This window comes from Thermobia domestica, chromosome 17, assembly GCF_964235325.1.
Source record: "Thermobia domestica chromosome 17, izTheDome1.hap1.1, whole genome shotgun sequence".
Classification (NCBI taxonomy): domain Eukaryota; kingdom Metazoa; phylum Arthropoda; class Insecta; order Zygentoma; family Lepismatidae; genus Thermobia; species Thermobia domestica.
Window position 1 is genome coordinate 183,533,056 of NC_137470.1, and position 144,179 is coordinate 183,677,234.

Genomic DNA, 144,179 nt, shown 5'->3' on the forward strand with positions numbered 1-144,179 from the left:
CGGCATGTCAGCTACAAACAGAAGATATAGTAGGGGTGAGAGAGCAGAGCCTTGGGGTACACCAGAGTGAATAAAAATCGGATGAGAGAAGGAGCTATTGATGGTTACATAAGAGAGGCGGTTCGAAAGGAAGTGAAATATGAATCGGAGATAAGAAAGCGGAAGTCGGAAGCGGTGTAGTTTGAACAGAAGAGCTAAATGCCAAACTTTATCAAAAGCTTTTTCGAGATCGAAAAGGATGAGACAAGACGGTCGAGTAGTATTATAATGATTGGTAATGAGATTTAAGAGTCTGAGCAGTTGATCGTTGATGCTAAAATTAGGTCTAAATCCAGCCTGATGCACAGGAAGCAAATTATGGGTAGAGAGATGGAGATGAAGTCTGGCGACGATGATGCGCTCGAGAATCTTGCTAAATACGGAGGTTAGCTGTATTGGACGGTAAGATGCAACAGAATCTGGAGGTTTGTTAGGTTTCAGAAACATTAAAGTAGAGGATGTTTTCCAGTCTGAGGGGAAGTAGCCGGTACGAAGTATAAATGTATAGACATACGAAAGAAGAAGAAGAAGACAGTATGGTGCTTCTTTGATGTGGCGATAAGTTATCCGATCCAAACCAGGAGCTGTATTACGCTTGCGATTCACGACAGACGAAATATCGTCAGTAGAGATAGGAGCGGTGAGAGGATTATTGTCGGGAAGACTATGAGTTTCACTCGGTTGTAAGTAAGGTGCTGATAGGTTCAAGATGTCCGTGGGATGCCTCCGGGGAAAGTCTGGTGAAAAAGGAGTGAATGTAGTTTGCAGGTGGTCGGCAAAAGCGTTGGCTTTATCTTCATCTGTTTGTAGCGGACAGTCATTAATAAGCAATGGATAAGGCGTCCTGGTAAGCTTGCCCGTCAGCAGATTAAAGCGTTTCCAGTACTTAGTTGGGTGCGAAGTTTCTGCCAATGTGTTGCAAGTCTTGACCCAGGTCCGGAGTTTATATGCCTTAACATATTTTCGGACTGTGCGCTGGAGTTTGCGATGATGCTGCAGTGCTTCCAAGTTCCCAGTGCGCTGAAACTCTCGGAAAAATGCGCGGGAGCGGTGTATAAGAGGTAGATAACTTGGTGGTAGGCGTGGTTGGAACCGGGAGATTTCAGTGGTTGGTATATGAAGTTCGGACGCATGACGGATAGAGTAGGTGATATCAGAAATGCAATTATACAGAGCATCTTCTGTGGTAGGCGGCTCAAGATTGGCTAAATCGGCAGTGATTGTTGAGCGATAATGTTCCCATTTTGCTTGGTCAAAACGTGGGACACGCCGAGATTCTGGTAAGGTTCGAGGACTATGAGGCTGTGGTTGATCAATGTGAAGTTTGATGGGTAGATGATCGCTACCAATGGAATCTAGTACCTCGAGAGTACATCGTTGGGAAAGATTGACAGATGAAATCACTACGTCTGGTGTGGTTTCAGTGATGGGTCGGGTAGGTTTTGGTATGTCAAAGATATGGCCTGTGGTATGACTGGTGATGAAGTTAAGGAAACGTTGTTTCTGGTTATCTGAACGGCTATGAATATTAATATCTGCCATAATGATATAATATTTAAAGTTATTAGAGATATACTGAAAAAAGGAGAGGGGGATTGGGTGTCCAGGGCGCACATATATGGTGGCTATAGTGACATAAAGGGAGTGAAAATAGAGGGTGATAATGAGGTGCTCCGGTATGTTATATAAGGCAGGGTGGTATTGGCGATGACTAATGGAAGAATGAAAGCCAACAGCCACTCCCCCATTTGCTCGGCGTGCAGCTACTGTAGAATCACAACGTAGTAATGTATATCTAGGTATTTTAAAAGACATAGCTGGTGTGAGGTGAGTTTCGTTAATGAGGAAGGCTTGGATAGATTCTTCTAAGAGAAGCTGTTCGAAAAGGGTATAGTGAGTAGCGAGGGATCGGATATTAACAAATAAGAGCGAAATACCCATGATTACGGTGCAGTAGAAGGGTTGGAAGTTTCTGCGGAGGCATGTTCTTCGAATGGAGTGACATGAAAATACACGTGTGGACCAGAGTAGGTAGCTTGAAAGGAACATTTAAAGATCAGGCGAGCAGAGTGATTGACCACCCCGAGAATGTGTTGTCGAAGAAAAGGATGAATGTTTTGCATTGCAATAGTGAAAAAAGATAGTAATTGTTGGAGAGTAATAGGTTCGTCGATAGCAGGTGGTGGTAGTGCTTGCTGAGTTGGCGGTAAAACAGGTCGCAAAGGAACCCTGAGTTCCGGGCTGAGAGGCTCAGCTGTAGGTTTCGCTTTGCATCGATAACTATACGTCGGATGCTGCTCTGGACATGTGGAGCATTTAGGTGGTTTAGCTAAGTTGGTGCATGCCTTAGTATCGTGGGCCCCGCTACAGTATCCACATTTGCTAGGTTGCGTACATTTTGAAGTCGGGTGGGAATTGTACGCTTGACAGCGCTCGCATCGCAATGGTAAAGGTGGAGGTGATTTTGATGGCTCGACGCGATGCTTTCTTTTATAAATGAAAGCGCCATAAGCTAGCAAGTCATCGATGGTGGTTTCGGAATTAGTAAGGACTCGTACCATGTATGTGGCTCCATGGTCGTTTTTAATACGTATGCACTTAAGTATAGAGTGCCCCTCTTGAGTGAGTTCTTCCTGAATCTCATCGTCTGTCAGGGAAGGATCCACCCCCCTAATGACAACTGAAAGAGCCGGGGTTTTTCGTGGAGGTGGTGCCTGTTTAAACGCCTTTGATTCAAGTCGCTTCATTTCAGCATGTTTGCCAAAAATTTCGAAACTGCATTTGTTTCGGACAGTGGATAAGAATGATGAATCGTATGACTTCAAGATTATCCCATTGCGTGTATGAACAATTTGAGCGACGGAGGCGCGTGGTAGATATTTTATGAGTTGTTGAAAAGCCAGCTTGGTATTCTCAAATTTGGGATCAAAGTTGGTAAGCAGGAATGAATGAAGACGGGGTTTGGAAGAATCCAGTATAGTCGGAAATTCATTAGCGTCGTCGAGATTCATGGATGAAACAGACTGCTCGGATTCACTAACAGTATGATGACGCTTAGACGGTGGCTGGGTTGAAGAAGTGTGATGTTTGTCCGGTGTGCGTGATCGGGATCTACCAGAATTTTTGCCTTGGGAAGCAGTTGGATGCCTTCGGTCAGTCCCCTGGCCCACTGACGTGGGGTTCAGAGACGGCCCAGGAGGTTGCGGTGGTAGTCCCGGATGGCCACCTGACGCCATCCAAATGGGCGCAAAAGACTTCGGCGAAGAGGATGATCGAGGAAGCCCACTGTGGCTCTCACTTGAGGCAGCAATACGTCCTCGCGGAGATGTCGGTCAGTGCGAGCACTGGCCCTCCACAAAAGAGATGAGGAGACGAAAATGATGATGATGGCCACGGGCTCCCACTTGAGTCAGCAATACGGACTGCAAGGGGATGTCGATTGTCTGTATCAGAACAATCCTCCCTAAATGATCAAAAATAGTAGTAAATGCTCGTAGAGCGTTAGAAATCAAACTCAGACCTGTAAATCGATGAACGATTCGGAATTCTGAGTGAGTATGTATTGTTTACGAGCGACCGAGCTCTAACCTATAATCTTAGCATTCAAACCTTTGATTTATGGTTATTTGTGATTTCACATTTATAACAAAGACAAATATTTTTAAAAGAGTGTAGTTTAAATAAATTACTGAAATAAATATTTGTCACAAAGTTTATCCTTTTAAATTATTGTTCAAAGGCCTTTGCCTTTAGTAAGCCTTCTCCGAAATACATGCAAATGAATTGTGCTGCCATCTTTGGAGCTCTTTTAAAATACACATATATGTTTCTCGACAATGAGATCTCAGAAACTACAGGCTCTAGAAAGATGACGTTTTCACTGATCGATTGCAAATTTCATGTAGATTGTCCAGTTCTAATTGAATATTTAAAAAACATGGGCACTATTTCTTTAGTACATTTTTACGGGTACATTGGAAGTGTTGAAGTTTCAAAAAAATAAAATAAAACATCACATCCTAATCATTACACATTCCAACACCACACTGTTGTATATAGCGGTTGTATATGTCTCCGGCATTTGTTTCATAGCCAAATAATAATGGAAAAGGAAGGATAACCATTTCCTGAAGGATGTCTATATTATCAGGCTGAATTTCTTTAAGGAGTTAGTTTATACTCACACTTACGTCTTCCCGAAAATTTTATTTAACGTCTAGTTTTAACGTACAGGAAGGTACATAACCTCCCGCATCCAAACAGGCCATCCGCTATTCTTGGATATACTTCACACCGACTCACTTACCGACGCAGCATATCGATACAAACACTCACCTTTAAATATATTCATGTCTATGTATGTGAAACACGAACACCTTCCTGCGGCTGAAAGGGAAATATATGAAGTATATGTCATTGATCATCATCTTCCTCATCTCTTTCCATCTTAGCACAGAGATCCTCATCACTAACAAGGGCTTCCAAATGTGTTCATTAGTCCCGAGCCGCCCCGGGACAGAAGATTTAACCCTGCATCTGTCTTACTAATATTAATCTGTTTGTGATGTGTAAGCACTTCACCTCATTTTTCATAATCATCATTATTCTTTATTCTATTATATTTATTATGTATTGTGATTTCTATTAGTATCTTAGCACCTCAATAATATATCTGCACTTTTCTGTTATATATTTTTTCAGAAACAATTTATTAATTTATTATGCATTTAATAATATTTGTGTTCATGATTACTGCACTTTGCCCATATATCATTACCTTGAACTCAATAGTGATGCTCTAAACTCCATGCCAGAGAGAGGGCGTAACCCTCTAATGGCTGGGAGTAGGAACTTATTTTCTGCATGATGAAACTTAATTGATGAATAAAGATTTCACTATGTTACCCTATTCCCGTAACCCTTAAAAAAAAAAAAAAAAAAAAAAAAAAAAACGTACAGGTTTTGAACTAATTCTCTGCTGTGTAACGTCACAATATAACCATCAATGCTAATTTTATGAGGACAATTCTGCCAGTGGGGTTTAGAATGTTACAACCTAGAGAACGCATCAAACGTCAGAAAATTGCAAAATGACACACACAATATATTACAATGTGGCTAAACTCAGAAAGTGGCTATAGAAGTGAAAAGCATATGGCTAAAAAGCCACTATTGGTTCTTTGGAAACTATGTGACTAACGACGTTCTCAAAATGGCCAGATCTCGTCACAAAGTGGCTAAATTGGCAACCCTAGTCGCAATACGAAACTTACGCACAACCATGCCATGGTACATGGGGTATGTGCCATTCACATTCCTCACATTCCAGTGAAGCATGTAAAAGTACCTTTCAAGTGTCAGAAATTCCTCGAAAGGCACGTACCTAGCGACACGTGCTATGCATATGAAATGTACATTTTTCAAGTACCAGGTACGTAAACGGTACATATGGAACTTAAATGGCACGTTCCTAGAATGTACCTGGTTGGGTGGGGACTGCTCGCACCAAAGGCTAGAGCGTTACCGATACGAGAAGTCATACTCCATGTCTGCTATACCTGCAAAATTGATGTTCTTTTTTTAGATCACCACTGCCTGTATCAACACTAGGTTTTCCTCTTAACTACTTATTCTCTTCCGGTGGTTTATTGACAGGGGAAGTAGCAGATTGTTACATCATAGAACACCCAGTTGGAAATAACGGGAGTAAAGTGTTTAAAATATAAAGGAAATCATTGTAAACTATCATATACATATTTTTCTTAAAATGTGAGCAATCTTCAATTTCATAGGCAATGGTATTGTGTCTAGGCATACTTGGTTACCTTAGAAACGATGGTACGTGCCCTTTTCTCTCTTTATAAAAAAATGTTAAGGTTTTCCCCTATTATGAGATTCCTACAATGTATTTGATATGTTATAAAAAATGTTGTGTTTAAGAAAAAGGACAATAAATATATTTGAAAAAAAGATAAAATAAATGATTTTCCTTTTAAACTTGGCCTATGCTATGTATAAATAGGAGAAAATCATACATATCGAGAAAGTGAGAGGAGACGGGAGAACCCCCAAAAAACATGCATGCTGTGTTTGTCCACCACAAAGTTTACGGAGATCGAAGAATTGTTGGAATGACAATGAGAGAGGACACGGGAGTATCCCGAGAAAACCACGCACACGATGTTATTCACCACAAACTTACTTGGTCTGGGATCGAACCAGGGATTCCTAGCAAAGAAGATAAGCGTTCTACCACCGAGCCACACTCTTAGGTTTGAATATTCGCCTCGCGATTTTATACTCAAATATTTGCAGCCTGCGTTGTTCCCTCAAAGTAAGCAACCATGTTTCACAACCATACAGTACTACAGCACAACCATACAGTACTACAAATTTTTCGATAGAATTTGAGAAGACGAAAACATTTAGATTGAATAACAACATAAATTCTACACTTTCAGTCTGCTTTTAATTTCTTCGTGGATATCGTTTTAGTATGCTAATGTTGATCGCATACAATTTGCAGTATTACGGTCATTTCAAAATTTCATATATTTAATTTTCTCTTCATTTACTTCTAAACACTTGTCCCAGTAGGTGTTTAACAAAACATATGTATTTATTTCTATCGTTTTAATCTCACAGAATATCTCACAGAAACAAAACTGGGTTAGAAGGTACAGTTGCAACTCTTATAGTGAGATAAGGAACAAACAGTAAATTCAAAAATTGTACCGAGAAATACATGTGATAGTAGGAGAAAATCATAAACGTTGGATTTAATTAATCCAAAATATGTTCCATGTTTTGAAAATTGAAAACAATGTTCATTTCCAGCTCCCGGCGTAAGGTAAGGAAACGAGAGGTTATAGTTTCACTCGATGTGCATCGTATGTATGTGGTAGTTCATTTCTCGATAAACACTGGATGAATTTAAACCAAATTTGATTAACAAATACGACATGACCAATCGGATAAAAAGTGCTATATTTATTTATTTATTTATTTCTTATTTAAAATGGCGGAGTTAAGGCATAACCTTTTCTTCCACTCAACCATTTACACCAGCGTTTCCCAACCGGTGTGCCGCGGCACACTGGTGTGCCGCGAATGGTCCGCTGGTGTGCAGCGAGGAAATCGAAACAAATTATTAATTCTATAGGTACCAAATTGCAAGACAGGGAAAATGTATATTTTATTTCACATTACTATGAACCCCTACTATAAATCTACAATTTTAAGTTTCATACTGTGTTACTTTTCTGTACATTTCTAATGTTGAAAAACGTATTTATCATTGTCATAATCATTATTGCTTCTTTATTGTTGCAGACTATATCGTAACTTGAAATTTTAACATATCATTCAATAAATTCAACAAAGCAAACATGCATACAAATTACCTACCTTTGTGTTTTAAAAGTATAGGAGATTTGTTTATTTGTTTGGGGCTGCGGTGGCTCTGTGGTAGAGCGTTCACCTCTGGTGCTTGGGGTCCCGGGTTCGATCCCAGCCCCCGCCAAGTGAACTTTGTGGTGGACAAACACCGTGTGCGTGGGTTTTCTCGGGGTTCTCCCGTTTCCTCCCACTTTCTTCATTCCACCATTTCATTCATTACTCATCATCACCGTCTCCTTTAGCCTAACCGGCATAACCGTGGGACGTAAAACTCAAAGATTTCATTTCATTTTTTGTTTATTTGTTCGTTATTTAGTGATCTTCCTTCTTAGTGAAAGGTTAGATACAGTTTTCGAAAGAGAAAGTGGATTTTTAAAAACCCGAGTCCTATATTTCATTGCAATTGTTCTCTATTTTAAAATTAGAATGAAAAATAAGCATAATGATTTACCGCGGGGGAAAATCCGTGATCGAGCTTTCTACTCTGTAAGAAGATCAGTAATCACAGAAAAATACCACGGTATTTTATATTTACAAATAATATATATATATATATATATATATATATATATATATATATATATATATATATATATACATAATATGAGTGTGCCGCGAGAATTCAAGTTACACCTGTAGTGTGCCGCAAGTTGAAAAAGGTTGGGAAACGCTGATTTACACTTTTCTTTTACAGTCGGAACTCATTTTTTTATGAGGAGAATAAAAATGATATACAGTTAGGTATGTTAAAGAGTTACCGACATACAGAACAATACAGAAAATAAAACATGAAAAATGAAAATGAAACTTATTACATATAAAATAAACACTAAAACAAACAAAAGACAATGCGAAAAACATGTTAAACTGTACAAGAAGAAACAAAGATATCAATCTTGATTATATATAACATAAAATACATTCCTATGATTCACTATCTATAGGTAAAATGATGCACCTACTTAAGTGATTGTGTATAATGTATATATTCATACACATGTATCAGAAGGGAATAGAAAAGAAAACAAGAAGAAATGGAAAGAGAGAAAAAACAAACGAACGACTGCATGGTAACGCCAGGAATAGTTTCGTGTGTAACAACTTTTTTTTTTTTTTTTTTTTTTTTTTTTAACTTACTGAAGATCTTCATTAGAAAGATATTCTTTAAGCCGACGTTTAAAAGTCAATACTGAACCAGAGTTTCTGATGCTTTCAGGGGTGTCATTCCAAGCTTTGGTGGCAAATAGTGTGAAAGATTTGGAAAAGAAAATAGATTTTTTGCGTTTGAACGGCGAGTGTTGTATTTCCTTTAGAACGGGTATTTAGTGGGGGAGGATAGATAAGTAGGTTTCTTACTATTAATTATTTTATATAAAAGTGTTAGAGAATGAATGCGGCGGCGGGTATTTAGATTGCATCATCCTAGTTTCTGATAACAATGGGAGATGTGGTTGAAGCGCTTTTTATTAAATATGAATCGAACGCAGGCATTCTGAATGCGCTGTAAATGTTTTGCCAGATCTTCGGTTAAATCAACATATGCTGCATCACAATAATCTAAATGAGAGATTACCAATGACTGAACCAGGGACTCTTTAATGGATTCCGGAAGAAGGTTTTTTAAACGCTGAAGAGAATGAAGGGAGCCGTAAGCTTTCATGCATACTCTATTAATATGGTCTGTCCAATTTAGGAATTTATCGATCTGGAGTTCTAGGCTATTGACGCTATCGCTTACAGGAATGGCTACGTTGTTTACAAGAACATTCGGTAGGCTTGTAAAATTGATTGTGGAGAGTAGTTTACGAGAACCAAGCATTATATATTTTGATTTGGTTGGGTTTACTTGCAGTCCATTGTTACGTGCCCATGTGCAGATACTTTCAATGTCACTGTTTAAGTGATCAATCGCGGTGGTTAAATTTAGAGGATTAGTGGTTAAATAGCATTGCATATCATCTGCATATAAGTGATATTTACAATGGGTGATGTGCTCAGGTAAATCGTTGATGTATAAGGAAAAGAGAAGGTTGCCGGGCTCGGCTTAAATTTCAAGGTAATGAACAACCATGTTCTCTGGAATAACGATATAAATAAATAAATAAATAAATAAATATATATATATATATATATATATATATATATATATATATATATATATATATATATATATATATATATATATATATATATATATATATATATATATAAAGTATGGGAAAGTGAAAAGTGTCATAAATATAAAATCTTATTTAGAAACAACTGCCAGTTTATGGGCTTTTTAATTGCAGTAGTAACTATTCTTTAATTTCGCGAGTACATGTGTAAAAAGTGATATTAAAAGTGAATGTAACATGCATTTAAGTTTATAATGCAAGTCAGTTAAATGCAAGTTGAGATTTATAACGCAATGTCTCGCTATTTCTTGCAATTTTTACTTTTATGTCTGTCAACAGACATGTGTTAACGTGGTGAAACTGTCAACTGCAATAGAAATGACATGAGATCTTCCAGTTTAAGATCCCATGAATTTGCCTGCTAGGCTAATTGAAACGGATGATTATGGAAAAATTGGTGGAATGAGAATGTGGGGTACCTCGAGTTTGGGATTTTCTTATGTTCTATAGGGAATTTCTTGCCTACCCGTTGGATGTTGCTTAAATATGAATTTTTGGATTGTGTATGCATGACTTCTTTTATGCTGAAATGGACTGCCATTCCACGGTTTCTAGTGTCCAAAATAACGCATCTTGCAATGTATTTTATAAGCTTTTCGATTAGTTCGGAAACTATGCACTTTCTTCCACGGTCCATATGAACTTTTTTTTTTTTACTTTGATATAGGGCCGTGGTAGCTCAGTTGTAGAGCGTTCACCTCTGGTGCATGAGGTTCTTAGTTTGATCCCAGCTCACGCCTAGTGAACTTTGTGCTAGACGAAAATTTTGTGAAGGACGTGTGCGTGGGTTTGCTCGGAGTTCTCCCGTTTCCTCCTACTTTCTTCATTCCACAATTTTCATTCATTTTTCATCGTCACCGTCTCCTTTAGCCGAGCACGCATAATCGTGGGACGTAAAACTTACATATTTCGTTTCCTTTTTATTTTATTTTTTATGTGAGGTATCATCACTTACAATTTGATTGTATAGTTCATTCAAACCCTTATAATAATACTTATCAATCATTTTTAAGCAGCATTAAATTTATATGTTTAGAATATAATGTAAATCAATTTCACGGGAGAGAAGATTTTTAAATAGAATTCCAGAAATAAGTAAACTCAAATCAGTAAAAATAAATAAATAAGGTGTCTCAGTGGTAGAGATCTTATCTCTTGTGCGTGGAGTCTCTGTTTCGATCCTCGGTGAAGTGAGTTTGTAGTGGACAACATTGTGCCAATGGATTTTCTCGGGTACTGTCGTTTCCTCCCACTTTCTCATTCCACCAATTCTTGAATCATTATTCACTTGTCTTAATCATCGTCTCCCTGACCTAAAGGGCATAATCGTGGAGCGTTAAACTGAAAAATGTCATTTCAACTTCAAAACAGTAGAACTTCAGTTCATTTCGAACAAAAAGGAATGCTAATCCATATGAAGCAATTGGAAATTGCTGAAGATACTTCAAGTCCTCGTTACCGACATTCTTAGTCTCGGAACATAAACATGGGACATTAAACTAAAAAAAAAGATATATTAAAACAAAAACCAGTTGAGAATGTTCGAAGAGTATTGCCAGAACGAACTTTAAAAAGTATGGAGAGATAAAACGGGGATTATAACTGTGATTGTTCCTACAGGTAAAAGTAAATCTTTTTATCCGACCGTCTTCTGTTTCTCGAAAAATATCATCTCCCCATGACTTAGAGTTCCGGAGATTTGACTCCTTAAAATCTCCGGAAATCGGCCATTTTTTGCCTAATATCACGTGAACGGTAAGAGTGACGCGAAAATTTAGATCACTCTTTCAGATAGTTTTTGATGCTCTATCGAATGGAGGGCTCAAAATTAAAAAAAAAAATCGCAAATAACAGAAATATAGATAGGCAGACAGACAAACACACACACACACACGCACCAGAAAATTCAGTAACGAACTTTTAAAGCTCATTGACCAACTCGTTGAAAAGCAAAGACAGAAAAACAAACTGTCTAAAATGAAATCGAGGTGTATCAACTGCAATTATTCGTAAAGATTTATTATTATTATTATTATTATTATTATTATTATTATTATTATTATTATTATTATTATTATTATTATTATTATTATTATTATTATTATTATTATAAGTTTCCATAATTTATCAATTATAAAGGATCTATATAGACACAGATTGGCGTATGGTTGTCAGAAGTGAAACTACGTGAAGTAACAATTATTTTCCCCCTATTTCCTTTCTACTAGTCACAAACATTTGATATAATTCGATTTTCAGTTTAGCGTCTCTTTCAGCAGTGCAAGTATATGAAAGGTGGATCTACCGTTTACCGTTCGATCCGAGCTACATGAGCTCCCGAAAGGAATCGAACCAGGGTTTTCTACGCCAAAATCCTGTACGCCTAACCAATTAGCGGCGAGGGATATCAAATTGTGAATGGTAATCCTATGTGGTTTATAGCCCCTGAAAGGTCTTGAAATGAAATGAAATCTTTGAGTTTAGCACCCAACGATTATACTCTTTAGGCGCGTGCGTAGTCCTGCCCCCCCAAAAAAAACATCACGCAATCCTTCCAAAACAATTTTAATCGTTTGTACTTCGTTTGCTCCCATTTGCTACGAAGTTTGTACGTTTGCTCCCTTACCGTTCTCGAGAAAATAGAAATTTAAACTGAGGGGCCAGAAAAAGGTGGTCCCAGACCCTCGAATTAAAAACAGTCACAGAGAGGAACAGATGGTCGCATTCGTTTGTACTTTGTTTGCTCCCATTTGATCCGCAGTAGCTCCGTTTTCTCCCTTACTACTCCCGAGAAAATGGAACATTAAAGTGGGGGGCCAGAACAACGTCATCCCAGCCCCCACCCACCCAACAAAAATAATCGCTGAGGGGAACGGATGGTGGCATTCGTTTGTACTTCGTTTGCTCCCATTTGCTCCACAGTTTCTCCGTTTGCTCCCCTACCGTTCCCGAAAAAATAGAAATTAAAATGGGGGGCCAGAACAACATGGTCCCAGCCCCCCCACCCAATAGCAGAGAGGAATGGATGGTGACATTCGTTTGTACTTTGTTTGCTCCCATTTGCTCCGAAGTTTGTACTTTTGCTCCCCTACCGTTCTCGAGAAAATATAATTTTAAAGTGGAGCATAACCGGCATAACCGTGAGACGTAAAACTTTTAATTTGATTTTAGTAGTTTGTGTGTTATGACCGTTGATGGTAGCAATTGTTATGGGATATGAAATATTAATGACATACCTGTACATGTATTATTTCAACTTGAGTTTTGACTCCAAAATATTGAAAAATACACTGCTAAAGAGGGCATTTCCCTGTAGGTTAGGAATGTATTGTCCGCCATTTTGTGTTCGTTCCCTCCAAAAAATTCAGCCTGGAATCCTAAAAGACTTGCCACAGGAACCTATGTACCATAGCTCTATGGTGGATGCCTCCTCCTATTTCAATTCTTTAGAATCTTAGGACAAAATAAAATTTATGAGAAATATACAATCTGGAAAATCAGTAGTTTTGAAAACACGTCAGTCTATAAAACGGGAGATGGCGCTTTATGCATATGAACTAAGATTCTACCATCTTGTTTTGCGCCATTTTGAAGATATTCAGAATTAAATAGTTTATAGAAACAAGTTTTTTGCCTAAAGAAGTCGAGATTTCATATGACAATATTAAAAAATCATTAAAGGGAAATAATAGTTTTTACATATATGCAAATTTCGTGTCCACCATCTTGCTTTCCGCCATTATGAAAGTCTTCAGAGTAGAGCAAGTGATATGAGCGAATAGCTCGCATCCGAAATCCCTAGGTTTGGTGTCAAAATATTGGAAATCCACCGCAAAAAATGTAAGTTCTTGTATAGGATAAGAATTTGGAGTCCGCCATTTTGTTTTCGCCATTTTAGGCTCTTTCCCCCCAAAATTCAGCCTGGCATCCGGCAAGGCGTGTTACAGGGATCTATGTACCATGACTAGTGCTCTCAAACGGGTCGGGTTGACCCGACCCGACCCGTGACCCATCCTCGGGTCGGGTCAGCTGAAGTCGGGTTACGGGTCGGGTCGGGTTGTCGGATCGAGTCAGTCGGGTCAGTTCGGTCGGGTTGTTGGGTCAGGCTACTCGGGTCGGATTGTCGGGTCGGGTCAGTCGGGTCAGTTCACTTTGGTAAACTGAGTTTAGGTTGAGCTTAAACTCGGCTGGAGTCGAAAGCTGCTGTTTTTCACTAGCTTCCTAATTAAAAATAGCAATTTACAATTGATTTTATAGAAGCCATAAATCTATTTTGAAAACTCAGTGGTGGAGCGTTCACCTCTGGTGCTTGGGGTCCGGGATTCAAACCCTGCTCCAGCCAAGTGAACTTTGTGGTGGACAAACACCGTATGCATGGGTTCTCCCGTTTCCTCCCACTTTCTTCATTCCACCATTTCATTCATTTCTCATAATCACCGTCTCCTTTAGCCTAACCGGCATAACCGTGGGACGTAAAACTCAAAGATTTCATTTTCATTTCTATTTTGAACACTTGCAGCTAGTGTTTTTTTAATGGTAAATGCTTATTTTTGTACTTGTGTGTACTTTAATTTTTAAATGTGGAAGATTGATTTTACCCTACGCCAATATGGAGTCTGGATTTAGAACAAAACTAGAAGTTGTTTAAGCAAGGCCAAAAGAAAGATTGGATATGGACGACCAAGCCCAAGCAGGGCCGCGGTAACTCAGTGGTAGATAATTCATCTCTGGTGCATGGTGTCCATGGTTCGATCCCAGCTTGTGCTAAGTGGGCTTTGTGGTGGAGAAACGCCGTGTGGTGGGTTTTCTCGAGGTTCTCCTCTTTCCTCCCACTTTCTTCATTCCACCATTGCATTCATTTCTCATGGTCACCATATCCCTTGGCCTCGGTGCAGAATCGAGGGACCTTAAACTGGATATTTCATTTTATTTCACCAAGCCCAAGAACATCGATACAAGAATAAGATAAAGATTGGATATGCAAGACGAAGTTCATAGTAATCTTGCTCTTGGCCTTGTTTTGGTGATCACGAAGTAGCGATGAGCATATTTTCTTGCTTTCCGTATAGTATGAAAGATCATAATCAAAATCACACTAGGTCTTCATTTGTACCGATGAGGCGAGCATTCTTTGCTCTTTTATAGCGTGAAAGACCACCAAGACTACGAAATGCAGGACCAAGACTTGACTGTGTAAGACAAATAATAAGACGCAATATTGATGACTAAGACCCAGGGTGGAATTGTTTGAATTTCATTTGTTGGGCTGAAAGTGATGAAATAAAATTAGTACTTTATAATTAATTATCATACTGTATTTTTAAATTATAAATTACAAAGTTCATATTATGTATTTTCTTACTTGCAACTATATATACTCTAAAATACGTTTTAATTACCGAGAAAGAAAAATCAAAACTGGCGCGGGTTCCGGAATCATAAGAACCTATTTTGGAATGAAAGTTGAAGGGTTAGAAAAAATCACAGGTGTTCTCCCGTTTCCTCAACCCTTATCATTGTATTTGGTCTAGGAATTAATTCGTGCGGGTGGACAAGAGATGGCGCAACGAACGGAGCGTCCCACAGTTCTGTGTATCCACACGTGTGTTGCAAACCCCTGTCATCGCGTATCGTTCGTAGTATAGGGCAGTGGATTAAAGCGTCAACAACACCAGTTTGTAGTTAAGTGAACATGGCGCAATTTGTGCCTGATAAAGTGTTTTTGCGGAGTGTCCTGCTGCATTACTTTAACATGCAGAAAAGTGCGACTGAAAGTCATCGTATTTTGGTGGAAGTGTATGGTGACCATGCTCTAGCTGAGCGAACGTGTCAGAAGTGGTTTGCACGGTTTAGAAGTGGTGATTTCGGCTTGGCAGACCAAGAGCGAGCTGGACAGCCAAAAAAATTTCAAGACGAAGAATTGACAGCATTGCTCGAGCAGGATTCGTGTCAAACGCAGGAACAACTTGCAGCAGCATTAGGCGTTGATCAAACAACAGTCTCCAAACGCTTGAAAGCCATGGGAATGATTCAAAAGATGTCACATTGGGTTCCACATGAATTGAAAGACAGAGACGTTGAAAGACGAAAAACCATTTGCGAATTGCTGTTTCAACGACAGAGCAGAAAGGGGTTTCTGCATCGAATTATTACGGGTGATGAGAAGTGGATCCATTACGAGAACCTTAAACGAAAAAAGGCCTGGGTGAAACCAGGTGAACCAGGTCCATCACAACCAAAACGAGATATTCACTGTGCAAAGGTTATGCTGTGCATATGGTGGGATATGAAAGGTGTGGTGTACTATGAGCTGCTGCAACCGGGTGAAACTATGAATGGAGAACGTTATCGACGACAATTAATGCGTTTGAAGCAAGCTCTGGCCAGAACACGACCAGAATGGGAGAACAGACATGATAAGCTTATTGTTCAACATGATAACGCTCGCCCACATGTCGCAAAACCGGTCAAAACCTATTTAGAAAATGTCGGATGGGAAGTTTCACCCCACCCGCCGTATTCACCAGACGTTGCTCCTTCGGACTACTACTTGTTCGATTGCATGAACAACGATTTGATTGGACAGCGGTTTACTTCTTCAGAAGATATGGGTCTCTGACATGAAGTCCGCTTCCAAGGATGAGGACTTCTTTCGCCACGGAATCCGTACATTGCCTGACAGATGGGCGAAAGTGATGGCTAGCGATGGACAATATTTTTCTTAAGGTATTTATGTATTTTGTGTTTGTACTACAGCTTCAATGTGTGCGTACCAACCGCACGAATTAATTCCTAGACCAAATAGTTAAACGATTTCCTTTTGTCTCCGCCAAGAGACTCTTGCTACTGCCTTCCTAGAAGACCCTCCTGCCGTCCGAGCAGGTGAGAACACTGACCTTGAATAAAAATTTCGTCACATAGAACTAAAGCAAGAAAAAAAAATAAATTTCTCCCATGTCGGACACTGGTATCAGTCATAAAAGGAAATAACCAAACCTCAAAAGTGCCAAATATTCATTAAGATGCATATACAAATCCCCTGCTTGATCTAGCTAGTAGCTAACGTGTAAGACTTCGGTACACGTGGTCCGGGTTTAATTTCCAATGGGAGTGCATTTTGGCGTTCACCCCGTGTCGTGACCTATAGTGCTCTCAAACGGGTCGGGTCCGACCCGTGATCCGACCCGACCCGTTGAGAGCACTAACCATGACCCTACGGTGGATGCCTTCTCCTAACACAAATGCCATCCGTTCATTTTTTATTGTATTTCCGAAAAATAATAATAAAAATATCCTTTGTACTAAAACTAAGTCACTGGTTCTAAATGAGTATTAAACAAAAATTCCTATCTTCTCTATATGCATGTCATTAATATTTCATATATCATGACAATCATTGCCACCAATTGTCATAACACCCAAACTACAAAAAAACAAAATATTAATGGAGCCCAGGCAACTGAGAAGCAAATCGAAGTTAACGAAGTACAAAATAATGCCACCATCCGCTCCTCTATGACATTATGATTATTTGAGTGGGATGCTGAGACAATTTTATTCTAGTCTCCACTTTAAAGTTCCATTTCCTCGGGAATGGTAAGGGAGTAAACATAGCTACCGCGAAGCAAACCAAGTACAAATGAATGTCGCCATCCGTTCCTCTTTGAAATTATTTTCAATTCGAGGTGCTGGGACTACGTTTTCCTGAACCACCAGTTTAATGTTCCATTTTCTCGGGAACAGCAGGGGAGCAAATTGAGAAACTGTGGAGAAAATGGGAGCGAACGAAGTACAAACGAATGCGACCATCTGTTCCTCTGTACCATTGGATGGGAGGCTAAAACCACGTTGCTCTTGCTCCTCCACTTTAAAATTCTATTTTCTCGCGGAAGTTAGGGGAGCAAACGGAGAAACTGCGGAGCAAATGGGAGCAAACGAAGTACAAACGAATGCCACCATCCGTTCCCCTCAGCGATTATTTTTAGTTGGGTGGGTGGGGGCTGGGATGACGTTGTTCTGAGCCCCCACTTTAATGTTCCATTTTCTCGGCAACGGGAAGGGAGCAAACGGAGCTACTGTGGAGCAAATGGGAGCAAACGAAGTACAAACGAATGCGACCATCTGTTCCTGTCTGTGACTGTTTTTAATTCGAGGGTCTGGGACCACCTTTTTCTGGCCCCTCAGTTTAAATTTCTATTTTCTCAGGAACGGTAGGGGAGCAAACGTAGACACTTCGGAGCAAATGGGAGCAAACGAAGTACAAACGAATGCCACTATCCGTTCCTCTCTGCTATTGGGTGGAGGGGCTGGGACCAAGTTGTTCTGCCCCCCACTTTAAATTTATATTTTTTCGGGAACGGTAGAGGAGCAAACGGAGAAACTGTGGAACAAATGAGAGCAAACGAAGTACAAACGAATGCCACCATCCGTTCCCCTCAGCGATTATTTTTAGTTGGGTGGGTGGGGGCTGGGACGACGTTATTCTGGCCCCCCACTTTAAGGTTCCATTTTCTGGGGAACGGTAAGGGAGCAAACGGAGCTAATGCGGATCAAATGGGAGCAAACGAAGTACAAACGATTAAAATTGTTTTCGAAGAATTGCGTGATGATGGGGGGGGGGGCAGGACTACGCACGCTCTTTAGGCTAATGAAGATGAATGATTATGGCACGTGAATGATGATGGAAGAATTGGTGGAATGAGAAATTGAAGGAAACGGGAGCATCCTGAAAAAAAACTTGGAAACGATTGGAAAATTCTATACCCTTCTGGGATGCTAGTTATTTCAAAGTCAAACTGTGATGTCACATTTTAACGTGATATTAGGCCTATTGCATGTTATCTCGATTCCATGTAGAAAGGTCCGGACGAAAGAGCGAAAACAGAAAGGCCGTGGTCAAAACTGCCCGTATCATAAGTGCCCGGATCAAAGCGGTTTTGTTAGAAGTGCCTCGCGTCAATAGGGTCCCAGAGAGCTTCCTCGTGCCTAAGCAGTTAGCGTACGCGCCTTTGGAGTGGAAGACCCGGGTTCGACTTCCGACGATAGCTCATGTGGTTCAGAACCCACGTTAAGCTGTAGATTCACTTCTCATTTAGCCTCGTTCCTGAAAGCGGCGCTAAACTGTAAATTACGGTAACCAATCAATGAAAAGGGGGCGCACACCAAAATGGCCTTGCGTAAAAAGGACCAGAATCAAAAAGGCCCCTCGTAAAAATTATCTGAGACCAAAATATGAAAAGTGCACATCAATTAAAAAAATATAAATAAAAATAAAATAAAATAGAAAAGAAAGAAAGATCATCTGTGGATAATACCTGCTTTATTTGTGCTGAAAGCACACGTGTGTATGTTCCACTTTTGTTGTTTTATGGATGTTTGCTTCCAGGTTAGTGCTTCCCATGCAACTGTCTAATGCTCGAAGGAATTGAACATGCATGCAATACATAATTTTACTTCATTCTACGGAGTGATTTCCAATCTTCATTAGCCGGCACTTTACTCTTCACAAAGCCTGCATACTTTCCGCGCTTCTTCTTCCAGTTTGTTGGTCATACGTACCTTTTGTCTTACCCTTTCTGCGTTTTCAGATGCAGCATTAAATTTTCAATTGTTCTCCAACTTACACAAGTTCGGAGGCTTCCCTCGCAAACATATTTGAGATCAGTAACCAAGTTCTTTCATCACAAATATAATAGGTAGTGTCCACATAATAAAACTTCTGTTTTTTTCTTTCTTTATATTTACTTTGATGCTTTGATTTTAGGTCATCAATTTCAGGCTGTTTTGATGTGAAGCTTCGGAAGGCACGATGGCTCAGTGGTAGGCTTCTGGTGTGGGGTCACTGGTTCGATCTCTGGCCAAGTAAGTTTTGTGGTGGACAACATCGTCTCCGTGGGTTCTCTCAGGGTACTCCCGTCTCTTCCCACATTCTTATTCCACCAATTCTTGTATTATCATTCACTTGCTTAAATCATCCATTTCCCTCTGCCTAACCGACATACTCGTGGAACGTTAAACGGAAATTTTTCATTTCATTTTCCAGGGGTTGCTGACAGTTCGCCGGTGGGTTACCGTTAAGGTATTTTTTAACGCATTTTACATATTGGACCTACGTTTGACTATGTTTTGTACCCGAACTAACTAGAGGCTACACAAATATTAACGCTCAAATCTAAGTATAGCTCTAACTCTTGTCTTAAGAGTCTTCATCCCGGCGAAATTAAAATACAGCTAATTTTACAGTAATTATGTGATATCTTCAAATACATAAAAGATAATCGAAATGTGGAACAAGAGCGCCCTAGACAATATCATTTTACATGAGAAACCGTTATCACGACTCACTTATCTGCTTTCGATTTCGAGCCATTTTGAAAATCGACATTTATTTTCGTGTTTCTAAACAGCTGAAAACATGAAGGCACTAGGTGGCTTGTGATAACGGTACCTCACGCAAAATGATATTGTCTAAGGCGCTCTTCTTCCATATTTCAATTATCTTTTATCCGTTTGAAGATATCACATAATTACTGTACAATTAGCGGTATTTTAATTTCGCCGGGATGAAGACTCTTAAATAGTTCTTCGTTGATGTCAATCAAAATATCTGCTCATTTTCAAGTAATTAAATTAAAACAATATACTTTAATGTGCAATTTAATCGTCACAATAGTTTTAAATATGAAGATTGCTAGCACGACAACACTATCTATTGGCCAAGGCTGACAGTGCACATACAGAGCGGTGAGTGCTAACTATTAGGATCATTATTACTTCAGACTGTGACTTCTTCTTTGACAATGAGGTTATAAAGTATGGACGAGTTGTTTTTTTTTATTATTATTATTATTTAAAATAGAATATCAAGCTTACAAGGTTAGGACCTTGGAACAAGAGCATGGGAAAAAGAGAGACGCATAATATATATCTACTTAAATACTATTTAATAGACATGCTCATGACATGTTTGTATTCATATGATAAGCAGGTAAATTACTTGAGTATAACCACTATTTTGTTTTCAACACGTGGTAAGCAACATCATATAAGGACTAGGAATTAAGTATTGTCCCACTTGATCCTTGCACTGCTGTGACTTTGGGAGATATTAGAACAATTTTCATATTGAACTTGCGAAGTTTGTTGTCAAGAGATTTAACGTGAACGAACATATAGTGCTTTCTTGACTTGACCCTGCACTGCAGCTATTGTGGGAAGTCTTCCTGCAACCAAGATGCTACTATCTGCAGGAGCTGATACGGAAATTGGAGAAGCCAGAATCAACCGAACACCGCTTTATTACATAACGTGGAGTGCTCATCCGGAGATTTTACTTGAACTCAAAACCAAAGCTAACATCCACGCAGAGGACACAGAACTGAAGAGTCCCGTTTATGTACACAGACAAAGAATATACCATGACAACCCATGACGTCACGTTCGCAGACCGACGGTAGCGCCATCACACTCAGGGGATACATCATCCCGCCCACCGAGTGTTAATTGGATCTTTCGCTGTGCAGACGATCCAAACTGATTTCAATAACACACATTCAAAGTTGCTCTTCTGTATGTGTCGTTGGTCTGTGTTCGTGTAGCCGCTAAGGAGAGTAATCATGACTGTGTTCTTATTTTACTCTAAGAGAGGGCGAGCGTGTATCGGCACTGCCCGTTCGCATTTCTGTTTTGAACAACGATGTAAATACTCTAACCATAATAATGAAACTAGGATTGAGGATACCCACTGATATATTTGCAGAACACTAGATCAAAAACTTTGTTCAACTTAGGGTGCACTGTTGTAGTGGCTAGTACGTTCGTCTTTGGTGTACAGGGTTCCGGGTTCGATTCCTGGTGGGAGAGCCTTTGTCATTTTAACTGTCCTCGACGTTTCTGTGTTCGTGTTCCTGTCGTTCTGGGTTACTGGAAAAACGAGTTAAACAAGTAAAAAGCGAGTAAAATTAAGTATAAGCATAGTAATAAGTAGTTAAGAAAGTGCTAGACGGCTCGCCTCTGGTGCGTGATGTCCCTGTTTCAATCTCCGCCCTAGTAAGTTTGTGGTGGACCACAGTGTGACCGTAGGTTTTCTCGGGGTGCTCCGGTTTCCTTCCATATTATCATTGCACGGATTTTTCCATCATCACTCACTTCTCTGAATTATCTGTCCTCCTTTTTTTTTTTTTTTTTTTTTTTTTTTTTGCCTACAACGTTTATCACCGCCTCAAAACATTAAAACAAATAAAATAACTTCGTTATATGATTGCTATATCCTACATCAAAACGTTTCGGTCGTACATCAAAATATCTCATTATTTAAATATCTGAAATTATAATTAATCTCCTGACAGCTTTAGTGTGTTAATTTTATTTATATTGCTAATGAAAATCAAGTCTAAAGATTGTAAAACATTTCCTTGAGAAGAGTTCAAGTAGTATTTTCTTGAATAAATTATCTTTTAAAATGTATTCAATGAAGTCTAGTTTCACACGATAATTAAGGCAAATTAATTGATAATACGTGTACAAATTGATTTATATTTCTTGGTCGTTATTCATCCGTTAATAAGGTGTGATATACTTCAAAGGGTAATCAGGCTGTTATACATAAAGTAATTTTATCTCAACACTTCTCTCTTTTCCCACATTTTAATTGGCATGGCAACTTAATATTCAGTGTTGCTCAGTTTAATGAGACGAAAGTGTCCAACAAAAGTTTTCATAACAAAACCAGTTGAGAATGCTCCAAGATCATTGCCAACCAACTTAAAAATAATGGAGAGATGGAGCGGGAAGGATAACTGTGACTTTCACTACATGTAAAAGTAAATCTTTTTATCCGCACTTCCTTCTGTTTCTCGCAAAATATTATCTCTCTATAACTACTTGGTGCCAAAATGTTCACCATGCTCTTACATACTTATCAACACTAATATCATCTCTCTATGACTTACGGTTCCAGATATAAAGCTCCTTAAATCTCCCAAAAACGAAGCTACTTTTTTTTTCCCAATGTCTCGGGAACGGTAAGTCATAGAGAGATGATATTAATGTTAATCAATACCTTAAAGCAGTGTTTCCCAACCTTTTTCAACTTGCGGCACACTACGGGTGTAACTTGAATTCTCGCGGCACACTCATAGATATTATTATTATTTTATTTGCAAATATAAAATACCATGGTATTTTTTTTTTTTTTTTTTTTTTTGTGATTACCGATATCCTTCTCACAGAGATGAATGCTCGATTACTGGTTTTCCCCTATGCTAATTCATTAACTTTATTTTTTTGTTCTAATTTTAAAATAAAAAAGCAATTGCAATGAAATATAGGACTCAGATTTTTAAAAATACGCTTTCTTTTTCGAAAACTGTATCCAACCTTTCACTAAGAACGAAGATCACTAAATAACGAACGTACAAACAAATGTCTTGCACTTTTAACTTTGCTGTTTTAACCAAAAGCGGTGTATATTGTTGCAATCACACAGTTTGCGATGCGTCGAAGTCAAAACACACCTGTTGAACAAAATGTTGTTCTATCATTCACGTGCGAATGAGTGTTCTACGAACGTTCACTTGACGCCTATCGTACAAGTGCTTCCAATTCTCGGTAGTATGACTCTCAATTGAAGCGTAACATAGCAGCTAACTGTGGAAATGTGTACGAACCGAAATACTGTCTGGTACACAGTAATAGATGTAGAATAATATATTACAATTACAGGAATTTTTCTATAGTAGAAATTCATAGTATTGTCAAATACAAAAATATACATTTTTCCTATGTCTTGCAATTTGGTTGCTACAGAACTAATAATTTTGTTTCGATTTCCTCGCGGCACACCAGCGGTCCATTCGCGGCACACCAGTGTGCCGCGGCACACCGGTTGGGAAACGCTGCCTTAAAGAATAATAAACTCTTTGGTACCAATATTAACTGGTGGCCATTCGCCAAACCAGTGGTCAGTTGGACAGTAGCCACGGGCTACTATTTGGTACCGAAATGTTTAAGATTCTCTTAGGTATTGATCAACACCAATATCATTTCCCTATTACTTACGGTTCACGAGACATGGCTCCTGAAATCTCCGGAGATCAGTCATTTTTGGGCCAATATCTCGGGAACGGTAAGTGACGAGAAAAAATCCATCACTTTCACAGATAGTTTTTGAAGCTTTATCGAATGGAGGACTCAAAATTAAAAAAAAAAAAAATGCAAATAACAGACATACAGACACCCACACGGACATTCATATAAATTCAGTAACGAACTTTTAAAGTTCGTTCAAGATCTTGAAAACAAAATTTTATTTATACTAGTTCGACACAAAATTTGTTCCAATCCTATAATTCAATGTGTTTTATTCACGTCGAAATTTGAAACATGTTACATCTATGAGGAACATAAACGTTTCCTTTCGAACATTTGTAACTTTTCATTACGATACAGTTTGGTCTTTTAATATAGAGTATTTCTGATAGAAATTTAGCTGTAAAATAGCATCCTTCAATTTTCTCTTTCTTTATTTATTTCTGTTTCTTTTCTTTCTTTCTTTTTTTGGTCAGTTTGCATTAGTAGTCTGAAATGGAGGATATGACCAACGCTACCTACTGGGTATATTAGAATGCATTTTGGATCAGTACGTTCAATGAACACTACCGAATTTGCATTCGAACCACGCGGAAACAAAGTATGTGTGTTAAACTTTTGACATTATCCTAGATGTGTCTCGGAGATCTACAGTTCTACTTGAAATTGAGTATGCTATCCATTATGAAAGTGACATAATAAATGTTTAAAGCATCCTCTATATATTCGAATAGTTCTGAAAAAAATATGTAAAAACAAACGTTATTTCTATATTACTGTTGGATTTGTGAAAACGGAACTTCATAATGCTAGGTTATTTTCTTACTATATTTGAATTCCACGGTTTTATCAGTTCTCCCTTTTTGTTTTCTTCTTCTCTCTCTCTCTCTCTCTCTCTTTCTTTGTGCCTCATTTTTGAATCTCTGTGTAATATACATCTATTGGTTTCAATTTTTCATTGTGTGTGTTGGAGTTTCTCCCTTCATTAACCAATGAATCTTGTTTCGTCTCAGTTTTATTATTTCATTTTATCGAAACTAATGCATGTTTAGTTTGAAATTAGAAATGCGCTCATGTTGTTAGCTAATTTTAGTATGGGAGAGAAGAAAGGAGGAGAGAGACAGAGAGTCTCTTTACCTGACACGATTATCGGATAAGAAGGCGTATATTGGGTGGCCTAACTGCACGAAGCAATTTTATTGATGCGGAGTGTACAACTATATTTTCCATCTTCCCAGCATTTCATTCTTGACGGAATTAGATATTCCTCCATCAAACGTTTGGAATCTTCGAGTGTAATGTCCGATGACTATGCCCTTTAGGCTAAGGGAGACGGATGATGAAGGCAAGTGAATGATGATGGAAGATTTGGTGGAATGAAATGTGGATGAAAACGGGAGCACCACGAGAAGACAAACGAACGCTATGCTGTTCTCCACAAACTTGCTTGACTAGGCATCGAATCAAGGACCCTACGCATCACAGGTAAACACCATATCATTGAGCTACCATGTTCCCCGACATTACCAGTGGGATATCCCATAAAGAACACAGCTTTCGAAATGCCCGCCATTTCTGTTCTATTAAGTTGGCACTGAACGTTACACGATATTCATCTGCTACCTTTGTGATTAGGAGTCACGTAGCGCTGAATAGCACATGATAGTCATCTGTTTTCTGTGCAGGTATGAATGGGGCGCTTCACGACCGACATAGTTTATCTCTGAATTCTTTCAATTAACTTCTATTTTATTTTATTTTCATCAGTATTATAACAACTAACTAACTAGCTCTATGGCATATGGAACCAGATGGTTCAATGCCGAGTTCACAAAAGCTCTCCATTGACTTCTGTGCTTATCTAACTGGATCCAGTTTACATTTTGTAATAATATTTCTGTGAGATCCGTCTTAATGTTGTCCTCACATCTGCACCTAGTTCTTGCTAATGGGTATTTTCCGATTGGATTTCCAGTTAAAATTTCGATTTTTCTCCCTGCTTTCTTCTATTGTTGTTACATGCCCTGCCCTCCTGAGCCTTTAGATTTGATGACTCTAACAATTTTTGGTAAACCGTATAAATTGTCTTGTTCTTCGTTATGAAGTTCCAGCCGTTTTCCGTTCCAGTTCCTCTTGGTTCGAATATTCGTCTCAGGATCATATTCTCAAATACTTTCAGTCTACATTCTTTCCTCAGAGTGAGCGACCATGTTTCGCAAGCATACACCACAGCAGGAGTGATTATCGCTTTGAATTGTAGGTCCACATTGTTATAGCCTTGGTCCTCAAAGAAACGCCAAATTGTAATCCAACCAAAGTGCCATAGTTTGTGACTCTAGCGTAGATCCAGAACTACCTCGTGGCTAAATGGTCAGCATACAAGTGGTTCGGATCCCACTTTAAGCTCTAGGTCCACATCATATATACTATAGCATTGGTTCACAATGAAACGCTAAGCACCCTAGATGCTAAGCGGTTAGAGTACACGCCTTTGGCGTGGGAGACCAGTGTTCGATTCCCGGTGGGATCTCATGGGGTTCAAATCTCACATTAAGCTGTAGACCCACGTCTCATACAGCCTCTCTGCTGAAAGAGACCGTGAACTTAAAATCAAATCAAATAAGACGCTAAACTTCAAATTAATAAGAATCAATCGTAGCTCTAGAATATGAAACTAACTCCAATGCTTGTTCATGTACTTTAAAACATTATGTCCCCGCGTAGCGTCGTCGCTAACGTTCTCGTCTTTGGTGCGAGCGGTCCCAGGTTCAATTCCCGGTGGGGACACCCGGGTAAAAATGTGTAAAAATCTTTTTCAGGCCTGACATCCTGAGTGAGGTTTTCCTGGATTTTCCTCATTCACACCAGGAAAATGCCGGGATTATACTTAATATATAGGTCCCAGTCCGCTTCCTTCCTTCCCCAATACTTATTTCCTACCCATCCCTCGGATATTGTAATCACCGATTGACGTCATCTTTCATACCGGACACACTAACATGGCCAAACCCAGAAATTCAATTCCTAAATCCTAACATTAGAAAATTAAGTTTCAAGTGTTTCACTTTTATTTATGGAATCTACTATCTTGTTCCTAAGCAGGTGAAAATATCACCGAACTGGCAACACTTGTATTATGAGTACAATGAAGCACACACATAACATAAATTCATTTCTTTTCTTTGGGAAGAATACGTAGATTTCGTTCACAGACAGCACTCTGAGGGAAGTTCCATTCATTCTGTTTTGTTGGTTTCGGAAAAATGCACATGAAAATTCCACAGAACAAAACAATCAACAGTGGAATCTTCTCTCCCCAGCTTTTCATTCATAACAACAGAAGAAAACATTTTATGGGAGATTTTGGAACTTCTGCTGTTGTTTTCAAACACTTCAAATTCACATGTATATAAACTTTGTATTGCTAAATATTTATGCAGTAGCCTTTTGTGTGTCGCTTTCAAGTACACACGTCGTACATCTTTTAACAATGGTGACAACAACCAAGGTAAGCGGTTAATTGTATCATTTTCTTGTAAGTTAGTTACTTTGAACTTTAAACTCTGTTTTCGAAAGGAACAGTGACTTAATGGTACAGCGCTTACCGCAAGTGCGTGGGGTCCCCGATTCGATCCCCATCCAAGTAAGTTTGTGGTGGACAATATCGTGTTCTTGGGTTTTCTCGGGGTACTTCCATTTCCTTCCACTTTCTTATTCCATCAATTCTACCATCATCATTCACTTGCCTTAATCACCGTCTCCCTTAGCCTAAAGGGCATTATCGTGGGAAGTTAAACTGAAAGATTTTATTTCATTTTTAAACGCTGTTTCCAGCACAGAATCACGCGATTAAGTGAGGTCCAGGCTTTGCTTCAGATTTTCTTTTTTGGGGGGAGAAGGCAAAATCAAAACAGGAAGAAAGCATAGGAACAGTATTTCCTAAATGGCATGCCCTGTGCAACAGTAACATATAATTGCAATTTGATTTACCTTAGTTACAGGGGGCGGTTGACCAACTCTGAGCAAGGGGTTGTTGATGCTCTGGAGGAAACACTGGGAAGAGTCCAGGTTCTGCAAGTTTGTGATAGACAAGGCCGTATTCGTGGGTTCTTTCTAGGTTCTTTCGTTTCCTCCCACATTTTCATTCGATCAATGCTTCCATAATAATCCACTTTTATTAATATTCGTCTCCACAACCCTAAAGCACATAAGTGTGTAGCACAAAATATTATTTTTTTCTCTCTCTCTTCATTACCAACTAGGATATAGACCTACAGATAACGTGGAACTACAGCTTTTTTTTTTTCTTAGATAAGAAGGAACATAAGAAGTAGCCAATTACAAGCGATATTCCGTGCGGTGTTGCCGGATTGCGGGCTCCCCTTTCTGTTCTCGCTGTTTCTCCATCTAGAAGTATGGCAAATTAATTAGCAGGATTATTTTCATGTGTTATTCCAGTAAAATGTAGAATTTTCAGTGTGCTTACCAGACATAGAGTGAGTCAGTGGGTCGTGGTTCAGCAGGATGTGACCCGCTGCGTCCCATCACCCACCGTGACCCACTCTAACCTACCGACTCACTCTGTTCAGTGAATTGTAGATAGCATCTTGTGAACAGTGGCGAATTTGTCTACATTTTACTTTCAAGGCCTACATGTTTCTTCCTTTTTCATTTGATGTATTTCTTACCTGCGATGAGTATATCTAACTGATAAAGGAACTTCAGGCACTTTTGGATGTCGATATTTGCAAATTGTAATAATAGTGATATAACTTACTACTTGGCTTTCAAGACAGAGTTGAGTTTTACACTTTCTCCTTTTACGTTGGTCTTTACCTTGATTTGTGACTTAAATTTTATTTTTTTCCACTGAAAAATATCGATAATTCAACAAGGAAATAATTATACTATGATAATTTAATTGAAATTAATCGAAATTTGGCTCATGACAAACACTTTTCCATTTTATATCCTAAAGGTCAGATCCACCGTTATTATAACAGAACAGTGCTTGAGCTATTGACCGTAGGAATTGAAAATCTGATTAGAGATAATTTCACAGCCTTGCTTTATTACAAGTATATTCTCTTTATTCAGTGGAGAGGAGGGCGTGGATCATGGGTCAGAGTTGATGATCATGCGTTTTGGTGAGTCAGAGTGTCATGGTGGATGTTGAGTCAAAGTGTGTCATTGGTCAGTGGGTCATTTATCATGGATGGTGGTGGGTCAACGGATCAATGTTTCATTGACCCACGTCATCTCTGCTGCCTACTAGAAATATAAAGAGCAACTTATCTATTGATTTATCCAAGTGCAAGGGATAAAAGCTTATCGTCTTCACCACCGTTACCACTATTGTTCATGTCAGTCTGAGTTTTGACGTTGTGTGAGTCTTATAAATTTATTATTACCAGTTGCAAAATCTTGCTACATCCTGTTTTTCATCAAGACATTTTCTTGTCATTTGTCCGTATGTTGCACACAAGATTTTCAGTCTTTTCGTGTTACATGAATAATTTATTCATTAATCAGTTTTCCTACTTCTGTCAGTTTGAATGCCTTATTTTTCCTTGCAACTTTCCGCTTTACTGCAGACCGTATAAGCTCAATCGTTTTGTAATGACAGTGAAAGGGCGGTAAGCGAACTATCTCGTGTCCTCTTTTGTTTGCAAGTTGGTCTAGTGCATGCATTTTAGATTGGTTTTTGAACAGTATTACGTGCTGCAATAGCTTAACCATAGTCTCCGTTGCCAAAAATTCAGCACCTTTTTGTTGTATCCATTCAATGTCGACAGGATAGATGTAGAATATATCCTACCTAACTATATATAAAACTACACAAACTGATAAAATAAATGGGTACTTTCGGTTGACGTGGAAAGTTCAAATTTATCATGATTAAAGCTTTCCGAAACTAACACACAGGAAAATGACCAAAAGTGAATATTTTTAATTTTTAGGGGGTCTAAATGCGCGATGAAGAATCTCCCCATGTTATTTAAATGGATGTTTTTCTGGACTTATAATCTCATGTTTTAGGTACTTGGAATTGGAATAAAAACTTGAAATTCGGTATGCTTGTACGTTTCCGTTAGCGTTAACTAAGTAAATAAGTAAAACTAAAAATTTCCAAATGTAGAGTGGTTTTATGGGGAACTAAAAGCTCTTTCCCATGCTACTTATATGATATACTTTTTACACCCCCAAATTATTGGGCACTTGCTGTAGGGCCAGAGAGATTAAATTTGACGTTATTATAGCTTTTTGGGACTAACCAACATAAAAATTGCCAAAAGTGAATATTTTTAATTTTTAGTGGGTCAAAAGAGGAGATGAAGAAATTTTCCATTTTATGTAAATCTTTCATTTTTTGGACTTATAATTTCATATTTTAGGTACTTGGAATTGGAATAAAAACTTGTATGCGTATACATTTTTGTTATCCTTAAATAAGTAAGTGGCGAAAAATAAAAATATCGAACTGTAGAGTGGTTTTATGGGGAACTGAAAAATCTTTCCCATGTTATTTATATGGGGCATCTTCTACACTCCAAAATGTTTAGGCACTTCCGGCAGGATTAGGATGATGCAATTTCGCATGATTGTAGCCTTCGTTGACTAACGTACAGGAAAATTTCCAAAAGTGATTATTTATAAATTTTAAGGGGTCTAAAGGGGATGGAGAAATCTCCATGTCATTTAAATAGGATTTTTCTTGGGATACAAAATCATATATTTTAGATGGTTGAAATAGGAAAGAAAACTTGAAATTTGACATAATTGTGGATTTAAGAGATGCGAGACCATAGGCCGAGTAAACGTGAGGGTCACGGGGCGAAGCCCCCAGCTGTGCTAAATTCAGGAAATGTAACTAAAGAGCAAATGCACAATTCACTCTTGATGGAAAGGCACAGCTATAATTGGGAAGCTATAATAACAGTTCGTGTGAACTCGAGTTCTATAAGTAGACTAGACTTTGGCTAGCTGAAGCGCATACCCCGGATTCTACTCGGCCTACGGACTCGCATTTTTTATCTTTCTCCTTTGAATCAACAGTGGATTTCCTGAACTTGCTCTTCATATTTCCTAAATTTGCCCATCCGGGGCATCGCCCTCACACACTGTCTTTGCTCGCATCTCTTGAACCCACGATTTTATCGTTTCTTTTCCTATTTCAGCTGTCTAAAAGATAAGATTTTGTATACCAAAAAACTCCCATTTAAATAGCATAGGAATGTCTTCTTCCCCCTTAGACCCTTAAAAAATTAAAAATATTCACCTTTAGCAATTTTCCTGTCGGTCATTCCTGGAAGGCTAGAATCATGCCAAATTTCATGATTCTAAACCTGCCGGAAGTGTCTAAACATTTTGGGGTGTAGACGATGTGCCATATAAATAACATGGGAAAAGAATCAGTTTCCTATAAAACCACTTTAAGGTTGGAAATTTTTATTTCTGATAATTCAGTTAGATAACGCTAACGAAAACGTACAAGCATACTGAATTTCAAATTTTTACTCCAATTCCAAGTACCTAAAACATGAGATTATAGGTCCAAAATAAGGCCCATTTAAATAACATAGACAAATTCTTCATCTCGTCTCTAGGTTGGTGCATTCCGTGGTCGCTATATTAGTCTGGCATTGAATATAAGTAGTTTGGTATATTACGTATATATTTTCGTGAGCAATGGGGGAACCAGGCCCCACAAATTAAAAGTATTCACTTTTGGCAATTTTGCCGTGGGTTAGTTCCAAAGAGCTAAATTATGCCAAATTTAACCCATTAACGCCGGAATTATTTTTTGTTTTCAATTCTGGTGAAGTTGGTAATTTTGGCTTATTTTGGTGTGAAGACCACGTATGAGAAATTTTAAGTTCGTGACGTAAGCCGTTTCGTTGGGGGACCCCGTGATCATATGAACACGCTAGGCGTTCAAGTAAGCACCTTAGGATAGCATGAGTATATGAATGACCTGTTAAATTATTCACACATACGTAAACGAATAAAACGTTTATTGTCTTAGAAAAAAAAACTGTTACGATCTAGAAGTCAAAATAAGCACAGTATTGGGATTATGGAGTTGTAGGTTATGAATTCCATTATCAATGGGACTTTCTCAGGGGGGCCCGAAAAAAATCTAGGTTGGTGCATTCCGTGGTCGCTATATTAGTCTGGCATTGAATATAAGTAGTTTGGTATATTACGTATATATTTTCGTGAGCAATGGGGGAACCAGGCCCCACCTTCGGGCGTAAATGGACTTTATGGATTTCGTTTAAAGAAACTGTCTGTACGTACAAGCCCTCATTATATTTGAACCATTTCGCAAGAACTGTGCTTGAACACAGAGTATATGCACAATGTTTACGATTAGAGCGAACCTCTACGTGGTCTACCTCATCAAAGTAAGCATAACCACTTACACAGTATTACTCACTGTTCAACTTAGAAGTAGCTGGACCTCCTGCACCTAAGGAACGGCTTTATATTTCTGCAAATAAGTTCAAAATTATAAATGTGAGATGTTTATTCTATTTTTGCTCAACTGAAGCGATGTCTTTCGCACCGGTACATCAATCATCCAAGAGAAAAGTGCCCAAAACCACCATTTGGACCTGATTTCAATGCGATGAGATATTCTGGTCTATTTGATCAGTATCTTCCATGTGCTTGTTGTATTCTTCTAATAAATATAGACGATTTACGCGTATTTTCTTTTTTCACTCTGGAAATATCGCTCAACATTATAAACAGACTAAGCCCCGTAACATACAGACGCAGTTTTGTGACCACTTTGTTGTCACATCATCTTCACCAAGTCCAGTGTTATCTGCGAAAACAACTTCAGCGTGATTGGCAAATTAACGTCCTGTAAGGTTGTCGATTGTCCTGAACCTCCCTCTTGAATCATTGCATTTCTCTTCTCCTGAATCTTCATCCGCAAAGATGTTATGTTTCGGGGGTTCAAGATATATGACTTGTATGTCTTGTACGTCACTCGATTCCACAATATCAAGGATTTGTTGAAGTAAAAGACCTCTTTAATGAAAGTAAAAAATACCAGTAAAAGTAGTAGCAAAGGTAATATAATAATAATAATAATAATAATAATAATAATAATAATAATAATAATAATAATAATAATAATAATAATAATAATAATAATAATAAAGTGAAAAGAATAAAACAAAGGAAATGAAAGCATGTACAAACTGTTCTAAATTAATTTATCTCCAAAAGTTTACTGTACTATCGACATTTTTACATACTAAGAGAGAAAAATATATTTAAACGCCGTGCGTGTTCATACGATCACACTGTTGAAAAACTTGATTAAGCATGCCCCAAATGTTTTCAGATGAGTGAAATGTACACTGTTGCAACATTTGGTATCTCTAAAATATAACCAAGCACAAAATAATTTGAAAGGATAAAATATAAGAATATCTTGTAATATCTACTGTGAGGACAATGCAGTTTTTACGCTATTTTTAGTGAAATGCCAACAACCATGCCTCCAGATTGTATTGAAGCTGCAATATGGAACTTGTTTTGTTCGAATTGTGTTACCAGAACCTTCTCCTAGTAGACAATGCATATCATGTAAAGAAATCACTGACATCAAGTTACACAAGACTTGTTTTGATAAGTACTAACTGCTGTGATCATATGATCACGCACGCGTAGCCCTACAGGAAGTGCTCAATATTTTATGTCAGCTCATGTAGTTTTATATATAGTTAGGATTAGGATTAGGGTTTTGGTTAACTAGAAAGGGGAAAATTGTAACACAATTCATAGCTATTTTTAGTATTGTCTACAGGACTAATGATATATTTCGTTGTCGCATCGTAATTGTTTTTAAGTCATCATTTATCCAACAATTTTGACCTCGTATTCCCGATTGCAATTTCACTTATCTTATAAGGGTTATGTTGGATAAAAATCTCTCAAAAATTGCGTTCACACAGGAATCTTATCAGACTTTTCATTGTTGTAAGAATCTGTAAGAATCATAGACGATGAAAGCTTCATACCTGATGCATTGAGTTGATAAGAAGGCCACACGATTGCTAAATCTTGTAAAAAAAAAATATAAGGTTTCGGTGTTAACTAAAAATTGCCAATTTTCAGATACACTTATTGGCTAGTCCAACGTCGAGATTATTGACAAAGCGGCCAGTTATAGCGTGCGGCCAACGTAGCCAGTTGACTAAGCCTATCGCTTCCCACTGTCATATTTATTGTCTGCGCTGCTAGGACGCTTATTTAGGTACTATCTCTTGTAAAATGAAGAGCTTTCCACTTTTTTTTCCCAGCTAACGCTATAAATCACTGAATAAACCTTTTAAAAAATGGTCAGAGATATTTACGTAAATCTATATTTGTTAATATGGTATTTTGTTTGTAATACAGGGTTCGGCAAAACGAGCTCCTGTATTTCAAAAGGCAGTTAAAACAGCCAAAGAAAGGCAACCAAACTGTGACACGAGGGCTGTGAAGTGGCCATTGGTGAAGTTCCTGAGAATTTTCTCCTACCCAGTAGCGGAAATTTTGTTTATTGGCAGTACTTGACAAGTACAAGTGGGCATCATCAAACGAAATCGAAACAGTGCCAATAGAAATGTTCTGAAAAGTGTCTTCACACAGAGCTCTACAAGTTTCAAAATCTCTCTCACTTCATTCTTCATTTTGTATGAGTACATGCGAAGATCTCTGTGCACGAATCTTCTTACACTCCTATCAGAGAGTCCCAGGACAGCTGCCTGTTTAAGTGCAGAACGCTTTGGAGATAACTGGATGAACGCTTTCACATGCTCCACATTTTTCGGAGTTTATTCGGTCCTAGGTTTACCAGGCGATTTTTTTCTCAGTGCAGAACGTGTTGCTCTAAAGTTTGGTACCCAAACTTGAATAGTTCTTTTTCTATCTGGAACAGAATCATATCGGCCAAGTCCGAACCGAATGCGAGATTCCCACAGAGTAGTAATCAGGGAATCACCATTGCGAATATACTCCTCCACAAGAAACGCACAATTTTCATCCCGCCACGCCATTGCGACTAATAAAAATGACACGTACAGGGTATGTCCAGAAAGTAAGGAGACTGACCGTCACGCGGCTCTCCAGTCTCCAGCAGCGCGCTCTGTGGCAATGGAATCTTCAGTGGAGAGTCTAAGCTAAGCAACGCACTGGATGCCAGTCGCGCCCGAGTTCTGATGCAGTAAGAATCACGCGTCGCGCAAAAGCTGTTTTCTTAAGTTTTGGTCACGACAGAAAATGTAACAAATGAAGCATTCGCATTAAAGTTTGCTTTGGACTGGGCAAAATGCTTCCGAGACCTTGGTTTGAAAGAAATGCCCTGCCAAGGGCCCAAGCTTTTCGGTGCTTCAGGAAGTTCAAGAACGGACGGAAGACTATTAAAGACGGCCTCCAACGAGTGGTCTGGACAAAAGCGTGGCAAAACTGAAAAATCTCCTGAACTCCGACGGTTGTTTGAGTGTAAGGTTAATTGCGGAAGATCTAAACATGTGCAAAATAATGGTTAACAAAATATTTCTAAAAATGTGCCATGACAAATCTCAAAAAGAGCTTTTTGCGCCACGAGTGATCCTTACCGCATCAGAACTCGGACGCGACTGATATCCAGTGCATTGCTTAGCTTACACCCCCACTAAAAATTCCCTTGCGGGGAACTCGCTACTGGCAACTGAAGCGCCACGCGGCTGCTAGTCTCATTACCTTCTGTACAGAATCTGTATTCCGGCATCAATGGATACCCGCTCAGCCACCGTATACCCACCACAACTTACACAGCGCCCTCTCCAAATACGGGAGATCATTTGAGGGATCCTGTATCATCCTCGACGTCGGATAATAGAAACTCTATTCGTTTTAAGAACAGGTTTCCTCTTGCAGATTGCGTTGCCTGTATCTTATGATTATTAGTTTAAATTGAGCATATTACAAAAGAAAGCAGAGACGGATAATTAACAAACGTATTGGTGGAATGAATATAGTGAGAGTAAACGTGTTAACCCGAAGAAAATCCAAGTATGTTAGGGCAGTGATTTTTCTGACTGACGACAAACTTTACTGTACGCACACGGCATTGGACACACCTGTTTGAATATTTTATCCTTAATGTTATTATAAAGGGTGTGTGGGGGAGGAAAAGGAAAGGAAACTCCACCTACACACAAGCCGTCAGAAGAACTAAAGTGGGGAATTTAGCTCAGTTCACAGGCACTGGATTCGGACGGCTGTCCTTTGAAGAAAAAGTTCATTGGGGATATTAAAGTAATTTACTGAGAATTTCTATGAAAAGAAGAGAGACAGGGTTTGGGATAGGATTGTCAGTTAGGAAAGGTGTACCTTCATTATGACGTCCGGACGTGCGTTGGTTCCTCTCTGGTCTCCTGGTGTCTCGCTCACCCTCTATGGATCAGGTCCTGGACTACTGGCAAGATACTGCGGACATTTGCCAGTTCGTAGAAGAAATTCGAAATTAGCTTCCACTCCGAACCGTTACTCCCGGCTTCAAATCTATATCGCTACTCCTCAAGACGGAAGTAACCGGGGCTATTTAAAGAGGGCCCCCAGGCTCGGTGACTATTCTGGTTGATATCGAAAGCGAGTCCCAGACGTCATAGGAGGTGTGGTTGTAGGTGTTGGGAGGAGTCAGGAAGGTGTCTCTCGTAACTTTATTACAATAAATACATAACATTCATAAATTGCTGAAGTAGCAAAACAACAACCAGTTGACTGTTGACAGTTCAGGACGCAAGCACTCTACACAGAAACTCCACAAAACACAAATAAAATTAATAGAAACCTGTCACCAACATCATTGTCTGCATAACTCAATGCATTATTAATAACAGTCTTTGTGAATCCAAGCAAAGACACATTGATTCCTTTACACTCCCCCGTCTGGAACTGAAGATATATAAAAAAAAACAAGTTTATTTTATATCATCGTTCATTGAATAATATGCACCACTAAACTGATAATCATGTGTATATATACTTATCACCGAAGAAAAAAAACACCAAAATAAAATGGAAACAACACAGAAAACAAAAAAAAAATGTTAATAATTCGATATTTAGGTTAGAAGTTCCAGTCTTCTTCATATTACTGCACTTTTCTTTCTTTGTCTTTTGTGTTAAAAAAAAAAGGACAAAAGCACACATATCCATATATATATTTGTAAACACAATAAACGTTCACTTGACGTATAAAGAAGCGTTCATTGAAGCACATGTCCATGTAAACACAAAAGCACGTGGAATTGTTTATAACTACGTAAGACCTTTAGAAAATTTTTGCTGACTCGAGTGCCCTTGAAGTATATCGGTCAGTAGTCTTTGACGATAGCACTTCTAAGAATGCAGATGGCCTTGTAGGCGGAGGTTCCAAAAGCTTCCACTAGACGGTGCTGTAGTCTGAACAAGTGCCATCACCAGCCGGCATGAAGAGCAAAGCAGAAATGTGTCCAGAGAAAAAATAGTTTATTAGTGTTGATGGACGAAGGTGGCAGCGAACCGGCATGAAGAGGACAATAAAGGTATATAAAAAAATAGGGGGAGGGGGAAGTATGAAGTGTTAATTGCAGCTTAAAAGTGGTATATATCAGGCACGAAAATCAGTCTCTGATGAAAAGTTCAAAATGGCGTCGAGGGACGCTATCCTCGTAACGGTCCATCCGAAGTTACTATTAATGCAAAAAATACTGTATCTTGGTGGAAAAGTAAAACAGTGATCCACAATCAATCCATATGTACTCGATGTAGCATTCCTGGGGGGGGGGGGGCGGTGGCCTCTTGAAGGTCTACGATGGACGGCAACCTCTTCTTCATTCGCTGCATAATGAAGGCATGGGAGGGAGAAAGAAGCGGGTTTTAGGTATGAAATTAAAATAGCATAAAATTGACTAGAAAGAACTGAGACTGAGTAGAATGAGAATGTGGGAGGAAAAGTAAGAAAAGGGTTACAAAAATGTAGTTGCGGTAAGAAAATAGAAAATTTAAGTAGCTGGAACGTAAGTGCAAGGCTAATCTTAGTACAGTAGAAAAACAAAAAGTAAACGTACGGGGGAAGAGGAATAGAGGAAGAACAAGACAAAATTAAAAAAGAAACAAAAATTAAGCATTAATATGACTTGTAATTGGTGCCCAACGATCAAATAATACCATACAACACAGAATCAACACAAGGCAATCTTGGAGGGAGGGAGGGTGTATGAGGGTGGGACCAGAATAATCATAAGGCTGAAACCATTTCCTGTTTCAGCTAATCTTCTCAAAAACAGGAACGGGGCCAGGTTATGCCGCCTAGCACTCGGCTAAAAAAATAATATTATGATTATTCCAGTAACATGGGGGGGGGTCGGGGGCACAAAAAAGGGGGACCGAAGAAAGAAGAATTAATGTAATAAACCAATTGTATGTTTGAAATGTACGTACACTAGGTTTCATTGTTGAGGGGGTAGGTATACTCAGAATCAAAATAATTGTGATCCCAGTAGAAGTTTACTTAAATTGATGAAACGTAACCATTCTAACCAAAATACTTGGTAGGCAACTAGCGGCAAAACTACAAATAAGTGAGATAATTACGTAAGAAATGAGTTTTTGTAGAATCTCGTGTGTCGTTGATCACAGGGTGAAATTCCGAAACAGATGTCACTGTAGATAAGGGTACACATTGCTTATCACTAGCATTACGACGGAATCGGGCATTAGAATGCCGTTTGTATAATTTATAGAGTAGAAGAATTCCAATAGATAATAAAGATATCTCGAGCACGTGGACAACAACCCAGGCGGTGTCACGGAATGAGAAGGTTTCTTCCGCTCTCACTGCTAAAAAACAGGAGCAAAAAGCCAGAAGTATCTAAAAAAAAACAAATGTCTAAACAAGCATGAAAACTGATATTTTGTATCGCTTAATGGCTAAAGCTAAATCAAAAGCAGAAATTTTAGGGTAAAATATGCATCTTTCAAGGCTGCTATTATCCCAAAAATAGCTGGGCAAAACGCGCCCACTCAAGTAAGGTATTGCGACACTTCAACACAAAGGAAAATTACTCAACAAAACTCAAATATTTCTCTTGTCCGAAAAATGGACGCATCATGGAAAATAAACTTCACAAACTCCCTTCTTCCTTTTTGTGTTGGAAAGAAAACAATAACTTGACTCATTTAACATAAGGTGGAATTTGACTTCAGACACTAAGGACAGATAAACTAAAACGTCAATAACCTGACAAATCAATCTGTCACGACACAAACGACACTGTATGGTCCTGTAAAACAAAATCATCCCGGGAACACTATGATAAAACAGGAACCAAACAACAGAAGCAAATTCCGATTCAAACAACTGTGAGTCATAGATCCAAACAAACATAGACACAAAATAATGCATGTAACGATTCTGCTTATACATAAAGAAAGAGAGAAAAAAAACTTAAGATTCCTTGGGTTGTACAGAACGGACTTGACGTCTCAAATTACATATCAAGAAACACTGAATGAGCGTTGCCAAACTCAAAATTACGACTAATATTGGGATCACAATAAAATAAGTAGTATGTAGGTTATTAAATCGTTTAACAACAAACTCTGTATGGTTAATTTTCAATTTCTGTAATTCCAGGTACGTCATCTCAAATTATTGTCATTGAGTAAATAACAAAAGACAAGGGAGAGAAAAAAAAGAAAATTCTAGCGGAATTTCTTCGGTTGCACGAATGGTGGTGGTAACTTGCATGTTATTTTCTTTTCTTTGCTTCTGACACATACAGCAGGACGACTATACATAGTCCGTCCATAACATACACGTACTAATCTAGATTATAATTCCCTGGTAGGCCAGTAACAGACTAATCAAAACAATAAATGCTAATATGTGTCTTCTTTTTCAGGTCTAGAGATCTTAAGTCACCAACGAACATTCGCTGTCCATTGCGTCTTTTCACCAAAATAATCCATCTCTTCCATGGGATCATTCTTTCGGGATAGGTCGTTTTGTTGACAGGCGTGGTGTTGAAAAGGCGTCTTTCGTGCTCAAAGCCGCGGGTGAGTCCCACATCATCTTCTGACGAACTCCGGATATCAGCAAACTGATAAATGAGTTGGTAAAATCGCTTCCGGTCTTTTGGGCAGAAAACTGGGTTGACATCCAGCCGGGTGGGATCGCACATCTTCTGTGATGCTGCTAACTGCTCTGGTGGTGGGGTGTATTCCTCCGTGGTGTTTGCCACAACTTCATCCGAATCAACAGGCACCTCCTCAAAGTCCTCTGCCAGACCAAGAACTGTTCCCATGCGTAACTTCACTGGGGTGGTGGTGGGGTTGGTCACATAAACGACTGGTGTCTCACCATTTACCTAAACTCGTGGGATAAAAATTCCCAATAACTCTTCAATTCGCTGAGACGGGGACAACAACAACTTTTTTCCGGTAATATCAAGCGAATTTCGGAGACGGACCAAAGTATGTGACCGCGGTGGCAACACAGTATTTTCACAAACTCGAAAAACAGGAGTGGAACAGCTAGCAACTTTACTTGTAAGGACTTTGGACAAATGCACCTCCAAATTTCGCCTCGGCAATGAACGAGACGGTAAACGACCAAAGTAAGAAAGAGTAAAGGTATTTCTATCGTAATCAATTAAGGCTTTATGAATATTCAAAAAGTCAGCTCCAAGCAAGGAACCATAGTCAAAGTGTGGAATAACTCGAAACACATGAGAGAAACGTCTCCCATTAATATCAAACTGGAGAATCGCCAATTCAGAAACCTGTATAAACTTGCCAGTAACACCTCGTAAACGAGTATTGATGCGATATCTCCTAGCACTTTCTGGTACTAGATTGGAACCGACGCAACTGACCTGGCTGCCAGTGTCGAGCATAAATTCAGTCTGGACTCCTCCCATAATAACACTGATATGAGGCAACTCATTCTGGGTGAAAAGAGGGACCGTAATTCGGAGAGAACGAGTAGCAATGGTCCAATTTGCTACCCTAGCCGTTAGTTTAAAGTCGCCCTGCAATATCTAGCGATATGATTAGGGCCTTTGCATCGAAAACAGATAATAGGTCCCTTTTTTGAGGAGTCGTTGTTTTGGGACGACCCTGTATTTGATTCGGACCGGTTAGGATCGGTTTGGGGCACATGAAAACTATTGGCACCATTATCATTGTTTTGTTGCCTATTATTACGTGGAAAGTTGCGTCTACTGTTATTTCTTCTATTGCGTGAGCCATTGTCATTGTTTTTGTTTTTACTGCCATCAGAAAAAGCTGATATTTGCAACGTTAACTTAGATAATTGTTGCTGTAATTCAAGCAAACGGCCATTGACGTCATTACTCTGCTGCGTTTGCTCTCGTGGCGAGTCAGCAGCTCTAACAGCTGTTTCCTGTCTATATGCTGCGTCAGCAGCTGTTACATAAGGAAGGCTGTCTGTTGGCTTATTGCTGACCAAGGCAGACTGCAAAAGCACTGAGTTCTTTTTAATGAACTGATCTAATTCCTTCCTCTTTGTCAGCAATCGTGCTTTTTCCTCTAATATTAACTCATCGACGAGTGCAGCGAGATTTTCATATTCTTTTTTAATAACAGCACGAAAATATTCAGGTTGAAGACCTTCGATAATGTACTGTATTTGTGCTTTTTCTGAGGCTGTAGGATCTGATCTAAGAATGAGATCCTGTTTTGAGTAAACGTAGTCCATCACGCTCTCATCCGTACCTTGCTCTCGAGCCCTCATCTGCGCAACAGTAAAGTGGGGAAGCGCATGATCTTTAAAGGTTTGACGAATTCGTTCTTTAAACTGGTCATAATTCCACTGCGCAAATTCGGGTTTTGACTCAATTGCTGAGTACCAATTTTCAGCACCTCCTTTCAGTAATGATCCTAGAATTAGCTTCTTACGGGCTCCTGTCCAGCCGTTGACTTCGGCCACAGTTTCGTATTTCCTCAAAAATCTGTCCACATCCTCCCCGAAACGAGCATAAAACGGCTCAGGTCTAATAATGGAATTCATATATTGAACGGGACCTTCACCTCCTGCATTATTCGCTGCAGATGCCATATCTGATACTTTAGGACTTAAAGAAATGGAAGAGGACCCAGAAATCTCGGAGAAGGTATCGGATAAACGTAACTGCCGACATAAATTATACAAATATTGGCGCGTAACCTTAGCGGACTTTGGGGAAGAACACGCGGCAGGCTCAAAATATACAGTATTGCTATGGTCTAAAATTTCCTCTGTAGGGACATCTAATTCCTCATGTAAGTAACGCAACATAGACAAAAATCTCTAAAAATTTGGGCACACAACTACACATCACATTAATACTATAACTCAATAATTAACTTAAAAATAAAAAAAATAATACCAAGAATACGCTAATACACACAAAAAAATAAGAAACGCACTATACTTCGGAAAGAGTTAGGAAAGAAAAAAAAACATCTCGCCAGGACCCAAGTGTCATGCAAAAAATAAGAGGAAACATAGGTGAGCTATTTTCCAATTGAGGAGAACCTCTCGGACTCTAGCGCCACTACGCCCCTAAACGAGGAAGTCAGATCGGTCAGAAGTTCCATCTGAACGCAATGACCTCCGTGTGCGGACTCGACCAAAAGGCCTCGACGCTAAAGTAGTACTTTTTGCTCGAAAGTAAGACGCACACCAAAAGAGCATTCACAATAGGGTGAAACCCTCCTCGTACAGTGCTACGCCCTTAGCAAGGTTCTGCTCGGGGTACGTCCATACCTCCGCAATAAACCTCGCACAGACTCGGCAAAAGTGCCTCACTGCAAAAGTAGTGAAATGCGAAAGACCCAATAGACAAGAGAGCTTATTGGCCTCCACTCTGGTGAAACCATCCGTCTGTTGCGGAGATACGCCCAATAACTGGTCTCGATCGGGGTGCGTGTGCTACACTCCCGCAAGAAAACCAGTCTAGACTCGGCACTGAAATGCCTGCTCCAACAACAGCTATTGGCCAGAAAAAACAAGGAAAACATGCACTACTAGAAGATTGAACTAAAAGCATGCAGAGATAGAACTAACAGGGCAAAAACAATTCTCCACCAAGTAGGACACTAGCAGGAGTAAAAAGAAAGAGTAGAAAGCCACATCTCCACCATATAAAGGGTGTGTGGGGGAGGAAAAGGAAAGGAAACTCCACCTACACACAAGCCGTCAGAAGAACTAAAGTGGGGAATTTAGCTCAGTTCACAGGCACTGGATTCGGACGGCTGTCCTTTGAAGAAAAAGTTCATTGGGGATATTAAAGTAATTTACTGAGAATTTCTATGAAAAGAAGAGAGACAGGGTTTGGGATAGGATTGTCAGTTAGGAAAGGTGTACCTTCATTATGACGTCCGGACGTGCGTTGGTTCCTCTCTGGTCTCCTGGTGTCTCGCTCACCCTCTATGGATCAGGTCCTGGACTACTGGCAAGATACTGCGGACATTTGCCAGTTCGTAGAAGAAATTCGAAATTAGCTTCCACTCCGAACCGTTACTCCCGGCTTCAAATCTATATCGCTACTCCTCAAGACGGAAGTAACCGGGGCTATTTAAAGAGGGCCCCCAGGCTCGGTGACTATTCTGGTTGATATCGAAAGTGAGTCCCAGACGTCATAGGAGGTGTGGTTGTAGGTGTTGGGAGGAGTCAGGAAGGTGTCTCTCGTAACTTTATTACAATAAATACATAACATTCATAAATTGCTGAAGTAGCAAAACAACAACCAGTTGACTGTTGACAGTTCAGGACGCAAGCACTCTACACAGAAACTCCACAAAACACAAATAAAATTAATAGAAACCTGTCACCAACATCATTGTCTGCATAACTCAATGCATTATTAATAACAGTCTTTGTGAATCCAAGCAAAGACACATTGATTCCTTTACATTATAAATGATAATCATGTAAGCCTATAAAGTATTGACTCTTTATAATACTAATCACCATTGCTACCACTGGAGGTGTTGTCTGTTTTAAAATCGATATTAACTAATTATTAAGTGATTCCTGATTTCTTAAATTCTCACATTTTGCGACATATTCTGAGGGGCTGCGCGACACACCGGTTGGGAGCCACTGTATTAAAATATCCACGAGACACTTACAGGCCTGAAACTAAAATAATCCTTTTATCTAAAAGATGAACTTTTTACCACTGAACCACTGTGCCGGCTTATACTAGACAACAGTTGAGACTATGTCGTTTCAAAAAATGTATTCTCGTCTCGTGGAAAAACCTTATATTGTAATATCCCTCGTAGTGTTCTGTATAAACAACTTTTCAAGCTAATGTTTACAAACACGTGTTTTTGCAAGAGGATTCTACACACCAGATGGATCCACTATCACCTGCAGACGAAGGACTTCTGGCTCCTCCCATGGAGCAGATGATGACATCGGAGCAGCAGCGCCACCGCCACCCGAGGACCCCTATAAATTTGGTGGACGACAGCAACTAGGTACCAGTTTTATGGTTTCCCTACTACTGTTTGCCACTGAACATTAGGAGTAACCTAATCCAAGGCCTTTAGTCTGCTACGGGACTACGCCTATCCTATCTCCTGGCTTAGTCTGCTACGGGGCTCTGTCTGGGAATCCTAACCTCACCCGCTTAGCCTGCTAGGAAACTCTGTTGGCCACTTAACCATCCCTCTGCTTGCCACAGAGTATTGGGTCCCTAACTCCACTCTGCTTAGCCTGCCACGGAGCTCGGTAGAGATCCTGTCTGCGACCTTACGGCCAAAGACTACCCGTAAGTAACCTTACAAACTTAGAGATATTATTTGCATAGTATTTTGTAAAATACTTTTTATAGTGCAATTTCTGTAATAAAAGCCGGTACTGGGAGTCGGTTCCGGACGCTGTTTTTATTAACGCTCTACCTATAACCTATATGGGACAAAGTTTTAGAATATATTTATTCTGTGTGCCTGTCCGTCCGGGAGACAAAAAATCATAAGAACTACTAGACGTACACGAGGAATGTTTCGAGGGTGTAGAGGGACACAATTTAGGAATCGAGGTCGTTGGTAGAGCTGATATTATTTATACCGCAAATGGTAAGGTAACAACAATTTATGATCTTTTTAAGGTGATTACTAGAGAGCAGAAAACGGTAATAGATAGCGCGAATTAATTTCTTGAAATCAAAAAAAAAAATGTCTCAAGAATACACCTAATCTCCATTGTTAACTGTCTGTCAATATTGAAAATGATAGAAATCTCCCATCACTTCCGGTTACAATATTTATTGATAAACATCACGCCGTACAAACCAAATTCCTTCACAAAGTGTACACCTCACATTGTTTTAATGAATACTCGTAAGAAATGAAAAATACTATTATAATTTAATAACGAACAGGATATTGTTAAGACGACTCTTACTAGTAAGCATCTAGATATTTTAAATGATATGACGGATTAGTCCATTCATTTTCGGAACTTGCTAACATGACTAGTTTTTTTTTTTTTTTTTTTTTTTTTTTTTTTTAACACGTTAGCTGCCAAGGGTGAATTTTGATGTTCACTGGCGGAGTGCCATACGTAATTGCTTACATTATTTTTTTGCTTTTTGGATCAAAAGATCTTATATATTTAAGGCAGAAATTTTCTTGTAGGCCTTATATCTCGATAACTACATAAACTGTAGTCAAGTGTGGGTATTCCGTAAAAAAAAAAATCTTGATTTAGGGTCCATTCAAAAAGCTTTTGGACCCTGATCCAAAAAATCCAATATATTTCATTCAACCAAACGTTTTCTTGTACGCTTTTAGCTGGGGAACTACATATAGTGTATTCAAACCAAAACTACCACTTAGCTCAGTATGATGTGTTTATTCCGTAAAATACACGGAAACTCGATTTAGAGGCCGTTCAAAAATTTTGTGGCTCCTGACCCAACATCTAATTATTGGCCAAAACCGCAATCTTTTGATCCATTTTTTTTTTTTTTTTTATCATTCCTAAAATTCTTGTTATTTCATATTTTTTAAACATAATGTTAATTCTGAAACATAATCTAAGGTGATGTATTGAATCCGCGCGCTTGAAAGTTTAGGGTCAGATCGGACTTACTCGTGTAGTTTTTATTTATTTATTTATTTTATTTATTTATTTATTTATTTATTTATTTTTTTGTTTTTTGTTTATGGACAAGGGGATAATTACAGTTGAACTAACAACCCTGCTTGATAGTAATTTGTTCATTGTTATATGCAGAAGCTAGCTTTGTGTGAGAAGTGTGAATGAGTTTATGTTGCTTTTAGTGCTAATAAGTAGTAATTTGTGCAATGAAAACGAAGAAATATGCGCAGAAATTGATCTCATTTGTAATAACAGTATAGTGATCTAGATATTTCTGAATATTCAGCAAATTAACGGGGACTTCACAACACTGGCATCTTGTCAAAATAAATTAAATTAAGTCATTCGAAACGCAACTCATAGGTCCGATTGGCCCTACAGAAACAGCAAATACTTCTTAATTGATATTCAGCGCCTCTAGTGGCGTTAATCACCAACATCTAACAATAAAATCTACAGCATAAATATCTCCTATATTGTTTGTGATAGAAACAGTACAGTTCATTAACACTAGAAGCGGCACTTTAAAATACAAGTACTCTAACGACAACTTGTCGAATTAGAAATTGTGGGTCCAACCGGATCTACGAAGGCATTTTCTTAGACCACTTCAGTGAGTTCAATCGGACTCGCATGGCAGCTAACGTGTTAAATTAATTCCCCACGTTTATGAAAAATGAAATATAACACTCCATTTTATACCCTTTAAGCTAAGAGTGACGGATGGTTAAGGCAAGTGAATAATGATGGAAGAATTGCTAGAATGATAATGTAGGAGGAAACAGGAGTACCCGAGAAAACCCACGGACACGATATTGTTCACCATAAACTTACTTGGCCTGGGATCGAACTAATGATTCCATGCACTAGTGGTAACCGCTGTACCACCGAACCACTATGTCCCCAAATTTGTGTTAGGAATGTGTGAAAACAATTATGTAGTGTTCAAAGAAAATGTTATTTTACTTTGAATATGTTATTGAATATTCTAGATTATTCATTAACATTCTTTCTTTTCAAAATCATTCTAATGTGAAATATCACTTTCTTAGTCCGACTAGAAGAAATGTGGAACCTTCCTTAATAATACAATTTTCCGAAAAGAAAATAAAACTTTTTTTTAAAACAATTCTCATTTGTCTGGTAACCATCAGAAGGTGGCATTCGAGACTAAACTTTATTTATTTATTTATTTATTTATTTATTTACAGATATTCATATTTCACTTGTGTTTCTTCTGTGTTATCAATTGCTGCCATTAAATGATATGCACCTGAAATTCTACATCTAACTAATGTGGTATTTAAGCGCTACCCTGTAAGAGACAATATGATCTATTACGACAATGTAGCATATATTTTTACTTAACTTCTAATGATACTGTCAGTTATGTATTTCTGGACAGTAACATTTTACATATATACATATATTTAATCATTATTGTTATTCCAAAATTTGTTGGAGAAATATTCAGAGCTACTGGACATTGTTAGCAGCTCGTTTACTATACCTAAATTCCTTACTTTTGTAATGCATATTAATTTTATAACCTACATATAATTAATTCAGCAAAAACACATGATAAATAAATTTTCTATGTATGTTTCCTAAGATAAAAGATTATTAAAATAATTGTTGAACATATTAGCGAAGTGATGTTTCTGTATGAGTAGAATGTGTACTTTGGTCTGCTCTCTTAAAACAGAAGCCTTGTTTAATTTTAATAAAATAATAACCAAATTAAAAGTACATTTATAGCAATTTATAAAAGTTACATATTTGTTTGCACTGTTAAATTAACTACAAACAACTATACAATTTTATTTAATTACATGAAGTTGTGAAGAGGGTTTTCTCGAAACTAATTCGTCAATTCCCTTCAGATGTTAGTTTCAAGTTGATTCTTATTACTACAGCGAAGAAGAAAGTCACCTTGCTGTTTCCATTGTTTCATTGCTACACGTCACCAAATACAAGACCATTGCAGTTTACTCGACTTGACTGTACCAATGGGCTGTATAAGAAACATTTCATCAAGACAAGTCGTAACAAAGTTGTGACAGGTAAAATGAGCCATTGAGTTTTGGCGTATACATTGAGACGAAATAAATGACCATTCCTTGAGGACACGTTAGACAATTTGATTTGATATAGTAACAAATTAGACAATTTCATTTAGCATGTGTGTGAATGCAAAATGACTTCATAACTTTAGCTGCAGAAGATCCTAAGGTAGAGAGACCGGCAAAGAGTTATTCACTTGATCAAGAAAAATTGTTTGAAAGCCCTACATAAATTATTCCTGCTGTTTTAGAACGGAGGCGGAACTAAACCAATTTCCGAAATAATATTCCCAAGACAACTTAGTATGATAGGTATTTGAAAGCGAGTTCCAAGTAAGACCCACTTCTCACTGCATCCTTTCAACGGGCTGAAGGACACAAACACTGGAAGACTGAAAGGTGGCTGGACTGAAAATGTGTAGTTCAATGAGATGTGTTTTGTCCATATTCGAATAAGACACGCCATCCAGTGCAACGATATCCTAATGAAGCACTTCTCCATTACTGTGGTGGATATGATTCAACCTCGAAGAGATTGTGTGAAAGTGTGGGCATGAAATGATTTTTTGCACTATGGTTTCAATCCAAATATACATGTGAATATGAACATGAAATAGCATGCTTGTTTGGGCATTCTGAGTGATTATGTGTTGTCATTTATCAGCTTCTTCGTAACGAATGGTCAGTGAAAAAAAATAATGATTTCCAAGGTGAAAACCTTCGAGTTCAGAAGGCTCAAGGCGTTCATGTGCGGTTTTAGGAACATTCAGGCACTGTTCCGTGCCTGACTATGTTCCCATATTTAAATTCAGTTGAAACTTTGCGGAATTATAAATGTAACTAAGAAAGTTCTGTCGCTTTTCCACCCACCACCTTCGAACATCGATATGTCACCTAAGATGTACCTGAAAGACCAAAAATAGTCCCCATCAGCATCAACGATCTCCTACCAACGTTCTAGAAGGCCACGGATTCCATCGCGGTATAACTAGGTGGGTTGGGAAGCTAGGACGGTATCAAATGCATTTTGCACCTCTACTAGGGATTTGAACTGGCGTCCTCTAAGGTGATTATCCAAGGAATGGAACAGGTGATAATCGGACGGTGCAATGACCGGGAGTATGGCGGATGCAATAGTGTTTCCCATCTAAGGCGTAGAATGGTGTTCCGGGTCATCCTAGCCACGTGGGGCTTAGCGTTGTCCTGTAACAGGAGGATTCCTTTGCGATTCAGAAGTGTTGGTGGCTAGAGTTTTGATATTTTCTTGATCACAGCTTAACTGGTGAGAGTACACAGCTGCATTGATGCTCTGACCAGCTGGTATCAGTTCCCGATGCCAAATTTCATAATTCTAATCTTGCCGGAAGTACCTAAACATTTTGGGGTGTAGAAAATATCCCATATAAAATAATATGGGAAAGATTTTTCAGTTCTTCATGAGACCATTCTAAATTTGAAAATATATATATATATATATAGATAGATAGATAATACTAACGAAAGCTTACAAGCATACTGAATTTCAAGTTTTTATTCTAAACTGTAGTACCTGAAACATGAGATAATAGGTCCAAAAAATGACCCTTTTAAATAACATTGGGAAATTCTTCATCCCCTCTTTACACCCCGTAAAAATTAAAAATATTCACTATTGGCAATTTTCCTGTTGGTTTTTTCCGGAAATCTACAATTACGGCAAATTTCAATTTTCCACGTCAAACGGAAGTACCCCTTTCATTTATGCCAGTTCACGTAGTATTATATATTTTTAGCATGTTATAATAGAAGTTGGCAGTAGGAGAAAACAATTCGAGGATATACTTTACACTACTTCTAACTGCATAAGCAGGACTTTACAATAGTTTCTTAAAACTATTATTTTTTTATATAAAATTATTGCCATGACTTTTCATAGTAAGTGATTCACTAATTACAATACTTAGACATGATTCGGTGCCTTAAAATGGGAAGAAAAAGAAACGCTCACTTTTGCTTTTATGTTTATTTATTTATTTGTATTACTTACCTTTCATTTTTCAGCTTGATCTTTAGGAAATACATGGTAAACTGTCTTCTTTTGAAACTGTTGAAATGTATTACTATAACAGCGTTATTAATTGATTTTTTAAAAATACATTTTCTCATAATTAATATAATAAGGTGAGAAAATGTACATCATAATTAGGGCTTTGTAAAGAGAGGTAGAAGCTGTGGAAAACTCTCATGCTTTTTTTCCTTGTTTTACATTAAAGACAAAAAGACAAACAGACAAAAAGACAAAAAGACAAAAAAGCTCCTCATCACATGAAAATAACAGTGATATTTCAGATTTTTAAAATTTCATCCCTTTAAATTTATAAATTGTTAAGACATTGAAAGAAACTAGTACCAATTTCGGAATAATGTCTGCTTTCATTGCTTTTTAAGAAGTATCTGTTAAAGTTGTTAGCGAAAGTTTCACGAAGTTCGCACCTCACATTTGTTAAACCATAACTCGGGAGTCAAAACCTAGAGAACATAGTGTCTTCGCAGGCCAAAGTCTAGGAGATCGGAAGCTACCTCCTAGCTAAGCTGTTAACGTACGCATTGGCTTGGAAGACCCGATGGAAGCTCATGTGGTTCGGATCCTACATTAAGGTGTAGGTGTACGTCTCATATTACTTCACTTCTAAAAGGGACACTAAACTCAAAATCAAATCAAGTTCACCAGATTGGATGAGTTTGTTCGAATTGGTAGTATGTACACTGTCCTTAATTTTGCAAGAAAACGTCAACGAAGGACAAAATTTAAAAGAAATGAATATTTATGTAACACCTGAGAAAACAGTGACACAAGAATCCGTGTGTAAAAGCAACCTCTTCCGCTTAAGCGGAATTGCCTTTCTTCAAATCTTAAAATTCAATTAAACCTTTTTCGTACGATATTACATCTCTTCAGTGAATTGGAATTGTCTAAAAATTGTTCAAGCCCAATTATCAATAATAATAATAAAAAAAAAAAAAAATACAGAAACGAACAAAAGGCTCAATTCGAAATTGCTTGTAACTTGTGGAAGAAAATATCATCGTTACAATAGGATGGAATCGTTGCGCAAATGGCAGTGTACACTCAACATTAATTAGATTACTGTGGTAGTAAGCATGTCACAAATGAGATTGTTTCATTTAAAAAAATAATAAATAAATCTGAGTCGTAAGGAAAAGAATTTAATAAAAAGCACTGAGAGAAATGCTTAAAAAAAACTAAAATAAACATTAATCCTCGTCAATAAAAGCGCCAAAAGCAGAAAATAATTCATTAATACTAACTAACTAACTAACTAACTCTATGGCCTATGGAACCCGGAGGTTCAATGACGAGTTCATAAACGCTCTCCACTGACTTCTATCCTTAGCTAACTGCATCCAGTTTCTATTTGTATTCCAATCTCTGCGAGATCCATCTTAATATTGTCCTCCCATCTGCGCCTAGGTCTCCCTAATGGTCGTTTTCCGATTGGTCTTCCAGTCAAGACTTTCAAAGCGTCTCTACTTTCTTACATTCTAGCTACATGACCCGCCCACCTAAGCCTCCTAGACTTGACGACCCTAACAATGTTCGGTAGACCATATAAATTATGTAGTTCCTCGTTATGAAGTTTCCGCCATTCCCCATTCCCGTTCCTCTTGGGTCCGAATATTCGTTTCAGGATCTTGTTCTCAAATACTTTCAGTCTATCTTTTTCCCTCAGAGTAAGCGACCATGTTTCCCAACCATATAGAAGAGGTGATTATCGTTTTATATATTTAAGCTTCAAATTCCTCGACAGAATTCGCGACGACAAGAGATTTTGAACCGAATAGTAACACGAATTCCCTGCTTTTAGTCGACATTTAATTTCTTCGTGAATATGATTTTCCTCTGTTAATATTGATCCTAGATATTTGAAACTATCCACTTTATCAAAAGTATTATTTAATATTTTAACACATCCGTAATTTGCTGTATGCCGGTCCCGACGCACTTCCATGTATTTAGTTTTCTCTGCATTTCCTTCTAAACCCATGTCCCTCCAAGCGTTTAATAAGATCTCTGCATTTCTTTCTGTTGTTCTCCTATCATCTTCTATTAAATTTACATCATCAGCATATGTCATAACCTGGTGAATACCGTTCAACTGTAGGCCCTGGTTGCTATCTTTGATTTTCCTTATAGCGTATTCAAGAACGAAGTTAAATAATAATGGCGACAACGCATCTCCTTGTTTCAGGCCATTCTCGACGTGAAAGCTCGTGGAGAAAAATTTTCCTACCGGACTTTACTTTGGGATTCATTTAAACATACGGTGTATCTTAATTAATCTAATTAGCTTTCTCGGTATTACAAGCTCTGTAAGACCGTTGTATAATGTTTCTCTCCTAACCGAGTCGTACGCCTTTTTAAAATCAATAAATAGTTGATGTACCGGGGTATTGTATTCCCACTTTTTTTCGAGTATTTGGCGAATGGTAAATATTTGGTCGATAGTTGATCGATTTCGTCTAAATCCGCACTGATAATCTCCAATAATTTCATCTGCGTATGAGGTCAGTCTTGCTAAGAGAATATTTGAAAGGATTTTATAGGATGTTGACAGAAGAGAAATGCCTCGATAATTATTACAGTCAGTTTTGTCGCCTTTCTTGTGAATTGGAACAATGATTGATTCTTTCCACTCTTGTGGCAATTCTTCCTTGTTTCAGATAAGGAGAATGAGTTTGTGTATCTTGTTCCACAATTTTTCACCTCCAGCTAAAATTAACTAAGCCGGAATTTCATCTACACCCGGAGATTTGTGTTTCTTTAATTTCTTTATAGCGGTTTCTACTTCTATTCTGTTGGGTTCTGGAATATACGGTTCTGAGGTGTGTATCTCCTTTTCTCCACGCACACTAGTTTTTGGTTGCGTGTTAAACAAATCATCAAAGAAATCTTTCCATCTATTTAAGATGCTATCCGTGTCAGTGAGAACTGTACCGTCAGATTTCTTTAATGTATAAGCACGAGGTTGATAGCCTTTCTTAAATTCGTTGATTCCATTATACATGTCCCAGATGTTTTTATTTTTACTATTATCTTCAAGTTCCTTAACTTTAGCTTTCAGAAAACCGCGTTTCTTTCTTCTAAAAGTTTTGGAAGTTTCCTGCCTGATATCTGTGAAATTTTGCGTAGTTATTTCATTCGGATTTTGTAGCCAGCGTAACTTTGCCTGTTTTCTCCTCTCTGCTAGTTTTATGCATTCCTGGTCGAACCATGGTTTGTTGCTACATATTTCCGCGTGTCCCAATTTTTCTTTTGCTGAAATTTTAATGTTATCTCTAATTTCAATCCAGGTATCCTCAACACTGGTGCACTCCGAATCTTCTAAAGCCGAAAATCTATTCGAAATTTCAATCTGGTATTTCTCTCTTGTCTGGTTCTCTTCTAATTTCTTTAAATTGAATCTCTCCGTTTTCGGACAATGAATATTACCTTTATTCAACGATAACCTCTCTCGTATTATCGCTGCTACCAGGTAGTGGTCAGTGTCACAATCAGCCCCTCTAAACGACCGGACATCAATTATGCTAGATTGCCTTCTTCTATCTACTAAAACGTGGTCAATTTGACTATGTGTTTTCCCGTCTGGTGATGTCCAAGTGTATTTATGAACGTCGCGATGTGGGAATTTTGTACTCTTGATGATTAGGTTTTTGGATGTTGCAAAGTTCACGAGTCTAACACCGTTGTCATTACTTTCCTTATGCAGACTTTCGTTCCCTATAATCGGTTTGAAAATATCCTCTCGTCCTACCTTCGCATTGAAATCCCTAATAGAATTTTCATATGGTATCGCGGGAGTTGGTCAAATATCCGTTCCACTTCTTCGTAAAAACTGTCTTTTATATCGTCATTCTTATCTTCAGTTGGGGCATGTACATTTAGAACAATAATATCACACCACCTTCCCTTAAGAGTAATAAAAGAAAGTCTGTCAGTGTCAAATTCAATCCGTTTAATTGCTGGTAATATACGTTTATGAACGAAAAACCCTGTTCCTAACTGGTGATTTTTATGTCCTTCCCCGTAAAAGAACGTAAAATTTACGGAATTCACAAATCCATTTCCTTCCCACCTAACTTCTTATCTCCTACTACGTCCATCCTGTATTTCTCTAACTCACTCGTTACGGATTTTAACGCGCCTGCCCTATAAATACTCGTAATATTCCATGTTCCAAATCTCATGTCCATTTTCTTTTGCTGAGGTCGTGCCAAGTTATCAGTCCTTGTCCGAGGCTTTTGTGAATATTTCTGAACAAGTGCTTTTTTTTTTACAGGATGAGATTGTTAGCCCTACCCAAACCCCCAAGCTGGAGGACCACTCCTAGTCGGCTGTCCGCGACTGTTTATTCAGTATATTCGCAGCTAACCTCTATATGTAGAGGCCTTCTCCTCGATCCGCAACCTGAGGACGCGCCATGCCGTGGTGACAGGAACCCACGTTACACGGATTCATTAATACTATCTATTGAAATAGTTCCTCACATCAACCAATATCTCCGGTCATTTTTTTTTCGGAGTGCTTGATTTGAACGAAAGGAAATAAGTATTAATTTATTTTGCACAAAAGTAGTTATTTCACCCAGGTCTTCGGCTGTTCGACCTCCCTAAAAATACGGTATCGGGTTATTTCCTCAAGTACGTTTTCCTCAAGTCCAGAAAATGTGGGACATTTCCTCAAGTGCCTTATCTTGATATTGATCATGAACTAGAAATCCAAGACACAGATACAAATCTTGGCCAACAGCCAGAATGCGGGGATATGATTTTTATACGTGATAAAATAAATACAATATTGCCACTGGTTAGATGAAATTTTACTATTAAATTTTAAGAATGAAGGTCTTTTATATCAAAGGACATCTGAATATTCCTAAACTATATAGACTACACAAGCTTTCAATTTAGAATTCAATCATAGCAGTTTCCACGTTTTCAGCATCCCATTTGAATTACGAAGGCAAAACCCTGCACCTGAACCATTCAAAACAAAAGGTTTCTTTAAATACTCAATAAGTAATTACAGGCGATATTGTTTAAAATAAATTGTCCTATACGCACGATTGTCTCAGTAAATCATATTAGTTTCTTGGATTGTGTATAATTCGAATCAGCTGATTGAAGAAAACTATAGTAAATTCTCCAGTATTGAAAACAAAACAATATGGTAACACACAGTGTTCGAGGTGAGACGGTGTACGGTGGTATGCCATACCGTCTCTGGTTTTTCAGTAATGAGGACATACCGTCTCTGGTTTTTCAGTTACCAAGACAATATTTAAATAACAGGTATGTTGAGTCAAAATCATAATAAAACATACCGCTTCTGCTTTTGTTTCACTTCGAATACTGGTAATACAGATCTCGATAAAACTGAGTCACACTATTATTTTTAAAAACATTTATCATTGTTTTGACCAAATAATGTACATGCATTACAAGATCTTTTGATCTAGTTGACAGAATGAGATACAGGATAGATTTCCTGTAAATAAAACCCTAAGATTGTTACCCATAAATTATTTATTATAATAATAATGTTTAATAATAATATTATGACCTCATAATTTTATCGTGTTATGCTTAGCACCTAAATATACCATATCAAAACTCTTACTATTCTATTTTTTAGTGCTTCCCATGTTCTAGATTAGTGTTATTTAACCGGGGGTACGTAATGCTGCTTCTGGGGGTCTGCTGGAAATGTCCGTTGACAGTTCACTGCAAATGAAATTGGATAACTTGTCAATTTGTGACTTTTGTATTTATGCTCGAAAAGAGTAAAATGAAATTAGTGACAGTGCTATTTCACAACTTCTTCCATTCCATCAACATATGTGTGTGAACAGTGTTTCTCTGCATTAACATCAATAAAAACGAAACACAGAAATTGCTTGAATCCAGAATCAGCTCTGATTCTCGCACTTTCGAAGATTCGACCAAGAATAAAGTAGTTGGCGTTACGGCAACAACCTCAGCCATTTCATTAACAGGTTAGGTATGAACTTACTTTTAGGTTTTTAATTTTTAACATTGTCTTCAGTGTACGAATTATCAGGGAGGATGAGGCGAAAATTCTCCTAAGGAGAACTGGATATCCCCCATATATTTTTAAATTTCTCATGCTATTTTTTTCGGATGTGCACTTATCCCCCTATAAATAGTGTTTTGATTGGCCCACAGATTGTCATTTTGTTGGGTCTCTCTTTGTCCCCCTTTTTAATCAACAAAACGTGTATTACGTTTAATAAGTTCATTTTGATTTAATTTCTCTTAAACAGCTTCAGGAGTACACAATTGAATGACGAATTGTGTCTAGGGGTACCCGAGAGAAAAAAGGTTGAATAGCACTGTTTTGGATCACTATGTTCTATACAGCATAATAATGCCTCTTGCTTATTTTATATTTATTTAAAAATGTAGAATATCATCAATTCTACGTCGAATGGCTTTTAAAAGAAAACTGTTAATTTCATTAGAATTTGTCGTGTTTTCAAATGATGAAAATAAATTTAAATAAATAAATAGGTATTATGGAACTTTTGGGGTACAACACTAGGGTGCAGCGTTTTACCACTTTTTTCTCGGAATGAAATGTAATACCTGGCAAAAGTGGCCAATCCACATGGACATTTCAGGTATAGATTTTTTTTTCAAATCAGATAATATCTTCTGTGAGAACTATTGCATCAAAGTTTCAAAATTTACCTGAAATTACAAAAAATGCCGAAGTTGTTCATTAATTTTAGTTATGTTAAAGGAAACATATTTTTGGTTAAATACATGTCAGTTGCTATGAAAACTGACATTCAAGTATAAAAATGCCAGTTATATGCCCTTGGGGGGAATAGGGGTGCCTCCTCTGGGGCCAGAAAAGGGGGCAAATTCAGTACAGTTAAGCGGTTGTGCAGCTCCTCGCTCACCTGGCAATATAGCTTGGCCAAGTGACCCAGAGCCCACCATGTAGAGGTGGCTGCACCTAGGGCTCCTCTGCTAGGCCTATCCAATCAACCAATCATATGTTGGGCCGGATGAACTGATCCGATTAGTCACTGTCAGGAAACATTGTCGCAAATTTGGACTTTGATTGAAATTTAGACTAAGCTTGCCTAGAAAGTAAGGTTGACCTGATTATTCCGCCTCTACCATCACTGGCACATACTCGTGAGGCTTCTTCAGTGACTAATTTCACTATCTGTTCTACTGCCACCGTGTGGCACGGATGGACGGTAATGGACTATTCTGGCACAGTGTTGTCAGGAAGTGAAAGTTTGACCATGAGCTGTTTGTTTGGTACCGTCCATAGAACTTACTGGTAGTACAGTTATTGAAACATCAGTGCTTTCCCAAAAGATCATTGCAGTGTAATCGTTTGCCTCAAAATTCAGTCTGGGAATGATTTTATATCTAATGGAGTTATGGAGATTCCCTGCTTCGTATTCTCGAGCACTAAGATTCTTATGTAATGCATCTTGTCGGACAGCAAGTCGACCATCAGTCATCATGGCGAGAAGAATTTTTCTGGGAGTGCAAAGAATGCATTCGTCTGAATTGATGAACGGATTATAGCCTGGTATTCCCTTGGTAAGTATCTAGACCTTGAATGGCCTCAAAGACGTGAGAGGACCATCAGCAATGGAAGACCGTGTTCTGATACGGCATTGCATAACCATACAGACTCTAAGTATGAATATCGCAAATTTTATTAATTTCTTGGTAGGTTTTTGTTGCAATATACAATGTTAAAATTCTTTTTGCACTAGTCAACCAACTAGCTTCGTTTAGTTTGCCAGGGAACATAGAAACAAGCTCTTCCGGGCATGCTCTGGAATCAATGGCTTGAGATATCTGGAACAAGCATCTCAGGTCCTTACTGAGTTTTCTGTGCTCTTCTGGACTATGATGAGGTAAGTCACATTTTATTGGTTTGAGTAGCAACACTGAAAGCTTTTTCACAGTTAGATAATTTTGAAACTATGAGACGTGTGTAAGAATAGGGGCTTGAATAAGCGCCATGAATATGCGTGAAAAGAGCTCGGAAGAGCAGTTCATTAAAATGCAAGAGACAAATGGCCCATTGCATTTGTTTTCCTGTTAGTTCCTCTAATTTTCGAAGAACAACTCCATTCCAAACATGTTAGTGTATGTTCCATCACACCCAAGAACCTCAACTTTATCAAAGCCAACTCTGAGTTGGTTCATGATGTATTCGAAAATAGCTCTGGTCTCGTCATGTGCAGAGCCAGAGGATGGTGTCACGTGACCTACGTATTGAGAGTTACGTTCAGCCACAAGTGATAAGTGCTCTTCTCTAACGATGCCTGTGTGTGTTTCAGTGTCATCTCTTCTATCATCAAAGTATAGGATTTTAATGGGATCATCATTTCTAGAACTTTCTTTTAAATTCCGAGCAAGTTTAAGTTTCGCACGCCTTATTTTGTTCCTGTCTACAGTTAAAGCAGATGTCATGTCACTAGATTTTTTAGAAGTTATAATTCCAGCTTTTGAAGCTGCCTGAAGCACAGCTGTTATATGTGCCGCAGCCCTTTCGCTTACATTGTATCTGTGCAATTATAACAGTTTCAGTCAAATCTACGAAAGTCGTTCCCCAAGTAATGCATAATTTTTTTATGGAAACTAATGGAGCTAACTAATACTAATACTGTAGCTGGTTCATATTTTTTTATAACAACAGCACATCTAAACAGAGCAATATTTCAGCTACAGACTCATTTTTCCACATAGTTCTCACCATTTGTTATGCACTTTTGTCAACGATGAACCAGAGCCTGCATGTCGGGCTTGTAAAAATCGGCATTCCATGGACTGTCTTCTGGATTCCGGCTCGTAGTGATAACGCCACGTATCATCTCCAGTGACGATGCTATCCAAAAAATTGTCACGTTCATCTTCATATTGGTCCAGCAAGTCCAAAACGAAAAGGCAAGGACGAAAAAAGCTGTAGAAACGCTCCATTCTACTGAATTTGCCCCCTTTTCTGGCCCCAGAGGAGGCACCCCTATTCCCCCCAAGGGCATATAACTGGCATTTTTATACTTGAATGTAAGTTTTCATAGCAACTGACATGTATTTAACCAAAAATACGTTTACTTTAACATAACTAAAATTAATGAACAACTTTGGTATTTTTTGTAATTTTCAGGTAAATTTTGAAACTTTGATGCAATAGTTCTCACAGAAGATATTATCTGATTTGAAAAAAAATCTACACCTGAAATGTCCATGTGGATTGGCCACTTTTGCCAGGTATTACATTTCGTTCCGAAGAAAAAGTGGCAAAACGACCCACCCTAGTACAACACAACTGTAAGTTCCCGACAGTTACAGCTTCAAATCACTGAAGACATAAGCGATTTTAATAATAAAAATAATGTTTCTTCTAAGTGCAAGGTTTTAAGCGCTCAAGGAAACTTATTTACTTTCAGTTCAAGATACAACCGGAAAGCGTTTTCACTTTGAAAGATTAATAAGTAAAAGAAAGTTTGGGAAAAAGCCAGCCAGGAAGGTATCATCGTGTTAAGAGTGAGAAAAGTATATACAGGATATACAGACTTGAAATTTGAATCCAAGATCTCACGATTGAAAAGAGCAGCGCAAACTGTTTACCTCACACTCTTTTAACTTGATCTTATACAGAACTACTAGTAAGCTTACGTGTCAACAGAAAGTTTGACCAATGAACTAAAGTTTGAATTAAAATAGATCATTTCCTTCAAAAGTGATAATAATATATAATTTATTCAACAAATATTGGAGGAACATGGTTCCAACAGTGTCAATAGAAACTCGGCAATTGATTAATGTAACTTTTCATTGTCCGTGTGACTTGTTCCATATCACAATACTTTACCCAGCACTTTTAGATTTAAGGGATTTACAGAATAAATCCGTGTAGTGATTCTGCCTTGAGATTTGTTTCTAAAGAACAGTTCAATGAATTCATTGTAAAACAGACATTTCATACTCTGCAGATATACCTTACGTTCATTTTCAGTTGGATTAATATAAAACATGTAACATTATATGCAATTTTGTTCGACAAAGTATGATTTTATTTGACACCCTGCAACCCTAGTTATCAGCAACAGCTCAAATAGCCAGCAACGAAGTACCATTTTTTTTTTTTTTTTGTATTAGTTAAGAATTTCAGAAGTTGTTCTTCTTCTTTTGGTTAATGATAATCAGATTAAGAAGAAAGATAAGCACTTGAGGAAATGACACCTTTCTGGAAAGTTGGGGAAATAGGCAGTTGAGGAAATAACCCTATTTCTAAAAATACATTAATTTGCTTGGAACACCAAGTGAAATTTGTTAAATACATACAGGATGGATATAAAGTTGCTTTCAGTAATATGTGAAACAATAAAAGAAACTAAGTGATTTGACAATTTTTATTGCACTTACAAATATTGTTAAAATTGTCTCCGACCACGTTAGAATGCACAATGCACATCTCTCCAGCACTGATTTGCAAATATCATGATACAACCAAGAAATGACATCCAGTCTCTCGAATTATTGTTTACTTACCTGTTTCAAGTGACCCAAATCGTGCAGTTGCTCGAAAAACACCTTGTCATTGGCAATAGCTTACATGCAGAAGTCGCATGGTGTTAGGTCACATAAACTGAATGGCTAATCTGCTGTACTATGACGACCAATCCATTCATCCAAATGTTGATTGAAGAAATCCCTCACAACATCACCAAAGTAAGATGGTGCTCCACCGTGTTGTCATTTGGACTGAATGTTTCCGTAACGAGGGTTATTCCCCATACAGTACAATATGTATTAAGCACTCTATTAGTTTTTTTTTTTTCAACTCTTCCTTCAACGACCAATGAGCTGCAAAAATAGTGGCTTTAATTAAACTGAACTCACCAAGAATCGAGTATTTAATTGCACCATATGATGAGTATATGGTCTTTATAGCATTTTCATTCTTAAGACATGCATTCATGTCGTATACTACAAGAAAGAAAGGAAAATAATAAAATAGAAAGAAAGAAAAGAAAACAAGAAGGCTTATTAAAATAGTATTTCGCTCTAATTCTAATAAAATATTTTATTTAAAGGTATTTTCTGTACAAGTATATCTCAGTTGTAAAATATGTTTCCATTTTTAGGTTTGTGACAATTTCGGCAATGATTTGTTACAGCACAAATACAACTTTTTTAAAAAAAAAAAGAATTCTTATGTACATTTTAAATTTGTTGTAGGTTGCCTCAATGCTGCTGCTAATTATGATGGTAATTGCAGAAGTGTCACCTAGGTCTTCAACGAAAAAACTGTAAGTGAAACCAATCATTAAAAAAATGGCTAACAATGGGACAAAGATAATTACTAAGTGTTTTCTGTTTCATTGTTCTGTAGTGTATTATTTTCTCGACATATGTTACTGTGTTACTATAAGTGTTAACTTTAACACAAGCTAAATGGTACAAAATTTTAGCATATCTCAGAAACAACTATACAAGTGCATGGGAAAAATAAATAATAGTAGACTTTTGACATATCGCCTAGCATTATCTAGCAAATCCTTTTTCAAAACATACAAACTGGATTTTTTTAAACTTCCGTGTTTGAAGAAATGGCGCCACACGAGTCAAATAGGACTTCCGTAAGCTCAGAAAGCTCAACTTAGGGCAAAATATTGTATTTATCCTAAGACTAGCCTTTGGCTAGCTGGGGGCTCCACCCCCAGACCACAACACTTGCTATGCCTTGCATCTCTTATGTATCATCTTTTCCTTCTTTTTCATCTTTTCGTATATTTGCTCATAATATTTCGTAAATTTGCCCAGCTGGGGGCTTTACCCCCCACACCCCGCGTTTGCTCAGCCTACGACCACGCACCTCTTAAACACACAATTCTACCAAGTTTCAAGTTTATTTTCCTATGTCAACTATCTAAAAGATAAGATTTTGTATCCCAAGAAAACGACCATTTAAATAACATAACCATTTGAATAAGACATTTTTCATCACCCTTTAGACTTCATAAAAACTGAAAATTTTCACTTTTGACAACTTTCCTGTTGATTAGTCCTGGAAGGCTACAATCATGTCAAATTTCATCATTCTAATTTTGCCGGAAGTGCTTAAACATTTTGGTATGCATAAGACATCCTATGTAAATAACATGGGGAAAATTTTTCAGTTCCCCATAAAACCACTCTAAAGTTGGAAACTTTAATTGCTTACTGATTTACTTAGGTAACGCTAACGAAAACGTACTGTATAAGCATACCGAATTTCAAGTTTTTATTGTAATTACAAGTACTTAAAAAATGAGGTTATAGGTCCAAAAAATGCCCATTTAAATAACATGAGAAATTTACTCATCTCTTTTTTAGACCTCCTAAATATTAAAAATATTCACTTTTGGTAATTTTTCTGTCGGTTAGTCTCGAAAATCTACAATCATCAAATTTAGTCAGTATAGCCCTACAGGAAGTGTCTAGTAATTTGGAGGTGTAAAAGGTGTCCCATATAGATAACATGGGAAGGATTTTTCAGTTCCCTATAAAACCATTCTAAATTTCGAATGTTTTATTTTTAATGATTTACTTGTGTAGTCCTAGTAAAAACGTACAAGTATACCAAATTTCAAATTTTTATTCATTCTAATTCCAAGTACCTAAAAAATGAGATAATAGATCCAGAAAAATGCCCTTTTAAATAACATGAGGAAGTTCCTCATCCGCCCTTTAGACCACCTAAAAATTAAAAAATATTCACTTTTGGTAATTTTTCTGTTGGTTAGTCCCGAAAAGCTAGAATCATGCCAAATTTCAACTTTCCACGTCAAACGGAAGTACCTCTTTAACTTATGTCAGTTCATGTAGTTTTATATTTAGTTAGGATAATAGGAACATAAGAATATTACTTACTTTCGTGCAACAGGGTAATGTCAAGAAATATAAGATTGTAATCACAACCTATTCCGAAACATTGAATCCTATTCTAGGTTTTGTGTATGATACGTAGTCGACTTTTGACTTTGGTTCTTCATGTAATAAACTTGAATTTAAATGTGATCCTTTGTTATTTATTTTTGTACCATCTTATGAATTTTGAATTACTTCTAAATTTGACTACCATGTAATTCAATGTTGTGAAGATGATTATATCGGGTGTTGCAAAATAAGTGTTACAACTCTTGGGAGGTGACTCCTGCTACTGAGACAAGAAAAAAAAGTTCTCTTCAACTTTCTGCTATCGGACATAGTTTCAGATCTACAAGGTGCCGAAAGCGTGGGAAAATGACTTTCGGACGCCAATAGTTCGGAAACTATCCAACGTAAAGAGGGCGGGTAAAAAATTCACTGAAGAAGTCATACCTGCTGTATTGAATTTTGCATGTTTCACAATCCTACCGTGCACGCGCAAGGGATTCCCCAAAGGAACGAAGGGAGTACCGGATAATCTGCCAAATGAAAATTGGTTAAATGCATATGAATTAATAGGCTTTCTACCAGGTAACAATAATTTGTTTGTCTTAAGTCGATATCTGGAACAAATACAAAATGGCGGACATCTTTATGCCCGTTGTGTGTGGTTGCATAATCGTCAGATATGGATGCTGGCCAACAGTGACGTTCTGAATATTAATTGTAGCGAATTTGTACTCAAATGCTCTAGAAAGACATCTGGGGTATCGGTAGAGCATAACAGATGAAGCAGGGTGATTCACATGTGTGGAAACACTTAACGAAAAATGCCCAGAAATGCACTCGTACTCAGTAAACAGGAGTTCAAAGCGTCGGAAATGTAAGGATTAGCGTCAAGAATATGAAAGCCATTGCAAATTCCCCTATAATATTCCCTCAAAAAAATGCAATATGATATGCACTGTTGCATACCAATAAGGATGCAACAATGGAGGCCAAGTTAAAATTGTGCAAGGTGACTCACTAAGAAACTACGTAAACTAAATGAATATCACTAGTGGGATCACATGATCGATATTGAAATGCGGCCAATGTGTGTGTTGATATCGACATACCTAATGAACAAATGTCAACATGTCCCAACACTGCTGGGACACCCTCCCACGTGAGCAAAATAGGAAAATAACTACTCGGATCTTGAATCTGAGGCCGTGGGCTCCCAGTAGAATTGGAAACAGCGACCACACCCAGTAGAATTGGAAATAGCGGGCCGTGGGCGCTCTAGCCCTGAGGTTCGAAGGAGCCTCACTTTCTCTGTATTCATTTCTTTGAGGAGTACCCACTTTGTTTGGCAAGCCCTCTTGTACAGCCTCCCGACATACTTGTGTGTTTTATTTTGTTACTCCTAATGCACAGTTGTAAACAATCAGAGCTTTAAGACGTTTCTTCCTATTTCTCATGTCGTTTTATTTTCCATATGTATGGTGTTCCAGCTGTAGTGTTAAATGTGCCAAATCGGTTTATTTTCGTTTTTGTCTTGGCATGTGCAAAGGTATTTTCCTATATTTTGAGTACGTCATATGTCTCAGAAGACATGAGAAATGATACAAGTTTGTTATTTTCACGCTCTATCAGAATTTGAACCATGCATTAAGAGATTTCTTTTCATATGTGTCGACTGTGGGACAATGTCCCAAACAAAGAGGGACATTGATACAATCGTGTTCTATTTACGTTCTACCAAATGGTGCACCAGATGTAATAGCAGAATGTACTACCATGAGCAAAATAAATGACGCGTCTCTTTATTTTGAAGTTTTTTGAAAATATCTCCGTTTTCTTTATATGTTCGAAATTTCGGAAAGTTTCCCCAGCAGGAAACGTTAATAACAAGTCCGTTTTAAATATTTGTGTTAGATATTAGCTTAAAATAAATAAATTAGAAGCAAAAAACATTAAATCGACCGAAATTACGAGAATTACCAACTCTGCTAAAGTGGGAAATTTTCAAGAACTCGAGGGAATTCTGCAGTTCAACACGAAGCAACGACATCTATGTCATTGAGAGAAATGCGGATTAGATCTACAAACGAAACTTTTAACGAAACATTTCTAATATGTCCTATTACGTGCATTACCTGCAAACTTCAAATATATGAAACTATGCCAAGTATTAGCGTTTAGATAGAGCAAATAGTGGAAATTACCTATGGAAAAGGACGAATTGGTAGCACGATCGTAATGAAAAATCATCTTCACCGTAGAACATGTTCAGTTTGCGTAAGAAAACAAATAGCTCAGTTAGTTAAAGCAACGAGTCTGTATACCGAAGGTAGCTGGTTCGAACCCCCACAGAGGTGCAACTGTCGCTTTTATTACTGTGGTCATTTTATTTATTTTTTATGTGGGAAAGACTCAAATTGTAACATATGTGTAAAACTCATCACGATACCAAAAAAAAAAGAAAAAAAGAAAAGAAAAGAAAAGAAAAAATGTTGTCGCACTTGCATTAGTGTCCCTAATTTTGTTTGTAAACAGTTTCGTAATTATTTTCCCTGTGCTCACTGCTCACAATATGCTCGCTGGTGCATAATGAATGTTTCCCAGTAAAAGCTAATTCTAATTTCGAGATTTTTATAAACCTTCACAATGTTTATCATTAAATAATCTTCTATCTACTTTTTTGGACACTTTGATATCAGAGTTCCCTATTAAATGTTTAATTTTCCCTAGATGTTTCATTACGGAAAAGTTTTATAGTGTATTTGTCTTGAATTGAAATTGTTTTGAATTTACCCCATGAGGTAAGTAGCCCGAAGGAGGAGAACCGAAGTAGCTGATATTCTACGTAAAAGCAACCAATTTTAGATTGATGACGCTTCTTACCTTCAGCACATAATCTTTACGTTAGAGAGTCTGAGAGAAAAATCCTTTTTTTTCCTCCCGTTTAACCACTCATCTTAAAGCTCTACATGTAATGATTCGTGACACATAATTTCGTCTCTCCAAAGATATTCATATAATAATAATAATAATAATAATAATAATAATAATAATAATAATAATAATAATAATAATAATAATTATTATTATTATTATTATTATTATTATTATTATTATTATTATTATTATTATTATTATTATTATTATTATTATTATTATTATTATTCCTGAATATGCCACCCTTACATCATGTAGTAACCTTAGACAACTTAGTTTAAAGTGCTTTCTTTAGTAATTATTTTGGCAACCACGTAACAAAATTTAAACTGTAGGAGGAGCACGACGTTTTATTTTGCTCCTCTATTTTCAGCACCTCCCAAAAGAAAGTATTTAATTTCTGACAAGCAGGGCAGACAAAATGAATAAGGAATATATCCTTTCCTCCGTGAGTGGAATATCACGTAGCATATTTTTTTATTCTACCGAAGATGACTCTAGACGGCTATGATTAGTTAACAAAAGAAATACGTAATATATTTATAGCGTCGTTTGGCTGTAATATTACCGCTTCTTTATTTGTTCGAAGGCGCCCTACACAACCAAGGGTGACAAAAAAAAAAAAAAAAAGGAAAAGTGTCTAAAGATTATAAAACACTTTATATTTTGTCAGAAGCATGGCAGTGTATGCACAGCATTGTTTTCGTTAACAAGTGTTTCACCCTTGAGTCGCTTATAAAATTAGCCAGAATAAACTTTTGCCGATCGTTGCTCTAGAGGGATTTGTCCAGGATGGTTTGGTGTCGAACGATGAGTATGTTCATTGCAACACCGTTAAAGAAATATCAAACTTTCTGAAAGGAACTTACTTAGGAAATATCAGATCCTCCTTATACTTAGCCAGAGCCCATTCCGAAATATTGCATCTGGTGTTCTGGGTGAAAGTTCTATGGAACTATTAGAAAAATATATATTCCCGTTTCCACGCTGATGGTAGAATTTCTGAAACAGTTATTGAATTACGTTCGAAGCATTGGCGTAAATAGGGCCCCCACAACTCTGTGGCGTGGGGACCGCACAAGCTGCAAAGTCAAAAAATATATAGAAAGTACGCAGGGACGGACCAGGCCAAATTTTCACCTGGGCAAAGTGACTTTATGGCGCCCTCCCCCCTAGTATTAGCCTATATTTTACATTTTATCCTAGTGTTTTTAATAGTTTAAACCCATTTTTCAAAAAGACAGTCATTACCTAGAAAAACTTCACAAAGAATATGGCCTGCTATAAACAATACGAACACCGCCCCCCCAGCTTGGTCTAGTGGCTAGTACGCCTGCCTTCTGTGGTCCCGGGTCCAATTCCCGGTGGGTTACTGTTGAACGATAAACGTGGTTCGGATTTCACTATAATCAGTATCCACATCTCCTTTGGCCATTAAGGCATAACTGTGGAACACTAAACTCAAGCAAAGAAACAAACAATACTTACTCCCCCTCCACTCTTTATTCTACATGCCATCTCTCCATTTGTCGATACAGTCCCCTTAGTGCTATGAAACTCTTCTTCCATGGTGAAATGGAAAAAGATTATGTAATTGCCGCTACGTTACAAGAATATAAACCAAAAAAGTCAGTAGGAAACACATTATAAAATTTACTTTTTGAGGCTCGTTTTGGCGTCCGTCTGACTCTGGCGCCCCGGGCAGTGGCCCGGGTTGACCCGCCCAAGGTCCGGCCCTGAAAGTATGGACGCATAACTAAGGGCTGCGGACGTGAGGCTAACCTTCATCTTATGCGACTGATGTTTGAAATGTTCAGTAACTGATGGGTTAGTAAAATAATTTCGACGGTTACTGATATTTAAAGTTTAGCTAAGACAAAGTTACCTAACCAAATACATTTGATATCGCGATGTTACAATTTGATTTTTCCTCACATAAAAAAGAGAAAAACAATAGTAACAAAAACTCTTACTCGTATTAGGCTCCAACTAACAACCTAATTCGTACAGACTAGTTCCTCTGACCAACTGAGTTTCGATTTCTTACGCGAAACAAGTCTGTTATATTACGAGGCATGCTTTTCATTATGATCGTGCTGTTAATTTATTCTTTCGATAGGTAATTTCCACTCTTTGCTTTACCTATCTAAATAAATGTATGGATTCATATATTAAGTGTCTTTGGGTAATGTGTGTAATAATTTCGCGACAAATATACTTGCTTAAATGTATTGTATGCTATGATTTGCCCTGATAGTCTGTTCATATGGTGGTTGGAAAACACACGTCAAAACTATTCGAAGTAATACCAACACAGCTTAAGAACAGGTACTAAACTGAATCATCACTCGATTGACCTTGAGGGCAAAAAACAAAAAAAGGTTGATATAAACGAAAGTTCAGCATGCATATCTGTGGAGCTCTGTTCAGTATCACGGTTCTCTGGCAAACACGTTTGTTCTTAGGAGTATATATTACAAACCTAACCTTTCGATAGAGCGCAATTGCAGAGAACCAAAGTAAAGGAATTCTTGCCCTTGTTAAGTTGGGGTACCACCATGTGCAATAAAAAATATCGCGCCTCCTTGAAGTGATACTTTATCGAAAATAACTCGTTTTCCTTTACATATTCGAAGTTTCTGAGGGTTTCAAAATGAAAAAACATTACTGACAAACAAGGACGCATTTAGGGGTAGGTTCAGGGGGTCCGGACCCCCTCTGAAATCCCAACTTTTCTGTAAATTTAACCTAAATTTGGGGGTTATTTTTTTAAAAAATATTATAATTTATCCTAATATTGAAGTCGGACCCCGCAGATAACTTTGGACCCCTCCCGAAATAAATTCCTGCATACGTGCTTGCTGACAAATATATTTTCAATATATTCGTTAAATAATAAAGTAACATAACTAAATTAGGAGCAAAAAGCTTCAACACGGTCCAACTTTTGTCCACTGCCAATATTGTTAGAAGGGATATTAATAGCAAAAACTCCTCGTCAATGCTGAACCTTGGAACTTCACAAGCATATTTTCGAAACACACTAAGGCCTAGCCAGAAAGCATTGTAAGCGAGTTACGTTTGGCAACATCGCACGGAAACAAATGAATGCTGAATTGCATTGTAACCCGTTCCTACTACTACTATTTTTACTACTAACTTCGCTATGGATCTGTATAGTACAAGGGCAAACTTATTTTAATGAAAATTAAAAAAAAAATAATTGTTAAATCACTTTTTGAATACTATTTTAAATCTTTTTTTTTTAACGAAAGAAGTGTTATAAACTTTTTTAAAAATAATGAAAATAATTGTCCTTAGGAAGGATTTGAACCCACGCCAAAACCAACCTTCCTTTCTAGCATGCTGCGCTAGCTCACTCAGCTACGAGAGCCGACAGCACTTAGCGTTTACTTTGTGCTATATTCACGTCATGACTCGTGATGTCACCAACAGGATCACGATATAGACGTCATTATTTTTCCTACATTGCAGAGTCCCCCGAGAATTGATCATTGTCTACTCGGACTGGAATTGTCATTTGGAAAAAACACTTGAATATGAAGCCAAAAGTTCCTTTAAAATAGACGAAAACTTCGAACGTTTTAAGAATTTTAATATTTTTGCCTTTTCCCATAAGGGGGTCATAGCCTCTACACCGAAAAGCCCCCCAAGATTTGATCATTGACCACTCGGACTGAAATTCTCATTTGGAACCAAAACTTTAATATGAAGTAAAAAATTAAACTTTTACATCAATTTGAACTGACTGGGTTCCGGTTAACCACACCATTATGTTTAGTTTAGTTAAGTGGTAATTTGTGACACCTGCACATCAACAAAAGAATCCTTCACTTCACCGCTTCCCCCCCACTCAGGAATCCGTGCTGGATCAGCCACTAAAATCAATAGACACTTTTCCTATTCTTTTTGTCACCCTTGGTTGTGTAGGAGCTCCCTCGAACAAATAAAGAAGCGGTAATATTACAATCAAGGGGAGCTATGTATTAGGTATCTCTTTAGTTACTTACCCCTAACCGCACAGGGTTATCTTCAGTAGAATTAAAAATGCTACGTGATATTCCAATTATTAAAGGGGGAGAGGGTGATATAAATATATTTTCTTATTCATTTTGTCTGCCCTGCTTATCAGAAATTACGTAACGTTGTCCCTGTTTGTCAGTAACGTTGTCCTTGTCTGTTGGGAGGGTACTGAAATGAGAGGGGCAAAAAACCGTCGTGCCGCCTCCGACATGGTTGCTCAAATTATTACAAAAAAAGCATTTTAAACTAAGATGTCTAAGGTTACTACATTATTTAAGTATGCCATCATGGGCCGCGATTAGGGGGGACAAAGGGGGCATTTGCCCCCCCCCCACTTTTTTGAAGTAACCCATTAATGTATATAGTTTCATTTGGAAATCTAAAGTTTTTGTATGTATTACTGTCTCATAGAAAAAATGGTGCCATATAATATTTGTCATTGTGTGAGTATATATTGGTTGTTTTCCCGTGAAGTTAAGAAAGCAACAGGAATTGCGTTTTAATTGTCACGGAAAACATCCCCAAAATTAACCTATTGAAGCACAACAATTCCAGCATACTTTCAATTCAGTGGTATAGAAGCAAAACCTGATAAATCCATTATTCAATTTTGTCAGGAAACGAAGAAGTGACGCACTTATGGTTCAGAATTGTTGAACATTTTTTTTTGTTTAGTGATCAATAATACAAATGAGTGAAATCAACAACTAAACAAAAAAGATGTTCAGAAATTCTGAAAACATGAGGGCGTAACTTTTTCTTCGTTCCTAGATAAAAATCAAAAACGAATTTAGAAGGTTTTGCTTCTATACAACCTTCTTACAACGGCTCGATATGTTAGTCAGCCGCTTTGAAACTAATTGAAAGAACATTTGCAAAAAAAAAAAAAAAAAAAGTATTTCACAAGGAATTCTTTAATTGCACAAAAATTGACAGTTCCTAGAATGTCTTTTCTTCTTTCTAAAGTAAGGAATATTGATTAAAAAGAGCGTATAAAGAAACAACTTCTACCTTTTCCTTGTTTTGTAGTGTAATATACAAGTGAAGTGGTGTGTTTAGGGGTGTACGAGTGTATACACAATTAGATTTACTAAATTCAACATAATTCTAGGTTTTAGAATTATTTTGTATAACCGGAGTGTGAAATGATTCTAAGTGTGGTTGTGTTTTGATGTATTCCAAGTGAGTTAAAACTGCACCTAATGGCAACGAACATGTTTCGAGAAGCTGCACAAGCAAATACGTGTATTGCTTTAAATGTCGTAGCAAATGTTTGTTGTATTTACTGGCTTTCATTTTCCAAGAGTAATAACATTCATTTAAAAGCATATGTGGAATTAAAAATTAAGTTGTTCATTAAACCCCAGTTTCAATATTACTTCTACATAGCATACCTCATTATTCATTACTATGATTAATATTATCCTTTCTATTTATTTGTTTTGTAAATTTGTTATTAAATAATCTGATTACACAATTTTCCAGACAGAATGTTAAGTGAAACAAATGAAATGAAAGTTTTGAGTTTTATGTCCCACGCTTATGCCGGCTAGGCTAAAGGAGACGGTGAAGATGAGAAATACTGTAAATGAAATGGTGGAATGAAGAAAGTGGGAGGAAACGGGAGAAACCGAGAAAACCCACGCACACGGTGTTTGTCCCCCACAAGGTCCACTTGGCGGGAGCAGGGTTTGGACCAGGAACCCCATGCACCAGAGGTAAACGATCTACCACTGAGCCACCGCGATCCCCAGAATTTTAAGATGTTCATGAGCAAGGAATCAAATCTCTTCTTACACCTTTGTTGTTTAAGAGTACAAAGGGCTAGTGCCTACTTCTGTTGCTCTTGTCAATTTATTTAATAAAATATAAAAATACGATATACGGTATTTTAACCGAAAAAGATAGTATCCTATTAGTTATACAACCTTTCGTCAAACAAAGTGTTGGAAACAACCAGGGAAACTAACAGTGATATACAAATATTCAGATCATGTCTTGCCCCCCCCCACTTTTAACGTCCTATATCCGCCACTGTATGGCATATTCAGAATTATTATTATTATTATTGCTATTATTATTATTATTATTATTATTATTATTATTATTATTATTATTATTATTATTATTATTATTATTATTATTATTATTATTATGTGAATGTCTTTGGAGCACCGAAATTGTGTAAGACGAACCATGGTATGTAGAGGTGGTTTAAGATGGGTGGTCATAGGGGAGGAAAAAACAGGGTTTTTCTCTCTGACTCTCTAATGTAAAGATTATGTGCTGAAGGTAAGAAGCATCATCATTCTACAATAGGTTGCTTTTACGTAGAATATCAGCTACTTCGGTTCTCCTCCTTCGGGCTACTTACCTCATGTGCTAAATTCAAAACAATTTCAATTCAAAACAAATACATTGTAAAACTTTCCCGTAATGAAACATCTAGGGAAAATTAAACATTTAATAGGGAAATATGTTATCAAAATGTCCAAACAAGTAGATAGAAGATTATTTAATGATAAACATTGTGAAACTTTATAAAAATCTCCAAATTAGAATTAACGTTTACTGGAAAGCATTCGTTATACACCAGCGAGCATATTGTGAGCAGTGAGCACAGGGAAAATAATTACGAAACTGTTTACAAACAAAAATTAGGGTCACTAATGCAAGTGCGCCAACATTTTTTCTTTTCTTTTTTTCTTTTTTCTTTTTTTTTTGGTATCGTCATGAGTTTTACACATATGTTACAATTTGATTCTTTCCCACATAAAAAAAATAAATCAAATAACCATAATAATAAAAGTCACAATTGCACTTCTATGGGGGTTCGAACCAGCTACCTGCGGCATACAGACTCACTGCTTTAACTAACTGAGCTATTTATTTTCTTACGCAAACTGAACATGTTCTACGGTGAAGATGATTTTTCATTACGATCGTGCTACCAATTCGTCCTTTTCCATAGGTAATTTCCACTATTTGCTCTATCTAAACGCTAATACTTGGCATAGTTTCATATATTTGAAGTTTGCAGATAATGCACGTAATAGGACATATTAGAAATGTTTCGTTAAAAGTTTCGTTTATAGATCTAATCCGCATTTCTCACAATGACATAGATGTCGTTGCTTCGTGTTGAACTGCAGAATTCCCTCGAGTTCTTGAAAATTTCCCACTTTAGCAGAGTTGGTAATTCTCGTAATTTCGGTCGATTTAATGTTTTTTGCTTCTAATTTATTTATTTTAAGCTAATATCTAACACAAATATTTAAAACGGACTTGTTATTAACGTTTCCTGCTGGGGAAACTTTCCGAAATTTCGAACATATAAAGAAAACGGAGATATTTTCAAAAAACTTCAAAATAAAGAGACGCGTCATTTATTTTGCTCATGGTAGTACAACGTTATTTTCCTAGTTTTCGCACGTGAGATGGTGTCCCAGCAGTAGTGCGACATGTTGACATTTGTCCATTAGCTACATGTTGATATCAACACACACATTGGCCACATTTCAATATCGATCATGCGATCCCACTAGTGGCATTCCTTTAGTTTACCCAGTTTCTTTGTGAGTCCATTGTACAATTTCAGCTTGGTCTCAGTTGTTGCATCCTTATTGGTATACAACCGTGCACATCATATTGCATTGGTATGAGGGAATGTTATTGGTGAATTGGCAATGGCTTTCATGTTCTTGACGCTAATCCTTACATTTCCGACGCTTTGAACTCCTGTTTACTGAGTACGAGTGCATTTCTGGGCATTTTTCGTTAAGTGTTTCCACACATGTGAATCACCCTGCTTCATCGGTTATGCTCTACCGATATCCCAGATGTCTTTCTAGAGCATTTGAGTACAAATTCGCTACAATTAATATTCAGAACGTCGCTGTTGGCCAGCATCCGTATCTGACGATTATGCAACCACACACAACGGGCATAAAGATGTCCGCCATTTTGTATTTGTTCCAGATATCGACTTAAGACAAACAAATTATTGTTACCTGGTAGAAATAAGAATCCAAACGCCCAATAAGAAATGGATGCTCCCATTTAAAATTTTAAATTTACCCCCTACCTCGAAAAGTTTTAGGCTTTGAGGGCAGGGGCGTCATTTCAGGCTTCGCTTGAGGTGCGCAAAAGCATCAACAACATAAGATTTTCACGTTTTGTACTAGTATATTAGTAGACAATCTATTAAAGTATATGTATTCCTCAAACTCTTGGGAGGGAGTAAATGCCCCCTCCTGCCCCCCTTAATGACGCTCCTGATAGAGGGTTGTATTTTTTATCATTGGATAGCTTTTTCAAAACTCTTTCACACGTGTTTGTGTTTGTTTTGCTGACTTACATCTTCCGCGAGTTATTGGACCATTCCGGAATTTTCTCCGCACCCTGTATATTTAGTTATGCAAATTCTAATAACTGAATACAATAAAATATAAGTATGATATTTTATTTTTTAATTGCGCGTTACATATTGAAAATGGAGTTCGTTGGATTTACATATTTTTCCAATAAAAACCTCAATGGGCCTTATGCAGAGTCGTTTTGAAGTCTGATTAACACTATACTACGAGGTTGACTAACGTATGGTTAACAACATTTTATTCAGAGTCTCTGATTAGGACGTAGTATTGGACGAAGTTAATCAAATGTGACTAATTAATCTAGAGCAAAGTCTAATCTATTACCTACTATTTAGCGTGCGACACAACATTTCGTATTTCGTAATTCATGTATTTTCATTTTTACAGACTACGCATGCGCTCATCTACTTTTCCGTAGTTGCCACATTTATTTTACTCACCGCTGCATTGGGGTTCTATAAGTTAATCATACCCAAATCATCATTTTAGTGGTACTAAAAGTAGACTCTGAATACCAAAAAGTGCACCTTCCTTAGTAAAGAGTTAGTATGTTCACTAACTAGTCTGTGACTAACCTTCGATTAAAGAATTCTCTCTGAATACCGCCCAATGAGTTTTGGGGTTAAGTTTGTTACGAGCAAGGCTGTAGATAAACAGTAGCTGGAATCAAGAATAATAAGCATATTTTCATTGGAGTATATATTAAGGTAACATAATTTAATCAGTTTAATTGGTGTGGATTACAAATACTGTTAACATTCAAAATTTCTGTTCTTTTTCTGCAGAGTAGTTGTAACTCATCCAACTAAACATTACCGTCATATGCACAAGTATTTGCATGATCATCATCATCATCACGTTCATCATAATTATCGTCGTGGGAAATCTACTTACAAAAAGCACAAGCACACTCGGCGCCCTAAATATCGGCATAGGACTCATCCAAGTAAGTATAATATCAGGAACAGAGCTCAATAGGTAAGCCAAGTACAAGTAAGTATTCTGCATTATTTTATTAATGTTGGGTCTCTCTAGAAAATAACATACTAAGTAATAACAGAGAAGTAAGAACACTACATTCCTTATATTATTCTCTGTGGATGCAAGGGCAATTTTGATCTTTGTTTCTCGAGATACTTGTCGAATACTTTCAACAAAGTAGATACTTTTGAATATTTAGGATCAATATTAAAATACCAAAACCATATCCACAGGTAAATTAAATGTCGCCTAAAAGCAGGGAATTCATGTTATTATTCAGTTCAAAATTTTTTATAGTTACGAATTCTGTTGAGAAATTTGAAGCTTAAAATATATAAAACAATGATAATGCCTATTGTGCTATATGGTTGCGAAACATGGTCTCATACTCTGAGGGAAGAATGCAACATGAAAATATTTGAGAACAAGATCCTGGAACGAATATTCGCACCGAACAGGGATGAAAATGGAGAATGGTGGAAACTTCATATCGAAGAACTACATAATTATAACATATATACCATTTACCAAACATTGTTACGCTCATCAAGTCTAGGAGGCTCAGGTGGTCAAGTCATGTAGCCAGAATGGAAGAAAGTAGGAATGCTTTCGAAGTTTTTACTGGATATCCAATCGGGAAACGACCATTAGGAATACCTAGGCAGAAATGAGAGTACAATATCCAGCAAAGTAGAAATCTTGCAAATATAGGAATGCAAAGTAGAAACTGGATCCATTTGGCTAAGGAAAGAAGCCAATGGAGAGCTTATGTGAACGCGGCATTGATCCTCTGGGTTTCATAGACCAGATAGTTTCTAGAGATATATTGAGATTCTGACATCCATTGTCTCCATTTATTTGAGTTTAACCAAGTATTGAAATTATACAAGGGACATTCAAAAAATCGAACGAAACTGAAACGATAAATTGGCAATGGGCCCATTGTTCTAGTGGCTAGCGCGAGTGTTTGATGCGCGAAATCCCGGATTTCATTTGAAAACATTATGTTGGTTCCAGTTCTACTTTACACTGTAGGAACACTCTAATACAGCCTTGGTGCTGAAAAGGGCTAAAGACCAGCTGTTCAACAAAAGAGAAATGGTGTGTGGAAAAGATTTATGCTACATAAACTATTCTACTTTTCAACATGTTGATCATAAAAATAAAAAAAAAAAAATATGAAATGAAATCTTTCAGTTTTACGTCCTACGCTTATGCCGGCTACACTAAACTAAACAGTGATGATGAGAAATGAATGAAATTATGGAATGAAGAAAGCGGAACAACCCAAACGGTTTTGTCTACCACAAAGACCACTTGGCGCCTGCTATAAAAATTAAATTACCTATTATAGCATGGTACCAGTTTTCTATATTATTATTATTATTATTATTATTATTATTATTATTATTATTAGTAGTAGTAGTAGTAGTAGTAGTAGTAGTAGTAGTAGTAGTAGCAGTAGTAGTAGTAGTAGTAGTAGTAGCAGTAGTAGTAGTAGTAGTAGTTTTTGTTGTTGTAGTAGTAGTATAGTAGTAGTTGTAGTAAGTATTCTGGTTGTCGAAAGTTCAGGGACTAATAGGATATTCCTTTTTTCTCCTTAAGTTCGGGTCTGAAAATTGTTTCTCCCACGTTTATCGTTCTTCACCTTCCATTTTCAACTCCCAACATTTTCTTATATTTCACACAAAATTTTGTGTTAGCAAGACTATCTAAATATTCCTAAATTCGGGTTATTGGATTCAAAAATGACATTAAAATTTGAGGAGTAGGTCTGGTTACGGCCTTGGTCTGAAATTACAGTTCATTGTGCTGAATTTTGTATTTACCATAGTAATCAGTCGGCAACACTGCGTGAGCGAAATGTATATTTTCACATTAGTTATCCTTACTGTACCCGTGTTTACCAGGTGGTAACATGTTCGTCTAATAAGGATTTCCAGTTCCTATAAATTGTACAAATGTTGATCTGATTGTGATCTTCTGGTTAATGGCCTTGAGATATGCTTCTATGATAATTGTGTTGTGATATTTTAGTTTTCATTCTTGTGTTATAGAGAATAATAAAAATATTCCAGAAGTGTTCCGATAATTTCTGTTATACTAGAGGTGATGTAACAGTCATTTCAAGGAGGATTCAGTTTCGCTATTTACAAGGGGTGTCTTTTTTACGTGTACTTTAGCTGTCAGATGTAGAACAAAGATCCAAAATGAACCCACGTATACTGCACTACGTTTATCATTGAAACTCAACGCATGAGTTAATAGGAAAGGATGCTGTATCCCGTCTGCAGTATTCATAGTGTAGTAAGAGCCTAGCCGTCATATTACTGAGTGTTATATATTTGTATGATTACTCATTAAAGAAAAAGCATATCTACGATAAGGAAATCAAAATTTGAGTACTCTAATACACACTCGTGTCAGAAATTTTGTGTGTTTCGACTTGCGCCCCATACCAAAAGACTTCCTATTCGTGAACTTCGAGTAAATATTTCAACGAACCCTTTTCACAAATTGGGAAGTACAAAAACCATTAGCTTCCTAAATGCGGATTAGTTGCTCAACACAGACCCTTCGTATCAGGGCCTGTCTTATGAGGCATTGAGCCTGGTTGGGAACAGTTTTGACCAACACCAGGCTCCCAATCAATTTTCAATATATTTTTGTTATTGACAAGCCAAGAGAATATTACACTCCAGAACGGGACCCCTTCGCCGCGCGATCCAATTGCTAGGAATAGGTTCAAACAGTTTAAGGCTGGCCTCACCGAAGGGCTGGATTATCTGACCAAAGGAATTACCTTCACCACTCTGTGGAAATGTTAGCTTTCTCAGTAGCAATAATACGTTTGAGAAGTTCTTTAAGCACTATCCCTTAGCATAGAGAACACGTGGATCAAGCCATTGTAGTCCATTGAATTCTTTTCCACTTGAAATCTAACCGGAGACCACCTGCACCAAAGGCATGCGAGCTATCTGTTAGACCACCGATGAGTGTTGCTCTACCTGCTTCTCTACATCGTTGATGTGAGCATAAATGCAAGCTGGGTAAAACGAGGAGAGATGCCACAAACATTCCAGTTTACCAAGTACATATCAGATAGCAGCAACATTCTGCAAGAATGTGTAACTGTCGTTCGTTCCACTAAGCGATTCCTGTAGAGATCTGTGAAGCCAAGTGGAAAGCAGTGGGCTATCTTCATAGCGAAATTGCTTGGTGAAGTATCCCTCGAAACTGTATTGAAGGTAAGTTTGATAGATCATAGCACAGCGCACAACCGTTTCTATTTAACAGAAAACTTGTTTCAGTATTGTGCTTACCCTCCACAAAATTTTGCACTGAAGCTAGGAAATCATTAAGAGAAACAAGTGTGGCATCTCTTGTTGTGAAAAAGAATTGTATCTGCAGTTACGCAAAGGAAATAACACTCCATATTTCCCAGCATTTCTCTTCATGTATGATGCTTGTCAGTTAGGTAAAAGTCCACTTTCATCAATCCACACCAAAAGATCTCACCATATTGATTCACATCATCTAAATTTATCTTCATCGAATACTTGAGGAAATCTCTCGCCTAGCACAGTGAAACCAACAACCTCGAAAGCAACTCAACTGACATCAAAAGTAACTCCACAACTTCCTTTTGTACTCCAGAAACAGAATCACCGGAAATAGAATCAAACTCTTCAATACCTATGTGAACACAGATTTGACCTGAATAAGACATGAACAATTGTGTGAAAGGCTAGGAAAACCACTTTCTCAAGGCTTCCTAATCTGACTGGATCTAGTGTGTTCCACGTTCGAAATGCTTCCACGAAACCTGTGCTATGTATGGAATACTATACGTGGACTGCAGTAAAAGAGTATTCATGTGGAGAAATTGGAGAAATAGAAATGATTCATTGCGGCATCTCTCCTCATATTTTTCATGGCACTCAAAATTCAATGATTTTGTAATTTGAATAAATAAGTAAATATATGTGACTCATTTCTCATCATTTTACTCTATATATCGTGTGGCATGTATGATAAATGTAATTTATTAATTATTTTTTTCTCTTTCGTTTCAGTTTTCAGACACTCTTGGTACAGAACAGAATCGTGAACACCAATCAAAAGATGCTGCTACTACTCATATACGAAAAGTGTTGTTACTTAAAATTCTCTAAATGCATCCTTTTTATATAATATGATTTAGTCTTTCATTTGTTGCATCAATACCTTTGAATAATTCAAGTTCTAACACTTATTGAGTGACCAGTTGACGCTAGCCTATATGACATTACTGTGTGACGTACAGTCATGTCCAAAATGATTGCAGCATGCCTATAAATATGTTATTGTTGGAATATAATTTGATAACGATTTCTTCCGGTATTTCCTATAATGTTAGTATATGTATAATCGGAAAAGACATGTGTGTGATAAATTTAATATCAAAAGAGCAGTAAATAAAAACAATGCATTACCAAAAAGTCATTTCTTGTCCATTTAGCGACATTTCGTTTTACTCATTCTAATTTTCATATTTATAATTATTTTTCTAGGAAATTTTCCACAAACATACATTTCCCAATTATGCACATAGTAACAGTATTAAAAGTACCCTGCAGAATCATTATCAAAGTATATTCCCACAAGAAGACATATATATTCGGCAATCATTTTGTACATGACTGTACATCTGGCACGAGAAAGAAGGCAAAATATTAGAAGTCTGAATTTATGACCTAACCTTCCTGGGTTAAAAACCACTGTGGAAGCTTACATAAATACAAGCTTTCCTCACTAGTTAAGTCTCGCTAAGCAGCTACGATATTGTTAACATAGTTTCAACAGATATTAGTGTTAGAGAAGCTCTTAGATACAAAACAATTTTGTTTCTACTTTGTTGCTTGCAAATAACGAATTCAAAAGCAGATAATTTCCACATCTTTGACAAAGACAGTGGCTATTGACAACATAGTTTATAGATGATGTTTAGTTATTTGACACAGAGACAAACAAACGTTTATTTTGTTTGACATTCAAGTCTATCAAATGTCTGAAGATCCACCAATGAACAATTAATGGTTACGTTGTACATAATTACAGAATATCTCACAAGGGCATATGTTGACAGCACAAATATCACAATCACACATTTGATATTAGGTTGATGCAAATTAAATGACCCCATTTCAGTTAATCGATGATGGAAGCTGGCGTACAAGTTTGAGATGTATTTGAGGAGTTCAGCACTGTAACGAAATGCATTAACGCTTTAATCTTTGCCTTAGAGAGACACGATACATCACTCCCACCATAGCAACAACTACACCTTCTATGGGTGAAGAGATGACTTAGAAAAGTTCCTTGTACTTTGATCACGATCCGACTATTGTTCTGGGTGTTTACAATTGTCATACAAAAGTGAGACATATTTCTTGCAGTATTCCCATAACTAAAACACCAAGAGCGTGTATACGCCGTAACCGACCGTAAGTACAAGATCAAGGTTGCCCAAGAGGTAGTGTAGTAAACGGATTATTATACACGGAGACCGTCACTCCGTCGATATCTTCAGTTAGTTTTTAGTAGCACTGACAATGAGTGCTGAATAACATCTGATATGTGAACTATTACTGTATGACTTTACTACGGCGTTACCTTGCAGCAGTATTCCAAAGAATTGGTCACACAAAAGGGAAAGGTACAGTAAAATATAGTTGGTTCGAAAAAAATCTTGCAGGTTGTAAAAATGTCGATCAGCTAAGCTCCGACCTCCTCAGGATAACATATTCTGAGGTCATTCGACACACAATTAGGGAAAAAAATCATTCATCAGCACACGACAATTTTCAAATCAAATCTGCATGCCCCAGCCCACCTTCACGAACTCGGAAAAAACTATCAGAAACTGCCGCATTGTGACACACAACTTGATTCTGCTCAGCCACAGAAGAGAGTGGATGTGTGCCGACAACTGCTTCAAAACACGTGCGATGTACAGTTCCTGAAACGGATTGTCACATGTGACGTAAAGTGAGAACTCCAAATGCGTGAAATCACTGGCTGAGCAAGGTCCAACTTTAGAAAGAGACTTAAAATATGGATCTTTCAAGCATAAAGTAATACTCTGTATGTGGAAGAACTACGAAAGGGTAATTCACATCGAGTTCATCCCTAACGGTAATACCATCAATGCTGGCCTTTATTCCAAAGAGTTGGATCTGATCTGTTCTGCAGTAATCCAAAAAATATCCTTCATTGTGAACCGACAGCTACTGCTGAACAGGATAACACGAAACCAACTCTGGTCGAGAAACATAACAATCAATTAAGGAATTCAAAGGAATCTAATTCACGCCACATCCAACATATAGCTCTGACCTTGCCCTTTCATATTATTACCTATTTTAGTCCATGGCCTACTTCCTGACATCACAATGCTTCACTAACTAGTAGGAGTTGGAAACAGCAGTGATTGACTTATTTGCTTCTCAGAACAGAACATGGTATCGGCATGGAATATAGAAACTAGTAGAAAGGCTGCTACAGGTAGTTAACCTCTTTCATTGTACTGTAATAAATATAGGAATGTTGTGTACCGGAATATTACACAATTTATTAATCATCCTTGCATTATAGCAATTTCTATTTTTCACTTAAAGTGGGAGTCAAATGCAAGAAACTTTCCTTCTTACACTCCAGAATTTTTTTTATTTATTTACTATTTATTTGTTTATTTATTAGCATCCAAACAGCGATTCCTGATTGTCCATGTCAACTCATGTGACAACCTATACTTACAACTTTTCCACCTTAATGCTTGCACAGAGCGTTGAACGGAGGTGGGATGATGTATATCTAACGAACCTGTAATGATACGAATACTTTTCCAAGGGGTGCTTTCACTGTGCTCCTTGGGAGGTCATCTGAACATGGTATTGGTTGGAGTGTATGATCTTGCGGTTTGCTGTGCAGAATTTCTCAATTTGAATTCGTAAAGAAAAAATAGTTTACTATTGAGTCAGTCTACATTAAAAGGGCACATAAGCTTATGTGTCTTTTTTACATAAATCAAATATCCTTGTTTTCATGTATCTAAAGGTTCAGTGGTGCAAGTTGTATGTTAGTATCTCAAAAAAATGTCTGTAGCACCTTTTTGAAGTCCACATGTCATATGCAGAGACCGTATTAAAACGAAATGTGTTCTTGACCAGTGGCGTAACTGAGAGACAGCGGTGCCTGCAGAGTTTGGGGGCCCACCACGAAGAAAATATCAGAAACGATAAGCAACAAAAAAGTGAGTTGAATACGGAATATCCATTTCTTTGAATAATATTATTTACTTTGGAAAAGGCAAATCATGCTCTGGATGAAAATTTATGCATTCTAGTAATATCAGTTTTAAAAAAATCATCTTAGCACTCGAGGATTAAGGAAAAATAATTTTGCTGCCGACTGCACAATGTACTTGCAATTACTCTTTTTGGCGCAAAAAATCAAGCAAAAGGGATACGTATCCCTATTAGTACATTCAGTTCAGAGCCTTTATAACTTACATTGTTGCGATTTAAAATTAAAATTACACAATGAAATAAGGTTGAAAACAACAATTAGGGAACTAGAATATCTCATATTAATAGGTAACTATACTTTGGCTTCTAGCATTCCCGGTGTATGTACACCTTTTTTGTTATTTCTGACCTTACCAATGAGTGTTTCTGCAGCGGAGAGATCTTATTCAAAATTAAAACTGATAAAGAACTATTTACGCAGTTCCATGTCTCAAGAATGGTTGACCAGTCTCAGTATTTTAAGTGTTGAATGTGAGTGGACAAGAGCAATAGACGTAATATAATAGAAATATTTGCAGAAGAAAAAGATAGAAGACTGCAAATGAACTTCGACACTCAGCATGATTAATTTTAATTGTAATTTAATTATATTTCATGGTCACTATGTTAATTATGATTTGTGAATCATTGTCTACTACAGGGACATAATATAGTGGGAAGTTACTGGGCATGGGAAGGGGGGCCCAAAAATAATCCTGCAGGGGGCCCCGACGTTTTTGCGTTACGCTACTGTCCTTGAGCCTAACCTGCAAATTGAAACAGCCGACTCTGCACTGCCTTCTTCTTCAATGTGGTCGATCTCTCTGAGAAGCGCTCCAAAATTTATCCACTAGCTACTCGCAGAGCGACATGTCAATACTTAAGACTTTCAATCCTATTGTAGTTCCAGAACGACAGGCTGTAAACTTCCGTTAAATCGGAGTGTCGTTCGGGAACGACACGTCCATTTAAAATTTAAAATAAAAACCCGAAATGAATTTTGTATGCTCTTTTATTTGAGAAAGTAATTTTGAGTGTTTTGTAAATCATCTATTGGCGAATCTGATCCAAGAATGCCTTTCAGTCATTGTAGAAAGAGAACTAAAGAAGGTATATCATTATCATTCATAAACTCCACCATTATTACTTTCCAATAAACAAATAGCTCTTGTTTGGAAACTGGTATCTTCTAGTAGACTGCTACTTTTTCTTGTTTCTGAACGTTTCTGAAAGTTTCAACAGTTTAGAGTAAAACCTTAAGAAGATATGATTTTTAAAAATAACCCTTATTTTCTCCAGGACGCAGGACTTTGTCAATTTAAATAACCCTAGGATTGAAAGTGTTAAATTTTGGATGAGCATTACACTACTTTTAATTTTGGATAAACGCACGAAACATACCAAAACAGACAGCATAATGTGATTATTCCAAAATCTACCCTATTTCCAAAGTACACGTGATTAGCCAACTTTATGAAGGGATGGTCTGGCTTTAGTACTTTAATATACACGCATGTAATGACAACTGGAGTTACTGCTATACATTTTTACTGGATGCGATGGTTAAACAAATCCAAACTCTGTTATTTGTTTGTTGCATGACTGTCTGAAGAAAGCAACTTCAGAAGTTTTCTGATACTTCCACGATTGTTTTGCTTTCTGATGCCACAGGTGATCAAAATAGATACATTCTAATGTCAAAGTTTATTCTTATTTGCAAATGTTTATAAAAAGGATGTGCTTCAACTTTTTCCGGTCAAAGGGTCTAGTTTCTCCCAGTACGAGAAAAAACTTTGGTTTGGTCATAAAGAAAACTTGATAAAAGGAAGTGATTGGTAATCCAAAGCCTTATCGAATTCTATTGGTGTTGTGTAAGGGAACCCCATCACCTTTTGAAGTTGGAGGCCTATTCTAAAGTTTTCTTCTTAAAAAAAAGAACTGTCTCAAAAATGAACTTTCCTTTTACTTTTATGCAATGTGTTATCATCAACTCATTGCACAATGCTGCGTTGCTGTGTTCTAAAACTTATTTCGGATAGTATGATGTGTGTACTTATTGGTGACTACTCAGGGATTGGAGATTTTGGCAACGTAAGACATACAAGATGTCCTTATCCCGAAATGGATCATTTAAAAAGCAATGATGTTAAAAGTTTGTATCGTATTTACAGCAGCACGGTATTAACTTAAGCAAACATATGATTTCATAATCTCCATAAGTTTCAGTTTCAATACATTTTAAGAAATAAATATAACTTGTGAAACTTTAACCCTTTCACTGTGGAAGGCGCCGGAAAGAAATTTCCCTAACCTGCGAATGTCGATTATAGTCGACGTGTTAAAATTTGTCTGTATCTTGGTTTTGTTTTAGTTAACTATAGTCGCCAAAGTTTTTCTGTGTGATTTCTCTTGTTTATCGAAAACAATAGAGCACAAAAAATTGAACGGTACAACTTCGGCGACTATTCTCGACAAAGCCAAGATACGGACAAACAAATTTTAACCTGTCGACTATAGTCGACATTCGCATGTTAAGGAAATTTTCTTTCTGTCGACAAAAGTCGACTTCCTCTGTGAAAGGGTTAATATGGCTTTCAAATTATCTCTTCTGTACTATAAACATGTTTTGCATAAAAGAGGCACATAAATACACTACACATTTGCTTTTATTATTCATTAATAGACACGTGCCGCACACTTTCATAGCACACTGTTCAACAAAACACTGCCTTTGAGTGTCTGTGAACTTTTATCTTTTTGCTATACCTGTACTGGACACTCATAAAAAAAAAAAAAAAAAAAAAAAAACTCTTTTCGCTATATACGAGGAGATGCTGATAAAGAGTGAGCCTTACCAAGAAAAAAAATGAGCTACGAAGGTGAAATTCCCACACTATTCCACATATTTCTCTAGTAGGTCAATGCATTTGCGACATCTGTCCTGCAACTTTTTTAGTCCTTGTAAATAGAAGTATTTTGTCTGCTGCTGTAACCACTCATCTGTAGCATCAGTTACCGCTTGAATACTCTGAAAACGGTGACATTGAGATGTTTCTTGAGATTCGGGAACAGATGATAATCAGATGGAGCTAGATCCGGCAAATAAAGGGGTGAGGTAACATTAGAAAGCCTAGGGTGGCCAATGTATCATGTGTTTCAGATATCGTGTGTGCCTGCTTTTGTTCCGTTGTCAGAAGTTCGGGGATCAACTTTGCTCAACCTTCCTCATATCCAGATCATTATGAATTATGATACCAAATCTCTCAAGTGATATGCCCAAACATGTAACAAGCTTTCTGGCTGGTATTCGACGATCTTCCATTATCATGTCCTGGATGGCTTGCGCATTTTTGGAAACAGAGACAGAAACAAGCCTGCCATGGGTTTCGCACTTTCAACATCAAAATGGCTAGTTCTGAAGTTTGCCACCCTACGATTGACAGTTTCATATGACGGTCCACAGTCCCCAAAGTTTATTTCATTTCATTGTAGATCGGTGTCGCACCTTTCCCTTGGAGGAAGAGAGAGCTCATGACGGTCCTATGCTCTTCTGGGCTGAAGCTTGCTGGAGGTGCAGCCATGTTCATTTCTGAAATCAAAAAGAAAAGGATGTTAATATCACAAAACATTCCATTTTGCAACATATTCTATACAGATCCTGTTCTATATATCTGGATAATTTGAGCTTCCTAGCTCAATTTTTTCTTGGCAACACTCAATCTTTTCCAACACCCCGTCTTATGGGTCATGAAATCTGTAAATTTGATCAAATTTTAATTTCACTTTGTTTTTCTTTTCAAATAATCACCATCTTTTATTATATCATGGTTCGAGAGTGCAAGAAGAAGGAAAGACAATATTGTGTCCAACTATATTTACACCAATTATGTTACATGTTAGATATTCATTGAAGTATTATACACATTTCTCAGTTGTTATTTATTTATTTTTTTGCATGTATTTAAACCTTTATTATTGATTTAGAAGATAACTGTTCAAAAAAATAGTCTTTAAAACGAAAGAAATCGTAACTAAACAAAACCTTTTAATATGATGCTTTAATTTAATTTTATTTTTTTGTGAGTCTTTCTTATGGTTTTGTGTTTCATTATATATTCATGGGAAAAGCTGTTACAGCTTATAAGCAGAGCATTTCACTTTTTATTCACTGAATTTTCTTGGAGGAAGACAGCGTGAAGACGCCTTGTGCTCTGGTGCTAGGTGCCATCCGAGTAATTATTTTCATCTTTCCATAAAAATCACTCGACAGAGAAAACATAGGCTCATAGTAAAAGAAACTAAAAAAGCACATGACCTACGTAAGAAGAAAAAAAGTGACCATGAAAAGCATAAAGACTGTGCATAGCATCCTGTTTTATTTTCACAAGAACACGCGGAGGAGACGGTTACATTTTCTTTTCCTCAGTTTTTGAACGTAATGTAAATCAAACAATCAACAAACTTGAAAACTAGCGGATTTCAGCTGTTTTTAGCCCAATCATTAAAAAAAAAAAACATAAATATTAATTAGCAGCTATATACAGTTGTACACCGTGAGCATAAAGTCCCGCCCTGATTATAAAAATTTATTACGGAATAACCGTTGGACAGAATAATGTAAATTCTGATCCGTTACATAGGTTAGTAGTACAAGTCTTTTAAGACCAATAGATGGCACTAGTGCTACCCAAGAGTGACGCAATACGTTACTTGGCGCGCGCGGGTTAGTTGGTGAAATGGCATTGAAGCAGGAGAAAGCGCAATGCATGCTGTGGTATCACCAATGCAAATCGCCCATCAGTAACATAAGTAACGTAAGGGTCTTAAAAAAATAATAAAAAAAATAAAAAAACTTGCAATACTAACCTATGTAACTGACCAGTATTTACGTTATTATGTCAAACGGTTCTTCTGTATGTAATAAATTTTTGTAATCAGGGAAAGACTTTATGCTCACCCTGTATATATATGGCACCCTGAATATATATATATATATACAGGGTGACTAGTAATTGGATGCATTTCTTGCAAGAGAATATTCTACACGTACAAGTATTTTGGAACATTTTCATCCATACCGGGGGTCGCAAATCGATAGTTTCAGAGTAATTTGCACATGTGTGATTTCATTAAAATTTGCCGGCCAACAACAGGTGCGCGAGAAAGTTCTACCCTGAACCACTTCCACATATCATAGAGCGATGAAATTTTGCATGTATAATCCTGCATACCTATTGTAGGTAATGTGGTGATGTCTAGCTAGCAGCTTTGCATCGTTGCTGTGTTATAGGTCCGAACGTGAAGTAAGAGGTGTAGTGGTCCAAAATCCATTACTGCACATCAGAAAGCAGTGTGGCAACATAGTAGAAATATTTGCCCCAAAGAAATGACTGCATGGAAGGGAAGATGTGGAATGAAGATGGTATGCGGTCAAGAGAAAACGCGAACTATGACGTACTTTTTACCCAGGGTCGTGTATCTGTCTAACCAACATTCTATCAGTAAACGGGCGTCTTGTTTTCCAGCAGGCGGACACGTTTTGCCACCACGCCACACTTGGGGATTTCAAAGAATCCCGCAACGCACGCAGCAGTGAGGCATAATATATCCTGGTAATCGTGGTACGCTCTGCCTGGAAAGCAAGTAGTAGCATCCCATGCTGATCCCAAATAAACGTGATCATCACTTTGGTTTATAAGAGTTGAACATGGTCTTCCTTTGCTGGTGCTACGTCAGTGTATTCGATCACGATTCCTTACTGTCTTTCTTTCTTTATATATGCTAGAGAATTACTCAAGGAAGGGTTCGGACCTCCATCTCCGGGGTTATATCGGTCTTTTAGGTGGGTCTAGTATTTGGGAAGGAATGATCCTGGCCTTCCAGAAAGTACCATCTCGACCTTCCCCTGGTGGGAGTGGAGGAAACCAGGAAAATCCTAGTCAAACCAATGACAGCGTGCGGACGTACCACCACCAAAGGAAGTTCGTGTTCAACTCTAAGCGACCAAAGGGCAGGGGCGTCGCTAAAGAGGAGTAAGGGGGAGCCTCCCTCCGAAAGTTACCAATTTCTTAACAATTTGGCAAATTAAAATACCTAGTTGGCAATTTGGAGAACGCCGTTTTGTTCAATTTACTTATTTGGTTTAACATTTTCTTAGGTACTCACAAGTAAAGGGTCCAAATGGATGAATCGAGTTGCGGGATGAGACACAGTACGTCCGATAGACGATATGTGCAAAGTTATAGCGGCTGAGCGCCACAAGAAACGGACGGGGAACGGCTCAAAGTTGGTGGAAGAAGGGCTATGCCATGTTATAGAAATACATCAAATAAACTATTGAATTGTAAAAGTAGTGAAAGATAGACAATAAAAACAGTGGTAGTTTCACATATTAGCAAAATAATAATGGGCAGAGTAGATCACGAACCTCCGCCACCATCTTAAAATCCGTCATTTTGAAACCTGTGATATTTTTTAAATAAAAAGATAGCTATGTGACACATGTGTTAAGACTGTGTTTTGATCAGAAATGCAATGCTGCTGCCCATTTTGTGATATCACTCACCGTTGATGAATTATGACCTGTTTTATCTTTGTAAATTTCAGCAACTGACTAATGGTGCTGACCTCCCACGAGCGTATTTCGATCATTATGATGTGTGGAAATCGCAGCTCGCGTGTGGTGGCTGCAAAGTTTAATGCGCTACATCCCGAAAGAGAGCCCATATCAAATAATGATGAGCCAAACTCATCAGCAGATTCCTGGAGACGGGTTTTGTGGACAACAGATATCGTAGTGGTCGTCCGGAAATGTCTATAGATGAGGAAACCACTGTCGCTGTCCTCGCATCCTTCAGTAAAACCTCCCAACGGAGCACATGGCGTTTATCCCTGGAATGTGGAATTACTTCAACGTCCCATACGGAGAATACTTTCCACTTGTTAGCCATTAGTGGCACCGACCTTACTGATTTATTATTATTATTATTATTATTTTTGGAAAACTCCTTACCCTCCCTCAATGGACTTAAAGTTTTTTTAAGTGTTTGGTTAGGCAACACGCACAACACCAATGACAGAAAAGCTACTTGTGGTCGTTTTTAGAGTTACCTGATGGCTATAATACAATTATTTTATTAAAAGAAACGTGTAGCAATGCCAGTAAATAATTTTAAAACGTTTATGAGTCAAAGTACAGCCATATCAGCTCAATTGTTGGAATTAATGTCCAGATTTTGTTTGGACTGCCACGTTAACGATAATTATAAGCATAGCCCTTGATATAACACAATTTTCTTTGTGCAACACTTCGCTTATTTTGCTCTGTGCGCAAAATAACCCAGAACTCACCACGGGGAGGTAGTTGCACATCGAGTTCCTACCACCCACCCACCCAGAAACCGTACGTTGACATTTGACCTTAGATCACGTAGTTCTTCTTGGTCTCGAAGCGTGGCATTCTTCTTCTAGAGTTCAGTTTGGCTTTAACGTAGATATCTCTTGCGTTCTGGCCGCACTTTTTCGACGCTGCCTCGGACACCAGCTTCACTGTGCGTTCCACAGCTTGACTATGGCAAGGGAATGTTGTTGTTAGAGAAGCTGAAGTTCGGATGTTTTCTTCAAGCTGCTGATCCGTTATGTTTCGTGTGATTGGCGGCTCTCTTAGACATTTAGGCCAATTAATCATGTCGTAGTAATTTTCAGCTGTAAAGTTTAATTTCGGAACAATGAAGTCATGTGGGCGGCTTGATCTCGGAGTCTTCTGGCTGCGGCACTCTTTTGTACTCCAGCCTAACGTTCAAATATGCGGATTTTCATCTGCTGTCATCGCTATCAGCAGGTTTTATGATGAGCATAGTATCCGTTTGTTTGTAGAACAGAATGAACTATGTGTTGTAGATTTTCTGGCAGAAATCGTGATAGCTTAACTGTGCTAAACAGATGCATTTCGGACGAAGGATTTTGCCGTATTGAAAACCAGACGGGAGCGTATACTTTAATAATGTACTGGCAAAGTAGACACAAACTTGAACTAGGTTTATCAGTACTGATGTAGTGGCGAAGCATCCTACAGGCCAATGTAATCCATCGTGAATATGGTAATGGTCCTGGTTTTCTGCTTGCTAGATCGGTAGTACACATTCTTGTAGCAACAGCCTCACAAATTTCAAAGAGATAATTCTGGTCGCTGCTTAAACCATCTGGTTTTTCCATTTCAGACACCTATTGAACGGGAATGGGTGTAAAGGAGACGATCGATGAACGTTCACAACCCTTTAATTTCTTTCCGACGGGGCCCGAAAAAGCGTTGAGTCCGGTGGTTCCACCATCCATTTCGGTAACCAGGTGTCGAAATGGCAACTCGTTGATATGAAGAAGGCAAATGAGATGCTGCAGTTCCTTTCCTAAGGATCTTTGTATCTGACTTATCACGCCGTTTTCCCATCCTGTGTTCGTGGCTTCACCGTCGCTGCCGACTGCCTCAAGACTTGACACGTCGTACTGGTTCTTCTCTAAAAGCTCCAATATAGAGTCGGCAATATCCTCGCCAGTGCCTGACTTAGGTGTGGCATGACCCAAGTATTCTGAACCGGGCTCCGATAGAACTGTGATATGCTTTTCTGTAACCTCTCGTCTTCGTAGTTGGGCGTTAATTTTTCTTGTACAAGAGTTGCATCATTTTTTGCCGTCGAAGCAGATACTTGTAATCGCCCGGCCTAGGTGAGCCTTTTCTTTCTGGATCTTCTCACCCAATTTATATTTTCCTCTTCGTACCTTAGATCTGTCAACAACAACTTTTTTGTCCTCTGGCGTTATGAGTCTCGCGTCTTGAAGTACAGCAGAAGCGATCAAAGCAACCTGACTGTCTGAAGCTCCAGTTCTAAACGCTGCCTCCGCTGTATTTTGAAGACAGATGCTCTTTAGGCTATGTTTCCTTCTTGGTCACGCCTCGAAGTCAGATCCCGACGTGCTTTCCGATTCAACAGCTTCGCTGGATTCCCCTGACGACGCAGCATCTTTGATATGTGCATATACCTAATCCCACTAGTTGATGGACTTGCTTCAACACTCCCAGCGTCTTTCTTGGTTGTCTGCCCTTTAAATCTGCTCACTTTACGGGAAAACCTCTTTGACAGATATTTGCTTGTTTGGACGTTAATGTTACCAATGCTTATTTTCCGTGATGTTCTCTGGACCAAACGAAACTTGAATTCTCGTTTTGGAAACTTGCGTGTCCTCTCACAGTTGCAATTTTCGGCGCTTTTACATTTGCAAGACGCAATATCAAAAAGAGACTTTTCCGCGTGTGCAACAAAACCTGCTGTGTTGCTTCTTTTCCTTGTCGACTGAAATGTTTTTCCTTGGTGGGACACTTATTACAAAATGTCTTCGGCATGTCAAAAACTCTGTTTTCTGAAACCACGAGAATGCTTGTTTACGCCAAATACACTGTTAAAAATGGTTTCTTAAATTCGAGAAAAAAATCCTCGTATTTGAGAACATCCGTTTCTTACCTGTGCACCGAGTAATACATTCTTAAAAGTGAGATTTCGATTTTCTCAAACCATTTTGAGAAATAATGACTCAAATGCGAGGAATTGTGTCTCATTTCTGAGGGTGCAAATGCTTTCTCAAATTTGAGAAAAATGTATTTTTTCTTAAAATTGAGAAAGTAACACTTGAGGAAATGAGACGTATAACCCCAATTTTGAGAAACACATTTCTCAAAAAAGATTTGAGAAATATCTTCCTCAAAAGCGTGAAACGGTGCATAGAAACGGGGTTCTCAAATACGAGAACACGTAAAAGGATATAAACAAAATATAAACATGCAAAAAAATTCAAACTATTGGTACACCCAGAATTTATATTAAATAAACACCTACAGTTATAGATATTGTTTAAAACATAACACATTTAAATCCCCACTTGAACTCAAGAAAATTCCACGAATACCACGATGGCTTGTATTTTAGGTGCGTTATTTATTCCTACTGCATCAGACAGTTGAACATTTTCCTTTTTATCACTGTCCACTTTCTCAAGACTTTTCTTTTTCATCGACGTGGTTTACTCAAGATTCTCCCTTTCCTCCAACATTATACCAATTTCTTGATAATCCAGATTCAAGAAATATCCGTCTAATTCAGAATAACGGCAACAATTTCTGCTAGAGTGTAACGTCCCACGCTCAGGGAGACGTTATGATGATAATGAGCGAAAATGCTGTAATGAAGAAAGTGAGGGAATCCCGAGAAAATACACATAAGATGTTTACTCGTACTGCCTACTTGGCGGAGGTGGAATCAAACTAGGGACCCCATGCATCGGAGGCTAGTTCTACCACTTAGTCATCGCAGTCCAATATGCCTACTTCTCTACCATAAAAGAAAAAGTTGCATACATGAGAAAACACTGTGTTTGTGGGCTTTTTCAGGATTCTCCAGTTTCCTTCTATAAGAAACGTACACAGGAATTTATTTCGGAGGTGTTCCAAGTTCAATACGAGAACAAATTGTATTAAAATATGTAAAATTACCCCTAAAATTAGATAACATTTACATAAAAGTAGTGATTTCGGGGAAGGTCCGGAGTTCCAGGACTCAGCCCCTACCTTCCACCTTCTTCATTACGGCAGGGGCATGCGACAGTTTCTGCCCCTCAGAAAGGTACTGAAACTTCACTGCTAATGATTCAATTCAGATTGGAAACAAGATCACAAAACCATGGAAACCTGCCAAGAAACATACGTCCACATTTTCATTACGCCATTATTATCCATCTCTATCACTGTCTCTCTTAGTCTTGGAGCACAATCGTGAGATCTTGGATTAAAAAAATAAATGAAATCTTTGATTTTTACTTCCGAACAGTTGTGTTGGGTAGGCTAAAGGAAACGATGATGATGAGAAGGAAAAAGATAGTGGAATGAAAAAAGTGGGAAGAAATGGGAGAACCCCGAGAAAACTCATGCACACTGTGTTTATCCACCAGAAAGCCCACTTGCCGCGAGCTGAGAACCCTGGAATAAAACAAGGGCCTCACGTACCAGAGGTGAACGCTCTACCACTAGCTACCGCAGCCTCTACGTTAAATTAAGAGCAAATGCGTACAGTACTATGCTACAAATAACATGCAAACGTGTGTCATTAACACGATTACTGGTAACGAAAAAAGGAGGCGAAAATCTATGCTAGGTGATCAGTACAAAGTATCTTTGTATTACAATTCCATAATAATGAATTGCACGTTGGTTTGTAACGCTGTTTCTAACTACAGATATGACTTATGCATTCTTTGTTTCCGTACATAAGCTATTTTGCACCATAACGAATGGCGAAAGGTTAAAACATTGACATCCCTACCCATTCTATTGTAATATAGAAAACAACGTACTCTATGGGGCTCTAACCCGCCTTCACTTTGCTCCACTCGTTGTTATGTGAATTGAGTACTGAGCTTTGATACATAAAGGAGCCAATCTGATTGCTATAGCCTATATAACCTGAATGAAGGGGGGGGGGGTCAGCGTTCTACACCTTAACGAATGTACTACAGTAATGTTTAGTCTGTGGTAGTATGTTTACAATTCACCCAAACTTACGTTCGAAAGTTGATATATGCTGCTGCTCGCCGCTGTCACATGGCATGTATCCATACGCCACCTCAGCTGCATCACTTACTGCGTATTCATATCCATTCGCACTCTGCTACAGCTGAAATTATTTATCTCGTTACCTGAATAGTAATTGTGCCCTAGTAATGTTATTCCGTAGTAAAACATAGTAATATTATTTCAGTAAGATTATTACCGTTATGTTTTAATCATCTATGATATTGCAAATCACGCACTATTTCATTCTCATTTTTAAGAAGTGAGAAAATCTCATAAATGGGAACCTGAAAATTTGCCTGGAGCTCACAAATGAAAACACATTTGGAAATAATGAAACATTTTTCCTCAAATATGAGTAAACATTGCTTATTTTGATTAGAACTTGCATTTTTCTCATTTCTGAGCAAGGAAATGTTTAAGAGTGTATGTACAACTCTTTGCCCAACTAGTTTACAAATGTCAGTCACTGGTAATTTAGTTACACTTTCGTCTCCACTTAAACCACTTGGAAACCAATGATAATGTCGCATAACGTCAGCGTACATGGGTAACTGCACTTCACTCGTTTCATTTGGAGTGTCAAATAAGCCTCGTTTCACACTTTCCCGCGTTGGTCAGCTATGAGGCGTTTTCTTCATCTTGCTTTCCATTGCTTCCGAACTTGGAAACCAAATTATACAAAATGTCTCTGAATCATAACGCACTAAGAAGACTGTAACTTTAGGTACAATGCACAAACTTTCTGTCTTAACAGAAACAGTAGCGAACTAAAACCGTTAAAGCTTAAATTGCAATAAACTGGCCTGTTGGATTGGTTGGCCGAAGTATGCAATATTTATACAACCGCCGAACTTCGAGCGAGAATATTCTACAAACGTCGGCGTAGGTTCTGGAGCCAACGAGGCGAGCGGAAGGTGCGTGAATCTTCTGGACGGAGTCGGACGTTGAGACGACGCTCGAAGAGCGTGGCCAAAGTGAGCAACCACGAAGTTGTGTAGCCTGTCGCTAGATGGCATTTGCTGTCGGTGTACATAACAAGCGAAGAGTTGCCAAAAACAAATCGTGTTATATCAAGAGCTATGCCTATAATCATCGCTAACGTGGCATTCCAAACAAAATCTGGACATTAATTCCAACAACTGAGCTAATATGGCTGTAGTTTGACTCATAAACATTTTAAAATTATTTACTGGCATTGCTACAAGTTTTTTTTTTTTAATAAAATAATTGTGTTATAGCAATCAGGTAACTCTAGAAACGACCACAAGTAGCTTTTCTGTCATTGGTGTTGTGCGTGTTGCCTAACCAACACTTAAATCTTTAAGTCCGTTGGGGCAGGGTAAGGGGTTGTCCAGGGGGGAAAAAAAATCAGTAAGGTCGGTGCCATTAATGGCATCTTTTCTGCGCTAGCCGTCATCGAATTTCCAAGAAAAGTGCAAAACGCTCCACCCTAGTCTGGGTGGTCCAGCTATATTTAATTCCATTTTCCCATTTTTTTTCGAAGTGTGTCGTTTGGAAGCTCCTTCAAATTCTATCAACAATTCCGTCTCAGAATAACTACTCTGCTATTGACTGATTTTCCGCAAACTTTTGGACACTCAATTTTAAGCGTTGACAAAATCTTGCCCACGATCTTTTTGGAATGAGACATTACCGTCAGAAGTTTACAGCGATCCCTGATGTTTATTAGGATTCTTGGTTGAGGAATCTCTCGGAGTTGGATATTTATCTTTCTTTGAAGTGGAGTCATTGATTTCATTATCAGCCACAGGCTGGGGAACATCTAATCTTTCGGGAATTAAGATAGGGCCAAAGGTAGTTTCTGGGAACACGTTTGGATCTTAGGGACTGATCCCTGTTACCTTAAACCCTAAAATAACATTTTAGAAGAAGCAGCCCGAACAAAAATCTAGGAAGCTGTTGCTTTTTTAATGGTTTCCCAGAATACATAAGTTGAAAAGTTAGTTGGCTACCAGAGCCAAAAGAGTAAGGACGTGTTTAATGATGGGTAAGTTCCCGGGAAAATATTTCTTGGGAATTTTCCCTCGGAATATTCCCGGGAAGATTCCCCAAAATGGAAATATTCCGGTAATTTACGTACAAACACAAAGAAAATTGCATTCTATTACTATAGTATGGATTTCAAAATAAAATTAGTTTTTTTTTATTGCAATATGCATATTACTGTTCTTTCCAGAAGACTTTTTAACATGTATATTCTGAATGGTATTATGTTATTTTATTATTATTTTATGCTATTTAGAAAGTATACAAAAATGTGTTTACTTACAATATGTTTTATGCGAGTAAATATGTAGGAGAAACATTTGGTATAGAAAGACCAGATATCATTACAACGATAAACAGTTTAAATTTATATGTAAATGGATTTTTTAAACTTGACCCTACTACTAATATTATAATAATACTAAATTTTTAAATGTTATATACAAATTAGGTTCGTAACTGCCCGAAAATATACATAGTCCCTCGAAAAATTCGTAAGGTCGCCAGTGCATGGGTTGGCATATATACAGAATGATGATTTGAGGTGCACTGTGCTTTGTTACTACTGTATTCTTACTGTGTACTATTAAATCTCTAATTTAAGAAGATAGGCTATCTCGAACAATATACACGGTGTTATAAAAATTCGCCAAAAATTTTGGTACATGAATACACGCGTAAAATGAAGCAAACAAATCTTAATTAATACAGATCCTGAAATACTGGTACTAATGAAGCATCTTCAGAAGCAACTCTAATTTTGGTATGTAAACATTACATTTTAAAAGTATGTGTATTTACAACTATATATTTCTTTATTCAGTACCTGATTCTGCCTCAGAGAGCGAAATTCGATTCAGAGCCAGCAGACAGACCGACATCTATTACTGACGTTGGTTCGGGGTGTATTGACAGTACTTTTATCTCTACAGAATTATTAGATTACTTTACAAACTGGTTCATTTTCATCATTTGTAAATTAGTACTTGGTTACTTCCTAGTGCAAATGGAAATGGAAATCAGAAAATCATATTATTAATTAGTTATATAAATTACACTCAACGAATATTATTTTTTTTAACCTCCAAACTATTCAAAACCTAGAAGTAAATGATAATTAATTGAAATTAGTCATGAGGTTCTTATAATTTGGAAGATTAAATATAGAAGTGGAAATAAATTACTTCCCGGGAATTTATAAGCCAGGGGGAAAAAAACCGGGAATATTGCTATTTTTATTTTTTCTTCCCACCAGGAATATTCCCACTGCCCATCACTAGACGTGTTTAGAGTGTATGTCACTCGACAACATTAAGTTTTGTTCTAAGTTGCAAAAAAAGTAGCAAAGAAACTCACGAAATGTCAAAATATGTGTATGGCGATGAAACGATGGCATTGAAGACTGTTTACAGGTGGTACGAATGATTCAAAAGTCTGAAGGAGCCGGTTGAAAACGAGTAAAGATCGAGACATGTTTCGACGTCAAAACCAGATGCAAGCGTGCGAAAAGTGGCACAAATAATTTGTTCAAACACACGAATGACTATTCTATAGCTTTCTGAAAAACTAAACATTTCGTGTGGGTCCGTGAAAAGCATCATAACAGCTAATTAAATGGACTAATGGCTTTCTTCTTCACCACGAGAACGCGCCGGGCCACACTTTTCTTTTGATCCACGAGTTTTTGGCAGAAAAATAATTTCCTGTTTGTCTATATTCACTGTGATTTCCAGATATGACTTCTGGCTCCTAACAACACCATTCCTGACATTGAGGGAACCTCGACAGAGCACCTTTCCAAAAGAAACCTTCCAGAAATGATTCCAGTCATTGATTCAACGTTGGGACTAGTGCATGCCCAGACAAACACAGTACTTAGAAGGAGATTAAATCAAATTCCATGTAAGCTAATTACTTTGTTTCTAATAAAAAAGAAATATTCATTGTATTTTTTATTACACTTCGTATATATACGTATAAAGCACTAAAAGTCGCAGCGTTTTGCTGTGTAAGAAGAGCTATGATAAACTGAGTGATGTATGATGAGTATAGCAACATTCAACTCCATCATTTCTTACAATTTTGAACCTTTGTCTTTTAAAGTTAAGTTTCATGTTGTTGAAGCTTTACATCCTTTTCAAAGTGAAAGTATGTGATACGAAGAACGGTAACAATGTCCACATCGCTGTAGGTAGCTGACGAAGAGGATATATTTGATTTGTAAAAATAATAGAATGTATTCGTTAATAGAAAATGTATTTTTACTCTTCTGATATACCTCGTATGTCGTGCTTGCTCAGATGAAGTTATCATATTTTTTTCTAGCCTTGCCCTGTTTAGTACATTCTAAAGTACTCATGAAACAATTTCTATAGAGGTAGTTTGGCTACGGGCATATAATTTGAAGTACTGACCAACTACCTCTATAAAAATTGTTGCGGAAGTATCGCAGAATTCTGAAACTGATATTTCGATAGGGCACACACTAGTTCCTAAGTGAAGTTTTGATCCGACTACGGTAGGTCCAATAATTTTGAAGCTATGGGCCTTTACATTTCATTTTTTCATGTTTTCGGCAGCCTGTAACTCCGAAAGGAAGTATTTATGCACTCAGGTTGGGTTATAGTTTTTGTATTATCTTGGTGTCAGGAATTAGCTCCCAAACGTTGTCGGTGTTGTTTTGAAACACCCTGTATAAGAAAATCACTTCATTAGTCCCAGGACCTGCCAAAAGGCGGAATACTTATTAATACAATTTAGAACAAAAATACATGGAACAAACATGGTGGATTTATGTTTACCATCTCTTTCAGCGCCGAAATTATGTAAGACACGGGCCTACTGCTTAACAAACAGCTGTGAGATCCAATCCACATCATCTTCCACCGGGAATAAATTTCAAGGCTCCCGTGTTGAAGACGCATACACTAACCGTAGGCACTATTGCTACGAGAGAGCTTGTGAGACACTTTAAGTGCTAGTTGGGATAATAAGAAAGCAGTGGCGTAGCAGCTGCCCCCGTAACCCCCGCAGTGCGGGGGGGGGCGAAGTCTTGCGATGAATAAAGATTTAAAGAAATAGAACTTCAACCTTACTTCTGTCGGTTTTACAACTACGGCCCCGTCTCTATACTTTGCGGGAGGGCCCGCAAAAGTGTGCTACGCCACTGTAAGAAAGTAAATAATTGGACAGTTGATTAGCAATCTTTCAAGGTCGAATTCAACAGATAGACTATTCTGCATCAGAAGACGCTGTCAACAGGTAAGGCCATTCAGCCCATCATAATTGATGAGATCCCTCGACGATGACACTATCCGAGGAAAGGGAAGGAATCAGGTACCATCCCGGCATTTGCCTGGTGTGAATGATGGAAACCCAGGAATAACCTCACTCAAGATGGCTGGCCTAAAAAAAAAAAAAAAAAAAAAAACTGTTGCACTTTTTCCACGGTTGGCTGGTTTAAACCAAAGTGGTTTAAACCAGCTGTTAAAAACAAGAAAATTGGTATAAACAAACAAACAAACAAAAAAAAAAAAGCCAAAAATGTTCGTAAAAGTGTAAGTGTTCGTAAAATCTTGACAAACACACATTTGTGGGTTATCACATTTCACTCCCGTATATTATTCGTATTATATTCAGACCTAAATTCCTTATTCATTACTCAAAGAGATTATACTACAAAAACAACTTTTTTATTATAAATCTATGAATGCTTCTTTTGTGATTTTTTAAATAGTTTGTTATTATTGTTATGCAATTGCAATCAAAGAAAAATTCTAAATATTGTTTCGTTTTAACGTTTGCTGCTGATAAAATACATTGAAATGCCGTTCTTTGGGGGGCGGGATAATACAAACACCACCAGAGGCATTTATTGAAATCAGAAGTACCTTTGAAATCTATTTATATATAAATGACTCAGAGCCGAAGTGCAGTAAATAATTCGTATCTTTATTCACTTTTCTTACTGATCTGCAAATTAAATCATTGCATTTCTTTATTATGCTTACGTGAACCCTTCCAGCATAACCCGGTTGTTGCATAATAGCACCAAGGCGAAACAAACTTATTTCTGTTCATATGTGATATAAATACATAGAGCAAATTATTTGAACCCAAAAAAAATCTGGTTTAAACATTTTTTTCAATAAAAACCATGGTTTTTGCCAACCTTGACTTTTTCGACCGAGTGTATCAACAATAGCCAAATAGTCTGAATAAACAAATAGATGATGGTTTGCATCACTTAGAAACAACTATTTTATGTACACACGTACCAAAAATAAATAAGAAAAAACAAAAAGTAAAAAAGAAAAAGTAAGTGACATTGTATAATTACACCTTTTTGCTTTTAATTAAATGTGTGTGAGCAGTAAAACAGCATGCAAACTTGTTTGCAATAAGAAAAGGAGAAAGTAAGATGAATCTTTCTCAGCACAGTGCAGAACTGGGTTATCATTGAATTTGCTGAAGTGAGCATCACACGATTATAAAAAGATAACTGTCAGACCGTTTGAGTTGTTAGTGCGAAGTTTGACACAGAGGAAGAGTGCACAGGTCAAGTGGTTGTGGAGATTTTCATCCATGTACAGGCGAGTTGTGGTAAGAAAAAAAGATCTTCAGAGGTAGCAGAATCTTACCTTATTATAAGTGTGTTCAAAAATTAAGGATTCTCTTCTATTCAATAGTTCTGTTCCCAGAGCAGTTTTTTGACCAGTGTGATATCCATCATAAAGTGATGATGCAAGACGTAGTGTTCCCTTATAGAGACATCTACGTATGCCAATCGACAAGAAAAGTAAGGAAAAGTGTACACCCATTCTTGCTGAACTTTTTTCTAAATAAGAAAAAGAGACGCACGGTAGCTCAGTGGTAGAACGCTGACCTCTGGTGCGTGGAGTCCCTGCTTCAATCCACGGCCAAGTAAGTTTGTGATGGACAGCATGTTGTCCATGGGTTTTCTCAGGGTATTCTCATTTAATTCCACCGATTATTCCATCGTCATTCGGTTGCCTTTATCATATGTCTCCCTTAGTCTAAAAAGGGCATAAACGTGGGATGTCAAACTAAAAGGTTGGAAATGAATAAAGCAGATTGAGCAATGCTGCATCGATAAAAAGTATATTTTTTTAATACAAGGGAAGAAAGATAAAAAAAAATGTTTCCGTTTATCTAGAACTTGTGAGCTGGTGTGCTAATTGATTACACCCTGTTCACTGCATTGGCTTGCTGGTAGGAGTTTAGCGCTGAAGCTATATGACACATGAACGTAAATTTGAAGATAAATCCGAACAATCGTAATCCATTACGTTGAATTTCAAAACTTTCTTACCGAAGATCGAACCGAAAACCCGTGCATGAAAGGCGCGCTCTCTCTATTCATTAAACCACTGGGTTGCTTTCGAATGTAGCAGCTAGTTCTAGTACAGAAACTACATGAGACGAAATCTAGTGCTTATAACTAAAGTTAACCCTCCTATGGCGTTGGGGTCAATATGACTCCAAGGGACACACATTTCTTAAACAATTCATTTGTATTTTGTTTTCGGTTACTGTTTATTTTAGTATTCCTCGACCTAGACTAGTTATTTACATAACACAAAAATTAAAAGTTAATTATTTTCAATAACGTTGTTAAATAGAAAGGTAACACATCAGATCTTGGGGTCATATTGACCCCAATGTCTAATATTATATATTTCCTATTATTCATTATTAATATTACTACTACTATTATTATTGTTATTATTAAGATACCTCAAGACACTAAATTAAAAATTATTTAGTCTATCTTTCATGTTTGCATGCCCTTAAAAGAAATTAAATAATTAGGGTCAGAGCCCAAAGAGGGGCATGTATGTAGGTTTGAAGGGCCATAGAAGGGTTAAAAGAAACAAATTTTAAAAAAGCGTTAAAAAGCAGAAAACTATGAAGAGGCGTCAATAAGTTGAAAACTATACAAAGCGTTAAAAGTAGAAAATAATAAAAAGCTTTAAAAACAGAGAATTATAAAAGGTGTTAAAACCAGAAATTATACAAAGGCGTCAAAAAACAGAAATTATTGCTCCGAACACTATCATTAGATCCACCTGCTGTACAGTCAGCGACAAATATTATTTCCTTTTGATTAAATTAGTTTCGTAAATATCTTCAGGATGCATTGGTGGAATGACAAAGTCGGAGGAAACGAGAAAACAGACTTAAACACTCAACCACTGAGCCACCGAAGCTACTAAACAAATAATAATAATAATAATAATAATAATAATAATAATAATAATAATAATAATAATAATAATAATCTTTATATTAAAGGGTCAAGTTAATAGTTTTTTTTTTTTTTTTACAATGATATGTCGGAAACCGGCAGCTCTAGAAAGATGTCGTTTTAATTGATCGATTGCAAATTTTGTGTAGACTGTTCAGTTGTAATTGACTATTTTTTTTAAAAAAAATGCCATTATTTTTTTTATTTCATTTTTTAGCGGTGCACTAGAAATATTGAAATTTTATTTATTTATTTATTTATTTGCCATCAACACAACAGGCAAAGCCTAATTATAGTGTTGGTGCATTACAAAATAGACTTAAAATAATTTTCTTGAACATATTATAGTTGATATTACATATATCAATTTCGTTGTGTTCGATAACATAATTTGTTATAAGAAGAGCATCTTCTCCAGATTGGTGACTTCAATAATACGTTGGTCCTTGCTTTTTTGCACTAAAACAGACCAGAGTTATTAGCACGAGTTTCAAGTGTCGGGACATGAAAATTTAATGTTGGTATGAGATCCGTACAGTAGAGTAAGAAGTACTCTAATTTTAAGAAGTAAAGCATCATATATTAGGAGCTATACATTCCAAGACCACACATCTGTATACGGGGTTAGTATATCTCTCCAGGGTTTGTTTCGTGGCCAAACCATAAAGAAAAAACGAAGGATAACCATTTCTTCAGTCTAAGACGAATCTTCATTGTTTGAACTGTTTTGCCCTATGAGCACCATATATCACCGACATTATAAATAATTATGTATGTAATGCATTTGCTTAAGAGATACTGCATGCAAGAAGAAAGAAAACACTGATCATACATGAATTAGAAACTTGAACCGGAAGTAGGCTCAATCTTGCAAACGGTGCGAGATATTGAAAACATCTCGCCTTTATTGTACCCCTTGCCGATTTTTATTAACATGTCTTTCACTTGTGCCTGTAATTGGACATGTATAGGTCTATATGTTGTGAGGAATGACAAGGACATTCATGCTCATATGTCAATGATGCACTATGTAAAAAGAACAGGTTCAGCTAGTTATCTAAAAAAAAAAAAAATGAAGTTTGTGCCAAGCCAAACAAATCAGTGTCTCATATAAAAGTAGAGTAACAATTTTATGAGACATTAATTTGTTTGGCTTGGCCAAGACTTTGTTTCTTATATATATATATATATATATATATATATATATATATATATATATATATATATATATATATATATATGTGTGTGTGTGTGTGTGTGTGTGTGTGGTTGAGGGAACTCAATGATATGCGTCAGTTCAGGTAAAATGAACGCTTATCATTGTGGGTGAAGTGGTTGGGATCAAACCAGAGAGCAGAATGCATTTAATTTCGAAAATGGTAGGGGAAACTTCTTTGGTACGGTTTGCTTCGGTATTCCACCATTTCTTCTATTCACTTGCTTTAATCACCGTCTCCCTTAGCCTAAAGGGCATAATAGTGGGACGTTAAGGTTATGATTTCATTTCATAGAACCAGAGAAAACAAATATATGCGCATAATTATTCCTTGCTTAAACCCGTTTTAACCATAATCATGCATACATAATTCTTACTAAATCCTATAAATTGTATCGAAAAAGAACGAAGCTGTTCACGTTCAATAAAATGAAAATAAAACCGCTTACTTTAAGAGCATAAGTATATTGTTTTTGACCTTAATCAGATCTTATTGTTTTTATTACAGTGATCTTAAGACTATTCTTTCATCTCTTCTAGATTTTCCTAATTTTATTTCTCGCTTTCACCACTGTCATCGTGGAATCTGGATATCAAAAAAAGTAAGTAAGACCTTAGTACTTGATTCTAGAATCTTGCTTATCAACTTAGTAGTTAGTATAGTTTTCTTTATCTTTAAGAAAAAAAAATATTAAAGGTTTACCAACAACAGTGTCACGACTCTAACATTGTGTTTTAACAACACAATTGATGTTTGTACTATGGCAAAGTAAGGAAAGATTAATTGAACAACACATGCTTAAAGTGATCGCGATGAGTCGTGATGCTTGGTCTAGATTTACACATTTCACCACCCAATAGAACGCGAGGGCGTGTTCCGGTGTTCAACCCACACCCATTTAATTTTGTCATTGTCGTTTCTTGCGCTATACAGATAACATCTCCTGAGGGAACAGTGTTGTCGAATTGCCTCTAAGTTTCGTTTTGTTGTTATTGTTGTTGTAGTCATTTTATATTTTTGCTATTATTATTGTTACTGTTTAATGGGAATAATTGTGAGTGTTCGTGTTATAGTTCTTTGAAATCTGTTCTTTTTTTCTCTCGTTTACCGTCCCGTGTATGTTTGGCAATGCTTTTGGTGCACTCTGCTGTTTCGCTTTTTCTGAAGTGTGCGTTCGGCAACTCTACGAATCGTACCGAATTCTCCCGATATATCACACGTGACGGAAAGTGGTTCTATGATCCGTGTAGAGCCTAGGCTTCATGAGTCGTAGCGGTCACTATAATCATTCGAATTTGCCATCGAATGCTGGATTTATTGCACGAAAATCTGCAGGAACGCGTTCTGTTGAGAAATTATGATGTGATCGTTCCCTCAAGATCATCTGATGTCTTCTTTCTTTTGGTGAACGACCAATTGATGAACATAGAGGGAACAATGACTTCACTAGAGGCTTACGGCCAGAACTCTAGGACAGGGAGCGGGTCACTGAGATCACTTCTCAAGGAGTACTTGCTATCACCTTACATTCATACAGTATATATCAATTAATAACTGAAGAGTTCAGGGAAGCTAAACTTTCTCTGGCCACCCTATAACTACGGACTTGATGCAACAGTGCAAATTTATCGCGCAATATTTCTGAAATGTGCGAAAAGTGGTGCAAAGTTGGACCACAAGTGACCATTCTATCCAGGGAAGAAGAGGAGAACATAAGAGTGAACTTATCTTGAAAGCAAGGCGCTATTGATTGCTCTTCACAATATTATCATATCCAGTACGCATTGTATCTCATTTTAAAGGGCGGACGGGTACGTTGGCTCAGTGGTAGAGCGCTTACTTCTGATACGTGGGATCCTTAGTTCTATCCCCAGCCAAGCATGGTTGTGGTGGATAACATCATGTCCGTGGGTACTCCACTTTCCTCTCAATTTTTCATTCCACCAATTTTTTACGTCGTCATTCATTTGCCTTAATCATCGTCTACCTTAGCCTAACGAGCATTTATCGCCCGATCTTAAACTAAAACATTTTCATTTTATAGTCCTGACGCTGTTATTAGTAAATCCTTCATACATTTGTCTATTAATGCTGCGAGTTATAAAATTGATTTGGAAAGAAAGAAAAATAGTTTGCTATACTTTCATAGAATTTTATTTGGCGGATCATTTAACACTTCATAATTTATTTTATAAACTATATTTTTTTTTCTAAATAGTATTTAAACTTTTAATTTGACTTCCCAGCGACGACAGAAGACAAAAAAGAACAACTTCGAAATCTGAACTAATTTGCACTTTCATGTTCCATATAATCTCGTTCCAATATATACACAACCTCATAGACACCATACAGTTTAACAACTCTGGGCCAATTTTTAAACTTAAGGTTCTAATAAAATTCTCTAATATATTAGTATGGTGTAAGTCACTTTCCTGGAACATGTACAGAAGGGGTAGGTTATTCTTAAAAGCGAATTTATTTCCGGGCGGTTTTCTATTTCGGAAACGACTAAGGCATTTTTCTTAATATTTCATAAATAAAAGTCTGATTAACAACCTTAGAATATGGTGTAAGTAAATCCTACTGAGAAAATGTGTAACAGTTAATTTATTATTTGAAGTAAATTTTTCCTACGACGAGTTTCTTAAGAAAGAAAACTCAAGTATTTTTTGCCGGATTTCCAAAGTACATATTTCACAAATAGCCTTCAATGTGACATAACAAATTTTTCATGAAAAAATATGTTATTATGTTAAGTTATTCGTATTATAAAGGGTGTTCCATAAAGAATAAAACTTTTGAAATGCCCGCCATTTCTGTTCTAGTAAGATGGCAGCACTGAACGTTTCATGATCTCCATCTGTTTTATTTGTGGCTAATAGTCAGGAGCATTACATTTTCCAAACATTCCACTGAGTAGACAAATAGTAGCTGCACATTTATCATATTTGTAATAATTTTTCAGTGTTACAACATACCGTTCCATCACATTGAGCTCCCAATTCCCACTCGTACAGAAAACAGACAACGATCATGCACTATTAGGCTCCGTGATTACTACCCACAAGAAAAATATATGAAAAGCATGTAACGTTTACTTTTGTCAACCTACTAAAACATAAATGGCGGGCTTTTCAAAAGTTGCGTTCTTTATGAGACACCCTTTACAACTGGCATGTTGTTACTTAGCATCCCTTTGGAACTCTTCAGTTGACAAAAACACAATAAAATTAATACTGAAATTCAAATCAATACATTTAACAAGCAATTAAAATCAATCCATGTCTCTTCGTAGCAAAGCGGTCTGAAATTCGATTCCCTGTCGGTGCACTAAAATAGAGAAATACTTCAAAGCCTGCTTTAATCACGTGTGATCTTAAACATTCTCGGTGCTAAAAATGGACGTTAAAGTCAATCCATCCAAAGGCAGCTGCTAAGGAAAGTCACATCTATTAAAATTTTAAATTCATTGTTTCGAACTAAGATTTTCTTTTTTTTTTTTTTTTTTAAAAAAAAAAGACTAACTTCTTAATTATCCTATGCATCAACCACCATATCAGACAACTTTTCTTCTTTGAGTTTCATACATCATCATCATAGGTATCTTGCCATTATTGTCAGGTCACTTGCCACAGCTGAGAAGCCTCCATGCTCCGCGGTTCTTCAGCTAACCTCTTCGTTTCTGCGTACGATTTTTTCTGTTTTCCTATCGTCCATTAATTTTAGTTTCCCTCCTGCCACCATATCCTTTAGGACGTCATTTATTATGCACTTCCTTCTTATCCAATGTCTCAACCAGTTTCTCTTCCTCTTCTTAATGATATCTAAAAGTGTTCTTTGCTTCCCCACCATTCGTTTTCCGCTCAACCCAGCAAGTTCTCTCCATTCTTCTCCACACCCCCATTTCGAAAACTTCCAGTCGTTTTTCACTACTTTTGGGTACCGCTTCTGAATCCATCTAAAGTATTTAATTTGAATTTCAGCATATAGTAAATATAGTAATGTTTTTCTTATACAATTTAGCAACCTCGATTTTTTTAATATGTATATTTTATAGGCTTCACGTGAAACATGCTCCGAAGATAATTATCCACAACCACGAATATCACCACAAACATAATCACCACCATCGTCATAAACACAAGCAGTACAATCACGGAGGAAAAATGCCTGGTAACTATCTCGCAAGGTTTGGAACTAATGCCATAGGTGGCTACGGCGGAGGATCAAACTTTGGTGGAGGTGGATTCGTTCCAGGAGGATTTGACTTCAAGAGCAACTTCCAGAGTTGGTGAGGTCTCCTGCAAGAAACACTAACACCACCTATGCTCTAAAATAGGTGAGTCACAGCAATGGAATCTTCAATGGTACAAAACAGTAAGTCCCCATTAGAAAGTCTTATGAAATACATCTTCATAAATGGCTTAAAAGGTGGTGGAAGTCAGTTATTTCCAACTCACAATTAGCTTGCTTCTACAATTCACAGTGGACAACTTGTCATTGGTAAAGCAGCAGAGAATAAACAAAAAACCCAATGGCCGAGTTGTTGGCTTTCCAGGAATTTTGTTGTGGTTGTACGATAAATTGTACACTTCCGTCACTACTATAATTTTTTCTCTCCTTAGCTGTGTGGCTCTTCCGAGCAGAACTACCTGCTCGCGTCATGCACCAACCACTTGGAAATAAGTTATGCTTTGTTTATCTCGAAAAACAAGGTGTTTTCTTAAATCTTTCAATATAACAGCCTTTCTGCACTGGAAAGTAGATGCTCCAACCTTCAAGTAATTTCTAGAACTTATACAATTTTCTTTTGAACATACAAGAATATGCATAAATTATCTTTCGCAAGAATTACTTTAATGGAAAGACAGGTAACTACAACAATATATATATATATATATATATATATATATATATATATATATATATATATATATATATATGTGTGTGTGTGTGTGTGTGTGTGTGTGTGTGTGTGTGTGTGTGTGTATTAGGATGTCCCATATAAGATAATTTCGTGTTACAATACGCACACCCACGAAATGTATTCTAACTGGCCGTAAACACGCATTAATGAAATAGCAGCTTCCTACGAGAACGCTAAACCGTGCCGACTTAACAAAATCATGAAATGGCGTTTCCGTATTATTGTATAATTTAGAAAGTCCAACAGTGATAACGTAGAAACCAAAAGAGACAGAGAAACGAAACTTTGCAAGAAGTAACTAGAAGAGGAATACATTTGACCATGTATTGGCGAACATCACCGGATGAACAGTGTTGCCAACTCAAGAGAAGGTTATTTTTGTAAATCGAATGACTTAAATTGGATGCTATCATTGGAGGCTATAATAAAAATAAAGACAGAAGAGGTGGTAAACGCAGATCAGTGTTGGAAACTTTTCGAGAAATAACGTGAAACACGTGCTAAATGGAAACGTCGTAGGAGCGCACAGGGAGTGAGATCCTAACGTTTTGTACACATTAAATTAAATATTGGCAAGAATTATTTACGCTGATTCCAAGTCTAAGAAGGATTCGTTAAACAGTGTTGCCATTAACAGAAGAGAGAAGTTGACTTCGGAAAAGTTACAGTAACGCGGAAAAGGTCACTAGTACAGTATGGTTTAAAACGTATAATGCAAGGTAGTAGCGCATAAGGAGAAGTACTGTGGTTATGTGAGATCAACAAGTCACGTACTGACCGAGATATTCGGTGTCTTATTAAAGCTGATAAATGCGGTTTGTAAGAGATGGCAACGCTGCGTATGCCAGCGGCGTTTGCATTTAACACATGTTTCACGTTATTCCTAGAAAAGTTTGCAACACTGATCTGCGTTTGCCATCTCTTTTGTCTTTATTTTCATTATAGCTTCTAATGATGATATGCAATTTTGGTCATTAGATTTGCAAACACATAACTTTCTCTTGGGTTGGCAACACTGTTTATCCGGTGATGTTGGTCAATACAATGCCAGGTGGGGCCGCGGTGGCTCAGTGGTAGAGCGTTCAACTCTGGTGCATGGGGTCTCAGGTTCAAACCCTGCTGTGGTGGACAAGCACCGTGTGCGTGGTTTTCCTCGGGGTTCTCCCGTTTCCTCCCACTTTCTTCATTCCACCATTTCACTCATTAATCATCATCACCGTCTCCTTTAGCCCTAGCCGGGATAATCGTGGGACGTAAAACTCAAAAAATTTCATTTCATTTTACAATGGCAGGTGCGCTCCTTTCTCTAGCTGCTTTATGCAAAATTTCGTTTCTCTGTCTCTTTAGGCTTCTCCGTTATCATGGTTTTATATTGTAAATTATATCATAATGTGGAAAAGTCATTTCATCAAGTCCTTGTCGTCAAGTCTGCACGGGTTAACGCTTTCGTAGTGAGCTGCTATTTCACTAATGCGTGTTTACGGCCACATAAAATACATTTCGCGGGTTATCGTATCGTAACACGAAGTTACCTTAAAAAAGGGAGACCCTAATATATATATATATATATATATATATATATATATATATATATATATATATATATATATATATATATATATATATATATATATATATATATACGTTTATTTCAACACTCCAAGCTTAGCACTGTAGCTGGAAGCGTAGTATCCAGCGAAATTACTACTAGGTGCGCCCTTCGTAGAGTGATATTTATATAAATTAATGCGGAGTGCTTATGTTAGATCCTGCTGTACCTTTCTAGGCCTGCTAAACTCAATATATGTATAGAGATCTACAAGTGTATGTATACCGGATTCGTTGTGAATTCGAATGACCAACATTATAGATTAATACATTAATATTAACTTATAAAAATTTAAAAATTACACCATCTACGAAAACTAAGACCGCACGACCGATATTTGTGGAGTTTCGCCAGTTATAGAGGAATGGGGAGTGTGCGAATATTTTAATACATGGAGTTGACAATTATGTAGAGTTTCAGCCACCCGGCACTTGTGATGCTAGTTGAAGGTAAACGCAAACGACGACTTGTTTGGAAAACTGGTCTCGCGAAGAAGTTCGCTCAGTTATTCGATTTCTGTGGGCGAAATATGCAATCATGGCTGAAGTTCCCCGGCAGTTGTTAAAGGTTTACGTTGAGACTGTAATCTGTAGTCAGCATGTCGCGGAATGGTGTAGAAAGTTTGCGGCTGGAAGAGAAAACGTCACCGACAAGGAGCGCAGTGATCAACCCAGCACAGTATCAACAAATTTGAGCAAAGTTCGTGTGGATGACAACAGCCCTTGTCCATACAGCCTGGACTTTGCTCCGGATGATTTTCACCCGTTTCCGCACTTGAAGGAGCACGTAGGAGGCCATCACTTCACTTCAGACGAGGCTAGACACACAAGGACAGGATTTTTGCCAGGAGGGAATCATCAAACTCATTCCACGATGCGACAAGTAACTCAACTTACATGGAGTTTATGTAAAATAATAATAATAATAATAATAATAATAATAATAATAATAATAATAATAATAATAATAATAATTTAATGTGTGTACTTTTTTGGCTGTATTGGCTGTATAAAATAATATATCGTCGCTGTGCCTCGAAGAACCGCTATGTGACATTTTTTTTTCTAAAATGAGTTATGTCGTGCAAATAAACCTGAAAGCTGTAAGGCAACGTCCTTTATAACGTGGTAAGTTAATACTCAATTATTTCGTCATAACAATGAAAAATTTTAGATTGAAATTATGGTTTAAGAGTCTCATCACGTATGTATTGATTAAATTACGTATTCCTCTATGTGCTTATAAAGGCGCAAAAATGCTACGTAAACACAAAAATAGTGATACAATATTGTTGAAACAAGCTACAACAATGTGCAGTGCATAATACACGCAGAACCAACTTTATTATATTTTTCTAGTGTTTCCGCGTATATTTGGCAAAATTTTAAGAGTTACGGAATCTGTTTTGCATTTCCTGAAAAGTTGTGGTTTCAACACATAGTGGTTATTCGAGGTGCAGCGACGATATACACATTTCACTGCAGGCTTTGTAACCATACTTTCTGATTACCCTTCGTACAATTAATATGCTTATTAACATAATAGTCAATAATAATGTGTATTTGTATGTTTGAGTTACGTTATTAATTGAAAATTGTATTTTACTTCCAGATTCTGCACTATTTATTACCTGTAGTTACAACTGGTTCACCTTGTTAATGTGTTCCAATGGCTGCAGCCCTGTGCCATTTCTTTCCCTCAACAATAAAAGAAGCTATTTAACTATCAATCGTGTTTTATTTATCATGAAAGTATTTCCTAGCATATCCAGCTTATGCTGAAATGAAACAAAACTGCGTGATATAATACCCATGCCATAACCGTCGGTGGATCACCTATGAGCAACAAGCGACATCTTACCAAAAATTAGCCACCCCCCAGCGACGATAAGCGGTGGTCCCAATTCCGTTTTGAAAGTTATACCACCAGTGCCCACCAGCAGTAATGGCGTGACGAAACGCCAATGAAACACAAAATTACCCCCCCCCAAAGAATATGTTAAATCTACTATATACATGATTTGTTTACATTAAGATAAGACTAGAAAACGTTAAAAAATATCCCAAGGTGGTCGCCAACCACCAACCTTATGATCATTTGGTGCGTGTTCTACCTAGTTCGCCACGGAGGCGATGAAGAAAACATCGCTTGTAGAGGGATAAATCGTTGAGGTTATTTTGATTTTGTTAATCAGAGTGCTCCTTTAATCGTGTATATTCGACAATAACCGTTTGAGATCAGATAAAATGAGTTCGCCATGTATTTTTTTTTTTTAAACAACGCGCGTCTATTTACTTTATCTCATAATTCTTTCATATTCATTCTCTAGTGATCGGCGACAGTTGCCATCTAAATTCATACAACTATACGCACTCATCTCAAGATTTTCCACTTCATGTTGTGGAGGCAGAGGTTATTCCTGGACCCCGAAGCTCACTTTAGGAACAATTCGTCAGGAAAAATTAATACAGAATAATAACAGCATGCACATGGCTGACGATAGTTCGTGTTGTTCCTTTCGAGATTCTCGGCGACAAATCGAAGCGCGAACCAAAATTAAGAACTCGCTGCTACGCGGTGGTAACTTTAACACCCCAACTCTAGATATTTGTTTCGACTCGACGAAATCCTACCGCCAGTGGCACACTAGCGGTAATCCTTCTACGCGTCGCTGTATCGACGATCGACATTTGCCGGCAAGTGGGCCACTAGGTGTTGGCGACGTTTACGGCATGGGGATGTTTGTTTAGCATATAATCTACTGTATCTAGTATATCCACCTCAAGGGATGCCCACGAGATGAGACGAGATATTGTGTAAACTATCTTGAAATAATTATTTTCAGGGAACTTGGCACGCAGAGAACAGAGCAAATACCTGCTTTTATTACTTTTAAAGAGGGCTATTTTACAGAGATAAGAGAATACTAACTAGGGATGATACCATACCGGGACCAAGTACCTGGGAAAAGCCTATATATCGTCTGAAAGCTCTTGCCATGAGAAGTACGAAACCGTTTTCAAATCACGGGCAAACACATAAACTGACCCTATATGGGGCCAATTTGTTGGAGTTTGTGACCCTATGTATGGTATATTCGACTGAAGTAAAAATGAATGTTACGATGGCCTCTGAGCCCATCATGTTCCTGTTTGGCTCACTGCTAGAAAGTAACTTGTCCAAGGGTTTGGTAGTATCACTTTGAACCCAAACATACCCATTTCGTCAGTGTTGCAAACGAATTGTAAATTCAACTTGGCAGATGGTTTCTGTACCAATCGATGTATATCCATGAAACGTGGCATAAATATTATTCGCCACTAGAGAAAATATACTTCGGACATATTCCTCTCCCAAGGACCCCAGTTTGTCAGTGTTGCCAACCAAGTATAAAAATAAGAAATTGTAAAACAGGCTCCGTACGATGAGACGATTATACACCAAGCTTGGCATAAACATCACACGAACAATAGCAAAAAGACGTTGAGTGGGACCGACTCCCAACCATTCTGGGTTGTCAGTGTTGCCAACAAGTGTAAACATCATAATGTTGAAAATGGCGTGAATACCATTGAACGAATATATGACAAATGTGACGGAAACATCATTGGACAATGGAAAATATAGTGTGTCCCCGTCTCCTAAGCACCCTAGTGTAGCAGTGTTACCAATCAATGCTAACATTCAAGATTTTTGCATGAAGTCTGGCGCATTGGCGGACATAACTGACAACATGGGTGCTTGTGGGTTCACTAACACACTACAAACCTAGTATCGGTAACAGTCTAATTATATCCTCCATTGCTGTAGACTCATGCAAAAATCTTGAATCTTTACATTAGTTGGCAACGGTGACGGAGACACTCTCACTATGTTTGTTGCAGATTACTATATTTGTTAAAAGCTATATATTTCAAAAGTATGGGTACTAACGTGCAAATAACTTTCATTTAATCAATAATAGTGAATTTGGTGAATACATTTGAAAGAAAACTGTTATCTTAAGCCAGTGAGTGTAGATATTTAAAGACGAAATTGTTTAAAAAAAAGTCATATAAAGATGGTTCTTTTAAAACATAGTAGAGAAAACGTATAATACGTTATGTAAATAATATAAATAAGTAAAATAGATTTAAATATTACATGCCAGGAGCCGTCAAAAAAAAAGGAAAAAAGGAAGAGCCATTATTAACCAGTTGAGAATGCTCCAAGAGCGGTAACTTCAACTTTCGCCTATTCAAGATTTGCCTAATAACCTCAGGCAATGGAATTTACAGATGTTAACTCAAGAGAAAGTGTAGGCGAATTTTGAATTCAAGTTACGCCTTTCAAGATTTGCCTAATGCGAAATTATGTTGGTAGCATTGACAAGAAATGACAAAATTTCGTACTAGTTTCTAAATTGAACGACATATATATTTAAAAAGTGTAAGCACAATTAATGTGTTTGACTAGATAGTAAATGTTAGGCAGCGAGATATGACAATGTTACACGAAGTTACAAAATGAAGTAACAAATTATACGAGAGTTTCCATAATTCATAAATCATAAAATAAAAGTAAAAAAAAAAAGCAAGTATAAGTTTGAAAACATCCAATCACATCGCGAGAACAGTTTCAGTGTTAGGTGGCTCAGTGGTAGAGCGTTCATCTCCGGTGTTTGAGGTTCCTGGTTCGATCTCAGCTCGCGCCGTGTGGACTTTGTGGTGGAAAAACACCGTGCTCGTGGGTTTTCCCGGGGTTCTCCCGTTTCCTACTACTTTCTTCATTCCACCATTTCATTCATCTCTCATCATCATCGTCTCCTTTAGCCTAAACGTGGGACGTAAAACAAAGATTTCATTTCATTTTCATAAAAGTTTTATGTATAAACAACAATGAAACGCTTGAAAGAAACACAAGTACAAGATTAAGCGATGCAAAAATACTCTATCATATGTTACTTTATATCTACCTGACCTACAAAGATGAATTATATATCAAACAAAGTGGATTTTATTTACAGAATATTTTGTTATATGTTTCACGACCGTAGATTTGAACCTAAGAGAAGAAATCAACGAAAACATGATTGTTCTATAGACGGTGGTGGCCAAATTGGATATGGGTGTCACATTGGATGAAGTTCAAGAGAGATGTTCGACAACTTTTAGGATATTACTATATTTGATGAAAAGAAACTAACTTGCAAGTTTCATTAAGTTACTATTTTTTTTGGGGGGGGGGGGTTGCCAAAATTTTCCTCTACATACTGGACTTATTAATAAGAGCGCGAAAATAGTTTCAGAGGAAATGTTAACTATTGATGAGGTGCAGGACTATCAACGTATGCGAGCTAAACCAAGTTATTTAAAAATAAAACTTTCGTCTAATAAGAAAATCACCTGTGTGTCATCGGTTTGATTGACGTTTGCATAGCTAGAAGGTATTACGCGAATTTTGAATAGGCGATACTTGAAGGCAAGTTCAAGAGCATTGTCAGAACGAACTTAAAAAGAATGGAGAGATGGAGCAGGACTGTGATTTTTCCTACATGCAGTGGCGGAGGTTGGACGTTAAAAGTACGGGGTCAAGACATGATCTGAATATTTGTATACCAGTGTTCGTTTTCCTGGTTGTTTCTAACACTTTGACGAAAGATTGTATAGCTAATAGGATACTATATTTTTCAGTTAAAATACTGTATATCGTATTTCATATGTTATTAAGTGAATTGACAAGAGCAACACAAGTAGGTACTAGCTCTTGTCCTCTTAAACAACTAAGGCATAAGGAGAAATTTGATTCCTTGATCATGAATATCTTAAAATTATGTCTAGAAAATTGTGTGAGCAGATTATTGAATAACAAATTTTCAAAACAAATAAATAGAAAGGATAATATTGGTCATAGTAATGAATAATGAGGTTTGTTTTGTACATGTTATATTGAAATTGGGGATTAATGAACAACTTATATTTTTAATTCCATAAATACCACTAAATGTATGTTATTACTTTTGGAAAATGAAAGACGGTAATAACTACACGCATATACTAAGACATTTAAAAGAAATACGTAGTTAAATATTAATCCATTTCAATTGCAATTAAAACACAATTCCAGTAGCTTTTTTAACTCCATCAGAAGACAAATAACCAATACGTGCATACGCAACGGCAAATATAATATGACACCATTTTTTTGTATGAGCCAGTAACACATACAAAAACTTTACATTTCTAAATGAAACTCTATACCGGTATATTAAGGGATCACTTCAAAAAGTGGGGGGGGGGGGGGGCAACTGCCCCCTCTTGCCTCCCTAATCGCTGCCCCTACCTACATGTAAAGTATATCGTTTTATCCGCACCCTGCTATGTTTTTTGGCAAAATTTAGCAAAATATAATCTCTCTGTAACTTACAATTCCCGAGAAATGGCTCATTAAATCTCCCGGAATTCGAACTTTTTTGGCCAATATCTGTGGAACTGTGGCCAGTTGGTCAGTAGCGAGTTGATCAGTGGCCACCGGTTACTATTTGGTGCCAAAATGTTCACCATACTCTTAGGTATTGATCGATACCAATATGATCTCTCTATGATTAACGGTTCCCGAGATATGGCTCCTTACATCTCTGGAAATCGGCCATTTTTCTTCAATATCTCTGTGACAGACAGACATACGGACATAAAGAATCAGTAACAAACTTTTTATGTTCGCTGAAAATAAGAAAAAGAAAATTATAGGAGAATAATTTTATTGTGATCCACATACAAGTACATATCTCGCCTATTTTGGACGACATTTCTGGCAGCGTGACACAGGCTTCCATATACTCTCTATGTATGAAGTGACCGACTTGAGAGTGCAGCCAGTACATAACTCATTTCTTGTCACTAAAACGCGTCAATACAATTCAGTTTTTCAGACGGAAGGAAATGTATATTTTTGGGTGGGTCAAGGTCGGGGCTGTAAAGTGGATGATAGAATAGTTTCCATTGAAATCTTTGAATTGTCTCAACAATAGAGCATACTCCTGAGGATGTTCAACTTTAACAGTGTTGTGAATCATGTATAAAAAGCTAATCGATTTTTTTTTTTTGACATGCGCTCGATGCCTGGAAATATTAATATGCACTTCGTATACAAATAAATCATATGCAAGTGAAATTATATCTTGAATATTAAAACTAGTAAGACATAATCAAAAATGACCACTTAGCGACATAATCAGTCGTCTTACTGTTAAGTATCGTGGTGTAAACACTGTGTCCTTGATAAACCTTAGTGAATTATGTAACTAATTTCTAAGCAACGCAAATACCGTGTTGCAATTTAACGAGTTCAAAGATCGTTTCCGAAGGTTCTCTCAAGGTAGTCCAGTTTCCCCCCAATTTTTAACCAATTCTTTCATTATAATTCACTTAATCACCTGTTTACCTTAGCCTAAATGATATAATCGTGGGACGTTAAAATGGAAAATTTCATTTCATAAGATTTCAAAGAGTAATAGAATTAGTAAAATTTGAGTTAACAACATGTTTACATACAATCGTGTTTTAGTGGAATGGTGTACGATACATATGTACAGTGAATTACCTTATTATATATTTTCTACATATACTAGCCTTATCATTTTTTTCTTTATTTATTTCATTTTCAGAAAATACAACTACCCGTTGCGCTGGCGCGTTGTGCTTCACAATGTGAGTTTCAATGTTAAGCAGAGCCAAAATTTAAATAAATAAATAAATAAAACCATTGTAATTTTTAGTCATGATTTGATGTGATATATAGCAGAAAAAACTTCTTTCACAACGAACTGACTTCACAGCAGGAGTGCACCCAGAAATTTTTGTTGGGAGGGGTCCAATAGATCCCAACTACAATCCACCTCGTCTATGTAGTATTGAACGGGTGTTGCTCTGCACCTAGAAAGTAATTGTAAAATACTTCCACGCGTATTGAAACAAAACAATGGAACTGGATTGTTTTTTTGTAAGAGAAAGAGTACCGATGAAGTGTAAGATCAAATTTTCATGCTACACTAAGTATTTTCCTGTTAAACAAATATAGACTTATTCTGAAAGTGTAGAAATGCATGTTGAGTTAGGAAGTTTTCTGGAGAGGGGTATGGACCCGCTGGAACCCCAATGATTACACCTCTGGTCTCACAAGCATTCCTATAGCAACTTGAAGTACTTTATATTCACTTAAGTACAACAACAGTACGGTACCACTAAAAGTTGAATCAAATGAAAAAAAAGTAATAATGTTATTAATTTAAAATCGACGTGAACAAAATAGGCTAAAACGGCATTTTAATATGTTTATTTATTGTATACTCGATACTTATATTATTTTCCTCCTTTCATTGAAACAATATGAGAAGTAATCCAATAGGCTTAATATTATGCCAAGCTAATCTGATAACGGACAATTTCGTTACTCCTAAATAATAATAATAATAATAATAATAATAATAATAATAATAATAATAATAATAATAATAATAATAATAATAATAATAATAATAAACTCTTGGAATAAACATCATATCCTTTATTCGTCAATAACGCTGACGTAAGATCATTCTTAAATCACGAAGAGCATGTCGTAAGTAATATTCCAATGTACTCCGCATCGACATTACTGTAAATTGCAAAAGAAAAAGTCAAACTTCTCCAAGCTAACCACAAATGTCTCCAAAAAATATAGACACAAGCGTTGTAACGGTTTCTTTAAATAAGTGTTAACTCAGTTAATAAATAAATAAATAAATAAAACTTTATTCTTCCGTCAATACTGTAATGCCTACACTAAGAGCAGATATGTATCATTTTAAGAAAACTTTCAGTTTAAATCTCAAAATACACTCAAATTTTCATAATAAAATAGAATCACATTGTTGCGCTATACCTATCCAGCAAACCTCGCAATGTCACATATTTCCCAAGATGAATCTTAAGCTTGTTGTCTAATTAAGAATCGACTTCATATTTATTTCACATTCTTTTTATAGCTTCACCGAAAATTTTCTTCTTGCAAATGAATAAAAATATTCCACAATTGAGTTTGATGTAATATAAGGACGTAAGCGAGTTTACGCCCTTTTTGCATCAAAAGCATTTGTGGCTTTTGCCATGCTTGTTTAGCCTCCTGGTAACATTTCCATTCAATATCGGAATAAAATGCTGTATATTACATTGTTTTATGTAAGAAAAAGCACTACTTAAATTTTCAACATCGTTTTTTCTCCAACTACATGCTTCAGACTTACGCCCTTATTGCATCAAACTCCTCAATTATGTTAGTTATAATATGTCTGAGCTAGTTGTCTGCTCTGGTTCCGATATATTCCGGTGCTTTACAAAGAAAGTTTCCCTCGTATGAGTACATTTACCAAAGTTAGTTAGTCGCTAGCAATTTTCTGAAGCATTTAAAGACAACTTTTGTAGAACAATTACTGCTGGTTAAATGTAGTCACCCACATAATATATTTGATTTCAATATGGTGAAACTAAACATAGGGAGTCGCTAATACAATAAGAACTTTTAAAGCATCGGGATTTTTTTTTACAAAACAAATAAATAAAAATAAACATAAAAAAATAAAATAATAAGTTTTAACTCAGTTTACAAAATTCGGCTCCCAGTTTGTTCAACTATACACAATAGTATATTAAAATAAAGTTTAGTGCAGTACTGACACCTATTTTCTATTTATCAAGCTACCCCTGGTGCGTGGTGTTACTGGTTTGTTTCCTGATCAAGTAAGTTTGTGGTTGACAAGATGGTGTATGTGGGCATTCTCGGGGTACTCCGTTGTTCACTTGCTTTAATCGTCTTCTCCTTTAGCCTAAAAATCATATTTGTAGGACGTTCAAGTGAAATATTTCATATTTCATTTCATATTCATGAAACTGAACAAAAGCATGGGGTTGCGCTGGCTCAGTGCTAGAGCGTTCAGATATGGTGCATGGGATCATTCGATCCATCCCATCTCGCACCAAGTGAACTTTGTGGTGGACAAACATCGTGTGCATGGGTTTTCTCAAAGTTTTCCCGTTTCTTCCCACTTGCTTCATTCCACCATTTTACCCTGGATTACAACCCATTCGTAAATTTTACAAAGCAACATGTCCAAAATTGTTGAATTCGCTGAACCGCAAATGCGCGGCCGCCCTCCTCCCCAATACCTTCCTAGCTCTTACAGCAGAGGCTAGTTTTGGTTTTACAGCGGTCAGTCGGTCAGTTTTATCATGTATATTTTGAAGGTCTAGTCGTACTTTTTACGAAAGGTTTGTAACCACGATAACAAATTTTGACAAAGCTACTTTCTTGTTTCTAACATTAAGTGAGTGTTTTTTTTTTTTTTTTTTTTTTTTTTTTTACTATAAACAGTGCAATGAGTTGGGTCGTAGTATTGTAACTATCTCTTGTCTTCGTTGGTGGAGAAACTATGGGTGACAGTGAGGAAGAACGTGAAAATAAACAATTAAGAAGGTTGTTGGATATCTTCTGATGAAGACTCTAGTGATACTGCTAATTAAGCGCATCCCCGTCACTAACCCTATTGCAAACCCACCACAAGTAATAAAAAAAAAAAAAAAAAACTTGCTTTTACTGACCGTCATTGAAAAGGAGAATGACAATACACTTGGGAAGCAGTGGAGGAATGCGATTTGTGCTGAAAATAGAGCTGTGTGTTGCGTGGTTTGTGACGAGGAAAAATGAAAAGATTTGGAATAAAAACTTTCAAGTTTGCACCTAATTACTTTCTTCGAAGTTTGTATGCAAAGTGCTACGTTTTTTAGTTGCCTTGGTCCTTTTACTTTAGTTATCTATTATTGTAATATCTATAAAATAATTTTCCCACATAAATGTAACTATTTCTTCATGACGTCATATTTGTAATTCAAGTATACAGCTAGCAAGTTATATACGTAACTTTTTACATGTACTTGTTCAATAAAGTATTCCAAAGCCATCCAATATTATTGTCGATAAAATTCTATAAACAAGCCCATTTTTAGATTTAAAAAATAATAATATAGACAGAAATAATAAAAATACTAAAATTGAGTATTAAAATTTACGAATGGTTTGTAACCACGTAGGCACAAAATAAGGTTTGTAATCGAGGGTTATTTATCACCGTCTCTTTTAACGTAGCCACCATACGCCAGTGGGACGTAAAACTTAAAATTTCATTTAATTTCTTCATGAACAAAATCATCATAACTCCACTTCTAAGAAAATGAGTATATCCTTCTCTAATTGCTGCAATTGGTATATCTTATTCACTTACAAATTCACAAATCTGAAAGCAATATAAACAGGACTATAACTATCACATAATATTTCGCACTGTTTGATAAGACTTAGAAGATACTAACTTTATATTCATGAAAAAATAGCCTGGCACTACGTAAATGTGGTTTGACCAGTGGATTGTATAAATCACTTTGAACTTTATGTGTGATGTGACTGTTGTTACATGGTCGCTATGACCGAACGCGTATGTGGCTTGAATGACCGATTTCTTTTATAAATGTGACTTGAGAAGTAGCGTACGACCAGTAGAGGATGTATCTAGTGACTGTTATGACTTTCTGAGATGTATGGCATATTAGTTATGTGGTATCCGTGAACTAGTCCCGAGAAGTTAGAAAATAAAATTCCAATGAGGTAAATCAGCGTACGATCTAGGAACCCGAGAGTGATTGAGAAAATCTTTCAGTTGAATCTGTCCTTTAGCCTAACGGAGACTGATAATTAAGACAAGTGAATGATGATGGAAGAATTGGTGGAATGAGAATGTGGAAGTATCCCGAGAAAATCAACAGGCAGGATGTTGTCCACCACAAATTTACTTAGCTGTGAATCGAACCAACTTTCCCACGCACCAGAAATAAGTGCTCAACCTCTACCACTGGACCACAGTGTCCCAAAGAGACTAATTGAGAATAGCAAACCTAAGCTCGACTGAATGAGAGCTTATGATACTGTGAACCCGTTTTGAAAATAGTGAGTCTAATTACGAGTGAACCCCGATTGCATTGTGTGTGATTTGAGTTTAGCGTCCCTTTCAGCAATATGAGACGTGGACCTACAGTTTAGTGTGGGATCCGAACCACTGTGCTTCCGCCGCAAGGTGACCAGACGTCCCCTTTTAGCCGGGACAGTCCCTTATTTTCAACCGTTGTCCTGTTTTTTTTCTGATTCTCAAACGGGACGCCTAAATGTCCCGTTTTTAAACAAACATGACCCAGGTGTCCCGTAATTTACAACAATAGCGTTGTATATATTATTAGCAATCTGTGCCAGCTTATAAAAAGGGATCAGAGGCGAATTATTTGAGCAGTATTATGTATAAAGAAAAGAAAGACACATGGAGATTTCGAGAGATTATTTTGTAATCGTTAACAAAAGAGAGAGTTGTTGGTTGCTATAGCAACGTAGTAAATAAGTGTGCATGTATGTAGACATCTTGTTGAGTAAATAAGTGTATATGTAGACATCTTGTTGAATATGCAGAAAGTTAATTATGTACGTTTATCATGGTTGAGTATTAAAAATTAGCTAAGAAGGCGTTAAAACGTTTGAATTATTTCAAAAATTGCTAAAAACGAACCAGGAGACACCTTACAAATTGGTGCCTCAACACCGGGAGTTATACAAGTGTCGTTTTGAAGAATAGTAAAAACGGCAAACTTTCAACGTGACCTTAGTGTTACCATATTGAGAAGTGGCAAAGTGATTCATCGAAATATGGCTATGAGTACAACAAGTAGTAATATAACTGGTGATCTGAGTGTGTATCCAGAAATGAATCCTAATGAAAATTTGACTGACATTTTAAAAGACTTAGCCCAACAAATAAGAAACCAGTCTGAACAAATAAGGAACCAGTCTGAGCAAATTAGGAACCAGTCAGAGCAAATTCAACACTTTGATGAAAAATTGGACCAGAAGATAACACAGCTAGCTAATGATTTTGATGAAAAAATAGCGAAGTTGGAACAATGCAATGAAAACAGATGGGATCTTGTTCAGCGTCAATTAAGTCAGATGAACCAACATGTAGTAGAAAAATTTGAGCAGTACGATGAGAAAATGGAAAAGGTAGCACAAAGGAGCACGGAAATTCAAGAGTCAATGGATGTTTTAGAGTCAACAATTAATGCTCATGAAAATCACATCAAATTACTGCAAGACGAAATAAATTTTATCAAGGAAAGATGTATTCCCGAAACTCCATTTCAGGATAATGGGTGCATGCATCACCCTACATCTACAGGTTGGGTACCTAATCCTCCCAGACCAACGTTGGAACTTGACGGATCTTCGAGTTGTGCAGAGAGTACTGAAAGAGAAGGAAGAGTGAGGCAAACATTCAGGCGTAAACACATCTCCAATCGAGGTATGAAGACGAATACAGGTAAACAGTTGCGATTCAGCGAAGTTAAGTCGCTTACTAAATTTAGCGGTGTCCCAGAAGATATCCCCGCTAGGGCATTTCTCGAAAAATTTCAGGATGAATGTGAGCTCATGGGTGTAGATGAGTCTCAGTTTTTAAAATTATTGCCGCATATCTTATTACCACCCTGCGTAACATGGTTCAGCCCCAACCCTGTTTGAGTAAATTTCACCCCGGGACCAGACTACAGTTTGCTATGAACGCTGTCAGCCAATGTGTATCTATTTGATACACGTGGTCCATCAGTAAACCCTCAATGTGTATCAAAAAGATACACATGGGGCTGAAAGTGTTAAAGCTATTAGAGGTAGTCTTCGTACATATTCAGATTTTAAGAATGCTCTCCTATCTAATTATGAAAACGATTTTATGATAGCGAATAGAGATGCCGTCTTGCAAACGAAACATTTCAATCCAAAATTACACCGGGAGATAAGATCACTAAATCCAAATCATCCGGAATACCGAATTATAGCTTCCATTAGGATTTTATTGCCATTTCGACTACAACAGTTGTTAATGTCGGCACACTGCATTAACTTCAACCATTTAATTATGCTTATACAGAGTTATGAGAGTCAGTCGGCAATAAAGAATAACAACAAAATGCAGGATAGAGGTTAGGGTAATTATGCACGTAATCAGACACAATATGCTTCTGTTCGTAATGCAAATATACAACATGAAAATGATTCTAATGTCCGTAGTTTTAATAATAGAATGAGTAGTTATAATGGTACCGGAAATCAAACGCAACCTAATCATAGAAATGGAGCTAGGTATTTTAGAAATAGCAACAGGAGTTTCAGTAGAAGTAATAATTATCGCCGATTCTCACAAAATCAATTTGCAGATGGCAGGAATTTTGTAAATAGGAATCAAAATATGGTATCATCCTATGAAAGACAAGAACGTACACAAGATTGTGCTATACAATGTTGCTTAAATGAGCCCTTCGAACGTATAACTTGAACTGTTAAAAAGGCCTCCGACAGATTCGTATTAAATTGACCTTTGCTTACGTCTATGGTTAATGTGTTCTTTGTTCAATTTATTATTAAAAAGTACGTTAAAAACGCATGCAATTATGAGATATTACGAACCACCTTCTAAATTATATTAAACTTTGTTATTTTATCTGATGTTGTATATTTTATCTGATGTTTGATGTTTGTGTTTCATGTCTTTTGCAAAGTTCTCTCATAATTACTTATATGAATATTATGAATATTTCACGATAAAAGATCATAATTTTAATGTAAACGTATGAAGGTAATGACAGACTTATATAAAATAGATGCAATTTATTATATGGAAAGAATATGAATAATGAATATCGAATCTCTTAATTTTTCAAAGTTTATTAATGTATTAAATGATATTCCTCAATGTATTTATATGTTCTAATTTTGTTGCCTTCTGACCCTATTAAGCCTTCTGACCCTATTAAGCCTTCTGACCCTATTAATATTTAATATTATAGAGATCTTCGTTTGTAATTTGAACATGAAGGAAACTATCAATTAGGTTTAATTTTTTGAATAGCCTCATCCATGATAATTGTAATTCGTCGTTCTTAGTATCGAGATATATTGATAAATATAAAAATGTGTAATGTTATAATATATTATATATAAGTGGAAGAGTAAAAATATTTGTATTAAAGGTGATATTAAAAATATACGAGGGCTATTCAAAAGGTAGATGCTTTATAATCTTCAACCCAGGGTTCTTTCCTTCATAGTAGAACTATTACGGAAGTCCCGTCCGGACGACATCTACAACGATAACGTTATATATATTATTAGCAATCTGTGCCAGCTTATAAAAAGGGATCAGAGGCGAATTATTTGAGCAGTATTATGTATAAAGAAAAGAAAGACACATAGAGATTTCGAGAGATTATTTTGTAATCGTTAACAAAAGAGAGAGTTGTTGGTTGCTATAGCAACGTAGTAAATAAGTGTGCATGTATGTAGACATCTTGTTGAGTAAATAAGTGTATATGTAGACACCTTGTTGAATATGCAGAAAGTTAATTATGTACGTTTATCATGGTTGAGTATTAAAAATTAGCTAAGAAGGCGTTAAAACGTTTGAATTATTTCGAAGATTGCTAAAAACGAACCAGGAGACACCTTACAAATTATTATTCAAAATATAAATGGCCAATGCTAATTCTACACTCTTCCGTACCAACACTCATTGGAAAGGTTCAGCCGTGCCTAGAACTTCTGAATATACAAATGAGAATTGAGTGTTCTGCGGTTGAAGTGGAAATTGAGTGGGAATTCTGAGTGTTGAAGTAGTTAAAAGTATTTTTGAGTAGTACTTAAGTTAGAAACGCTGTGTTATCATTCTTACTTGTGCATTTTGTAAATTGAAAACACTGCTGAGTCCCAAAATGCAATGTGGAAGTCACCCCCCCCCCCCCGTCGCCGATTCGTATGCGTCCAGTTTTTGAAAGTTAAAGTTCTGGTCACATTGTTCCGCCGGGAATCGAACCCAGGTCTTCCACATCAAGACGTACGTTAACCGCTTAAGTACGAGAGAGCTCAACTCCAATTGCAGATTGGGCACTTTTAATTCCAACTCTCCTTGAATTTAGCACTACGAACAACGTACAGTACATGTAGCAGTCTGAACAACGCTATCAATTACTACTTGATTGACTTAAACACCGTACAGGAAATCAGAGCAAGACAAGTCATGTTTCCTGGAAAGGTCATAAATACATCAAACCTACAAATGGTTTTACAATGAAATCAACTCAACAATTATCATCACGAAACAACGCTAAAGAATGAGAAGATGTATTTTTATATAAAGTTATTGTAATGGTTCACACACCAAGGAAACAAAAGAGAAAGTTTCTTATTTCTTTCCCTGAACTTCCAACCAGGTCTTTCCTTCTAAATGCATAAGGAGATCACGCAAAAGGTAAATATGTCTTAAACTGAAAGAATGGAGTGACAAATGAAAATAATTACTAATTATATTTTATGCTCTTCAAACATAACCTCCACGTTAATAATCAAAAGTTAGTTTCATCAATCGAGAGTTACATTGATCTCAGGGGCGCATCCATGAGTGGGGTCTGCTGGTTCCGGATCCTCCCTCAAAAAAATGTGCTAACTCAACATATATTTGTACAGTCAGCGACTTTAGAAAATGGAGGTTGGATACATAAGAAATGATAGCTTTTTCCAGTAGCAGAATAGTTTCACTCGATGTCTGATAGTTGGACAACCAAAATGACAGCAAACACGTGCCCGAAAACATAACATGCCAGGATATTCCTCCATTTGGAGGAAAAAGTATTACTATCTGAGAGCATCACTTAGAGAAACAACCACGAGATAAATCTACAGAAATTCCATTTACTTTAAGATCAAAGAGATAGGAATTAATGCAAAGGAAACGAAAACAATAATACGCATCATGCAGAGACCGAAAAAGTATGGAAAGCTAAACAAAATGAGAAAAGAAGGAAAGAGGGAAAGGAAAGAGCAAAAGACATGGGAATAAATTAAATTTTAACACTTAAGGATAAACAGTGTCCGTCTTTCCCCCTGACCCCATCGTGGGTTTTCTCCCTTCATAGGATAAACCTCTTTCAGTATCAAACGCGAACATCATTTATAGTGTTGAAAAAAATTAACTCAGTCTAGGCCGAGACTCGAACCCCACACCCTTAGAATGACAGTCTTACGCGGTATCCACTTACCTACACAGGCTCTATCTATAAACCACCTATTACCCGCACTGTTATCAAACGTGTTAAATCAGCCATTCTCGGTGAATCACCCCAGTTCCATTTGAAGTTTAAATTTTATTTACCTCACTTAGCTATCTATGGGTAGCAGTCCCCTTGCTTTCATAAAAAACATTTGTTCTGTAGATTAAAATCAAGAATGAATTAATCTGTACTCTTGGGAGCTTACTGGTGCACCAACATATCTATCTATCTATCTATCTATCTATCTATCTATCTATCTATCTATCTATATATATATATATATATATATATATATATATATATATATATATATATATATATATATATATATATATATATATATATATATATATATATGTGTGTGTGTGTGTGTGTGTGTATGTGTGTGTGTGTCGAATTGATTTTGGATTAAAAGAGCGACTTCGTAAATTTACGGAACGCGTGTTAACACGACAGTAAGGACATCTCGTAACGTTGTTAGGTAACACACGCAGTGTAAATAAAGTTTCAAAACCAGAAATTGGAAGATATGCCGTGGGTAAGTCGGTAAGACGTCTGCTTGCTGAGTGCAGAAATTCGGGTTCAACTCTTGGCTGTTACGGTTTTTTTTTTTTTTTTTTTGTTCCGTTGAAAATACATTTCTATATTTTTGCGTTTGAAATTGCTTTCTTTCATTTTTTGTAGATTATCTTAAATTAGTGAAGGCCAAGTAAGGTCAGATTACATATATGTCTGCTTTATCTGTGTGTACAGTCCAGAGATGGAGTGAGTCAATTGGGTCAAGATTTGTGAGTAGGTCAGTGGATCGTGGGTCAACAGGACGTGACTAACTGTGACACACCACCCCCCGTGACCTCTCTGACTCACACTGACCCTACGTTTTAAATTTTAAGGTCTCCCTCTTTATTCGGCCTCCCTCCTTATTATTAAATTCAATGTATAGATAATTATTGAGTTGAGTTGATTTTGAGTTTAGCGCCCTTTTCAGCAGCGAGGCTATATGAGACGGGACCTACTGATTAACATAGAAACCGAAAAACGTGAGCTCCCGTTGGGAATCAAACTAGGGTCTTCCACGCCACAGGTATATAATAGTGTCTTATATAGCAGTTAATATTCTTGCTATAAAGTATCAAATAACTAAACATTTGATGTAAATAAATGAGAAACCTAAAATATTGCAGATTACTGCAATTGCGATTTAATTCAATTTAAGCATTATACATCCATATGATTGTTAAAGTTGCTTTATAAAGATGCAGATTATGAATTATAGTAATTTTTTCAATGAAATGAAATTAAATTAAGTTTGACGTCCCATGCTTATGTCGGCTAGGTAAAGGAGACGGTGATGATGAGAAGTGAACGAAAATTGTGCAACGATGTAGGTAGGAGGAAACAGGAGAATCCTGAAGAAACGAACGCACACGGTGTTTCTTCACCACAAATCTGACTTTGTGCAAGCTGGGATCGAACCAAGGACCCCATGCACCAGAGGTGAACGTTCTACCTCTAAGTCACTTTGGCCCTATGAAAAATACAACCATATTTATTCTCTCTCTCTCCCTCTCCATTTTTATATAGTTATCAGAAGCATGAATAATTTTCATTTTGGGGGGTGCGGTGGCTTAGTGGTAGAGCGTTCACCTCCGGTGCTTCGGGTCCCTAATTCGATTCCAGCTCGCGCCGTTTGGACTTTGTGGTGGACAAACGCCGTGCTGGTGGGTTTTCTCGGGGTTCTCCCGTTTCCTCCTACTTTCTTCATTCCACCATTTCACTCCTTTCTCATTATCACCGTCTCCTTTAGCCTAACCGGCATAACCATGGGACGTTAAACATAAAGATTTCATTTTATTTCAATTTTTGTTTTGTACGTATGGTTTCAAGTTGGTATTAAACTCAGAACTCTTATCTTAATGAGTTGAGTTGATTTGGAGTTTAACGTCTCTTTCAACAGCAAGACCATATATGACGTGGACATATTGATTAACGTAAAACCCGAACCATGTAAACTCCCGCCGTGTGGTGGTGATTGTGATTTTGAGTTTAACTGCCCGGTCAGCAGCGTGGCTATAGGAGACGTGGACCTACTGATTAACATGGAATACGAAACACATGAGCTCCCACCGGGAATCGAACCCGGGTCTCCCAGGATAAAGTCGTGTGTACGCTAACTCCCACCGGGAATTGAAATCTGTTCTCATTGTAAGAATGTTAACGTTCCTTATTTTACCGGTTTTTGTATAACTTCATGGACCAAATTTCACAGAAGTAAATCCCCACGGTAAGCAGGTTTGCATATCCAGACTCCTAAGTATGAAAACATTTACGCTCACTTCAACATCAAACAATTCATGAATTGAAGAATAAAGGATAATATTCCAGATAAAGTATATGGTTTGAAAAATACCATATAGGAGAGGGACATATCAGTCCTTTCTGCTCATGGAGTTATTAAAACAGGATCATCGGGCAGTGGTCTTTACCATTGAAAGATATTGCTTCTAAAATATTTCCAAGTAACTTCCAATTTTCTTGTTCTTGTTGTGGGGCTCAATGGTAAACCGCTTACGCTGGGGCGTGTGGTCTTTATTGTTTCGATCCCCGGGCAAGTAAGTTTGCGTTGGACAAGATCGTATCCGTAGGTTTTCTCAGGGTTCTCCCGCTTTTTGCCACTTTTCATTCAACCAATTCTTCTATCATCATTGACTTGCTTTAAACATTGGAGAGGTCTTGGTCCCTTGAGCATTGCGGTGATGTAAGAAAGCAGATTCGGTCCCAAGCATTTGGGTTGTGATGTAAACCTTTGCTGTGGTTCAGTCTCAGTATTTTATTACGCGAGGTAAAACCATCCATACAGCTATAAATGTTGTTTTATCTTACGCAACCAGGTATTGATATTGAGCCAATGCGGAACCTCATTTTTGGCGCTTTGAGGCCAGGAACTGACTTCGGATTATTACGCTGTTTTCAAACGACTAGGATCTTTCCAATGTTACCATCCGCGTCCAACAACCCCATGTTTAAAAGGGGAATAGAAAGAGCCCGTGTCTAAAACTTCCGGACCCAGTTTCTTGACGTTCAAGTTTAGGGATCGACTTCTGACATCACAATTGTGCTCAACGGATCAAAACCTTTTAAATGCCGCCAACGCCGTCCAACAACTTCATCTTTAATAGGTGAATAGAAGGGACCCGAATCCATAACGTCAGGACCTCATTCTTTGAGTTGCGTGGCCTGGGCCAGACTTCTGACATTACTACTGCACTCAGGGGACCCGGGCCTTTCCAACGCTACCACTCGCGTCCAGCAACTCCAGGTCTAACATGGTCGTCCTGACGTAGGAAAATCGACTCCATGCTTTTTTCATAATTATTCTCCAAATGGATTTGTATACAAGGTAGTTTGGCAAGTTTAGCAGCAGGTCTAAAATAAGCCTCTTGAGAGTGGCTCTTATTTGTTAAATAATACATAACGATCGCTTTTGGCTGTTGCAATGGTCTGTCTAAGCGGCTTGATAAAAAAGAAAAAAACAGCGTAGCATAACAACAAAAAGGTGTTTCTCTTATATGTTAAAAATAAAAGCACAGAAAGAAAAAGTCAAAGTTTGGTAAGGTGAGTGTCGGGGGACGCCGAATTCTACTTCGCCCCGGGCAACGAAATTTCTAGCTACGGCTCTGAACTCCAACACTTATCGGTCATTCAGAGTCTCATCCCTTACCTACAACAGCGTAGTTTGATTAACCTGTTATACCAAAACGTTTGGAAAGAACCTTTGAGTGTGACTTATTGATAGCTATGCAATATGTTGACAGAGTGCTAGTCTTCAGTTTAGCAACGAAGGTGCCCTTAGGCGAAATTTCACGTTGCTCTCTACTTTTGTCTGTGCCTTGTAAACCGTAACATTATGTTTAAAGGCAAGCAGAAACAACGTCAGTTGTTTAGTACTTCTTTGCAGAGCCACTGATAAGGCGTTTGTGTCTTTTACACAAATAATTTTTGCCTGATTGCTGTTTGAAGCCTTTTTGTATTATACACTATAAAACAACATACCCAGATTCAGAGAAATACACAGAAAGTTTAAAGAAGGGGGGTTAAAAATATCGTTATTATTCAGATGCTTTATTATTATTATTATTATTATTATTATTATTATTATTATTATTATTATTATTATTATTATTATTTTCTTGAGTACAGAGATACAAAGAACAAGAACTCCGTCACCATTAACATGGAAGCGAAAATGGCTTCGAATTGGAAATAATAGATCAATGCATTTAATTTCGAGGAGAGGCTATAGGGCAGACACGGATCCAGGGAGCGATCGGGGCAATCGCCCCCTCCCACGGAAGAGGAAGCTTTCTTATTTTATATATAAATAAAACCCATCCCAAAATTTGGAGCTCTTAAAACTAGCTAAGTAGCAGTATTACAATCCACGCCCCCCCCCAGAAGTCCGTTCTGGATCCGCCCCTGCTACAGGGGTACTTTAGAGTTCACTGCTTTTCCTTGCAATCCACGCTCATTGCTGGATAAGTATTATATTTTATTATATTATTTGTCAAATTGAGCGAAATAGTTTTACCACAGCGGCAAATTCAACAATTAGGTTTAGGAAAAACAACTCATTGGTTCAAACACACACAGAAAGAGAGAGTCCATTTGTTTGGGATGTTTTTTGAGGTTCGCGGCGTCTCCCAAGAAGAAATCTTGCTAAAACATATGTTGTTTTTAACAAGGAACGTAAATGGGTATCAGGTATATCAGTACTTCAAATGGAAAGCAAAAAGAAAAGAGAGATAAAGATGAGTAATTTCCTATACTGTATTTTTGGCATTGAAGAATACCGTTACTGTTTTATTGATCTACTGTACGCACTTCTGCGTTTTACTAACCAACCCACAATCATGCTATATATACCATATATCGGCTAGGTCCAATCTGCTGCCAATGCGCCTTTTCTTCAAGGAACATTTTTTTTATTATTACACGCCCAGAAACAAGGATAATCACCCGAAACCTGAGAAGATCTGGAGAATGACCCAGTAACAATAAACTGACAAAGGGAAGGAAATACAAAAGTGGAAAACTATTGTAATTCAAAGTCGAGGCATTTTTTCTTGCAATAACCGACCCTTCAAATCGGGGGAAGTTTCTTGAAATAATAGTAATATATTTTTAACTTGCTCCTTATTTTAGCTTATGTAGTAATTTAAGACACAAAGATGTATCGCAATTTGCAATACATTTTTCAATTTGCAGTGCAAACATGTAAATGCAATGTTGCATTTCCATGTTTGCGCTGCATTGCATTCCCATTTGCACTGCAAACTGCGATGCGATACTCCATTTAAAAAATGCAAGGAGATTCCTGACCAGTTGTTCTTTCAGAAAAAATGTTCAGGGTGAGGGGAGCACTGCTGGTACTATTCTATTTATTATTGTATTATAGACGTAATATTTTGGTCTCCTCCGGGGGGCACTCTCAGAGCTCCGGGAGGGGGACAGTGCCCCAAAAACATATCTGGAAGAAATACTGTTCCTGACACCAAGATAAGACAAAAGGTAATAACAAACCTGGGCGCACAAATGCTTAATTTCGGAGTTATAGGCTGCCAAAAACATGAAGAAATGAACTTTAAAGGTCCATAGCTCCAAAACTAGGCGACCTACCGTAGTACGGGCAAGACCTTATTTAGGAACTAGATAGTACGTGCGCTGTCCAAATATCCATATTTTAGAATTCTAACATACTTCTGCAACAATTTTTATACAGGTATTTGGTGAGTACTTCAAATTATATGCACATAGCCAAAGTTCCTCTCTAAAAATTGTCGCATGTGTACTCTAGATTCTGAAACATTGTATTTTTGGATAGCGCACATATTAGTTTCTAAGTGAAGTATTAACCCGACTACGATAGGTAGGGATGCGCACGAGACAAGATTTGAGGCTTTCTCGTCTCGAAAATGTGCTGTAAAAGTGATGTCTCGACTCGAAAAATGTATTCTTTTTTTATTGCAAGAGCTGTGTCTCGACTCGAAATTTGTCAGGAAAATTCTGTCTCGACTCGTCTCGTGCGCATCCCTAACGATAGGTCCCATAGTTTTACAGCTATGAACCCTTAAAGCCCCGGATCCAGGATATGATCAAGGGAGCGACTAAATCACTGTTTGCCGCTTTATCCAGTGTAAAGCAGGATTGAAGCCTATTTTATCCAGTGTATACCTGAGTGTCAAGAGGGCTGTAGCTCCCCTTGGATCCGCACCTGTATAATATATATATATATATATAACTGTTTCTGAGTGATTAGTTTCTTCAAAACTATTGTTAAAAATATGTGAAGACTTTTGAGACATTTGAGTCGAATCAAGATTTTTACGAGCAGTCTCGATTCGACTCGAATTTTACAAATTGTGTCTCGACTCGTGCACATCCGGTTCGGTTCTCGGTTCGGTTCGATATTGAATAAGCTGTGAGCCAAGCCGCACAAGTCGTTGACAACCGTAGACCCAGGCAGAACAGTTTTAAACATGTTTTCCTGGCACGCTATAACTTTTAACAAATTTTGGCCCAAGCACGAATACTTGATCCTCCGGAACTCAAACCCAGAACCTCGTGAACGATGTCCTTGTGTCCTAGATTTCACGACTACCGAAATCGGCAGTTAACTAGTTTTTAGTATTCAGATGGAAACCGCCTATCTTTCAAGCTTAATTACAGAATTTAATAATAATAATAATAATAATAATAATAATAATAATAATAATAATAATAATAATAATAATAATAAGCTGTAGTGGAAGTAGCAACATTGATAATAATTATATTGTTTATGCAGAATAAGTGAAAAAGGAACTTGAAACTACACACAAGATTTGGCTCGATTTGGCTCGACTCGACTCGAAACTCGATCCAAATTCGAGTCCAGTTTCGAGTGGAGTCAGAAGAAATTTTTCGAGTCGAGTTCCCGAGTCGAGCTAAAAGATGTCTGTTTCGAGTCGAATCAAGTTAAAAAAAAAAAAACACTCGAACTCGCTCGTGCCCATCCCTAACCACTGCCCCTGAGTGCAGTAGTAATGTCAGAAATCAGGCTCAGACCACGAAGCTCAAGGAATGGGGTCCTGACGTTATGGGCTCAGGTCTCTTCTATTCACCTGTTAAAGATGAAGTTATTGGACGGCGTTGGCGACATTTCAAAGGTTTTGATCCGTTGAGCACAATCGTGATATCAGAAATCGATCCCTACTCTTGAACGTCAAGAAACTGGGTCCGGAAGTTTTATACACGAGTCCTTTCTATTTCCCTTTTAAACATGAAGTTGTTGGACGCGGATGGTAACATTGAAAAGATCCTAGTAGTTTGAGGACAGCGTAATGTCCGAAATCGGTTTCTGGCCTCAAAGCGCCAAAAATGTGGTTCCGAATTGGCTCAAAATCAATACCTGCTTGCACAAGATAGAACAACATTTATAGCTGTATGGATGGCTTTATCTCGCGTAATAAAATACTGAGACTGAACCACAGCAAAGGTTTACATCACAACCCAAATGCTTGGGATCGAATCTGATTTCTTACATCACCGCAATCCTCAAGGGACCAAGGCATCTCCAATGATTAAAGCAAGTCAATGATGATAGAAGAATTGGTTGAATGAAATGTGGGAGGAAGCGAGAGTACCTGGGAAGACCCACGAATACGACCTTGTCCACCACAAACTTACTAGGCCGGGAATCGAAACAATAAGGACCCCATGCACCAGAGATAGAGCTCTACCACTGCGCTATCGCGCCCAACGATTAAAGCGTCAATGCTAATAGAGAAGTTGGTGGAATGGAAAGTGTGAAGAAGCGGGAGTACCCTGAGAAAAACCACGAAGACGATCTTGTCAACAACAAACTTACTTGACTGGAGATCGAAACAATAAGGACCCCACGCACCAGAGGAAGCGCTCTACCACTGAGCCACCGCTCCCAATGATTAAAACAAGTTAATGATAATACAGGAATTGGTGGAATGAAGAGTAGGAAGAATCGGGAGTACCCTGAGAAAACCCACGGATACGATCTCATCCACCTCAATGTTAATTGGTCCACCAGAGGAAGCGCTATACCACTGAGCCACCGTGCCCAATGATTAAAGCCAGTCAATAATAACATAGGAATTTGTGGAATGAAAAGTGGGAAGAAGTCGGAGTACCCTGAGAAAAACCACGGATATGATATTGTGCACTACAAATTTCCTTGGGTGGTGATCGAAACAATAAGGACCCCACGCACCAGAGGAAGCGCTCTACCACTGAGCCACCGCTCCCAATGATTAAAACAAGTTAATGATAATACAGGAATTGGTGGAATGAAGAGTAGGAAGAATCGGGAGTACCCTGAGAAAACCCACGGATACGATCTCATCCACCTCAATGTTAATTGGTCCACCAGAGGAAGCGCTATACCACTGAGCCACCGTGCCCAATGATTAAAGCCAGTCAATAATAACATAGGAATTTGTGGAATGAAAAGTGGGAAGAAGTCGGAGTACCCTGAGAAAAACCACGGATATGATATTGTCCACTACAAATTTCCTTGGGTGGTGATCGAAACAATAAGGACCCCACGCAAAAGAGGAAGCGCTCTACCACTGAGCCACCGCTCCCAATGATTAAAACAAGTTAATGATAATAGAAGAATTGATGGAGTGAAAAGTGGCAAGAAGCGGGAGTACCCTGAAAGAAGCTACGGATACGATCTTGTCCACCGCAAACTTATTTGGCCGGGGATCGAAACAATAAGGACCCCACGCGCCAAAGTAAGCGGTCTACCATTAGCCACCGCGCTCAACAAGAACAAGAAAATTGGAAGTTACTAGGAAACATTTTAAGAAGCAATATCTTTCAATGGTAAAGACCACTGCCCGATGATCGTCTTTTAATAACTCCATGAGGAGAAAGCATTGATAAGTCTCTCTCCTATATTGTCTTTTTCAAACCACATACTTTATCCGGATACTATCCTTTATTCGTCATCCGGATGTAATCAGTTATCCGAATGTTCTATTATCCAGATATTATCCGTTATCTTAATTTTATAAATTATCCGGATAAATCCATTATCCGGATATTATCCGACATCCGGATAACATCCGTTATCCGGATCTTATCCGTCATCCGTTATCCATCCGGATAGTATCCGTTAACTCTATATTATCCGTCATTCGCTATCCGGATATTATCAGTCATCCATTATCCTGATATTATCCGTTATCCGTCATCCGTTTTGTTGTCCGTCAACCGGATATTGCAAATCCGGATAAGTTTCTATCCGATATCAGTATAAAAATTATCCAGATGTTACAATCCTTAATCACCATCGCAGGAGCTAAATATCTTCAAAGTCTGCTACACAAGAGCGGGGGCGGATCCAGTGGGCGATCATGGCGATAGCCTCCCAGAAAGGGAATATTTGTGTTTTTATATAGAAATAAAACCCATTCCAGAGTTTGGAGCTCTTAAAAGTAGCTCTAAATAGGAGTATTACCAACCACCGAGCCCCCAGAAGTCCATCGTAGATCCACCTCTGGACAAGAGAATGGGAAACACTTATTATTCACATTCAGTTTGCGCATCTCAACAAATAAACAATATTTTCTTTCACTTCTGCATTCTACTACTGCATTCTAGTGAACTGTAATGCCTTTTATGTTTAAAAATAATTATTCATTTTTCAATAATTGTCAATGTTTATAAGTTCAGTAATTCACCATGAATAGAGTCAACTAGAAGTGTTTTTGTAACGAAGAAATAACAACATGAACTGTGAAATATCTTCTTACAAACTGTCGAGAGTTGAGAGTCGACAAACTTTGCTCTTTCGTTTACCGATTACCTCGAAACCGCGGTAGCCAGAATTAGCCCAGGATAGGGGACTTATATTAAGAAAATGAAAATCTTAGGAAAATGCAGAAGTCTTTTAGTCTGAGAGAAAAAAATGAAATCTCTGATTTCTAGTTCTGTTAGTCTCGTAGCTCTTAGTCCGTACCAAAGTACTGATAGAAATATGGCCAATGAATTATGACTATTTTGTAGAATATTCCACTTTAATATTACAGGAAATTCATCTTCCGGCTTGCTTGGTTGTGAAAAGTTATAGAGTGTATTGGTATTGGTATACTATGTAAAGTATGTGTACTGTCGCTGATTTGTGATAACAATCAGAAACAGAAGTAAAAGGTAAATTGCAGTAATAGTTTTCTGTTAATTTTTTTATTCAAGGGGAGACGGAAAACCTACTTTTATCTTAACATTTGTTTTTCTTAAAATTTCTATTCGGTTTCACACTCTTCCCCCTCAACATTGAATAGGGAAATGGAGAACTTATTTAGAATTTGATTGTTGATTCCAGTATATTTCAAGCATCACTTCTCGGACCTGGGCCTGTGATATGTCGATAAATCGCTATCGTCGATATATATATATATTATCATATATCAACATTCGATATCGCGAATATATGGACATGAATATATCATTTGAAATTTTCGATATCGATATTCGGGGGGCGGCGAGGTATAAGGGGCCCCTAAGACTGGCGATGGATGAAGAAATTAAACTTACTTATTACAATATTGTTTTCTAATCATAATATCTTTATTACCACAAATTGCAATGTAAATACATCCACTTGCAAATTTGCAATATTATATGGTATAATTTCTTAGGCGCCAGAACTTTTCTGTTCCCTGAAAAAGAAACAAAAAATCACGTGCAAAAGCAAGTGCTTCGAACTTTGAACTAGAATTTACCAAAAAAAACTTTTTTTATTTGTCTCTCTTGGAGATTGATTGATTGATTTTGAGTTTTACGTCCCGTTCAGCAGCGAGGCTATATGAGACGTGGACCTACTGATTAAGGTGGAATCCGAACCACATGAACTCCCTCCGGGAATCGAACCCGGGTCTCGTTACAAATCGGAGGATAATAATGGGAAAACATACTTTATATTTTGTTTTCAGCTATGGATTTTAGATTTGCAATTGATATATTGTTCCGTCTTAGCCGAATTTGAAACAAAAGAAGTTTCCAATGAGTTATTCAAAGAAATGTTTTCCGCCTCCAAATGAAAATAGGAAGACACTTAGAGAAACTTATTATCGGGTTTTAAAACACAAACATATGATTGATAGAGTATCGACCTAAACCACTCGACCATTTTGCATGCTTTTGCAGGCTTTCTTTTAACCTTTGTGAAAGCAGTTTACTGTTCCATACTCGCTTTTGTTTATTGCGATACGACTATGAGTTCTCAGTGAATATTTAGACGTCACAGCTCTTGCAATGTATAAAAGTGTTTGTAGAATAAATCACATTCAATTTTACGTCCTAATAACATATGTAAATCAGGTTGAATTCATGAAATGATTGAGGTTGGAGTGAACGTAAATGTTTTCACACTTACAAGGAAGGGTCACGCAGTGGCTCCGCTGAGATCGGAATGAGACCATTGTGTTTGCATTTTATATGTTATAACTAGATGGATCCCAAAGTTATACGTGCCACCGGGCGGAATATCGTGAGTTACAACATATTTTGTAATGTAAGAACTACAAAAAATTACCATGCAGAATAGTTTGAACCGTCATTTGTTCGGAAATGGTTGAGTAAGTGAAAAACTCTGCCAACACTTATCCCACCATTTTCAACGAGAAACTTTTTGTGGTAAGAAAAAAATGCCCCAAGGTCCCCCGCGGGGTCCCAGATGGGGTCCAACTCAAAATTTTCAAATGGCAAGGGGGGTTAAGTGGCATATCATTTGAAATCTGTTGTAAAATGAAAGAAAATGCAGCAAGTCTCGACTCTCTACAACAACCGTGTGCAAAAGGGCGACGGGTCAAAGTGTAAACAAAATCTTAATTGGAAAGTCCATGACTACCCCCATAAATCGGAAACGGTAAAACAAATGTGGAAACAGGAAAGAAAGCGTGGCATTATTTTCAAAGCACAACGTGAAAATGTCTTGTTCCAGGGTTCCCACATGGTCCCAGGTGGAGTCCAACTAAAAAGTTTCAAATGGCAAGAGAGGTAGAACATCGTTTGAAAGCTCTTGTTAAGTGAAAGAAGATGGAGCACGTCTCGACATTCTCCGACAATCCTGTCCAAAATTGCGGCGGGTAAAAATATAAGCAAAAGCTTAATTGAAAATCTATGGCCACCTTGAATCCAAGAGACAGCTTAAAACCTATATCGAAAGGATAGGCATACCAAACTGCTGAAGCTAGGAAAACCAAATTTGGCATGAATGTTGATCAGTGGATGACGAAAAGATGCGAAATGTTCAAAAAACGAAACGTCTTGAGTTCACAATGCCATAGTATGTATCGAACGCATGTCCAGCTCAAACCACTGGTGTTGGAGGTAATCCAATATGGCTGCCAGCGTGAAAAATGAGTTTGTATATAAATATGTTATTTCTTGGAATACCGTAATTAAACCAACAAAGTTTGGCGCAACTCGAAATACTGAAATGACTTACACATGGTTTGGTACTACTCGCCAATCTTGCAAATGATTTTTTTTTTTTTTTTTTTTTTTTGTATATTTGGTATTGCTTGGAGTATTGTGATCAAACCAACGAATGACATACAAATGTAACCGCCACGAATGCGCAGTTACGAATTACAATAGAGCCACCCACCTACTGGTGCAGCAAGTCCTTTATGCATGAACTACGTATGACAAAATTAGAGGAAGTCAGAGTTGTGTGTTCATCGCATATTCGTTATATTAAAGTAAATGATGGCGAGGGAACCAAACAAAACATATATGTGTTGTTACCGAATGGAATTATAGTTGAGGTGAATCGAAATTCAATTGTTCTTTAATCTTCCTATTGTTTCTAAATATATAATAGAGAAAAATAGAGATTTAAATTTGTACTGTTATGAACGACATAAGTTTTAACCGGCCATCTTGGATTCGAGGTGGCCATAGTTTATCAAATAAGCTTTTGATTACTTTTTGACCCGCCGCAATTTTGGACAGAGTTGTCGTAGAGAGTAGAGACTTGCTCCATCTACTTTCATTTAAGAAGATCTTGCAAACGATGAGCTACTTAACCCCTCTTGCCATTTGAAACTTTTTAGTTGGACCCCACCTGGGACCATGTGGGACCCTGGGACAAGACGTTTTACCTTAAATTGTTGTACTTTGAAAATAATGCCACACTTCCTTTCCTATTTTCACATTTTTCACCGTTTCCGATTTATAGGGGTGACCATTGACTTTTCAATTAAGTTTCTGTTTACATTTTGACCCTCCGCCATTTTGCACAGGGTTGTCGTAGAGAGTCGAGACTTGCTGCATCTTCTTTCATTTTGCAACAGCTTTCAAACGATGTGCTACTTAATCCCTCTTGTCATTTGAAAATTTTGAGTTGGACCCCATGTGGGACCCTGCGAGGATCCTGGGCAAACTTTTTTATCCGAAAAAGTGTGTTCTTGAAAATGACGGGATACATATTATCCGAGTTTTCCATTTACCCAACCGTTTCCGAACAAATGATTCGGTCAAAATATTCTGCCAGCTTTGTAGTTCTTACATTACAAAATATATTGTAACTCACGATATTCCGCTCGGTGGCACGTATAACTTTGGGATCTATCTAGTTCTAATATATCAAATGAAAACACATTTGTCTCGTTCGGATCTCAGCGGAGCCACTGCGTGACCCTTCCTTGTTAGGAGTCTGGATATGTAAACCCGCTTAACGTAGGGATTTATTTCTGTGAATTTTGGGACATGGCGAATAAATACGAGTGAGCTTGGAAATATGAAAGTTCATCTGAATTTGTTTTACAATCACTTCAAAATACAACTTTATATATACTTTTAAAAAGCCATCCCTATTTTGAAAAAAAAAATTACTGTACTTAGGCTCGAACCGCCGCCCTCCGGTTCTAGAACTTTAACAACGCTATTAAGCACGCTTGACCACAGAGGCAACTCACGAAAATGCGTTGTGATATAGCTAATAGAATCGCTCCAAGCGCAGGTTTACACTTGGAATTTTAAATAGCCAGTTTCTGTCTTTTTCAGTAATTCCAACTGAAGATATTGACTGATTTCCCATATTGGAACTTTGCGTGAAGTGTGAATAGTATGCTCATTTCAAAAATGCACTATTTTCTGTTCTTTCAATTTTACGTATTTGCGAGTGTTCCTAAGACCTGTTGTGTGCAGCGATTTTCACACAGTTAAGCGTTTTACTAACCCCCGGAGGCATAATATGTTAAACGTAGGCAGCATTCTGTTGTTATCATAGTAGTCACTTGTAAAGGCACACCAAGTATTAGTTTTTCATTTTTGTTCTTGTGTTGACCTTGAAGGACCAACAAATGCCTTTCGTGAAGCTACAAGTTTTCTTTAACTTTATACTTTGTAGCAAGAATATTAACTGCTATATAAAACACAATTATATACTGTGGCGTGGGAGACCCTGGTTTTGATTCCAACGGGAGCTCATGTGTTTCGGATTACATGTTAATCAGTAGGTCCCGTCTCATATAGCCTCGCTGCTGAAAAGGGCGCTAAACTCAAAATCAACTCAACTCAATAATTATCTATACATTGAATTTAATAATAAGGAGGGAGGCCGAATAAAGAGGGAGACCTTAAAATTTAAAACGTAGGGTCAGTGTGAGTCAGAGAGGTCACGGGGGGTGGTGTGTCACAGTTAGTCACGTCCTGTTGACCCACGATCCACTGACCTACTCACAAATCTTGACCCAATTGACTCACTCCATCTCTGGACTGTACACACAGATAAAGCAGACATATATGTAACCTGACCTTACTTGGCCTTCACTAATTTAAGATAATCTACAAAAAATGAAAGAAAGCAATTTCAAACGCAAAAATATAGAAATGTATTTTCAACGGAACAAAAAAAAAACAAAAAAAAAAACGTAACAGCCAAGAGTTGAACCCGAATTTCTGCACTCAGCAAGCAGACGTCTTACCGACTTACCCACGGCATATCTTCCAATTTCTGGTTTTGAAACTTTATTTACACTGCGTGTGTTACCTAACAACGTTACGAGATGTCCTTACTGTCGTCTTAACACGCGTTCCGTAAATTTACGAAGTCGCTCTTTTAATCCAAAATCAATTCGACACACACACACATACACACACACACACACACACACACACACACACACACATATATATATATATATATATATATATATATATAGATAGATAGATAGATAGATAGATAGATAGATAGATAGACATATAGATATAGATAGATAGATAGATAGATATGTTGGTGCACCAGTGAGCACCCAAGAGTACAGATTAATTCATTCTTGATTTTAATCTACAGAACAAATGTTTTTTATGAAAGCAAGGGGACTGCTACCCATAGATGGCTAAGTGAGGTAAATAAAATTTAAACTTCAAATGGAACTGGGGTGATTCACCGACAATGGCTGATTTAACACGTTTGATAACAGCGCGGGTAATAGGTGGTTTATAGATAGAGCCTGTGTAGGTAAGTGGATACCGCGTGAGACTGTCATTCTAAGGGTGTGGGGTTCGAGTCTCGGTCTAGACTGAGTTAAATTTTTTCAACGCTATAAATGATGTTCGTGTTTGATACTGAAAGAGATTTATCCTATGAGGGGAGAAAACCCACGATGGGGTCAGGGGGAAAGACGGACACTGTTTATCCTTAAGTGTTAAAATTTAATTTATTCCCATGTCTTTTGCTCTTTCCTTTCCCTCTTTCCTTCTTTTCTCATTTTGTTTAGCTTTCCATACTTTTTCGGTCTCTGCATGATGCGTATTGTTCTTTTCGTTTCCTTTGCATTAATTCCTATCTCTTTGATCTTAAAGTGAATGGATTTTCTGCAGATTTATCTCGTGGTTGTTTCTCTAAGTGATGCTCTCAGATAGTAATACTTTTTCCTCCAAATGGAGGAATATCCTGGCATGTTATGTTTTCGGGCACGTGTTTGCTGTCATTTTGGTTGTCCAACTATCAGACATCGAGTGAAACTATTCTGCTACTGGAAAAAGCTATCATTTCTTATGTATCCAACCTCCATTTTCTAAAGTCGCTGACTGTACACTTTGCAATAAAATGATATATGCGTAACTAAAGAAAGAAAGAGAGAGGAAAAAATCATATGTAAAATTTATTCCAAATTCTTTGAAAGGTATGGCATGTTTATGTGTGTATATCGTGGAGATGAGCTTACGAACAGAAGGACACACATCACTTTTAGACGTAAATAAACCATGGAACGTGTAAGTCCTCTGGAAATCGTGAATTCGATTTTCAAGGTCACTATATTATTTTTTTCTCTACCTTTGTTCAAAATAAAAACCAGTTGAGAATGCTCCAAGAGTATTGACAGAATGAACTTAAAAAGAATGGAGCGGAAAGAATAACTGTTATTGTTCCTACATCTAAAAATAAATGTTTTTTTTTCTATCTGCACCTTCTGTTCCTCGCAAAAAAATCGCCAAATATCATCTCTCTATGACTTACGGTGCCCGAGATATGGCTACTTAAATCTCTCGAAATCGGAACTAGTTTTTGGCCAATATCTCGGGAATGGTAAGCTATAGAGAGATGATATTGGCGTTGATCAATACTTAAAAAAATGGTAAATATATTGGTACTAAATAATAACCAGTGGACACTGTCCAACTGGCCACTGTTTTGGTCAGTGGCCACCAGTTAAAATTAGTACCAAAATACTTACC

General features: G+C 37.4%; 1 protein-coding gene and 1 long non-coding RNA gene across 4 annotated transcripts; both read left to right on the top strand.

Annotated features, from left to right (window-relative positions):
• The first annotated feature begins 27,128 nt into the window (after positions 1 to 27,128).
• On the top strand, positions 27,129 to 79,431 carry LOC145674533 (uncharacterized). 3 transcript variants are annotated; one of them, XR_014128972.1, is made up of 5 exons: positions 36,831 to 37,276; positions 39,370 to 39,472; positions 61,218 to 61,288; positions 75,037 to 75,197; positions 79,309 to 79,431. It is a non-coding gene; the product is annotated as an uncharacterized LOC145674533 (long non-coding RNA). The 3 variants fall into 3 exon arrangements; XR_014128970.1 differs by lacking the exons at positions 36,831 to 37,276; positions 39,370 to 39,472 and adding an exon at positions 27,129 to 27,210; XR_014128971.1 differs by lacking the exon at positions 39,370 to 39,472 and having other exon boundaries at positions 36,849 to 37,276.
• A 21,266-nt stretch (positions 79,432 to 100,697) lies between these two features.
• On the top strand, positions 100,698 to 111,937 carry LOC145673854 (uncharacterized). Its single transcript, XM_081743627.1, has 4 exons — positions 100,698 to 100,786; positions 104,209 to 104,270; positions 107,730 to 108,011; positions 111,820 to 111,937. Exons 1-3 carry the CDS (start codon positions 100,769 to 100,771, stop codon positions 107,965 to 107,967), a joined length of 318 nt encoding a protein of 105 aa, XP_081599753.1. The 5' UTR covers positions 100,698 to 100,768; the 3' UTR covers positions 107,968 to 108,011; positions 111,820 to 111,937.
• The last annotated feature ends 32,242 nt before the right edge of the window (positions 111,938 to 144,179 follow it).

What these genes read in the sequence shown, in the direction of transcription:
- LOC145673854 (XM_081743627.1), top strand. An exon ending in GAATCTGGATATCAAAAAAA is followed by an intron (nt 104,271 to 107,729) that starts GTAAGTAAGACC and finishes TATATTTTATAG; the next exon opens with GCTTCACGTGAAACATGCTC.